We start from the raw sequence: 144,179 nt of genomic DNA on the forward strand, positions 1-144,179 counted from the left end.
ATCTCTCAAAGGGGTTTACCAGGATTTTGAACCTCAGGATAGGTCATCAACATCAGATCAGTAGGTACCCCCACTGATCATCTGTATGAAGAGGCCGGACAGAACACTGTGGCCTCTTCCTAGGCCATGTGACATCAAGTTTATCGGTCCCATGGCCTAGGTGCTGGGAATGGGACTGAGCTGCCACACCAAACACAACCGCTATCCAATGGTGAGCATCGCGGCTTCCTTAAACAGCTGATTGCTGGGAGTGCCGTGAGTCGGACCCCGCTAATCTCATATTGAGGACCTATCCTGAGGATAGGCCACAAATATGAAAAGCCCAGAGAACCCCTTTAATGGGTCCCACACCCACACCAATACCTTCCCAAATGTTGTTTAAGGCTATTAGGCAGAGTTCATGAACCCATGCATGCTGCCAGTGTCCCTTTATCTCCCCCTCCTTTTAACTTAGGGCTCCGCAAAAAACGGATCAGCAAAAAATAGGGATGATCCGTGTGCATTTTGTATTTTGTGGAACGGAACAGCTGGCCCTTCATAGAACAGTACTATCTTTGTCCGTAATGCGGACAATAATAGGACATGTTCTATTTTTTTGCGGAACGGAAATACAGACATAAGAAAAACGGAATGCACACAGAGTAAAAAAAAAGCGGAACGGACATGGAAAGAAAATACGTTCGTGTGCATGAGCCATTACACTCGGTCCCCTGTCACTGATGTACAAAACACAAGTCAGTGACACACTTAGGGGCTGTTCACATCTCATTTCTGCTGTATGTCAAGCGGATACGTTTAGACATACAGTAAAAAAAAAGTATACAAACGTATGCAATTTAGTGCTCATCTATCCTTTCTTAATGTATATATTTGACAGATATGTATATGTTTCAACACGTTTATGTCTGTTTTTTTTAACAAAAAACGTATACATTTTTGTGAAACATTTATTTTTTTAAATAAAGATTTGAAGGCATTATATGAAAAAAACTTATATTTTTAACGGATGGAAATGTATTGCCTTACATGTCCATACTCCTCCCAATCACTGGAATGTAAAAAAAAAAAAAAACGTATACGCCTGTATGCTATTTTTTGCAGTCCTGTAAACAGTGACAAACGGAGTTAAAAGTATGCACCTTTGAACTATGCCCAATTATAGTCTATGGGCACATCAAGCCATACTTTTTTTATGTTTACAAACGTATCCGCCTGACATACAGCAAAAACGAGATGTGAACAGCCCCTTACTTGTTTGCTTGTGCCACAAGTTCCAGTCCTCAGGGCGCAGACACACAAAATGCGCACCTGACAGACGCTGACACTGCTCGGTACACCACCGCATGTTCTGTGCTGCGCTCTTTACTTCTATTATTCCAGTCCTAGATAACTTCTGGCGCCCCAATAGGTAAAGAATCTCATACCACTGGCTGGCGTCATGATGTTTTTTTAACCAGTGCTAGCAAACGCAATGTCCTGACACCTATTAGCGCAGCGCTGGACACAGGAGTTTGCCACTGCCACTTATGACTATGCCTGGGCCCCCTGCATAAGCGGGTGGCAAACCTTGTGAGAAGCTTAAAAAGTCACAAAAGTGGCAGAAAAGCCAAAGTACAGTAATTGTCACCTATTATTTTGTATGGGATTTTAGGCAGGGCTCACATCACGTTTTTGCCTTTTGTTTAACGTATACAAAAACCTGTATACATTAACGGATGCCTCAGACGGACAACATAGAGTGGCATCCATTCACCACAGAGTCCTATGCGCTGTTTCACACAGGCGGGTGCGTTGCAGGAATCATGCACAGTGTAGGAGCCTGATCCTCTATTCTGGACTTGCAGGAGCGCAGGGCATTAGGGCTCGTTCACACGAACGCAAACTGCGGTCCGCATAGCACGGGCACCGTCTGCGGGGCAGGCGCATGGGGATCGCAGACCACGATCCTTCCGTTCCGCAAAAAGATAGAGCAAGTTCTATCTTTTTGTGGTGTGGAAGCACGGAACGGAACCCCAGAAAGCAATCCGTAGTAATCCTTCTGTAGTGTTCCGTTCCTCCGGATTTGTGGACCCATTGAAATGAATGGGTCCGCATCCGTGATGCGGAATGGCCACGGAACGGCATCCGTGATGTGGTCCGCAATACAGCAATGTGCATCACATGTTCGTGTGAACGAGCCCTTATACTGATTTATAATGCTGTGTGCCTCTTCTTGACCTCACTTCTACAGGATCATCGTGACATACAGCTATCAGTAATCCTGTAGAAGTGGCGAAGCGAGCCTCAGATCCTAGATCCAAAGTCGCTTTGTTCAAAACTTTGGATTGATACTGTACGGAGATCCGTCTGTCTGTACAGTATTAAAATGTACGGCCTCCGATGAGCCGAAGTCAGTTATTCACAAAGTCGCACGAGACTTAGTAGAATAACTTCAGTAGTTGATTTTTAAAGTGGAAAAACACTTAAAAACTTGGCGTTAACTCGAGGTACTAGTCGGAACCAAAGCCGAGTTCGGTTTTCCCACTTTAAAAATCAACTACCGAAGTTATTCTACTATGTCTCGTCTCTTGTGCGACTTGAATAACTGACTTCGGCTCATTGGAGGCCGTGCAATGTAATACTGTACAGACAGACGGATCTCCGTACAGTATGAATCCAAAGTTTTGAACGAAGCGACATCGGATGTAAAATCCGAAGCTCGCTTCGCTCAACCCTAGAAGAGAGGTCAAGCAGAGACACACAGCATTATAAAACATGATATAGCCGTGCGCTCCTGCAAGTCCAGAACAGCGGATCACGCTCCTACACGGAGCATGATTCCCGCAACGGACTCCCTCGTGTGAAACATCCCTTAGGCTGGATTCACATCACGTTTTTGCCATTCGTTTAACGTATACGTTGGGAAAAAAAAGTATAAAAAAGCGTAGCACACCTTTTCTATCCTGTAGAGTTTGGTAAAAAAGTATACATTTTTTTCTTTTACAATGGATCTCTGTGGTACCATTGTATGGCATCTGTCTAAGGCATCCATTTACGTACACATTAAACGATTGGCAAAAAGATGATGTGAATCCAGCCTTAGGTGGAGAAGTGGGGGCCTCGTCCTGCCCCAGGGACCCTCCAGGACATTCGTTTCTTCTCCCGTAGGTCAGTGCGAGCCCGAGTACCGCCAGAACCTGAATGCTGATCAATTACACGTTTTACTTAAGGCGTCACTAATTTTCACACAACTTTTGAGAGGTTATAAAAGTGAAGCCCACCAGTCTCTAGGAGGATGGGAGAGAAGGGTGCGCATCTCACGCGTTCTCTCCTCTCTGCGCAGCAGTCTATGGGCCTTTACTCTGTCCTCACCAGCCAGGACACACACCTGTCTCTCACCTTGTTGGCACTCAGCCCCCCTCCAATCACAACTTTTCACGTTTCTATGACACATCAAACGTTGGGTAAAAAGTCTGTGATGCTTTAAGGGGTTACTAGCAAAATCATGATCATGGAAGTAGACAAGTATAACCTAAGAATTCCTCCTTTGCTGGGGAAAACACTGACCTAAGCTGGTGCCATGGCCAAGTACTTTTTCCCCTCTCCAAATACATATATGAACACACACTAATATATAATATAATGTGGGGTCGGTGTATGTGTCTTTCTACTTCCTTCCCCGCTCGGAACTTCGCTCATCTCCTTGTACTAGAGTGCCTGCCAGTATTAAAGATGGCGCCCGGGTCCCGTTACGTGTGACGCAGCGGCGCTCTGACTCCTGCCCTCTGACGCTCCCCCTAGTTCTTGCAGAGACCACTGAGGGTGCTTTCAGGCTGGTGACCTGCACCCGGTCTGCCAGTAGATGGGTAGAGACACGTGCACGCCATGCCTCCTGTCTGAGTGGGCAGTGCAGCGGCTCTGTTTAGTCAGCTGTCAGCCGGCAGCACGGGGTCTCCACCCCAGCCCCTCCCCCTCACGTGCTGCCGGGTGTCAGGAGATGCAGTGGAGGGCATAAGTGTGTAACCTGGGGCGCAGTGGAGCCGACACCATGCTGCTCTCCGCCGTGCTGCACACCTACTCCCTGCGCTACATGCTCCCTGCAGCAATCATGCTGGGCACTGCGCCCACCTACCTGCTGGCATGGAGCTGCTGGAGGGCCCTGAGCGCTGTGCTGCCCGAGAACTTATACCAGCGGGTGGACGACCGGCTCTACAACGCCTACCAGAGCATGGTGCTCTTCTTCTTCCAGCACTACACCGGGGTGCAGGTCAGGTCACATGGGTGGGCAGGGGTGGTGGGGGAGACTGGGTGCCAGGGGATCCAGGAACATCACCTAAAGTGTATGGAAGCTGGGTATCACCAGCATGTGCTCTAGTGGTCCCCTGTATTATTACCAGGAAGTGTTATAGAGGACACTAATATCACCAGCATGTGCTCTAGTGGCCCCTGTATTATTACCAGGAAGAGTTATAGAGGACACTGTAATATCACCAGCTTGTGCTCTAGTGGCCCCTGTATTATTACCAGGAAGAGTTATAGAGGACACTGTAATATCACCAGCATGTGTTCTAGTGGCCCCTGTATTATTACCAGGAAGAGTTATAGAGGACACTGTAATATCACCAGCTTGTGCTCTAGTGGCCCCTGTATTATTACCAGGAAGAGTTATAGAGGACACTGTAATATCACCAGCATGTGTTCTAGTGGTCCCTGTAATACTACCAGGAAGAGTTATAGAGGACACTGTAATATCACCAGCTTGTGCTCTAGTGGCCCCTGTATTATTACCAGGAAGAGTTATAGAGGATACTGTAATATCACCAGCATGTGTTCTAGTGGCCCCTGTATTATTACCAGGAAGAGTTATAGAGGACACTGTAATATCACCAGCATGTTGTCTAGTGGTCCCTGTAATGTTACCAGGAAGTGTTATAGATGACACTAATATCACCAGCATGTGCTCTAATGGCCCCTGTAATATTACCAGGAAGAGTTATAGAGGACACTGTAATATCACCAGCATGTTGTCTAGTGGTCCCTGTAATGTTACCAGGAAGTGTTATAGATGACACTAATATCACCAGCTTGTGCTCTAGTGGCCCCTGTAATATTACCAGGAAGAGTTATAGAGGACACTGTAATATTACCAGAAAGTGTTATGGAGGACACAGTATTACCAGGAAGTGTTATAGTGCCCGCTGTAATATTACCAGGAAGTGTTAGGCTACTTTCACACTTGCGGCAGGACGGATCCGACAGGCTGTTCACCGTGTCGGATCAATCCTGCCGCTATTTCGCCGGACCGCCGCTCCGTCCCCATTGACTATAATGGGGATGAGGCGGAGCTCCGGCGCAGCACAGCGAAAGCCGCCGGACTAAAAAGTCCTGCATGTCCGACTTTTTAGTCCGGCGGCTTTTGCCGTGCTGCGCCGGAGCTCTGCCCCCGTCCCCAATATAGTCAATGGGGACGGAGCGGCGGCACGGCGAAATAGCGGAAGGACCGCTCCGACATGGGGAACAGCCTGTCGGATTCGTCCTGCCACAAGTGTGAAAGTAGCCTAAGGCTACATTGACACTTGTGGCAGAGTGATCCGGCAATCTGCATGCAAACGGACAGTATTTGTAGACTGATCCGGATGCGGATCGGTCTCAGAAATGCATTGCAAAAACGGATCCAGATGTCATACGGACAAACGGATCCGTTTCTATTCTTTTCACATTTTTTCGGCGCTACAATAATTCTTTGCTAAGCCGGTCCTCCTCCAGCTGATTCCTGTGCGGCCGCGTCACTTCTGGTATAGACTTTTCTCAAGGTATAGAGATCTGGCAGAACACCGGCATTGCGGTATTTTTAATGCCAGATCCGGCACTAATACATTTCAATGTAAATTAATGCTGGATCCGGCATTCCGGCAAGTGTTCCGGAGTTTTGGCCGGAGATAAAACCGTAGCATGCTGCAGTATTATCTCCATCCTGATCAGTCTAAAAGAACTGAAGACATCCTGATGCATCCTGAACGGATTACTGTCCATTCAAAATGCATTAGGGTAAAACAGATTATTTTCCGGTATTGAGACCCTAGGACGGAACTGAATGCCGGAAAAGAAAAACGCTAGTGTGAAAGTAGCCTTATAGTGTGCACTGTAATATTACCAGGACGTTTTATACTGCCCGCTGTAGTATTACCAGGACGTTTTATACTGCCTGCTGTAATATTACCAGGAAGTGTTATAGAGGACACTGTGATGTTACCAGGAAGTAAGTGTCTGCTGTAATATAATGTACATTACCAGGAAATGTTTGTGTCCATTGTAATGTACTGTGCCAGGGAAGTAGTTTGCTATTCGTTTGTTGGTAAAAGCAGAATTGCGTTACGGATTCCGTTACCACGGACGATAACACCATTCTATTACTGAATGTCTTTAGAGGCATTCCGTTATTCATTCCGTCATAATAGAAATCTATGGGCTGCAAAACGGATCCGTCCCATTTCCGTTATGCAGGGGAAGTCCTCAGGACGGATCCGTTATGCAGCCCATAGACTTCTATTATAACGGAATGAATAACGGAACGCCTCTGTAATGTAGTAGTTTATTATTAGTAGCGGTTTATCCGGTTCTACTAGAGATGCCTTTCATGAATACGTTGACCTTGCTGTCTGGGAGCCCTATGTTTCAGCATTGTGTGGAGTGTACTAGGTGAATATGGGACTATCCCTGTGAATTTTTAGTGTAAAGAAGAATTCATGGCCGGCCGGTCCTGTGCTGCTGGGTGTGTACATGTCTGTAATGCTGGAGTGACCTTGACTGCAGGAAGTACAGTACCTTTCATGGTGCCGTCACGTCATCTTATATTGGGAGTGTATGCATGTGTGACCTTCATATGCCCCTTATCGAGCTATTGCAGTGTTTGATTCTACAGCTGGCCATACACATTAGATAATGTCCTCCAAACCCACTGACCAGAACGTGTATGGAGGCCCCAGGTTTGATTCTTTTTATTTGTGAAGAGATGAGGCCCTGACAGTGGTGTCTGACAACGATGCATCCCCCTCCCTGCTCTGAGCACATGCACCCTGAGCGCGAATACATGACACTTGGTACTACTTGTAGGTATCTTCACCAGAAGCAAACAGATCAAATATCTTGGTGATCCGGAGTAGATTGTGTTTGTCTTTTTGACTCTTTTGTAGGAAGAAGGAAGGTTCTAAGAGTTGGACACCACTGATCGGAGGCTGGTCATATTCTAGCATGAATACTCCTTTAGGCTAGGGCAGAGATGGGCAAACTGTGGCTCTCCAGCTGTTGTAAAACTACAACCCCCAGTATGCCTAGTCTGCCTACAGCTATCGGCTTACAGCAGGGCATGATGGGATTTGTAGTTTTACAACAGCTGGAGAGCCGCAGTTTGCCCATCACTGGGCTAGGGCCACACAGCAACATATGTTGTGCGACATAAAAGGGTACAGCTACACAGCGATGTGCAGGGGAGGACTGGGAACTTAAAATGGCCTTGGAAAAAATACTAAGGCCTCTTTCACACGGGCGTCTTATTTTTGGCCCGGATAAGAGGCGGGTGCGTTGCGGGAAAATGCGCGATTTTTCAGTGCGAGTGAAAAACATTGTAATGCGTTTTGCACTCGCGTGAGAAAAATCGCGCATGTTTGGTACCCAAACCCGAACTTCTTCACAGAAGTTCGGGCTTGGGATTGATGTTCTGAAGATTGTATTATTTTCCCTTATAACATCGTTATAAGGGAAAATAATAGCATTCTGAATACAGAATGCATAGTATAATAGTGCTGGAGGGGTTAAAAAAAAAAAAAAAAAAAAATGTATTCACCTTCTCCTCTTGATCGCGTAGTTCCCGGTCTCTTCTTTACTTCTTGAATGATGAGCTGTGGGCTAAAGGACCTGTGGTGACGTCAGATCACATGCTCCAATCACATGGTCCATCACCATGGTGATGGAGCATGTGATCTGACGTCACCACAGGTCCTTTAACCCACAGCTCATCATTCAAGAAGTAAAGAAGAGACCTGCTATCTTAAAGGGATTCTGTCATCAGATTTGTGCCCTATAAGCTAAACATATGGCCATGTCGGTGCTAATAACATGAATCCTAAACTGCCCTTATTAAACCTGCTTGTGGCTCTATTAGCCCAAAAACAGGTTTTTATAAGCTGTCACTCACCTACCTAAGGTGCCCAAGGGGTTTTGCGTTAATCCAGGATGCCCGCCTGCACCCCTTGCCGTCTGGTGCCCAGCGCCGCCTTCCTCACCTCAGCGCCACCTCCTCAATCCACCCGTCCCTCTGCCAGATTCTGCGCTTGCGCACTAGGCTCAGCCTGATGTGCCGCGGACTCCTGGCAGCGGCTTCGTTGAGCGAAGTGCGCGTGTGCATCAGGCCGGCGCATGCGCACTTCGCTCAATGAAGCCGCTGCCAGGAGTCCGCGGCGCATCAGGCTGAGCCTAGTGCGCAAGCGCAGATGCAGGATCTGGCAGAGGGACGGGTGGATTGAGGAGGTGGCGCTGAGGTGAGGAAGGCGGCGCTGGGCACCAGACGGCAAGGGGTGCAGGCGGGCATCTTGGATTAACGCAAAACCCCTTGGGCACCTTAGGTAGGTGAGTGACAGCTTATAAAAACCTGTTTTTGGGCTAATAGAGCCACAAGCAGGTTTAATAAGGGCAGTTTAGGATTCATGTTATTAGTGCCGACATGGCCATATGTTTAGCTTATAGGGCACAAATCTGATGACAGAGTCCCTTTAAGTAAAGAAGAGACCTGCTATTATTTTCCCTTATAACCATGTTATAAGGGAAAATAATACAGTGAATATACTGTCACCTAGCAACCATGCGTGAAAATCGCACCGCATCTGCACTTGCTTGCGGATGCTACGCGATTTTCACGCAACCCCATTCATTTCTATGGGGCCTGCGTTACGTGAAAAACGCAGAATATAGAACATGCTGCGATTTTCACTCAATGCACAAGTGATGCGTGAAAATCACCGCTCATGTGCACAGCCCCATAGAAATGAATGGTCAGGATTCAGTGCGGGTGCAATACGTTCACCTCACGCATCGCACCCGCACGGAAAACTCACCCGTGTGAAAGGGGCCTAAAAGTGGTCCTGTTTTTAGTTGAGTCCAAATTGATGGAAGGCAGGGCCACCAATACCCTATTGTGGCACATTTTACCACCCCAACAGAGCCAAATACTACAGTCCATCACAAAATACTGCCCCCAGCAGCACAAAATACACCCCCAAAAACCTCCACTGGCCAGCCGTGAGGAGGGCTCAGGTGGCACCCTGGGCATCATCCCACCGGGAAATTTCCCTGTAAGGTCTATGGCCAATCCGCCCCTGGCGATATGTCACACAGCAAGAAAGTCACGTGACATTTCATGTAATATATTTCAGTAGTGTTGCAATGCGACATGTTGCTACTGCGATGTGAGTCGCAAAAAAAATCCGACTTGTATGGAATTTTTGCAACTGTCGCAGTATGTCGCACTGCAACACCATTGAAGTACATAACATGAAATGTGCTATTTCCTTGTCATGTGACACGCGTCGGTGTAAGGCTTAAAGAGGAATTATCTCCTCACTGAAACACACATTGGCCTTTGTTGCCCCACTCCACTGAATGGCCTAGTACCCAGCTGAAGTGCATACCGCCATAGTCTGTAGGTGAGCGATATGCCTGATTTTGTTAGACCATACTCTCTGCATCCCGACAGGAAGATGACACTGATGCTGTACAATAAGTGGTGACCTCATCAGAGCGCCAAAACGGGCTGCATCTAAAACCGCCACTTGGAACAACTACGTTCAGTTTATATATAGGATGGCAAAAATATAGTGGGCACAAAGTTAAAAAATAAAATAAAATACCAGCCATTCAGTAGAGTAGGGGCATGGACCCCCTTTGGGACCCAGACAATTTTTGTCTGTTTTTCCTCCATGCCTTCCAAAAGCCATAATGCCACCATGTAGTTTCCATATCATAAATGGGGGGGGGGAGAAACACAATTCCACCATTTATTTTTCGGTTTTTTGTTATGGTGTTCACTAAAATTAGTTCACAACCTTATTATGTGGGTCAGTACAGTTTTTATTATTTTTTTACTACTTGAAAAAAATAAAAATTCTATTTGTTAACCATTTTCTCCCACTCATAATTTGTGGGACAAGCTCTAGTTTTTATTGGTTCTATGGGTTACATACAACTTTTTGGATTAGGTCTTATCCTTTTTTTTTTTTTTTTTTTTTTTTGTTTTTTGTTTTTTGTGGATGAATTGACCAAAAAATGATAATTTAACCATTTTGATTTTATTTTAATCACGGCATTCACTGCAGAAAAAATACTTCTAAATTTTAACAGTTCCAACATTTTTAGACACAGCGATACCTACTGTATTATGTTTATTAGAGATACCGAACCCTCCGTTTTTCTCTGAATAGAAATGTATCCTGAGAAGTGGATTTTTTTTTTTCCTGCAATCTGCAAGGCTACGAGAAGCTGATCATGTGAAAGCGTCAAGCAGTTTGTCATCTATGTGCATTTAGAAGGATCTCATCCAGATAGTTCCAGGTCCCGTAACTATAAATATACAACTAAGGGTACTTTCACACTTGCGTTTTTCTTTTCCGGTACTGAGTTCCGTCAAAACGGCTCAATACTGAAAAAGAACTGATCAGTTTTATCCCCATGCATTCTGAATAGAGAACAATCCATTCAGGATGTCTTCAGTTTACGCTGGGTTCAGACCTGAGCGTACTTGAACATACGCTCTGTATGCGCGATTGTACGGGCCTTTGCAATCGCGCATACAGAGACAAGCGAACGCCCATTGTCGCGCGTTCCCGCTAAAGTCTATGTATGGGAACGCGCAACAAGACGCCCCAAAGAAGCTCGTGTACTTCTTGGTGCGTCGGGCGTTTTACAGCGCGATCGTACGCGCTGTAAAACGCTCAGGTGAGAACCATTCCCATAGGGAATCATTGGTTCTTGCCTGTTGAGCGTTTTACAGCGCGTAGGAACGCGCTGTAAAACGCTCAGGTCTGAACCCAGCCTTAGTCTTTTTTTTTACTGACCAGGCAAAAGACAAAACAGCAGCATGCTATGGTTTTGTCTCCGGCCCAAAATAAACTGAAGACTTGCCTGAATGCTGGATCCGGCATTTTTTACCATATGAATGTATTAGTGCTGGATCCGGCATTCAAAATATCGGAATGCCGGATCCGTCCTTGCGCAGACCGAAAAAAAGGTGAAAGAAATAAATGCCCTATCCGTTTTGCCGGATAACACTGGAAAGACGGATCCGGCATTTCAATGCATTTTTCTGACTGGTCAGGCATTTTTAAGACTGATCAGGACCCGGATCAGTCTTACAAATGCCATCAGTTAGCATTCGTTTTTGGCGACGGAACTGTTTGCCGGATCACTCTGCCGCAAGTGTGAAAGTAGCCTAACTCCTATCAGCAGGCAGAGTTTAGGCAGGGCACTGCTTGCTTATTCCCTTGGAGTCAGCTATAACAGATCTCAGTATTTTCTTGTGCCTGCTTGTCTTAGGAAATCTTTGTGCCTATGTTATACTGGTCCTTCATATTCTGAGAACTGTTATCACAATACGGTTTCCATTTACTAAAATCACCTTTTTTTTGTTTTTTTCTGTTTTTTTTTCTTTTGTCAGGTAGTGATATATGGAGAGTTGCCAAAAAAAGAGAACGTTTTATACTTGGCCAATCATCAATGTACAGGTTGGTATATTGAAATGGAAATATGTAATATAAATGCTTCTTCTGTACCATATTTGTACATAGCCTTGGCCTTATTTCATCATTTACATGACATAATAGCAGTAATAGTCTGCAGGGCTGTGAAGGACCTCTATTTTCCAACATTGCCAGGGGGAGGTTTATCATTTCCCTTCTGCCAGAAAAGTAGCTTAAAAGGTTGCATGCTGTGTGTACGTTTTTAACTACGACTTAAAAAATAATAAGTTGTTAGTGCCTTTTTTATGCCACTTCCACAAGCGGGTGTGGTAAGGGCCATGGCCAACATGCAAGACAAATTTATCTTCATTTACACCAGTTTTATGGCACAAATGCCAGAAATCTACGGCAGCCCTCAGCTGACGCGCCTAATTTATGATGAGGCCTGCATTTCGTCATCATGGACCGCCGAACGCAGGATTGCGGATCCGCACATTGCCAGAACTATATAGAAAATGCCTTTTCTTGTCCGCAATTGCGGACAAGAATAGGACATGTTCTATAGGCTCTACAAAAAATGCAGTGTTCGCCCGATCAGGCCTGATCTTGTGCGCACACTTGCGTTCAGTCCGCCCCACCGCAGTGACCAAATTTTTTTATTGCATTTTTTTTATCAAAGACATGTAGAACAATAAATTTAGAGAAAAATTTATATAGAAATGTAGTTTTATTTGACAAATTTTACAACCGAAAGGGAAAAATGTCACTTTTGGGCAAAAATTTCGGTCAATTTCGATTAATATAAAAAAAAGTAAAAATGTCAGCAGCAATGAAATACCACCAAATGAAAGCTCTATTAGTGAGAAGTAAAGGAGGTAAAATTCATTTGGGTGGTAAGTTGTATGACCGAGCAATAAACGGTGAAAGTAGTGTAGTGCAGAAGTGTAAAAAGTGGCCTGGTCATTAAGGGGGTTTAAGCTAGGGGAGCTGAGCTGGTTAATTAGGTGCGTCCTCCAGGAAGCGCAGGGGATATCGAGACTGGCGCACAAAGTGCCTGTCTTGATAAACCTCCCCCAAAGATTGCAGTTTGTCAGCTCACTGGTCTAGTGACTCTACACAGCCATAAAGCAGACACTTTTTAGCCTAGAAACTGCCTTGGATGCTGAAAAGGTTCCCCCGGATTTCTCTGATAGGATCCGATCCCAGTAATGGAGCTCAATGTACATCTCTCACATGGAGCTGTAATATGGACATGTGAATGTAGCTAAAGGCTGCAGTCATTTTAGGGGCCTTTGACATGGGGGGGGGGTGATAATTCAAAGGCCTCTTTCAGACGGGCCTTGCAGGAAAAAGTGCGGGTGCGTTGCGGGAACACGCACGATTTTTGCGCGCGAGTGCAAAAGATTGTAATGCGTTTTGCACTCTCGTGAGAAAAATCGCGCATGTTTGGTACCCAAACCCGAACTTCTTCAAAGAAGTTCGGGCTTGGGATCGGTGTTCTGTAGATTGTATTATTTTCCCTTATAACATGGTTATAAGGGAAAATAATAGCATTCTGAATACAGAATGCTAAGTAAAATAGCACTGGAGGGGTTAAAAAAAATATAATTTTTTTTTAAACTCTCCTTAGTCCACGAAGCCAGCATCTCCTTCTGTCTGAGGCTGTGTGCAGGAAAAGGATCTGTGGTGACGTCACTCCAGTCATCACATGGTCCATCACATGATCTTTTACCATGGTGATGGATCATGTGATGACCGGAGTGATGTCACCACAGGTCCTGTTCCTCCACACAGCACAGAAGACAGACAGAAGAGATGCCGTGCTGCGCGAGCAAGTGGATTGAGGTGAGTTAAATAAAAAATAAAAAATTTACAACTCCTCCAGCGCTATTATACTATGCATTCTGTATTCAGAATGCTATTATTTTCCCTTATAACCATGTTATAAGGGAAAATAATAATGATCAGGTCTCCATCCCGATCGTCTCCTAGCAACCGTGTGTGGAAATCGCACCGCATCCGCACTTGCTTGCGGATGCTTGCGATTTTCACGCAACCCCATTCATTTCTATGGGGCCTGCGTTATGTGAAAAACGCACAAAATAGAGCATGCTGCGATTTTCACGCAACGCACAAGTGATGCGTGAAAATCACCGCTCATGTGCACAGCCCCATAGAAATGAATGGGTCCGGATTCAGTGCGGGTGCAATGCGTTCACCTCACGCATCGCATCCGTGCGGAATACTCGCCCGTGTGAAAGGGGCCAAAGAATGATGCTTCACAATCATTGTCCGCTGTTGATCACAATCTGTTTTTTAGGATCTAATGGGAAACCGCTATTTCTGGTCCTACCCTAAATTCAATATAAATTTAAAAATTGCCCTTAGCCATTAGGCTACATTCACATGACTGTGGTGTAGTTGTGCCCATGTTGCGGACTGCAAAACACAGGCACTGGCCGTGTGAACTCCATGCTGCTGTTCGGACTGATTGACTTGAATGGGTCCGTGATCCGCAAGGTACAGCAAAAGGTAAGGCATGTCCTATCTTTTGCGGTGTGGAGGCACGGACCTGGACGCCCTTGGAAGGGCTTCTGGGTGTTTCAGTCGGCTTCCGATCCGTACCTATGCGCTGCAAAAGATAGGATATGTCTTAGCTTTTGCTGTATCTTGCGGATCATGGACCCATTTAAGTCAGTTCACACTTCTGGTGCCTGTGGTTTGGGGTCTGCAACATGGGCACGGGCTACACCACGGTCGAGTGAATGTAACCTTATTGTCAGTCACTCGGGGAGGTTTTTGATCATTATATAATAGTATAATTCTATGAACCAGAGCTGTGTGTACTTACTGAGTCAGGATACGGGTAATAACATACAGCTTATTTTTATTTGTGTCCTTTTGGCAGTTGATTGGATTATTGCGGACATGATGGCTGTACAGCAAAATGCACTGGGCCACGTTCGATATGTTCTGAAGGATGGTCTGAAATTTCTTCCTCTGTACGGCTGGTATTTTTCTCAGGTAATCTGAAGGATTGTTAATAGGATAGTCCAAAAGAATCTGTGAAAATATTCAGTCAGAAATCATTAGTATCCTCGAGCGCATGCTAATCCATTAACGCAGTGGTGCAGGTCTACTGCATGGCCAAAGTTGCAGCAAAACCACGTAAATTCCACATTAAGGTCATTTGTAAGCGGACTTCTTTGGAAATCTTGCATCTTTGGTAGCTCGGTCACTTTTCCCCTTTTTGATTCAATGTAGTGAAAATGCATCTTGGACTTTAATGTGACCTAGGACTAGCTATTATTATGACTTGAAACAGAACTTGTTATTGAAGAATTTAAATGGCTAGTCCATCTAGAAAAAACTTTTATCTCTATTGGATGTGTGATAAATGTTAAATCCATGAGGATCCTACCAGCTGAAGATCTTTGTATTGATTGGCAGTATAGAGTTTGTGTGGAGTAACAGCACACATGCTAAACTGTCTGTCACCCCATAAAAATAGCTCCTCACCACAGTTCTGCAGAAGGGGGAACTTAAGTCCATGGTCCCCTATTTTATTTTTTTTCCCCATCAGTAAAGGGTTCAATCTATCTTAGCTTAGACCGGCTGTCTAGACATGCATAGATTTATCACAGGGGCTCAGGTTGGATGATAAATGTGGTGCAGAGGATGTCTGACTCTACCAGTTATTGGTTGGCCTACCTTGAGACAGAATTTTATGCCAGAATTGTGGTGCAAAATCTTGTCGGTACCTTTCCCACAAAGCAATTCCGGTAATCCCTGCCCCCTTTTTCCCTTACGCCCATGGCTGCACCCTTGAGAGACCGCCTCCATCCAGGACAGGAAACAGGAACTTTCGTGGAGAGCACTTTCATTACGATAACAAAAATCTAAACTAAGTATACAGACATGGAGAGCGGCGCTGAGAGGTTTTTTTTCTTCCAGGCTATGAGCTGAGTGCTGCGATTGGTCAGCACTCCAGCCTGGGAGAAGGAGACGCCCAGGAGAACAAGCGCAGGCTCCTCCCAGTTGAGCCAAAAATCTGAAGATACCGGAGCCTATACCGGTAGAACGGAGCGGTGCCCGGAGCGGATAATAGTAAGTGCAGGGAGATCCCTGGGCGCCGCTCTCCATGTCAGCATAGTTTAGATTTTTTATTGTAATGAAAGGTCCTTTTTAAGAAGGGATACAGTTATCTGTTTCCTGTCCTATGGATAGGATGTTTTGTGGAGAGCTGTATTAGGCTGCAGGAGCCTCACAGGCACTTTATTATGGGGGTTACCTGGTGCGGCATAAGTCTCCTCTAGGAGCCGCCTACTAAGCCTGGGATTCATCCTTCTGGGTCCTGGATAGTTTATCGGGTCGGTGTTCCTGGGCAGTCCCAGCATAACTCAGAGGGGATGCTGACACACCTGATCCTCCTGGCGGTTTTCAGGAGGTCCGGGGCCTTTACTCTACCTTCCTCCCTGTCTCCAAGCTTACAGATGCGGGGGAAGGGGGGTACTTGGAACGCACGTGGAGTGCGTTCTGGAAGTAGGAGAAGGAAGCTCCTACTGAGGCCGCATGGGTGCATTGGCAGGGACCCGTCCCTTTGGTATTTAAAACTTCAGCGCGCGGTCAGAAGGACCCCAGTCAGCCTGCGATCTTCAGTTGATCTCTAATGGAAAACTCTCGATCCTTGTCCACTATCATGGATGATGAGAGTACCCAGCGTGCTGATATCCAGGAGAGTCATGATGCCAGACCAGTATTCCTGGTGGGGTAAGGAGGTCAATCCCCAACTTTTTTTATTTTTCCTGTATCAGATCTATTGGGGATTATTCTCTTATTTTATTTGTAGAATATCAAAGAGGAACCCCGGGAAATCTACCACTAAATCCAAAGGGAGGGAATGTGCTATGTGCAAGAAAAAGCTCGCCCCTTCTTGGTCTGTTACTGTGTCAGCATTGTGTGAACAAAGTGGTAGAAGAGGAATCCCCATCTTTACTTCAAAGTATCAAAGATATTGTTAAATCTGAAGTTTCAGATTCAATGAAAAATGTTTAAGAAATGCATCCTTTCCTCGGCCTCGGGCAAACAGAATCACGCTAATATAATATCCAATTCAGATGAGAATGAGCAGGGATAAATCCTGGAAAATTCAAGCTCATCTTCAGATGAAGCCATGAGCAGACCTCTATTTTTCTCTGAGGATATGGAATCCCTACTGAAAACTATTAGCGCTACTATAAAAGTGAATGTTCCTAGGGAACCAAAGTCTGTCCAGGGCATAATGTTTGGTGACCTGGGGCACAAAAGGTCAAGAGTTTTTCCTCTAAATGAAAGCATAAAATATTTAATTCAAAGAGAATGGAAAAGGCCTGATAAGAAATTCTTTATTCCTAAGAATGTTAAAAGAAAATACCCTTCTGATGAGGGAGAGGCCTCCTAAACTTGACGCCCCTATCGCCAAAATGTAAAAAAAGGCGGCCTTACCTTTTGAGGATCTTGGTAGTTTAAAGGATCCTATGGACAGACGTGCAGAGGTATACCTTAAAAAAGCATGGGAAGCCTCAACCCAAGCATTTAAACCAAATATTGCTACTACCTCTACTGCCAGGTCGGTCAAATTATGGCTACAAGAGCTTGAGTCCCATACCCGAGATAAAATCCCTGGGGACCAATTACTAGAAGTATTTCCTACCATCCTTAAAGTAGTGGACTTTATTTCCGATGCTTCTGCAGATGCCTTAATGTTAAGTGCCAGGTCAGCTGCTCTATCCAATTCTCCGAGAAGAGCTATTTGGCTTTAAAGGATGGTCAGATGACACAGGTTCAAAGAATAAACTTTGCTCTATCCCATGCCAGAGAGATTATCTCTTTGGGCGTGTTTTGGATGACCTTTTAGAAAAGGCTTCTGATAACAAAAAGCGTCTTTCCTGTTTCTAGACCTCCAAAAAACACCAAGGCAGAATTTTCGACAAGAAAACAAAAATAGAAAGAATAAGGGATTCCTCTTTAACACTCAGTCTGCTTAAAGGTCCAAGGACAGTCAGCAATGACGGTTTGTGTCCAGTGGGGGGGAAAACTTTCTCTATTTTTTTGGGCATGGGAAGAGTTCTCGTTAAGCCATGGATATTAGGCATCTTAAAAGACGGGTTCCGTCTAGACTTTGCCCCCACCGGAAAGATCAAAAATTACAAATATCCCTGGGACCTTAAAGGGTTTCTGTCATCAGAAAAATCATTATGTAGCTGGCTGAAATTAGCGATGTGCTAATGTCAGCAGAACATAACTGTATGACTTGTATCTCCCAGCCTGCCGCTGTTTGCGCTAAATAATGACTTTTATCATATGCAAATGAGCTCTAGGTGCTAGTGGGGCGTTGCTGCAGCACCTAGAGGCTCTGTCCTCTCACCGTTTAGCATGCCCTTGTAAAGATTATTGACATCCTTGGTCTCCTCCGTGCCCTTCAAATCCCGCCTGCTGCCGTCCTTCACTTACTGCACCTAATACTAAAATGGACGGCGGGGGATTTGTGGGGCACGGAGGAGACCGAGGATGTCAATCACCTTTTTACAAGGGCGTGCCAAACGGTGAGAGGACGGAGCCTCTCGGTGCTGCAGCAATGCCCCAATAGCACCTAGAGGCTCATTTCCATATTATAAAAGTCATTATTTAGCACGAAAGGCGATAGGCAGGGAGATATAAGTCATACAGTTATGTTCTGCTGACATTAGCACATTGTTAATCTCAAACAGCTACATAAAGATTTTTCTGATAGAAACCCTTTAATCTAATCTAGATTGATGGAGCCTCCTTTCGAGCCTTTGCAGGATTCGCCTATTAAAATTTTGTCTTTCAAAACTGCTTTTTTGGTGGCGATTACCTTAGCCAGGCGTGTTGGCAAAATTTCAGCCTTCTCAGCCGCTCCCCCTTATACTAACTTCCTGGAAGACAGAGTGCTCGTTAAGCCAGATCCCTCCTTTTTACCTAAAGTGATCTCCATGTTTATTAGGACCTAAGATATTATTCTTCCATCCTTGTGTCAGGACCCAAAGAATGAGAAAGAGAGGAAGCTCCACTGTCTAGATGTCAAAAGATGACAGAATATTTGAGAGTCACTAATCAATGGCGAGAAAATCCTCTAGGCTTTTCATACAGTTTGGTGGTAAAAATAGAGGTAATAAAGTTTCTTCCAGAACTCTATCTGGATGGATAGTAGGGGCCATCACCTTAGCCTATTCTTCAGCGGGGCAATCCCCCTCTTTCTGATTTGGTGCTCACTCTACCAGATCCATTTCTACTACTTGGGCAGAAAATGCTGAAGCAAATTTGTAGGGCTGCTACCTCGAAGTCTCTGTGTACTTTCTTTCGCCACAACAGATTAGACTTAGACTCTAAGGAGTGGCTATCTTTTGGCAGGAAAGTTCTGCAGGAAGTTGCACCACCCTGAGTTAGGTACTATTCTTGTCGTCACTCAAGGGTGCTGTCATGGGCGTAAGGGAAATTTAGGATTACTTGCCGGTAATCACTTTTCCATGAGCCCATGACAGCACCTGGGATATCCCCCCCCCCCCCCCCAAAAAATGTGTTATATTAGATTTGTTTGTATCGCAATTAACTGGTGGGTATAGTGGAGGTATCCCTCCTTAAAGGGGTTCTGCACTTTGTTTTAACTGATGATCTATCCTCTGGATAGATTATCAGCTTCTGATTGGCTGGGGTCAGACACTCTGGACCCCTGCCGATCAGCTGTTTGAGAAGGCAGCGGCGCTCCAGCAGCGCCGCAGCCTTCTCACTGTTTACTGCTGGCCCACTGGCGTCACGACTAGCGTGGACACGGCTAAGCTCTGTTCACTTGAATGGAGCTTAGCCGCGTCCAGGCCAGTTGATACTAGTCGTGACATCAGTGGGCCGGCGGTAAACAGTTAGAAGGCCGCGGCGCTACTGGAGCGCTGCTGCCTTCACAAACAGCTGATCGGCGGGGGTCCTGGGTGTCGGACCCCTGCCGATCAGAAGCAAAGTGCAGAACCCCTTTAAGTGCTCTCCACGAAAGTTCCTGTTTCCTGTCCTGGATGGAGGTGGTCTCTCAAAGATGCTGTCATGGGCTCATGAAAAAGTGATCACTGGTAAGTAATCTTAAATTTCAGTGAGTTGGAAGTTCTAGTTGTGCACCGCTTTTTAGACAGACTTTAGATCAGACACATTAGTAATTCTAGGTCAATGTTTCTTACTGGAATACCCCTTTAATGGACATTTCCAGTATTTTAATATTGAGGGCCTGTCCTCAGGCCGGAGTCAAACACCCTGCACCTCCACTGATCAGCTGTTCAGGAATTACTCTAGTGCTAAAGGTTTGCACTGGAACTACTCAGCTCTGTCCACTGTGTAGTGGAGCTACTTGGGAATAGCTGATCGGCAGAGTGTCAGACCCCTGCCAATCAGATATGATGGCCATCGGTATAAAAATCCTGGAATACCCCTTTAAGCAATTTTCACGTCTGATGACCTAGTTTAAAACAGACACCCTAAGGCTGTTTCACACAAGCGGATCCCGTGCGTGTCATCTGCTGCGTGAAAGAGAGCCAAGCCGCGCTCCGGACAGCAGAGACAAGGAGCAGTAACATGATTGATAATGCTCTGTGCCTCTCTGTGACCTTTTTACTATAAAATCACAGTGACAACTTTCTCGCTGTGATTTTGTAGTAAAAAGATCTGAGAGGCACAGAGCATTATCAATCATGTTAATCAAATCGCGGAGAGGCTGGGCGGCACAACCTGAGTCCCCTGATCAATCCCCACAGCACGGGCAACACAGATGCGGAGATACAAACGTAATTGAGTGAAGCTGCAAACAGGTGGTGCAACGCAAATAGAAAACTGATGGCCAAAAATTTCCACAGGACAGGAGAAGATAATAGGCGGCGCTCACTCAGCAGTAATTCCAACGATCCTTTATTACATCTGGGATACAGGTAACATGCTTGTTAGGGCATACAGTCATCAAACATGCACAGCGGCGACGGCCGTTTCGTGCAGGACTGTGCTTCTTCAGGCCGCTGACGTGGGAGCGTATCGCCACGTGGCTTTTTAAACTAACCCACGGGGGAGTTGCCATGACGACACATGAGGCTCTACCCCCATTCCAGGTGAAATCACTTTAAAAAGACAAAACGTCTACAGTTAATAGCAAACATATTGCAAACAGTAAGGACATCACAAAAAAACACAAAGATCGTTACGGTCATTTAGTCCTAGTTCACCTAGGGCATTCGCACGCAGGATCCTTCTAGCCTCTTTCTGTAGTAACAACCTGTGCCTATCCCCTCCTGCAGGTGGGTTGGGCACTACTTCGATACCAGCAAACTCTAAAGTTTTACAATCCCCATTGTGTGTCTCCCTCACATGTTTTATAAGCCTAGGGCCATACAGTCAGGTAAAGGCTGCCCTAGGCTTATAAAACATGTGAGGGAGACACACAATGGGGATTGTAAAAGTCCTGCACGAAACGGCCGTCGCCGCTGTTTGATGACTGTATGCCCTAACAAGCATGTTACCTGTATCCCAGATGTAATAAGGGATCATTGGAATTACTGCTGGGTGAGCGCTGCCTATTATCTTCTCCTGTCCTGTGGAAATCAATCATGTTACTGCTCCGTGTCTCTGCTGTCCAGAGCGCGGCTTGGCTCTCCTTCACGCTGCGGATGACACGCACGGGATCCGCTCTTGTGAAACAGCCCTAACATATAGAAGTCACATGTAAAGTTCTCTTCACACAGGCCATTGGTCCATACAGGGAAAATTGCAGCATGCACTATTTTGGTCCAATTTTCATGCTAGACAAGTCATTGGGTCTGTGGAAAGAAAACTGTCAGCACACAGACGCCATCCGCGAGCAGCCCGTTTTTCACCTACGGTTGCTAGAAAATACTGCCTGGGCTTTCTTTTTTTCTTAACGATGCTTGTCTGAATAAGCCCTAAGATGCAGTTAATTCTGGAAGCAAACGTTTGGTATCCAGGCAAAAAACTTTTTTTTAAATCTGTCATCAGTAGGTGTCACAGAAAGGCCCTATAAAATATAACTTTCATTCATAAAATAATTTTATTGACTGACATCTGAATTGTCAGGTAACTGTTAATCAACTTGAAATGGAAGTGATCAGCAAAGGAGAGCAGAGGTGCACCGAGTGGCTCAGGCCCACCCTCTGTGCACTTAACACTTAATTAGCATATGCATTAAAAAGCAGCAACAGGTCAGGGACATGGAGGCCTTGGTTTGATATTTATATTGATTCCCTTTAATAATCTGTGGAAAATGTTTCTGCTTGCATGAAATAGGACATGGTTTATGTTTCGATTTGACAATGTTAATGCAGTGATCTTTAACTGTTTTTGACAGCATGGTGGAATATATGTCAAGAGAAGTGCCAAATTTAATGAGAAGAGGATGAAAAACAAGCTGCAGGCCCAGATGAAGGCAAAAACTCCAGTAAGTTCACACGGGGGATCGTCTTTTCCGCTGATAGATTTTGATAGACCAGAATGTTTTATTCTTTTCCTTACTTGGGTTCTGTTAGATTCTGTTATATTTTGTCATTATTATAAAGCGTGGATCTCAGTTACCAGACGTGATTCTACATAAAAGCCAGAAATGGATTTATCAGAAATATAGGGTCCTGGTAAGAGACATTTCATTCTGGCCAGACTGGGACAAACGAGGAACCAGCAGGTTGGATTTGAAGTTTACACAAATGGCACTGATTCAACAAAAATCAAAAAAAGTCTCAAACTGCCATCTTGCTTGAAGCGCAGCAGGTCTATGGTGAGGTAGGGTCAAATTCACACTTAGTCCTGGATTTCATAAAAAAGACCGCGCAGCTCAAAAACCATCCATAGAAATGTCAGTAGTAAAAGGTATGCAGAATGTATCCTTGCAATACGATCGATCGCTGGATTTGAAGTCCGGGCTTCCACCACAGTCAATGCCTCTATCTCAAAATTAAAACAAATCAGTGCATATAAAATCATGTAGAGTACTTCTGATTTATCACCTGCCCGACCCGGGTTTCGCTTTCACATGCTTCGTCAGGGGCAACTCTATACTGAATTTACAACCCGCCCTTTTATAATCAGATGGGCGTTATCTAAACACTAAACAAAATAATAAAAATTTAAATTATTAAAAAAGGGGGATTGCACCGATCCTTTCTTATTTAAAACATACAATATTCATTGGGGAACACAACATCCTAAAATTACACAAAAAATACAAAACAAACCCTTATCTAACATATATCTCAATCTTCCTTGGAATCGCTACCTGCTGTGTAATATATCTTTTATCCTTTAAGGCAGGTCTTAATGTCAAATTCTACATTGAACCCATTAGGTTGTAAGGTACCCAGACGGTAAATCCATTCCGCTGGATCCTCCCCTCTCCACTTTATCCAAACTTTCTCCAGTAAATTCAGTATAGAGTTGCCCCTGACGAAGCAAGCGAAAGCGAAACCCGGGTCGGGCAGGTGATAAAGCGGAAGTACTCTACATGATTTTATATGCACTGATTTGTTTTAATTTTGAGATAGAAGCATAAGGTGGAAGCCCGGACTTCAAATCCAGTGATTGATCGTATTGCAAGGATACATTCTGCATACCTTTTACTACTGACATTTCTATGGGTGGTTTTTGAGCTGCACGGTCTTCTTCTTTTTTTTTTTTTTTTTTTTTTTTATGAAATCCAGGTTGGATTTGAAAATGTCAGATCCTTTGTTCCCTTTGGATTTTTTTTTGCCATCCGTACGTCTGTTAGTTGCTTATCCCTTCTGCTCCACATAAAATGTACGCTCTTCTAAAACTATCTGTCTATGAGCTTTTACAGTCCCCGGTGCGGAGAAACATGTGCTTTCTGTTCTTCGTTGCATATTTTCATTTTTAAAGAAATGCCATAAAACAGATTTATTTTGGAATAACTTGATCATGATCTCCTATAGTGCTGTAGGGCTTGTATGCGCAAACAGGTCTTTGAAGAAAATAGGTTCCTTATGTGTTTGCTGTGTGGTTTATGAACGTAATTGGACCAAATCCACTCTATACATGCAACTGTAGGTTTAACCCAAACTAAACAGCACAGGGAGAACGTGCCATTTATAGTGAGAGTGATGCAAAATGTTTGACAGTGGACATATTTTTACAGAAATACAGCTGGATATATGTGTTTGAAGACATGGATCCTTTAAGGGTCCATTCGCATGTCCGTAATGTATTGCAGATCCGCAATATATCCGGCTGGCACCCCCATAGAACTGCCTATTCTTGTCCGCAGCATACAGTGTGCTGTCCACATCCATTCCATCCTCCTAGAGAGTGAATGGGTCCGCACCCATTCCGCGATTTGCGGAACGGATGCAGACCCATTCTACGGACATGTGAATGGATCCTAAAGGCTATGAACACCTTCGGGCCCATTTTTTTCCCATTGTTGAATTTTCTACTTTTTGGCTAAAAATCTTTTTTTTCAATCAGTCTTTATTAAACATGTTCAACAGTTTCTGTTTCACAGCCTTTACTTGTAGTATATCTGCAAACTATCTTACTTTCTGTTTAACCCCTTCAACTCCGGGCCTGTTTTCACCTTCCTGCCCAGGCCATTTTTTGCAAATCTGACATGTCACTTTGTGGTGATAACTTTCAAATTTAAAACGCTTTTGCTTATCCAGGCCATTCTGAGATTGTTTTCTCGTCACATATTGTACTTCAAGACAGTGGTGAAAATAAGTTAAAAAAAATGTTATTCATTAAAAAATACCAAATTTACCAAACATTTAGAAAAATGTGCAAATTTCAATTTCTCTACTTTTATAATAGATAGATACCTTCAAAAATAGTAATTACTTTACATTCCCCATATGTCTGCTGTACGGGCTGGATCTCCTTAGCTCCCGTAGAAGGCAGCAAGGCATTGGGCAGCCTCTGCACGGCATCGGGCTGCCTTGTCACATCGGGTCCCTGCCACAGCAGCGCGAGGACTCTATGATCTCCCTCACCCGACACAAACCGCTTCTATGTCGCGGTCAGCGCGGACCGCGGCATAGAAGGGGTTAATCCGCCGGCATCTGATTTTACAACGATGCCGGCGGAAACAGCAGGGGCCCGGCTACCACGGACTGCCGGGCCCCTGCAGTGATTGCGCGTGCACCGCTCCGGTGCCCACGCGATCACTATGACGTACTATTACGTCAAATTGCGAGAACTCAGTGGTTCCCATGATTATCGGGAAGGGGTTAACAGAGGCAGCTGCTCTGACTGCTCCACATGTAGCCCTTATCTCTGAACTCCTGACGGCTCAGAAGCACTCAGCCCTTATTCTTATCAGTTGGCTATAATTGTTTGAGCTGTCAGGAGTTCAGAGCCAAGGGCTGTACAGAAGAAAGATGTGCAGCTACACTTAAAGTGAGGGCTGTAGAACAAAAAACTGTTACATTTTTAATAAAGACAAATGAATGAAGTATTTAGGCCAAAATGAGTAAAATGCATGATAAAAATAAAAATGCCCCCAAAGGTGTTCCTGGACTTTAAGGTCTGTGCATACTGGCACCGTGGCTTCTGTTTTATATGATGGATCTGTCATGATCCATTTTTTAACCCTTTAACTTATAGGGTTATTACTGGATAGAATGGCAAAGAATAGTATCCCCTGCGGATAGGGGCTAAATTGAAATAACCAGAATACCCATTTAACCCAGACAGCCCCTTTGAGCGGAACATACACTTTAGTTAAATGGCGACCAAACCTATTGGGATTGGGGGACTGGCCAACCATTGAATGTGTGTGTAGGCCTCCCGATTGTCTCCAGTGACAATGTTGGAGGAGATGACCATTGCTCTCAGGAAGGTGTCTGGCAGCAGATGAGTTACCCAGCCTTCTCCCTTTTCCCTATTGGCTGTGCCAAGTGTGTATATGTATAGAGGGATCAGGAGAGATGGCTGTTGGCCGAACAAGGGTTCGTCCAACTGCTGACTAATGTGTATGGTGAGCCTTGGAAGACCCTACATATGGTAGGTGCTATTAAGCACTGTGACAATAAAGTACCTACTTGGGATTGCAGTGACATCTGAAGGCAACATGATGCCAACAAGTCACTGTCATCTAGCAAATGAAATGGACATCATGTTCTCCTCTGCTCTTCTGTTCTGTAATAAAGCTGAATGTCAGTTAATTTTCCTTCAGCATCTTTAACGCAGTATATTAAATTTGATAGTTGTGTACTTGTTGTGCCAGATGACATTTCCCATGACTTTTCCTGAAGATTGTAACGAAATTCTTCACATTATTTTACGTTTTATACTTGAAGTCCTAGTGATCTCTCGGTGGTGTTGGCTTTATGTATGACTTGACAACATTTGATAAATCCCAGTTGTTTTTTATTTTCCCTAATAATATTAATATCTCAGTAAATCAGATTAGCCCGGGATTAATATCATGGAAACTTTACTTATTGGGAGCAGTTTAGCAACAAAGGGCTTTATATCTGACACATTTTATCTATGAAATATGAAACTGCAACCAGTGTAATGTCAATCCTGATATTTTCCATTATGATTTGTGCTTATATGAAAGGCGCTTTCATAATGAAATGTTAAATGTGACAGTGAATACAGCAAAAAAAAAACCAAAAAAACTCTGTGAAAATGATTTGGTCAGACTCCTTAAATATTCACATAAGCTGTTCTTTGGTCTTGGCTTGACCTACACATGGAATTAAATAAATTGCGTGTGAACATTTCTTATGCATGTTTATTGGATGGAAGGGTGAGTTTATAACCCACGCACTTTCCAGAATTACATTTCAAATCCATTTTCAATGTATCTGCATTCTATGCATTAGTCTTCATAATTCATCTCCTCACAGTCTGATGCAATCTATATGGAATGCTAACTATATAAAACAGAATGATAGAATGGAGTAGAGAACATTTTTTTAGACATTGGGATATCACTCCAGAAGCCTTTTTATCTTTTTTTTCTAAATGGATCTTTGCATAGGGAGCAGCAACTCTTTCACCAATTTGTGCTATAGTAGATCTGCAGGATCAGACCAGACGGGCTAGGCATGAGTCCCCACAATTGTCAATACTAATAACCACATAGCTGGTACACCCCACAAGGCCTGCCATTCTGGAGCTGCTCTGGCCCCGTTGTCTAGCCATCACAGCTTGTTTGTTGTCAAAGGCAATCAGATCCTTACACTTTTTCCTGCTGCCTGATATATCCCACCCCTTGACAAGACAATCAGTACAATTCACTTTACCTGTCAATTAGTTTTAATCCCTTCAAGGGGTTGTCCAATTAAACGAATACATTCTCAGCCGGAGTAATGTGATAAAATAACAAGCATAGTCATACTGTCATACTTGCCCTCTTTTTTTTTTTTTTTTTTTTTTCTCCCTGCTGCTTTCAGCATCAAAGTGCAGCCCTGCAGTGCTGATGTCATCATCCTGGCTGCAGCAGTGACATTCCGTGCACATCGGGTTATAGCTCAGACAATCATGGACTGTTGAGGCCAGAGATTGCCTGCAGCAGTGACATGGTCACTGCTGCAGCCAGGTAAACAGACGGGAAGGACAATAGCATGGTCACATTTACCACTGCTCGGGATGTATTATTTTAACTTTGACAACCACTTTAATGACCAGACCTTAAAGGGGTTTTCCGGGATTGTATTCCTTGTTAACTAGCTCCCACAGCATGTTGTACCTAATAAAGAAAAAAATCATATTTGCCATTTTAGCACCCTGGCTCTTTTTGGCGGTCTTACGGTTTTCGCCTGAGATACGAACAGGTCATGTGCGCTGCTGCAGCCTATGGCTGGCCTCAGCAGTGATATGTCCATGAGCAGCATGTGAATCAGCAGTGATGTGTGCACATTACTCCGTCTGTGCCCCAGACAAAAGTAAACAGGCTAGGGACTGGGAAGATTGTGGAATGTGGTCAGTTAAAAAGGGGCATAATCCTGGAAAACTCCTTTTTAATGACCAGACTTTTGTTTAATAAACTTTGTACATTTACTGGCCCTTTTCTTTACCACAATAATTTTGCAGCATTTTTTTTCTATGATGACTGTGGGTGAAGACTGCCCGTAGCAGCTCTGCTTTACACCATGTTTTCTAGTAAATAAAAAATCTTTAATAAAGTATATTACAAAATTGTTTAACATCCTGATCCCTACACTATATTAAAATAAACTGGAATAGCGGGTACACTTTAAATTTGCAAATTGGCATGAAAATAAATGAGTAAAATTGGTTCCCTGTTTTGTGTTGGTTGTTGTGATTTTATTTTTATTTTTTCCCCTTTTGGTATAAAATACCTTTTAGAATGTAAATGTTCAATCATGTTTTTATTATTTTACAGTGTTGGTTCTAGTGGTTGTGGCTCCTGCTGACAGCTGGTTGGAGGGGGTGCCAGCTTTAAGACCCCCACCAATATTATTGATGACCCATCTTAGACTACTTTCACACTCGCGTTTGGTGCGGATCCGTCATGGATCTGCACAGACGGATCCGCACCAATAATACAACCGCATGCATCCGCTCAGAACGGATCAGTTTGTATTATCTTTAACATAGCCAAAACTTGAACACCATTGAAAGTCAATGGGGGACGGATCCGTTTTCTTTGTGCCAGATTGTGTCAATGAAAACAGATCCATCCCCATTGACTTGCGTTGTGTGTCAGGATGGATCTGTTTGCAAGCAGCGTTTTGATGTCCGCCTCCAGGGTGGAACGGAGGCAAACTGATGCATTCTGAACGGATCCTTATCCATTCCGAGTGCATTAGGGCAAAACTGATCCGTTCTGGACCGCTTGTAAAAGCCCTGCAACGGATCTCACAAACAGAAACCAAAACACCAGTGTGTAAGTAGCCTTAAAGATATTTCATCAGTATCAAAGCAGTCCAGCAGGCTGCAATAAAAAGCCTTCCACCCCTCACCTGCTGTGCTCAGAGCAGGGAGTCTGGCAGTCTTCAGGCCTCTCACACCATCCGGGCTGTCTCATCATGCAGCACACCTACTGCTGCCCAGTGTCCCCTACCTTCTCCAGAGCAGGGAGTCTGGCAGTCTTCAGGCCTCTCACACCATCTAGGCTGTCTCATTATGCAGCACACCTACTGCTGCCCAGTGTCACCTACCTTGTCCAGGGCAGGGAGTCTGGCAGTCTTCAGGCCTCCCACACCATCCGGGCTGTCTCATCATGCAGCACACCTACTGCTGCCCAGTGTCACCTACCTTGTCCAGGGCAGGGAGTCTGGCAGTCTTCAGGCCTCTCACACCATCCGGGCTGTCTCATCATGCAGCACACCTACTGCTGCCCAGTGTCACCTACCTTGTCCAGAGCAGGGAGTCTGGCAGGCTTCAGGCCTCTCACACCATCCGGGCTGTCTCATCATGCAGCACACCTACTGCTGCCCAGTGTCACCTACCTTGTCCAGAGCAGGGAGTCTGGCAGTCTTCAGGCCTCCCACACACTGGGCTGTCTCATCATGCAGCACACCTACTGCTGCCCAGTGTCACCTACCTTGTCCAGAGCAGGGAGTCTGGCAGGCTTCAGGCCTCCCACACCATCGGGCTGTCTCATCATGCAGCACACCTACTGCTGCCCAGTGTCACCTACCTTGTCCAGAGCAGGGAGTCTGGCAGTCTTCAGGCCTCCACACCATCTGGGCTGTCTCAATGCAGCACACCTACTGCTGCCCAGTGTCACCTACCTTGTCCAGAGCAGGGAGTCTGGCAGTCTCAGGCCTCTCACACCATCAGGCTCTCATCAGCAGCACACCTACTGCTGCCCAGTGTCCCCTACCTTGTCCAGAGCAGGGAGTCTGGCAGGCTTCAGGCCTCTCACACCATCCGGGCTGTCTCATCATGCAGCACACCTACTGCTGCCCAGTGTCACCTACCTTGTCCAGAGCAGGGAGTCTGGCAGGCTTCAGGCCTCTCACACCATCCGGGCTGTCTCATCATGCAGCACACCTACTGCTGCCCAGTGTCACCTACCTTGTCCAGAGCAGGGAGTCTGGCAGGCTTCAGGCCTCCCACACCATCTGGGCTGTCTCATCATGCAGCACACCTACTGCTGCCCAGTGTCCCCTACCTTGTCCAGAGCAGGGAGTCTGGCAGTCTTCAGGCCTCCCACACTATCTGGGCTGTCTCATCATGCAGCACACCTACTGCTGCCCAGTGTCACCTACCTTGTCCAGAGCAGGGAGTCTGGCAGGCTTCAGGCCTCCCACACCATCTGGGCTGTCTCATCATGCAGCACACCTACTGCTGCCCAGTGTCCCCTACCTTGTCCAGAGCAGGGAGTCTGGCAGTCTTCAGGCCTCCCACACTATCTGGGCTGTCTCATCATGCAGCACACCTACTGCTGCCCAGTGTCACCTACCTTGTCCAGAGCAGGGAGTCTGGCAGGCTTCAGGGAGAAGCCTCTGCTTGGCCCCCACCCACCATGTCCAGAGCAGCGAGTCCACCAGGTTGTAGACTCCTGACAATGCTTCACATCCATTGCTGCCTGGCCTGCCTGCCCACCATATCCAGTGCAGAAAAGAACACTGCTCACATCTGCCCACTATGTCCACCAACTGTGACCAGCAGGGCTGTCTTATCATGCAGCACACCTGCCACTTCCCGATGCCACCCACCTTATCCCGAGCTCTGACTTCTGCATGCTCCTCACAAATGCCAAGCCACCTCACTGCACTGCACATCTGTTGCTGCCCGGCCTGCACACCATGTCCTTAGGGGAACTCTAAAGGCTGAATGGTACAGACTAAAACGTGAGACTAATTTATGGTTAAAGAAAATATTCCAAACCTGAAAAAAACATGTTTTTAAAAAATATGCTAAATATGTTGAAAAGAGACCAAGGGGTTGTACTTAAAGGGGTAATCCCATCTCGGACAGTCTGATAGGTGCAGGTCTGTAAACTGAGCCGGCAAAGTGAAGGAAAGCGCATGTGTGACCACCCTCTATTCATTTCTATGGTGCTGTTTAAAAATAGCCATTTCCATCAGCCCCATAGAAATGAATGGGAGCGCACCGCACATGAGCAGCCACCACTTCCATTCACTTCAGTGGAGCTGACAGAAATGGCTATTTTCTGCAGCCCCATAGAAATGAATAGAGGGTGGCCGCACATGCGCGGTGCACCCTCCTTCACTTTGCCGGCTCAGTTTGAGGTCCCAGAGGTAGGACCCACACCTATCAGTCAATAGGGGCATATCCTAGCGATAATCAGTATATATCAAAGGAGTTATCCAGGAATTGATAATGATGACCTATTATCCGGATAGGTCATCATTATCCCGGAAATAGGTCATCATTATCACATGGCAGGGGTGCGAGTCCTGGCACTCCTGCCGTTCAGCTGTTTCAGGGAACTGCCACGCTCACCAGAACTCTGGTGAGCGCAGCCAGTCCCAGGAGCTTACTAAGCACAGTGCTGTACGTTGTATAGTGGCTGTGCTTGGTATTGCAGTTCAGCCCTGTTGACTTAAAAAATGGGGCTGAGCTGCAACTAGGCCATGTGACCAATGTGCTGTGGCACTTGCGGAGCGGTTTATTCCAACAGCTGATCAGCGGGGGTCCAACACCTATGCTGAGGATATAAATTTCCAAATAACTGCTTTAATAGCTGTGCATTCAGTTCCCTTATTCCTTGGTATTTTTATAGGTTGTTTAGTAAAAATAAGAAAATTGAGATTAAGTGCTGCGGAGTGCAAATAGACTTGAATAGGTCTGCAAGGTATGGCAAAAGATAGCACATGTCCTATCTTTTGCAATGTGGAGGCACAGACACGAAAGTCCACAGAACTGCTTCCGTGTGTTTTCGATCCATGCCTCCATTCTGCAAAAGAAAGGACATGTGCTCTCTCCGGCCGTATATCTTGGCGATGGTGGACCCATTAAAGTCAGTGGGTCTGCGTCCGCAGCACAAAGTGCACATGTCCGTATATATTGCAGACTAGACATTTGTGGTCCGCAGTACGGGCACAGAACCCTTACTGTCATGTGAGTGGGCCCCAAGTGATGCATACACGTACCATTGCTGGTTTATGCGAAGGTGTAGCGTTCCATGAGTGGATTAAATGATGCACTATTATTTGCTTCTGCACCATGAGTGCAGCCTTTTATATCTCATTTTTATTTTGAATATCCACCCTCATTTAAGGGGAACCCGTCACCATGAAAATGCAGTCCAATTTGCAAGTGGCATGTTATAGTAAAGGAGGAGCTGAGCAAATTGATATATATGCTGTAGTTTTGTAAGATAAGCATTTGCTCATTCTGACCTTAGGAGTCAAGTGGGCGGTCTTACTAGTGATTGACATATCTGTGTATGTACAGGAAAGGCTGTTCAGCACTGGTTACGACCTCCCACCTGACTCCTAAACTCAGAGTTAATATACATTCAAATTAATATATTACTAGTTAAACTTTATATTTTTGTATTGTAGTGGTAGGGTAGAGTAAGTTACTGTATCACAATCCCTACTCTTGTGATATTAATTACACCAGAGTAATATCACAATGTTCCTGAAGCCTCCTCCGTGTGCTCCCCACCCTTTCCCCTGAGTTTAGGTATGTCTGGCCTAGGGCTGCACGATAAATTGAAAAAACAATCTAATCGCGATAATCGGCAAATGCGATATGGCGATTTGGCAGACCCAAAAATGCAGCGATTATATATAAAGGGGCCCTGCGCACATAACTGCCTTTTGCGTGTAAAGTGTTTTACTAGTATGTGTGTGGGTGAAAATCTCTCTCCTAACAGGTCCGGCCTCTGTACTCACTATGAATGGAATGCACTGCGCGAGCGGCAGCGAGGTGGCCGGCCGGCGCGTGACTGACGTCACTTAGTAACGCTCCTCCCACTTCAGGAAGCAGGAGCGTTACTAAGTGACGTCAGTCACGCGCCGGCCGGCCACCTCGCTGCAGTGCATTGCATTCATAGTGAGTACAGAGGCCGGACCTTTTAGGAGAGAGATTTTCACCCACACACACACTAGTAAAACACTTTACATGCAAAAGGCAGTTATGTGCCCAGTTTAGGAAACATGAGGGGGACCAGCATAAGATGCTATATGTCTTAAGCTGGCCCCCCTCATGGCCCTATGTGTCCTCCACAGATCCCCCCCCTATAACAGCGCCCTCCACAGATCCCCCATATAACAGCGTCCTCCACAGGTCCCCCATATGACAGCGCCCTCCACAGATCCCCCATATGACAGCGCCCTCCACAGATCCCCCATATGACAGCGCCCTCCACAGATCCCCCATATGACAGCGCCCTCCACAGATCCCCCATATGACAGCGCCCTCCACAGATCCCCCATATGACAGCGTCCTCCACAGATCCCCCATATGACAGCGCCCTCCACAGATCCCCCATATGACAGCGCCCTCCACAGATCCCCCATATGACAGCGCCCTCCACAGATCCCCCATATGACAGCGCCCTCCACAGATCCCCCATATGACAGCGCCCTCCACAGATCCCCCATATGACAGCGCCCTCCACAGATCCCCCATATGACAGCGCCCTCCACAGATCCCCCATATGACAGCGCCCTCCACAGATCCCCCATATGACAGCGCCCTGCACAGATCCCCCATATGACAGCGCCCTGCACAGATCCCCCATATGACAGCGCCCTGCACAGATCCCCCATATGACAGCGCCCTGCACAGATCCCCCATATGACAGCGCCCTGCACAGATCCCCCATATGACAGCGCCCTGCACAGATCCCCCATATGACAGCGCCCTGCACAGATCCCCCATATGACAGCGCCCTGCACAGATCCCCCCATATGACAGCGCCCTGCACAGATCCCCCATATGACAGCGCCCTGCACAGATCCCCCATATGACAGCGCCCTGCACAGATCCCCCATATGACAGCGCCCTGCACAGATCCCCCATATGACAGCGCCCTGCACAGATCCCCCATATGACAGCGCCCTGCACAGATCCCCCATATGACAGCGCCCCTGCACAGATCCCCCATATGACAGCGCCCTGCACAGATCCCCCATATGACAGCGCCCTGCACAGATCCCCCATATGACAGCGCCCTGCACAGATCCCCCATATGACAGCGCCCTGCACAGATCCCCCATATGACAGCGCCCTGCACAGATCCCCCATATGACAGCGCCCTGCACAGATCCCCATATGACAGCGCCCTGCACAGATCCCCCATATGACAGCGCCCTGCACAGATCCCCCATATGACAGCGCCCTGCACAGATCCCCCATATGACAGCGCCCTGCACAGATCCCCCATATGACAGCGCCCTGCACAGATCCCCCATATGACAGCGCCCTGCACAGATCCCCCATATGACAGCGCCCTGCACAGATCCCCCATATGACAGCGCCCTGCACAGATCCCCCATATGACAGCGCCCTGCACAGATCCCCCATATGACAGCGCCCTGCACAGATCCCCCATATGACAGCGCCCTGCACAGATCCCCCATATGACAGCGCCCTGCACAGATCCCCCATATGACAGCGCCCTGCACAGATCCCCCATATGACAGCGCCCTGCACAGATCCCCCATATGACAGCGCCCTGCACAGCCCTGCACAGATCCCCCATATGACAGCGCCCTGCACAGATCCCCCACATGACAGCGCCCTGCACAGATCCCCCACATGACAGCGCCCTGCACAGATCCCTCACATGACAGCGCCCTGCACAGATCCCCCACATGACAGCGCCCCCTACACAGATCCCCCACATGACAGCGCCCCCTACACAGATCCCCCACATGACAGCGCCCCCTACACAGATCCCCCACATGACAGCGCCCCCTACACAGATCCCCCACATGACAGCGCCCCCTACACAGATCCCCCACATGACAGCGCCCCCTACACAGATCCCCCACATGACAGCGCCCCCTACACAGATCCCCCACATGACAGCGCCCCCTACACAGATCCCCCACATGACAGCGCCCCCTACACAGATCCCCCACATGACAGCGCCCCCTACACAGATCCCCCACATGACAGCGCCCCCTACACAGATCCCCCACATGACAGCGCCCCCTACACAGATCCCCCACATGACAGCGCCCCCTACACAGATCCCCCACATGACAGCGCCCCCTACACAGATCCCCCACATGACAGCGCCCCCTACACAGATCCCCCACATGACAGCGCCCCCTACACAGATCCCCCACATGACAGCGCCCCCTACACAGATCCCCCACATGACAGCGCCCCCTACACAGATCCCCCACATGACAGCGCCCCCTACACAGATCCCCCACATGACAGCGCCCCCTACACAGATCCCCCACATGACAGCGCCCCCTACACAGATCCCCCACATGACAGCGCCCCCTACACAGATCCCCCACATGACAGCGCCCCCTACACAGATCCCCCACATGACAGCGCCCCCTACACAGATCCCCCACATGACAGCGCCCCCTACACAGATCCCCCACATGACAGCGCCCCCTACACAGATCCCCCACATGACAGCGCCCCCTACACAGATCCCCCACATGACAGCGCCCCCTACACAGATCCCCCACATGACAGCGCCCCCTACACAGATCCCCCACATGACAGCGCCCCCTACACAGATCCCCCACATGACAGCGCCCCCTACACAGATCCCCCACATGACAGCGCCCCCTACACAGATCCCCCACAACTATGTCAATCCAAGCTAATAGACCTCTAGCACAATTCCTTTAAAATATTGCATCGCATATCGTTATCGCAATTTTTAGGGCCCTAATCGCAATCGCACAAAATTCCCATATCGTGCAGCCCTAGTCTGGCCTAGTTTTAGCCACTTTAAGTTCCCCCGTTTATTATCTTTAGAATGATTGGGAAGACACTTGCGTCTATAACTATATCGGAGCACTTCGGGAATTAAGGTGCACTTCTCTTGACAGTGTCTGGTACCTACCCATTGCTCAGCCCTATTTAAAGAGCAAAGAAGGTGGGAGCACACTGCCAAACTAATGCTTGGGGATGCTGCACGCAACATGTGCACCTCCATGCCACATCTCGGCTTAAAGTTGCTCTACTTGCCTGTCCTCAGTACCGCTTGTCCTTGCTACTGAAGAAGTGTCCAAGTATAAGGGACATGGGAAATGTGTTGGGTGGGATTAACAATTGTTGATGTTAGCAGCGGTGTTTCTATGCTTATCCCCAGAACGGCCGGCTATACAGTCAGGTCCATAAATATTGGGACATCGACACAATTCTAACATTTTTGGCTCTATACACCACCACAATGGATTTGAAGTAAAACAAACAAGGTGTGCTTTAACTGCAGACTGTCAGCTTTAATTTGAGGGTATTTACATCCAAATCAGGTGAACGGTGTAGGAATTACAACAGTTTGCATATGTGCCTCCCACTTATTATTGCATTCTGAGCACCACACTGGGCTCCAAACATTAGGGGTATACCAAGTCTCATAGGCCAAGTGGTAACAGTGGAGGCTACCTCTGTATGGTGGAAATTTGCCTCCCATAGATATGTTTACACTGACCCCGCTCTGACACTGAGTGCTTTGCAGTGCGGTAGTATATGTATCTCTACTGACACAGCTGGTCTTCGCACACTTTTTTTTATTGGAACTGGGTCAACTGTGGCCAATTTAGCCATTACTTATTGGCCTTATTCACATACACCAATATCCATTGGGTGTATGTGCTGACCTATGTGTCCTATGTATCCAACAGGCCAGTAATTTAGATATAACAATCACTGAGGTGGTCTGTTGTATTTCTAGGATACAGTTTGCAAATGCCTGATCATTGGTTACGTATATAATAAAGTGCTCCTTCTGTTTTATTTTTGAAAGAATAAAAATATTTTTGTTTTCTTTTACACCAAGTGAAATGTAATTGGACTTAGACTAAGTGTTTCTAAGCTGGTATTTTATTCATAAGACTTGTAGAAAAGAGGCCTATTTCTCAAAGTTAGTCTATGTACACCTTTGGGGACAATTATTTTTAATTTTTTAATTAGTGCTTTGTACTCCATTATGAGCTAAAAAAAATAATCTTTTTTTTGCTTTTATTAAAAAAATAAGTCCTATTCCCTGTACAGAGCTGAGATACTCAACTAGCAGGATCTGAATTTTCTCTCTGCTCCATCAGATAGCTAGCGGACAGGCTCCTTATCCCTGCTCTCAGACCTTATAAACTCTCATTAAAGGCCACATTCTTATCAGTAAGATAAGGATTGGGCTTTGATAAGTGTTTATGACCTCTTAGTAATTTAGAGATAAGGGCTATTAGATGACTGGCACAAAGTGAAAGTAGGATACACACAGCTAGAAAAACTGTTTACCCTTTGACAGAATGGCTCAATATTTTTAATAAAGACCAATTGAAAAAATGATTTTTAGCCCCAAATAAGTAAAATACAATCATTAAAAAAAGATTGTCCCCGAAGGTGTATATAGCCTATAAACAGTTGGAGGCAGAGTTGTAGATCAAAAGACCTGGCATTCTCTAAGGATTGTACTGGGATAAGTCTTTGCATAGTGTCCAGACTCTGTATGATACTACAGCCCATCAGCACCCAACTGTTTGGGTTATTAATAACGAGTTCTCTGTCCGTGTGTTTAACAGCAGGTTTTCTTGTACTCTCAGCCCCACACTTGGCTGAAAAACCTCCTGAAGAGCTACATTAAAAGGATTCTGTCAGCATCAGCACTGCTAGTAAACTATGCCCAAATTTACCTGAGTGCAAAGTGGTTTTTGTAAAAAAATAAATAAAATATCTCTATATAAAACCTGTCGCCACAAAAATGCAAAAATAATCTGCAGGCAGCATGTTACCGAGCAGGAGGAGCTGAGCAGACTGATATATAGTTTTATGGGGAAAGATTCAGTTTAACTTGTATTTCTTTCATTTAAAGAGGACCTTTCACTTGTATAAACTATGTGAACTGAGTATGCTGCCATATAGAGCGGCGCCCGGGCATCTCACTGCACTTACTATTATCCCCGGGCGCCGCTCCGTTCTCCTGTTATAGGCTCCGGTACCATTGCTCCTTAAGTTATAGTAGGCGGGTCTTCCCTTGTCCTGTGGGCGTCTCCTTCTCCTAGGCTGCAGCGCTGGCCAATCGCAGCGCACAGCTCACAGCCTGGGAGGTTTTTTTTCTCCCATGCTGTGAGCTGTGCGCTGCGATTGGCCAGCGCTGCAGCTTAGGAGAAGGAGACGCCCACTATAACTTAAGAAGCAAAGGTACCGGAGCCTATAACGGGAGAATGGAGCGGTGCTCGGGGATAATAGTAAGTGCAGTGAGATCCCCGGGCGCCGCTCTATATAGCAGGTCCTCTTTAAGTTCCTGCTCATCCTGGGCTTTGTAGTCAAGGAGGCGGTCCTATCATTGATTGACAGCTTTTCCCATAAAATTATATATCAGTCTGCTGAGCTCCTCCTGCTGTATAACATACTGCCTGCAGCTCAGACACCATGTTTCACGTGACAGGTTCCCTTTAATAAAGGAAACAATGAATTTATTTATTTTCACTCGATCTGCTTATTTTTATTTATTTATTTTTTCTTCTTCCATTTTATCCTGAGTATGGGCTATTTGCAGGCTTTTTCTAGGCTATGAAGATGTATTTTTTTTTATATCAGCCATTTATTTGTACTTATTAGCGTAACATCTCCCAAAACCTCCACCCTACAGGGTGTGCCATTTTTTAAATGGTCTGCATTATGTTCATGAGATTAATAAAGCACATTGATGCTTGTTCTCCACGGACGCCATAGAAGGCTGCTGCTGGTCCAATGTTTCCTGTTTGTTAAGGCATCATTCTTATGATTGTATTTTTCATCCATGTGCTATTCGCATTTTTTGCACACTGACCCATTCATTTCTTTGGGGACGTGCTCATTCATATTTTTTGCTAATCCGTGTGACCATTCTGCAAAATATAGAGCAGGTCCTATTCTTGTCCATGTTGCAGATGAGAATAGTCCTTTCTATTAACAGGGAGGCGAAAAACACAGAATGCACATGGAAGGTATCTGTTTTTTGTGGCGTGAAATGCGGACATTGCCATGAAGCTACTGCATTCACTCTATATGTATCCTGTTGGCATTGCTGGTGATGCCCAGCCATTATTTAAAGACCATGTCTGTGATGAATACCCACACCTCGTGCCCGCTGGACGTCAGCCACGTGGAGCTCACGAGATCTGGTATGATCACGGGTTTATCAAAAACGTGAAGTTACGCCTCCAGTGGAGCACGTAAGGTCAGGTTGGTATAGTTTACACACACACACCTCCTGTCCACGTGGGCACAGAGAGGCAACACGCTGAGAGAGCCTTTTCACTGCCGCAGAGAAACAGCACGTTCTCAGCCCGGGAAGATTGCCACCAGTTCTCGTTTGATATAAGCCCGGTCCGCTAATGGGATTATATAGGGTCAGAAACCAACCCGCGGTAGCTTACAACTAGGCCAAAACACGGACGTGGGGATTCGTGATCGAGATACAAGATAGCACAAGATTAAATTATAGATTTAATCGCCGTATGGGCACACTAGATTTAACACAATATACACAGACAATATACACTCACCTAAAGAATTATTAGGAACACCATACTAATACGGTGTTGGACCCCCTTTTGCCTTCAGAACTGCCTTAATTCTACGTGGTATTGATTCAACAAGGTGCTGATAGCATTCTTTAGAAATGTTGGCCCATATTGATAGGATAGCATCTTGCAGTTGATGGAGATTTGAGGGATGCACATCCAGGGCACGAAGCTCCCGTTCCACCACATCCCAAAGATGCTCTGTTGGGTTGAGATCTGGTGACTGTGGGGGCCATTTTAGTACAGTGAACTCATTGTCATGTTCAAGAAACCAATTTGAAATTATTCGAGCTTTGTGACATGGTGCATTATCCTGCTGGAAGTAGCCATCAGAGGATGGGTACATGGTGGTCATGAAGGGATAGACATGGTCAGAAACAATGCTCAGGTAGCCCGTGGCATTTAAACGATGGCCAATTGGCACTAAGGGGCCTAAAGTGTGCCCAGAAAACATCCCCCACACCATTACACCACCACCACCAGCCTGCACAGTGGTAACAAGGCATAATGGATACATGTTCTCATTCTGTTTACGCCAAATTCGGACTCTACCATTTGAATGTCTCAACAGAAATCGAGACTCATTAGACCAGGCAACATTTTTCCAGTCTTCAACAGTCCAATTTTGGTGAGCTAGTGCAAATTGTAGCCTCTTTTTCCTATTTGTAGTGGAGATGAGTGGTACCCGGTGGGTTCTTCTGCTGTTGTAGCCCATCTGCCTCAAGGTTGTGCGTGTTGTGGCTTCACAAATGCTTTGCTGCATACCTCGGTTGTAACAAGTGGTTATTTCAGTCAACGTTGCTCTTCTATCAGCTTGAATCAGTCGGCCCATTCTCCTCTGACCTCTAGCATAAACAAGGCATTTTCGCCCACAGGACTGCCGTGTACTGGATGTTTTCCCCTTTTCACACCATTCTTTGTAAACCCTAGAAATGGTTGTGCGTGAAAATCCCAGTAACTGAGCAGATTGTGAAATATTCAGACACCAACAACCATGCCACGCTCAAAATTGCTTAAATCACCTTTCTTTCCCATTCTGACATTCAGTTTGGAGTTCAGGAGATTGTCTTGACCAGGACCACAACGCTACATGCATTGAAGCAACTGCCATGTGAATGGTTGACTAGATAATTGCATTAATGAGAAATAGAACAGGTGTTCCTAATAATTCTTTAGGTGAGTGTATATAGTGGTCTGAGGTTACAGATACAGGTTATATGGTTACAACAGGTTTAAGCAGTGTAAGTCAGATAAACGTTCCTTTGAGATGTTCTTTGCTGGAGTCCACATGAAGGGCCGTGATCTCAGCTATTTCCTGGGTCCCTCTAAACACATTTGTAGGATGTGACCCCTCTTCAGAGAAAGACTCGCCTACTTGCTGGTACCAGACTTTTAACCTGTAGCCACCCCCTCCCCTCCCGGCCTCAGGGAGGGGTCCACTCCCCCTCTTCTGGGCTGGCAGCAAATGACCCACAAAACCATTTAGGGTTCATAGCTCCAGACCAGAGGGTCACAGGGAGATGGTTCTGGGACCAATAGACCTGCCTGGGTTCCGGCTACAAGTAGAGCCCAAACCTGGTACCGTTATGTGGTTTCTATGGGGAGATATGGATATCTCCCTACCCTGACCTTGTCCCAGTAAACAAAGACCATGGGAACGTACCTCGTGGCCACCGGGACACAAATATGTATCCGGTTTGCGCCTGCGATGGCCCGGCGATTCATAATTCCTTATGAAAGGTAGGTGCCAACATGTCTGGGAGGTCTCATTGATCCTGGGCAAGGGCGGATACCCCATGCTGGGGGGTTTCCTGCAAGATTCAGCTTGGCTACAAACTGGTGGACTGAGGACTGAGGTGTGACTTTCCCCTTGAAGCCTGGACCCCCTGGGGGCTTTCTTCCTGGGGGGGGGGGGGGTGGAAACTTATTTTGCATGTACACTGAACATGCCAAGAGGTGCATCAGAGGACAATTAGGGCTGGGGCTTTGAAGCAGGGCCCTCCTGTGGAGTTCACTACCCCTGCTATCTGTCAGCAAATGGGGGTGTGAGGACATGGCTGACAGTAAATATTAATCCATATTCCTCACAAGACCATGTCATTTTGAGAAGTGTGACTATTGGGCTATGTGTATTCATCAATATGTAAACTTTGTAAAATTGTACTGTCTGCCCTTCTGGCAATGACATTAAGTACAGCAATGACTTATATTTTCTATTTTACAGATGTACCTTGTGATTTTCCCGGAAGGAACGCGGTACAATCCTGATATACCCAAGGTTATTGCTGATAGTCAAGCATTTGCTATGAAAGAAGGTACAATTGTGAAAGAGCACAAGAAGTGAAATTCATCTAATGACATCAGTTGCTTGTGAATATTGAACCTCACCTGGAAAGTATCAGGAATTGCATACATAGGGCAGTGGCGCTGGTTCTTGGCACTAATGCCAGTTGCTGATTATTCACTTGTCTTTTATGGCTACAGTTTATCCATCTTCTAAAAACTACCCCCAGCTAGCTAACAACATAAAGTCATGTCAGGATGGTTTCACTAACATGGTGGTGAGCTCTCTACTACAATGATCTGAAGTCGCTTGATGTAATAGGGCACCTCTGAATCTACAGTCTGCAGGGACTTTGATGCTATTGTTGTAGAAATATTAATAGTTGCAATAAGCTCGCATCAAAGTTTGTGTAAGGAAAAAGGTAAATCCATTCTCCATCAGCCGCAGTTAGAGACAGACCCAGGTGCTACCATCTTGATTGAATTCTTGCTGAGCACTCCCCTTCCTCCTTGCCCAGTCTGCCTTTATTTACTAACAAAAGGTGTAAAAGGGGCTGGCCCAAGACAAGGATACAGGAAGTGATGACATATCAAAGGACAGGGAGGGGCAGCCAATGTGGCTGGGCAAACAATGGACACACCCCATCCCTGTATAAGGAAGGATGAGTCATGCCCATTACCCGACCAGCCAGGTGGCCGCCCACCCCTCATCACTGTCAGCATGGACCTTATTCAATACTGTCTACTGGTTCTCATACTAACTGTTTTACCACTGGTCCCGATTCAGCCAAAGTACCCTCTGCTAGAGTGCTCTCTGGCTAAATCCGACACAGGGAGACAGATGACAATCTATAAAAACTCACACACATCCTAAAGTAAAATGTCCGCATAATAAAATTCCCACAACACTATCTTGTTAATATCTTCAGTATAGACATTGATAAAAACCTTTTCCTTTGAACATGATTAAACAATCTTTTAGGGTACATTCACATCTTGCAGCAGGCTGATCTGAGAGCAGCCCGCAGTATTTAGCTGGATCCAGCATTGCCAGATTCTACACTTTATCACTGGATCCCCAATGGCTATAATGGGGTCCGGCGGTGATTCGGGCGGAATCGAGTTTAAAGTGCTGGACACTGCTATCTCCAGAACTCCCATAGAAACAAATGGATTGTCTACGCACATGAACTGGGGGAAGAGAATAATCTGAATTGGGGAATGATATATAAGAACATTAAATTAGCATCAAGTTCATATAGGTAAAGACTTATCCAATTTAAAATTGTCCATCATCTTAGTCTCCAACCCGCCTAGCGAAAATAGGGAAAAAAACAGATGGTAGATGCTGGAAGTGCGGTAGAGAGGGGGCCGGATCTACACATTTACTGTGGCACTGTTTGGGGATCCAGGGCCTCTGGCGCCGGATCTACATAGAATTGGGAAAAGTCCATAACATCAGAATGGAACCGAACTTAAGCAATTCCTTTTCAACTACGGATCTACCTGCTCAAGCCAGAAAGATCTGCTTAAAGTATTTTATGGCAGCAAAAGCACTTATAGCGAAAAATTGGGGATCTGAAAAAAACACTACCTTCCCAGAATGGAAGTCCTTAAAGGGGTTATCCCATCATAATGATCACTGTTAAATCTGTTAATGATTTGACAGTGATCATTTTTATAAATATACTTTATTAACAAATTCCCACCGATTAGGATAAAATTCATCCCAACTTACCTTATTGTTGTGACTCAGTCTCCCCTGGTTACGACCACCGCTCTTCTCCAAAATCCCGGCTGCGCTTGCCCAGAAGACTCCTTCTTTTCTCCCGGCCGGGCCGCTTGCTGTTCTGAACGCGCACGCTGCCGCGCTTGCGCGAAGTCGACTTCTTCCCGGCCAGAATAGTACAGAGCTGCGAACACACATGCCGGCTCTGTACTATACTGGGCAGAAATAAGTCACCATTGTGCATGCGCGGCGGCGTGCGCGTTCAGTCCAGCACGCGGCACGGCCGGGAGAAGACTTCAATCAAGATGAAGCCCGCCCCCAGCCAGAATCCAGGAAGTGAACGCGCGGTGGCAGCAGGTAAGTTTAAAAACTCAAAGTGGGATAACCCCTTTAATTAATAGGCTAAAGATCTAAGAGGATATAGCTGGTGAGCAGTGATATGTGGATATAAGCTGTTGGTCCTTTTTGAAAACAGTGTAGGCACCTTTTAAGAACAGGCCCTCTGGTGACATTCATTGGTTGGATTGGTCTAGCAGCAGCGCCGGGAAAAGGAGGGGGGAATCCTGGGTGGGTTTCCCGTGGGGCTGTGCTGCCCTTCGCCTCCCCGGGCTCCGTTCCGGGGCGCGTGGTGGGCACTGGGGGCTCCCCGCCGCGGGTGCTGCGGTGCCGCTGGGTTCCTACTTAGTACAATTAGTAGCCCTCCTAACTTGGCCTTTTAGTTATAGAAATTAGCTATACTATTATGGGCTGTCAGGTACTGCCATTGAGTCTTTCATTATATATTTGGAATACAGCTTAGGAATGCATTGCTGCTAATCTACTTAGGTTTTATTTATATTTATTAATTGCACCATCGCCTGCAGGGGTATTTATGCTAAGGCAGGGCTAAACACTGGGCAAGCAGCTCTCCTGGAGGACGGGACTCCATGTAAAGAGAAACTGTCAGTCTGCAGATACACTCTCGGGTAACCCCTGTAGTACAAGAACTGCTAGGCATTTTAAAGACCAATTGAATTTTATTTTTAGACAGAAATGAGTAGAACGCAATAATAAAATGCCCCCAGAGGTGCCCATAAGCTTTTACACTCCAGTAAGGCTATGTTCACATGTGGCCAAATGTCTGTCTACAAATCTGTTCCATACATGTGGTTGTTTCTGCAGCATGTGCTTGGGTTTCTGTAATTCAGTCAGCTGAATAAGACGGTCATAGAAACTTCTGCAGCAAATCTGCCATTTATGAACACATCCTAACAGGTAGCGAGCAGTTCTTCACATCATGCTGCAGTAAACTAACTTAGAAAGCCCCAAAACAGAGCCGTAGGTGAAGCTACTGAACGTTTCATCACAAATGTCTCTTTTGAGTAAACCATGTCGAACACCAGCCGTGTTCTTTGTACACTCACCATATACGTGCTGAGAGCCTGTCCTGGCTCTGTGGCCAAAGACCATCTCATTTCAAGCACGTTTGTGTTGGTCCAGAACTCAGTTTGGCTGAAGAACACAAGCATTCTCAGAACTATTGTCAGTGCCTGGTATACTTCTGCACTAAAGCCTTTTATATTTAGGAACATGGAATGGCTATTTAAAACAGGATATCGGAGTCACAACAGATCTCTGCAGGATGTTGTGCTAGAAAATAAACCATTAATAAGTGTTCTCTGGGAGGCACACATGCAAAGTGATGCGCAGTCAGAAAGTACGTTATAATCCACCCCAGTCTGTGCATTCATCGTACAGCCTCATGTTCACTAGGAGGGAAACAAACTTGTCCTCAACTAACCTTCAAGTGACAGTAATAAATTAGTAACCAAGTCATCATCTAACACAAAAACATGTCTAGGTCTGTTTAATATTACTGATTTCATATCTAGGTGCAGTAAGCATATGAGGGCTCCATTCCCACATCTGTATACTGTCATCTCTATATGTGATGGTTACTAAAGGGGAATAGTCATCTCTTCTGGCCTACTTCTAAAGGTGGAATTAAATGATTTTACCTAAAAGGGCTGTCCACTCCTTTATGATTGATCCTCAGGATAGGGCGTCAATATATGATCGTCGGGGGCCCGACTCCCTGCACCTGTGCCGGCACTACACAGGTCAGTCCATTGTGTAGATTGTAAATGTGGAGCTGCTCCAATTCATTTCAATGGGAGTCGTGCTGCAGTATCCGACTCTGTCCACTACATAGTAGACAGAGATGTGTAGTTCTGGCACCAGAGCTACTCTGAAACAGCTGATGGGTACAGATGTCAATTGGTGACCTATCCTGGGGACAGACCATCAATGGCAAAGGAGTTGACAAGTCCTTCACAGGTTTATTCCAATCTATCCATAGAATATGCCATTAACGTACGATGGTTTCCCATAGCGGGTCCTATCTCACTACCGCCTTGAATTTAGAAGTGGCCACACATGTGTGTGTCTCTCTCCATTCACTTCAATGAGAATTACAGGCACGTAAGCACACCCATAGAAGTGTATGGAGAGAGGCAGCCCTCTCAAGATGTGGCCACTTATTGAGACAAGTCTGCAACCTGCACTAATTTGGCATTTATGGCATATCCTGTAGATAAGATAACATAGATGGCCAGATGTTTATAGCCCTTGAATCCTCTAAGGCTCCATTCAGACGCAAAACACTGACAGCGGCAATGTGCGTTCCGCACTAATAGAATATGCCTATTCTTGTCCGCAATTGCCTCCATGTATGTATATGGCATTACAGCAAATGGCAAGAGAGGGAACAAAATAGTGGCTTTTTCTTGTGATTTTATTTTTGTTTGTTTGCCCACAACTTATATTAAAAAAAAAAATGATATTTACTATGCCATTTCCATAACTAATTGATTAGTGCAATGTGTCTTCCTAGGACTTCCAGTTCTTAAACATGTGCTAACGCCTCGTGTTAAAGCAGCTCACATAGCGATTGAGACCATGCAGGACTACTTGGATGCTGTATATGATGTGACAGTTGCATATGAAAAGAGTACCAACCAGAGTGGCCAAAGGATAGAAGCACCTTCCATGACAGGTAAATTAATATGTGGAGCTGAGATGTCCCATTGGGTTATTGCAGCATTGACATAGGGGAACTTGAAGAATATGATCTGTGTAGAGGCTTCCATTTCCACGCGCCGTTCATCAGTCTGTACATAATCTGAGTGAGGTTTACATCTAATGTTGCAGGTGATTCTCCCTTTTTGAACAGGTTATAAGAAGGAAAAGCATCAAAAATGCCAGAGCTAATAAAGTGTAAGCCATGTGCATGCATCCTGTACAGTGCGTAATATGGCGGAAGAGCCCTACGGGGAGTCTGTCAGCAGGATTTTGCATATCGCACCATTCATGGTGGCTGATAGGGCTTGAATGGTCTATTGTAAATCCATAGTAGCACTTAGTAGAAAAAGTAGTTTGTTCATGATGTTTTTTTTTTTTTTTTTATATATATGCTAATGTGCTGTTCAGAGCACACCCTAGGGGTGGGCGATATAAACGATATACGATATTATCGTCCTAAATTATAAGTACATAGTATTATAAGTTATATCGCAATAGATGACCACGGAGTGGTAGTGAATTGAAGAAGCTTCTCGCGTACCGCTCCATGGCCTCCTGACTCTGCACTGGCCAGGGCCTTGCATGCACACATAGTCAGCGCGTTGGCTGACGCTGCGTGTGACGTCAGGTCCGTCCCAGTGCATGCTGGGAAGAAGACATGGTCAGTCTCCTGCGGACTCCATCAGCCAGCTGCGCAACCTGCAGGAAAGGTAGGTATGTTAGCAGGGGCCCGAATCTACTAAGGGGCTGGATGGCTATGGCATGGGGCTAATGGCGCTAGCTGGGAGACATAGATGATATGGCGATGGCGCTGGCTGTGGGACATGGATGATATGGCAATGGCATGGAGCTGATGGCGCTGGCTGGGGTACATGGATGATGGCAAATGGCAATTGCATGGGGCTGATTGCACTGGTCATCATCATCCATGTCCCCCAGCCATGTATTAAGACAGTACCTGTTTGTGTCCTAGGCATATGGTCGTCATAGAGGGGGTCCCCACCTCAGGATGGAAATCCACTCTCTACGAGCAACTCCTGTTTTGGTAGACATCAGTCATTCTTGTATTACATGGCCTGCCATTGCTCTGAATGGCCACCAAGTAATACTACCTTGTGTTTCCCCTGCTGCAGGGGAAGTGCCGAACTGGCTGCAACTTCTAGCAAACAGCCGGTTTTGCTGGGGGAAGCAGGACTGGTGTGATCATCTGATCTCTGATGAGCATCATCTTCAATTGTCTGATCTTCCAATGATCGTTCGTATCAATCACCCATTTTCTCAATGAAAGAAAACCCTGTTTTTCACCCCTTCAAAGTTACTTTTGCCCGTAGCGTACTACGCATCTTGTAATGCACTGGAAGGGTTGGGTAGACATTTAGCTGTACTGTATAGATTTATGGTGGCGTATTTTATTTCTGCTTTACATTCTTTAGAAGGATCATAAGCTTCTCACAGAAAAGTTCTGCTTTGTGTAATCGGCTGTAAATCCTTTAGTGAAGCGTCGTCTTCTAAATAAGATACATCACTGTGGGCTTCAGTGCCAAGTGTCCTCCAGAAGGAGCAGTTCACTGCCTGACGTTAATTTCCATTGAGTTATTAGCTCCATTAAAGTGCTGTGTAAATATATAGCATCTCCTAACCATATTCAGGTTGCTCCTCGTTACAAAAAGAAAGTCCAGAACGCGTTTCTCTGCCAGTTCTTCCATTTTGTTTGGAATCGGGATTAAGTTTATGGTTATGTTGACAAGTATTTCATATCTTGACTTATACTGTAGCTAAGAAAAGATTAGTTCTTGAAATCCGTTTATTTTCCTGGCAGTAGATAACTCTACACTGAATACGTCTGATGAAATCGGCTCTTGTGTAGAATACTGTACAATGTATCACACATTGCGTTGTCTTTAATTTCCGCTAATAAACGCATATTTTTTTTTCATTGTAGTTTACCTGTTGAGGCAGTGACATTTAAAGCTGCAGATATGTCTCTATTTGCGGTAATTAACACTTGTAGGTACGGACTATAAAGCAGCCGTGTCAGCACACACTCTAAATTTGCTGACAAAAGTCTAAAGTCCTCCCATCTGCTTTGCCTGGGAATACATATATATTTTTTTTATATATATATTAGGAAAAAAACGCTACTGTGCAGTGCAGCCATCTGCATCAATACAGTGTACAAAATGTTAAGTGCTAATGGTTTAAGTGGCCCCACAATCCTGTACCCTGTTTCTGAGAGAGATGCATCACTTTGTGCTTCATTGGTGAAAGTAGTTCACTGTGTGAGGTTAGTTAGGTGTTATCGCCATTAGAGAGCATTCACACGACTCTACAAATCGTGGATTCACAAAATACGGATGCGATCCGTGTACATCCTGCACACAAAAAAAAACGGACGAGAATAGGACATGTTCTGTAATTTGTGGCACAGCCACACAGATGCGGATAGCACACAGATGACGACCGTGTGGTGTCCACTTTCTGTGGCCCCATATAAATGAATGGGTCCACATGCAACCCGAAAAAATTTTAAGTGTTAATATTGAGCATCTTTTAACCATGTTCAGGTTTTTCCTCTTTATAGAAACAAAAAGTCCAGAATGTGTTTCACTGCAGACAACTGGTTTAATGGTAATGTGCACATTTCATAAAATAGCAGCCGTTTAGGCTTCGTTCACATCTTTGCTGGAAGCTTTGTATGGAGCCTCTGTTCCAAAATCCATAAAAAATGCAGGATAGAGTCAGGTACACAGCTGTCTGATAAAATGAGGGACCTTATCCAACACCTATAATGACCCCCTCCCGATTGCCCCAGCTCCTCATATAGATTATACTTTCCCCGCTCCCTGGCACCCACGTTGCTTCTGATGCCCCCACGGTCGCTTCTGCATCTGGCGACAGAGGGGAGCAGGCCATGACAGGGACGAGCCTCCCTAGCGTCACCTGTGATGTTTTGACCCGCACAACGGGGAGATGCAGCAGCGGGCATCGGGAGCGGGGTAAAGATTATCTATATGTGGGGCCCAGACATTTGGGGGGGTCATTATAGGGGTTGGTTGATGGATCTCTCACTGGCTTCCCTGGGGCAAATGTGAACAAAGCCCTTAGTCTTGTGGTGGTGGTATTGTTTGTATTTATTTTTTTATTTTTTTTCCTCCTTGCAACTGATGACAGTTGGTGTAAAAAGATATTGCAGCTTTCTTGGGCAAACATTGTACACATCTGGGCAGATATACTAATCCTGGCTAATAGATGACTATTGCTCCATATGAAATCAACAAGAAGAATGAATGTGTTTACAGGAATGCGGTATAAAATACTCCAAAAAACTTTGGATATTGTAGTGATGAGGATTTAGGTGCGGAATCTGTGCCTAAATCCTTATCAAGTCCTAAATGTGTGAACAGGGCTTTGAAGCTAGCCATACACATGAGGTAAAGGGGGTTTTAGACAAATTGTCCCAAAAATCGTAATATCGTCACTATATTCACAACTTTAGAACAGGTGACGCTAGGGAGGAATGTCCCCGTCCCTGCGTCCCATTGGTTGCCCCCGACAGCAGATGTACATGGAGAGGCAGCAGCGGCCGTGCTGGGACCAGGAGTGGAGCCGGAAGGGGGGTAAGTATATTACCTGTGAGGGGCCTGGCACATGGGGGGGCTGTTTAAAAAATTAGATAACCCCTTTAAGAGTAAAATATATAAGTAAAGTTATTAAGGTAATAGTGATAATTGGGCAAATATGTATTTATTTATTATTATTTTTTTGCAAATTAGGTAAATACAAAGAATAGAAAACTTACGAAGAATAAGGGTTAGATTAAAAAAAACAAAAAAACACATTCCTAATTACACTTCATCCTGACTACATCCAAAATAAATGTACTTGCATCACCAATTGAGTTAACATCCTCTGACAACTGGGGAGCCTGTGTCAGAGACTGGATTAGGAAAACAGTTTTCCTACGCAGTGGACGCCCCCTCATAGGTGAACTCCAAATGCTTTGGGAAAGAGTCCCAACTTTTATACCAGTTGAATAAAGAGCTTCACCCCCTATTAAATGTAGGCAGCTTATGCAATCCATAATGGTCACTGTGTATATCTTGTTCTTATGTTATGAACCAATTCCCAGATCCGCAATAAATCCGAATCCCAAGATAACCTTGGCAAACAATAGTTCACTCTCTTGCAAAAACATTTCATTTTCAGGTCAAATAAGTGGGCTAATACTTTGTACACGTTTCAGGCATGTCTTGGTTCATTCTATCAGATAAAATGGACAAAGTTTTCCAGACCAGTTTCTTCATTCCATCAGACCGAAATGGACAAGGTCTCAAACAAACATGCCAGACTCGTATTCATATTATACACAGGTCAGCGTAATTTGATCAGACACAATGGATTCCAAATGATCAGAGACTCCATATTCACAGCTGAATGCTGCTTGCCGGACACTTCTGCCCCAGAGAACAAAGGGAGTCGGATGCTGAAATCGAATGTGACTGATCCTCATTTTCCCCAACATCAGCCATTGTGGTAAAGTCGGGAGGCCTCATCCACATTAGATGCTTGTCTAAACCTGCCGAAAATTGGCAGGTTCGGTCTGGGTAGATCAAACATGTAGGACCAGCTTTGAAGTGCAGAAACGTTAGAGAGCCATTGTGACACCTGGGTTCTCATCTACCATATTCTTTGCCTAGTTTTTTTGAACGAAGCTCACCATTTGTATCTATGAGAACTATGGGCGGGTTATCCTCTTCCCATTTGTTATGTAATAGTCTGATGTTTTTAGTAACATTTTTTTTTTTTTCCTTCTGATTTTCTACGCACACATGTTTATTAGAAAACTTCCTGTGTTACATATTTACTGCTGCTTCATCCTGAATAGCAGTATTAAGTTGTGGGAAAGGACACAATTCTAATTCTTGGCTTCCTTTCTCTGTGTGCTTTGATATCCACATTCTTTTTACTTTGGGTTCAGTCAGCATGCTGTAGTGTTGTCCTCAGGAGGATGGCTGGATGATCTTCTGGATGACACCCTTCACACTGAGCTCCTTGCCTGCATCGCCTGTCATATATGACCATGTGATCTGTTATGGTGTCACTCGTTGGGTGTCGGTAAAAAGCAGACAACCAGCATCACAGGTAGACACACAGAACAAGAGTTTTCTGATGAGCGGGCCTATGACTGAGAGGACTTCTTCACATATGGATTTTAGTTCTGTCATTCACTTCAAGCAAATGTGTTTATTTTGCTTATCAGGAAAAGTCTGACTAATTTAGATTTTCGAAAAGGTTTTCCTAGAAAGAAAGTTGAACTTAACTGTAAATTCAGTAGTCTCTTAATGGCTTTTGTGGTGCGGTAATTTATGTTCTGTACACTGGGCGTTGTGTGAAATTCTAACCCTAGATCTGCCCTGAAAGGAATCCTGTGGCCTTGTTTACACACTGCAGATTTCATCAGTGTTTTGGAGCCAAATCAATGGATTCAGAGAAGTATAAATCTTTCACAGAAATATAGTGGCAAATATGGGGGAACTGCTCAAACCCCAAACACTCTAGCGTGTTTTTCATTGGGGAGCAGTCCCACCGCATGTGGCCCGAAGCAAACGACCATCGCCAGCAAAAAATGCGTACAATGGAGGATGCCGGTGCGGTCCACATGCACCACAAAGGCATCCTACACAAAACAGAGCATTGTGCGGATGAAAATATAATTGTATAAATCACAGAAAAAAATTCACCAAACGGATATGCCACTGACTATACTAGCTAGCCATACAAGCAGATATTAAAAGCTGAGACTTTTGCCAATATATTCCTGTCAGGAACACATCGGAGCCCATCATGCACCACGTCACGGTCTCTCAGCATGGCAAGGGTCCTACCACTATGCTAACTATGGTGTGAACACGGTCTGAAGGTGATGAAATCCAGCTCACAGCTCAGCTTCCACACAACCGCATAGCAGGACAACTAATGCAATGTGAATAAAGCCAGACTGTAAGCCACACCCATATCAGACCATGTGCTGGAGGCTACCAGGTGCAAAAGAATGTTTAGATGCCAGGTAACCTTTAGCCTTTACCTGGCATTCAAACACTCTCCTTTGCACCTGGGACCAGGAGTGGAGCCGGAAGGGGGTAAGTATATTACCTGTGAGGGGCCCGGCACAATTTGATAACCCCTTTAAGAGTAAAACCTTTGCCTCTAAAGGTTTCTGTTTTGAATTCCATCTTACAAATTCTGTTATTTTCTGTTATAACCATGTTAACTAAGTCCACTATATTCTTTGTTAGCCTCTGTTACAGTATTAGTTATGCTGTTTGAACTTCTAAGGGCTGTTTCACACGAGCGGATGCCGTGCGTGGCATCCGCTGCGTGAATGACAGCCAAGACCCGATGCGGACAGCAGAGACACGGAGCAGTAACATGATTGATAATGTTCCGTGCCTCTTTGTGATCTCTTTACTACAAAATCACAGGGAAAACTTTTTATCTCACTCTGATTTTGTAGTAAAGAGATCACAGAGAGGCTGATAATGCTCCGTGCTTCTGCTGTCCGCATCGGGTCTTGGCTATCATTCACGCAGCGGATGTCACGCACGGCATCCGCTCGTGTGAAACAGCCCTAAGGGTGAGTTTATGCCTCCTTTCGACGTTTACGTTAGAAAAAACTCAGTAAACCACGTTCTTGTATCCTGCACAGTATACTTTTTTTTTTTTTTAATCTAAATCTGTGGTTTAATGTATATATGCGTTTTTTGTACAAGTTAAATAGATGGGAAAAACGTGACTTGAACCCAGCAGCCTAAGAAAGCAGACCTGTGATATGCTGCCCTTACATAGAACATGGTCTAATAGTCAATCATAATGTTGCAGTGGATATTGTGTGTGTGTGTATATGTGTGTGTATGTGTGTGTATATATATATATATATATATATATATATATTAGTATTGCATTTTTATGTATAGGGATTGTCCAGGGTTAGAAAAAGGGTTGGCTTTTACTTATTCTTAAACGGCACCATGCTTGTTTTGGGCTATGTTTATTATTGCAGCTCAGCTACCTTCAGTTTAGATTTGCTGCAATGCTGGACCTAGTCCATGGACAAACAAAATATAAACCTTATTTCCTAATCTTAGACAACCCCTTTAAGACACATGCATGATGGCAGTAGGGGGCTCTCAGGTTGTGTGCGTTGATCAAGCACCACTAGCGTTTTATACTTGGTCAGTCTCGGCTCAATCGCATTTATTTTCCAGTAGTGTACGTACAGTATCACTTTGTGCTCTCAACAAATATTACTTTACATGCATACAGTATTTTCTGACCACTGTGGGTTTTTCAGTAATTACTATAGGCCTCTTGTCTGGCCCATAGGTTCTTATCTTATAGTAACTTTTGTTCTTCTAGAACATTGTGATGTAGTTGAGACAAATTGTGCATGAACTTGTCCTATACATTATAAATAGATGATAAGGCGGCCATTTGTTCTGCCGCAGTGGATTAAGAAAATGTTTATGATAAGAACTTGAGTAGGATTAAATATGTCAGTGAAATGTAAAGAAATGGTTCAGAGCAGCACATTCTCAAGTGTGGATGCAAAAAAAAGTTGGAGTAATGCCTTAAATATTTCTTATCACATTTTATTGATAACATTTGGAATGGTTTATATAATTGTAACCAGTATGACCGCTGTTCCACGTTGTAGAGCTATAGGTTTACTTTTGTATACATGACACAAAACTTGGAATGTGATTGCCAGAAGGGATCTTCGAAACTCATGGCACACAAATAGTTAGAGGGACCCTTTGCCAGATGGTAGTTGCTTGAAGGAGCCATAGTTAAATAAGGCAGACGTGTTTTTTTTTTTGTTTTTTTTTCTTACATTGGAACACATATTGGGGGACATTTATGAAACTTCAGCTTGGAAATCGCTGCATCTTCCTCTGATTTATAGAATGCAATTAATAACTTGTTCCAGTAATAGGTCTGCAGGAAGATGAGAACGGCACACATACGTTTTATGTCACAAAGTTTTTATTTTTTGTCTCGAGAGTGATCATTTTTCAAAGAGAAGCTGATCCTGTAGGCCTCTGTAAACTGAAGAATTATCTCGCATTAGCTGCATGGTATAATGGAAAATACACGTTTTCATGCATACCAATACATTAGCACCTTTTCTGTGAACTGTATTACCCCAAACCATTGTATTTATACTGGAGGGTCTACACTGGACTGTGAATGAGGACCCCTAGACACAAAGGATTTGTTTTGAATTCATCATTTACGTTGTTGATAGATGAGAATAAACCCTTTCACTTGTAATTTCTTATTTTGCTTTGAGACATCTCAGTTCTGCTCATGGAACAAGTGTATAATTCTGTTCTTATGGCCTCCTTTAGATGGCTGCATTTATGTGACCATAAGGGTAAAGTGACAGACATGCATAAATGCAGCAATAAGCAGATTTCATTGTTCTCACAAACCGTCTCATATATTTTCCTTATGTTTCCAGAATTTCTGTGTAAGGAATGCCCAAGAATTCATATAAATGTGGAGCGCATTGACATTAAAGATATTCCGAAAGATCAGTCCTTCACCAGGAGATGGCTTCATGAGCGCTTTGAAATTAAAGATAGGTATGTAGACAGGTTATCATTAATAATCCAAATTATTTTAGCAAATTAGACCATTTATGCAAATGACAGTTAATGGGGTCTTCCTGGTGGTCTATATTGATGATCTGTCCTTAGGATAGAGGTAGTCAGTATCTGATTGGGTGAGGGGGTCTGACTCCAGCACCCATGCTGTTTGAATGGGACTGGGCTGCTATACCAAGTACAGCCACTATCCAGTGGATGGCGCTGTACTTGGTAAGCTGTGAGGAGGCCACGGCACCTCTTCAAACAGCTGTTTGGGGTGCTGGGAGTCCGATTTCCACCGATCACGTGCATCCTGTAAATGTACGTTTCCATAGTAACATAGTACATAAAGCCGAAATAAGACATTTGTCCATCCAGTTCGGCCTGTCATTCTGCAAGTTGATCTAGAGGAAGGCAAAAAAAAAACTGTGAGGTAGAAGCCAATTTTCCCCACTTTAGGGGAATAAAAAATTCCTTCCCGACTCCAATCAGAATAACTCCCTGGATCAACGACCCCTCTCTAGTAGCTATAGCCTGTAATATTATTACACTCCAGAAATACATCCAGGCCCCTCTTGAATTCCTTTATTGTACTCACCATCACCACCTCCTCAGGCAGAGAGTTCCATAGTCTCACTGCTCTTATGATCCCTCTGTAGTAGTAGTATACTGTCTTCTTCAGTGTTAATTACTTTACACAGTTTAGTGTCATCTGCGAAAATTGATACTTTACTATGCAAGCCTTCTAAAAGATCATTAATAAATATATTGAAGAGAATAGGGCCCAATACTGACCCCTGAGGTACCCCACTAGTGACAGTGACCCAATCTGAGTATGTACCGTTAATAACCACCCTCTGTTTCTATCATTGAGCCAGTTGCTTACCCACATACAGACGTTTTCTCCCAGTCCGAGCATTCTCATTTTATATACTAACTTTTTATGTGGTACAGTGTCAAATGCTTTGGAGAAGTCCAGATACACCTCATCCATTGGTTCGCCGCTGTCAAGTCTAGAACTTACCTCCTCATAGAAACTGATGAAATTAGTTTGGCATGAAGCCAAGCTGATATGGCGTTATTTGCTTATTTCCGTTGAGATGCTCTATGATAGCGTCTCTCAGAAAACCTTCCAACAGTTTACCCACAACAGATGTTAACCTTACCGGCCTATAGTTTCCAGGCTCTGTTTTTGGACCCTTTTTGAATATTGATGGGACATCAACCCAATTCTAAAATGTTTAGCTTTATACACCACCACAAAAGATTTGAAATGAAACTAACAAGATGTGCTTTAACTGCAGACTGTCAGCTTTTAATTTGAGGGTATTTACATCCAAATCAGGTGAACGGTGTAGGAATTACAACAGTTTGCATATGTGCCTCCTACTTGTTAAGGGACCAGAAGTAATGGGACAGAATAATAATCATAAATCAAACTTTCACTTTTTAATACTTGGTTGCAAATCCTTTGCAGTCAATTACAGCCTGAAGTTTGGAATGCATAGACATCACCAGATGCTGGGTTTCATCCCTGGTGGTGCTCTGCCAGGCCTCTACTGCAACTGTCTTCAGTTCCTGCTTGTTCTTGGAGCATTTTCCCTTCAGTTTTGTCTTCAGCAAGTGAAATGCATGCTCAATCGGATTCAGATCGTGATTGACTTGGCCATTGCATAACATTCAACATCTTTCCCCTAAAAAACTCTTTGGTTGCTTTTGCAGTATGCTTTGGGTCATTGTCCATCTGCACAGTGAAGCGCCGTCCAATGAGTTCTAAAGCATTTGGCTGAATATGAGCAGATAATATTGCCCAAAACACTTCAGAATTCATCCTGCTGCTTTTGTCAGCAGTCACATCAGCAATAAATACAAGAGAACCAGTTCCATTGGCAGCCATACATGCCCACGCCATGACACTACCACCACCATGCTTCACTGATGAGGCGGTATGCTTGGGATCATGAGCAGTTCCTTTCCTTCTCCATACTCTTCCCATCACTCTGGTACAAGTTGATCTTGGTCTCCTCTGTCCATAGGATGTTGTTCCAGAACTGTGAAGGCTTTTTTAGATGTCATTTGGCAAACTCTAATCTGGCCTTCCTGTTTTTGAGGCTCACCAATGGTTAACATCTTGTGGTGAACCCTCTGTATTCACTCTGGTGAAGTCTTCACTTGATTGTTGACTTTGACACACATACACCTACCTCCTGGAGAGTGTTCTTGATCTGGCCAACTGTTGTGAAGGGTGTTTTCTTCACCAGGGAAAGAATTATTCGGTCATCCACCACTGTTGTTTTCCGTGCTCTTCTGCGTCTTTTGGTGTTGCTGAGCTCACTGGTGCGTTCCTTCTTTTTAAGAATGTTCCAAACAGTTGTTTTGGCCACGCCTAATGTTTTTGCTATCTCTCTACTGGGTTTGTTTTAGTTTTTTTTCAGCCTAATGATGGCTTGCATCACTGATGGTGACAGCTCTTTGGATCTCATCTTGAGAGTTGACAGCAACAGATTCCAAATGCAAATAGCACACTTGAAATGAACTCTGGACCTTTTATCTGCTCATTGTAATTGGGATAATGAGGGAATAACACACACCCAGCCATGGAACAGCTGAGAAGCCAATTGTCCCATTACTTTTGGTCCCTTAACCTCTTCAGGACATGGGGCGTACAGATACGCCCTTATGTCCTGGTACTTAAGGACACAGGGCGTACCTGTATGCCCTGTGTAATCATTGAGCAGGCACTTCGGCTAAAACCTGCGGTTTGCGGCAATTCAATGTTGCGGTGGTGGTGCCATCGGGTCCCCATGCGGCTGTGGGGGGGACCCGATGGCAAGGAAGGCAGCGCGATGTCCAAGGAAGGCATCGCGCTGCCTTCCGGTGACGAGCCTGTGAGATCCAGCCCCCTGGATCTCACAGGCCCCAGAATCTGTATGAGTAGATGAACACCATAAAAAATAAAAACTGTGCTAAAGAAATCTTTTTGTCACCTTACATCACAAAAAGTACAACAGCAAGCGATCAAAAAGGAGTTTGCCCACCAAAATAGTGCCAATCTAACAGTCACCTCATCCCACAAAAAATGAGCCCCTACTTGAGACAATCACCCAAAAAATAAAAAAACTACGGCTCAGAATATGCAGACACTAAAACATCATTTTTTTTTTTTTTTGTTTCAACTAAAACTTACATAAATAAAAAGTATACATATTAGGTATCGCTGCGTTCGTATCGACAGGCTCTATAAATAAACAATTTTTTGTCACCTTACATCACAAAAAGTGTAATAGCAAGCGATCAAAAAGTCACACGCACCCCAAAATAGTGCCAATAAAACAGTCATCTCCTCCCGCAAAAATCATACCCTACCCAAGGTAATCGCCCAAAAACTGAAAAAAATAATTATGGCTCTCAGACTATGGAAACCCTAAAACATGATTTTTAATTTTTTTTTGCTTCAAAAAAGAAATCATTGTGTAAAACCTACATAAATAAAAAAAAAAGTATACATATTAGGTATCGCCGCGTCCGTGACAACCTGGTCTATAAAAATACCACATGATCTAACCTGTCAGATGAATGTTGTAAATAACAAAAAATAAAAACGGTGCCAAAACAGCTATTTCTTGTTATCTTGCCTCACAAAAAGTATAATATAGAGCAACCAAAAATCATTGTACCCTAAACTAGTACCCAAAAAACTTCCACCCTATCCCGTAGTTTCTAAAATGGGGTCACTTTTTGGGGGTTTCTACTCTAGGGGTGCATCAGGGGGGGCTTCAAATGGGACATGGTGGGGGAAAAAAAAAACAAAAAAACAGTCCAGCAAAATCTGCCTTCCAAAAACCGTATGGCTTTCTTTTCCTTCTGCGCCCTGCCGTGTGCCCATACAGCAGTTTACGACCACATATGGGGTGTTTCTGTAAACTACAGAATCAGGGCCATAAATAATGAGTTTTCTTCGGCTGTTAAACCTTGCTTTGTAACTGAAATTTTTTTATTAAAATGGAAAATCTGCCAAAAAAGTGAAATTTTGAAATTATATCTCTATTTTCCATTAATTCTTGTGGAACACCTAAAGGGTTAACAAAGTTTGTAAAATCAGTTTTGAATACCTTGAGGGGTGTAGTTTCTAGAATGGGGTCATTTTTGGGTGGTTTCTGTGACGAACTGCGACCGCCGCGGCCACAATACGTCACGAAACCGTCACAGCGCCCCTAGTGGTCAATCCGCAAACAGGCCTCCCGGCCACTTTCAGCACACCGACAGTCTAACTTGAGTCCGTACAGTCGATAGGCTGAAAGCGCAGGGATTGGACCGCCGATTGACCGCCAGTAAGCGTGTGAGCGACCAGACCGGAACCACACACAGGGTAGTTTAACTGCCACCACCTTGCAATTTATGGGAGCAAGGAACCCACTATCTAGATAACAGAACCGAGTAGCTTTCTCTTCGGAGAGGCTAGGGTAAGTTTTTGCAGTGTTTGAAAACAGGCATATGGCTAGAGAAATGACTTGGAGGTCATTTATTATAGATCTATATACAATACAAATTATCACGATGCACAGTAATTATACCACAATAATCAAGGAAAGTATAGTCCAATAAACAAAAGGGAGAAAAGAAAGAAAATACTTAGTTTCCACAGAAAAGATGTCCGTTGGTGAAATAGTCCGTTGCAGGGATAAAGTCCAAGAAGCCTTTGTCCAGTGTAATATGCCTACAGCCCACGGGTTCTCTGGCTGAGGCCCAGGTGTTGTTAAAAGTGGAGAACTTCTTTAGCAGATTCTAGGCCTTTGTTATAAAGGGTCCCAGAATCAAGGCGGGGAATTGAGAGTCCGCCTGCTGGGGGCAGGCTGTATTCCTGAGGTGAATGTCAGTTCTGAAATATGGCATGTGCCATATCGCGGGATGTCTCCGATGTACACCAGTAACAAGCACATATTCACATTCCCCACAAAATATGGAGTTCAGGGATACCAAATATTACTATTATAACTGGTTCTATGATGGGGTAACACCATAACTTTACCTGGGCACATCTTAGTTAGGTTTGTCCTATGTAAACGTCCAGTGAATTCTGAGTGACACGATGATGTAATTTTTACGTCCGTAAGATGCAGGGTCTCTCTTAAAAAGGTAAAAATCATATCTCAGATTCATGTGTCAATCTGGGAAACCTTGGTGCCGGCCTGTCTGCAGCAAGCTATCTTACCAGACCCTTATGGCAGCGACACCAAATGGCTCCCCCCAGGTGTAGTCTTCACACCTAGCTGTGATATCTCTGCAGAAAGGGAAGTTCTTTTGTCAACCTAAGGAAGCCAGCTGTAATTGCGTTATCTGCTGGGCATCTATTGACTGACTTGAACAAAAGGACTATTGTTCTCTGGGTACACAGAAGAAGACGCTCTGAGTAATCAAATTGTAGATTCTGGGGCCTAGGGAAATAATTACTGTTTAATAGACCTACTGCTCAATAAGGGAGACTAACATTGATAATATTGGGAGGACAGTTCAATATTCTCGCGGATCATCCGTGACAGTTTCTATTATATAAGCCTCACAAAGTGACTTCAGACCTGAACTGGTCCCTAAAAATTGGGTTTTTGAAAATTTCTGAAAAATTTCGAGATTTGTTTCCAAACTTCTAAGCCTTGTAACATCCCCCAAATATAAAATATCATTCCCAAAATGATGCAAACATGAAGTAGACATATGGGGAATGTAAAGTAATAACTATGTTTGTAGGTATTACTGTGTATTATAGAAGTAGAGAAATTGAAACTTGGAAATTAGCAATTTTTTTTTCAAATTTTTGGTAAAATGTGTATTTTTTTTATAAATAAAAAAGATTTTTTTTTAACTTCATTTTACCACTGTCATGAAGTACAATATGTGACGAAAAAACAGGGGGTTAACAAGTGGGAGGCACATATGCAAGCTGTTGTAATTCCTACACCGTTCACCTGATTTGGATGTAAATACCCTCAAATTAAAGCTGACAGTCTGCAGTTAAAGCACATCTTGTTTGTTTTAATTTCAAATCTATTGTGGTGGTGTATAGAGCCAAAACATTTTAGAATTGTGTTGATGTCCCAATATTTATGGACCTGACTGTACCTTTTTTTGCTGTATACTTTTTTGTAGAGGCATCGTGACCTTTTTATTTATTTTTTTAGCATAGGAATCTATATGTGGTGTATTCCACTGGCATATATTGGAGCAGATGGGTGTCAGGTCTGTAAAACAGCTGGTACTGCTGGTTATTGAGAGGGCTCAGCTCCTCAGCCAGCTCCATACATATCTCATGCACCTGTGACATACATTTTGTCAGAATGCTCAAAGGGGGAAAGACTGTTTGCCTGCTGACCTGAAGAAGCTAGAAGTTCCTGTAATAAAAAGAACCTATCTTCTGAATCAGTATGTAATTTTTATTATTTCTAGGTTACTCACAGAGTTTTATGAAGCCACAGATCCTGAAAAACGTAACAGGTTTCCTGGAGAAGGTCAAGTAGCAAAGCTCAGCTTGAAGAAAACCGTGCCACCCTTGTTCATTTTAACTGGTATAACGGCCGGCATGCTATGCACAGAAACTGGAAGGAAAGTTTATGTGAACACTTGGATATATGGAACTTTAATTGGTTGCCTATGGGTCAGCATCAAAGCCTGAACAGACCATTAGTCTTTTCCAGTTGCACATTATACCAAATCTTTTTCCAGAACTGAACACCTTCTATGTCTTGCCTTATTTGTGACTACATTGAAATCAATGTAAGAATGAATGTAAGAGTATGGGGAAATGTGAGTCATCCCAGTTGCAATTTAAATGTAATATGTTCTAGTGTCCTAACGTTGGCCATGTCATAACCCTTTTCTTTACCAGCATAAATGCTTACCTATAAATTGAGCCATTTATGTTAGCCACATAGGTGCCAGTGGCCAACTCTGCCATGATGATAGTGGTACTGTTGCCCATGTTGAATAGTCAGCCAAGAACTCTGGTGATCAGAAGACTTTGTCTGTCCACCATGCTTTGCTCTGTGGCCATTGTATGTCTATGCAGGTCACAGAATATATTATGCATTCAGGTTTGAAACTTTGTCATTTGTGCTTTTATACCATTAGTTCAATATTATTTTCATCTTCTTATGTATACATTACAGGGGTTCTTCGACCTTGGCCACTTTCTCCTACTTGGTTTATGGTAAAAGCTTTCATTACTCTAGGTTACGTTTGTATCTTGGTAAAAATGTAGATAGGTTTTATATACAGCTCACCAGGGCATTTAGAATCACACACAGGGCATAAGAAGGGAGATTTATCAAACTGGCGTAAAGAAAATCTGGTTGCTATGGTCAACTAAGCCACTTTTCTTTTGGGCCAGTTTTGTTAAATCTCCCCCAGAGAGTCAGGTTGTACGGACCACTTGCAAGACAGGAAGTTGTGGATGATATCACAGGAATGGATGACGGGTCCAGCACCAGACAATTGAAATCCAACAACTTTACTTCCTTTAAAGCCACGTGGCATCACATAATTTGTACCTTTTTGTAGGCGACTGTTACAAAGCAGTGTTTTTAACAGGGCACCCCCTATGTGGTCCCATGTGGTTGATGGTAAGGTATCCCCTTTTTTACATTTGAGATAATTTACAGTCGGTGGTGCTAGCATCTCCATCCAAGAAAGGCATGTGTGTTTTTCCTGTTTGTGCTTTGCATCCTGTTTTACATATTGTTTTGCCTATTCATAAAAATTGAATATTTCCGCCTTTTTTTTATTTTTATATGTAACAGGTGAGGTATAACAGGTGATGTAATACACTATTGTTTGGTAGGATGTGTTGTCGTTTAAGCAATACTGCCCGCAATGGTGCTATGCCTTACTGCAGGCTGATGCTGTAGAGAAATATGATGTGATGATCACCGAAAATGCTATGTGCCTTTTTACTTTCAGTTTTGTCTTACAGCCTTTATGCGTCATCTTTTCTGTAAATACAGAAGAACATTTAATCATTTTATTTTGGGTTTAGAATTAGTTCTGTGTAATTTATATTTTGATACTATAACAAATTAATTAAATTAAAATAAATCCAGTTTAAAGTTTTTTTCCCCCAGGATTTGAATATTGCTGACCTACCCTCAGGATATGTCATTAATATCTGATTGGCGGTAGCTCCGCCAATCGGCTCCAGTGCCGGAACTACACAGCTGCATCCGTTGTGTAGTGGACAGAGCCATTTTCTGCAGCACCGCTCCCATTGAACTGAATGGGTACAGCACTGCAGTTACCAGCTCTGTTCACTATACAACGGATGGAGCTGTGTAGTTCTGACATCAGAGCTTGGTGGGGTGTCAGACCCCTGCCGATCAGATGTCAATATTAAATTCCTGGAAAACCTTTTTAATGGTTCTCACTGTATCAGGGTTGGTGGGTATTTAATTTATATGAGACCTCTAACAGAAAACATATCCTTATATATACAAGGTTAACTTTACATAGACATGGTGGAGTAGAGAATTAACTCCTTATTTTTATTTTATTTTTTGGAAGAGGAGTTGGCAGTTACCTAGGGTTTAATGCCCATTCTTGCTCTACGCTATGCCTGGATAGTTCAGCTGGTTTTGACAATGTTTCACTTGAATTAGGCCTCATGCACATGACTCTATGTATTTTGCGATCCGCAAAAAATATCGATGACATCAGTGTACATTCCGTATTTTGAGGAACGGAACAGCTGGCCCCTAATAGAACAGTTTCATCCTTGTCCGTAATGCGGACAATAATAGGAAATGTTTCTATTTTTTTGCAGAACGGAAATACAGACCTACGGAAACATAATGCACATGGAGTAAAGTCAGTTTGTTTTTTTTGTGGACCCATTGAATGGTTCCGTATACGGTCCGCAAAGGAACGGACACGGAAAGAAAATACTTTCGTGTGCATGAGGCCTTATATGGATTTTTTTAAGGGATAAGTTTGTGTGCTGAATACTTGCTATAGAGAAGCTTGTTCGATTCCTTCTTTTTCATTTGATGATGGTTGCTTACATTATCCCTCTATGTATTATTAGGTCATGTTTATAGTAGCTGATTTACCAACTGCTAATGTAAACATTTAAAAAAGTGTTCACCTTTTTGACTTTCTAACTTATGACCGGAGACTGATGTACCTGTTAAAAATTTTTTTTAAAATCATACTCTCTTGATGGACTGGGCCACATGCAATGCTGCAGCTAATGATTGACCACAGCAGAGACATGTCCCCAAGCAACATGTGACCCAGCAGTGCTGTACGGTGATCAAAAGTAAAAAAAAAATAATAATAAAAAGCTGGATAACCTCCTTTAAGCATTTTGTCTATTACAAAGGATAGAATACAATGTTGTAAGTCTTATCAGTGATTAGTTTTATGACCTTGCAGGATCATTCCTTATTTCAGGGATGACAATGGATAAACCAGAATAATACGGTTGCTGCTTGATCACCACCTTTCGCTCCCAATTTGGAGAATTCCACAAAAGGTAATTTGTCCTTTTGCTTCAAGTTTTAAGGGGTTATCCAGCCATTTAAATTTAAGAAAAATATTGCTTGGATCATTGAAAAAAACTAAAAGTACCGTATTTTTAGCCCTATAAGACGCACCGGCCCATAAGACGCACCTAGGTTTTAGAAGAGGACAATAAGAAAAAAATATTTTTCATTACACCTCAGGTCACACCACCAATCAGACCCTCAATCAGACCTCAGATCAGACCCCTTGCCCTATGTATGCAGCCTCATGCATGCAGCCCCAGCCTCATTTATGCAGCCCCAGCTTATCAGCCTCAGCTCAGATTAAATTAAAAAAAAAACACTTACCTCTCCTGCTCCTGGACGCCGCCACTCCTCACCGCCCGCTATCTTCTTCCTCCTGCAGTCGGCTGTGCTGTGAACTGGCGCGCACAGCGTGACGTAACCGAGCACCTCACACTGTACTCAGCTTCCTGGTCCTCGGCTGTGCACAGAGTCTTCACTGCTTCCCGGTCCTCCGATATAAATGAGCGCTTCCATATTGGAAGTGATCATTAGTATTCACCCCATAAGACGCAGGGACATTTCCCTCCCACTTTAGGGGGGGGGGGTGCGTCTTATGGTGCGAAAGATATAGTCGCCTCACTGCTTCCCAGGTCCCCTGCTTTACTGTCTTCTTCCTTGTCCCGCTCAACATGGATGCATGACTGCTGTATTGGCGGATCCCCTCCTTGGCTAGTGACTGGTTACAGCATCAAATGTCTGTTTTTAAAGGAACCAGGAATACTAGAGACTGGCAGGTGGCACAGGAGCAGCGATAAAATGAGTTTTTGGAATTTTTTTATTTTTTTTGTAACCTCCCAGCTGTGCTTTGGCTTCTCGGCGTGCATTGCCATGCTGCCGCCGGAACTCCGCCTCTGCCCCCATTATAGTCAATGGGGAGGGAATTCACTGAAAGGTTTAAACCTACTTTTAAAAATTAACTTTGAATAGATACTTTTTTAAGATAAATACCAATTGACAATACAATACATATATATTTTTAGATAACTGCAATTAGATATCTAGCAAGGAGCATTAAGAGGGTACACAGTGTCTCGGAAAAAATGTATCACAATGAATCAGGAGAATTTTACCACTTACAGTTACCGATATGTGATGCTCAACGGTTCCAAGCTGGATCATAGGTCCGGAATGCAGTCAGCAGTTCGGTATTGGATCCTAAATCCAGATTTCAAAAATATTGTTAATCAGAGTGCAGATACAGCCTTCCCACTGTCAGTATATCGTTGGTTCAGGAAAGTGGGGACCAAAATAAGAAAAAATAGGGAGGCCTGACCCTAAAATGCTAGAAGGTCCCTGCCTAAAAGTGGAAAAAACCTCCGCCTAACCGCGGAGGTATCACCCCCTATTGAGGCGACCCCACTTCTCGATGACTAAACCCTGGATATTGACCCTATAAAAAATTGCCCCCACAAAAATCAAGGACAGGGTTTAGTCATCGAGAAGTGGGGTCGCCTCAATAGGGGGTGATACCTCCGCGGTTAGGCGGAGGTTTTCTCCACTTTTAGGCAGGGACCTTCTAGCATTGTAGGGTCAGGCCTCCCTATTTTTTTCTTATTTTGGTCCCCACTTTCCTGAACCAACGATATACTGACAGTGGGAAGGCTGTATCTGCACTCTGATTCTGATGAACAATATTTTTTAAATCTGTATTTAGGATCCAATACCGAACTGCTGACTGCATTCCAGACCATTTGATCCAGCTCGGAACCGTTGAGCATCACATATCGGTAACCGTAAGTGGTAAAATTCTCCTTATTCATTGTGATACATTTTTTCCGAGACACTGTGTACCCTCTTAATGCTCCTTGCTAGATATCTAATTGCAGTTATCTAAAAATATATATGTATTGTATTGTCAATTGGTATTTATCTTAAAAAAGTATCTATGAAAAGTAAATTTTTAAAGTAGATTTAAACCTTTCAGTGAATTTCAATAATATACCTACTCAAATATGCATTAATACTACTGTGAAGTTTCAATGGGGAGGGAGCAGCAGTCCAGGGGCAAACGTGAACTGGCGGCAGTCTGGATCCAACAGGCTGTTCACCTGCCGGAGTCCCCTGCCACTAGTGTGAAAGTACCCTAAAGGTAATAGACATTTCAAAGAGCTAGAAGTAACCCTTTATGATCACAGTGAATGTGTCTACTTTACAGCTGTAAAGTCCTGTTGGGAGACTTATCAAAACTAATCCAAATGAAAAGTAAAGGTGGTGTTCAAAGAAACCAGATGCTGCGTTCACATGTTTTGCATGCAACTTTGTCCGAAAGTGGATGGCTCACTGCCAGACCTCATTGCAGTCAATGGGGATCCAGCGGTGAAGTAGAGGATCTGGCAGGCTGCTCTGAGCCGGAATAGCCTGCTGCATCTCCTAATCGGAGATATGAACGTGGCCTTACCAATTTTTCAGAAGCCATTTGGAGAATAAAAGCAACTTCTAAGAATGACAACTCCATTTTCTCTTGGCACTAGTTTTTATCTTAATTGAAGTCTCTGTTGTGGGGAAACAATGAACACCACCCAAAAATGCCACACATTTTACATACTTTGTGCATCAAAACCTGAACCGTGCAGCAGCTAATTTTTTCATAAAGTTTCCTTATTTACTTAGTGTAACGAAGTACGTCGAATAATGGTACAGTTCAAGTTGGTGTTTGCATATTCTACAAGTCTTTGTGAAATTATGCTACAATAACATCATTTCTAATTTATTGTGCAAGCCATATTTCACTGTTGTTGAACTGACACTTGACAGATTTTTTAATGTGTGGGAGGAAGATATATCGGTACAAGCTGTATGTCTAGATAATGAAGGGCCCCTGGAGGTTTTCTGGTTCTTTGATGTCTCCACTACATCCAGCCTTTGTGGGCACTTAGACGCTTTTTTTCATGTGGCAGGAATAATGAATTCTATGGAAGAAACCTGGAGATTGCACTGCTGTTCTTTATCACGTTTAATGCATTCTGTTGCCAAAAATTAGTTTTAACAATGTACTTGTTGAAAAGCATATATTATAAAGTGTGTCACTATTACATCATATTCATACATAGTTAATATTTTGTGTTTATATAAAATGCTCATATACCTAATGTATACTTTCTGTGCCGTGTTGCTAAGTTAAAAAATAAAAATATACATTTAATAGAACAATTAGCTTTACTTCTGGTACTATAAACAAGTACGTGTCTAGGTCATGTCGCCATGCCCTCCTGTGTGTTTGATTTGTATAGTTGCCAATTGTTAGAAACGCACCGTCCTTGAGAAATTTAAACTTTAGCCACCAGAACTGCACCGATACAGTCATTAGCATAGTGCTAAGCCCTCACTCTGATATACTGTGAAAGTCTCAGAATTTATCATATTTTGATCAAAACACCTCCGTGCCCGCCTACCTGGGTCAAGGTGATCCCAGTCAGGCAGGTCCTACTCTAAACCTACCTATGCCATAGGGGCACTTACATTCAGGAGAGCAGACCCTGCACATATAGTGTGTTGCTCCTAGTTATCTCTGTGTTCATCAAGCAACCGATGAGAGGAGGAGCACACACAGCTATATGTACCACCTAATCAATGTCGTCTGGGATAGGTGGGGCAAAAGTGCACAAAAATGCTACTCCTAAAATAGATGCGTATTCACACCTGAAGATGCCACTCCTTCAAGAACATAAATTTATCAAAAAGATACAAAACATCCTGCTCATCTCCTTGCCCACCCATTACTAAGACAAAGTGGTAATTAGTTTGTCACCTGTTGACTCCACTCAGAGGCTGCATGGCTAGCCATTTGCTTTCATGGGTTGACCAGATGGCTGCCAGAAAACCAAATGCCATGGCAATGAACTAGACAGCTGCCACCTTGTTCTAGCAATCAATGGGGATCACAGCAGCTGCCTTTCCCCCACTCCACAATATGCCACCAGAGTTTGTTGTAAGAGATGTTGTTTTACAGCTATAATGTGAATAAAAGATCTTCACACAGTAGAGAAGTATTCTGTTTTGGCCACAAACTGTATATATGCAACTACTTCTTATTTCTTTTTAAGGTTTGCGAGAAGGCAGCACTTACATTTTTCCCCTCGTGTAAATATATTCTATTCAGCCATTAACATTGTACAGATACTGTATATTTGCAGCATGTGTTTGTTCCAAACTTTATTGAAAAAGTGGTAAAAGGGATATGGTAACAAAGCCAGACCATAAAAGCTCATGGTCTTATCCCAGTCACATCCCATGACTTGGGATTAAATTGTTGGTAAGTTTTTGGTAATACAAAAAAATCTGGTGCTTCGGTCCAACACTTTGAGCTCCAATCTGCTGACCTTTTAGTTCAAGACCGTGGATTAAAGCATTCCTATTGTTGAACGTATTTTGTTCAGCATCTGTTGGTGATCTACAGGGCTGGTAGATCTCAGTCTATGTGTTGTCCACCCAAACCTTCCACAATTGGCAGGACATGGTTTGTGATCCGTGTACTCTCTGACGGTTTTCATTAGAAAGCCTTAGGCCCCTTTCACACGGGCGTTGCGGGAAAATGTGTCGGTGCGTTGCGGGAACACCCACGATTTTTCTGCGCGAGTGCAAAACATTGTAATGCGTTTTGCACTCGCGTGAGAAAAATCGCGCATGTTTGGTACCCAAACCCGAACTTCTTCACAGAAGTTCGGGCTAGGGATCTGTGTTCTGTGTAGATTGTATTATTTTCCCTTATAACATGGGTATAAGGGAAAATAATAGCATTCTGAATACATAATGCATAGTAAAATAGCGCTGGAGGGGTTAAAAAAATAATTTAACTCACCCTAGTCCACTTGCTCGCGTAGCCGGCATCTCCTTCTGTCTTCATCTTAGCTTTGTGTAGCAACAGGACCTGTGGTGACGTCACTCCGGTCATCACATGATCCATCACCATGGTAAAAGATCATGTGATGGATCATGTGATGACTGTGTCACCTAAGATCAAGACAGAAGGAGATGCTGGGCTGCGCGAGCAAGTGGATTAAGGTGAGTTAAAAAAAAAATGTAACCCCTCCAGCGCTATTTTACTATGCATTCTGTATTCAGAATGCTATTATTTCCCCTTATAACTATGTTATAAGGGAAAATAATAATGATCGGGTCTCCATCCCGATCATCTCCTAGCAACCGTGGGTGAAAATTGCACCGCATCCACACTTGCTTGCGGATGCTTGCGATTTTCACGCAACCCCATTCACTTCTATGGGGCCTGCGTGGTGTGAAAAACGCACAAGAGGAGCATGCTGCGATTTTCACGCAACGCACAAGTGATGCGTGAAAATCACTGCTCATGTGAACAGCCCCATAGAAATGAATGGGTCGGGATTCAGTGCGGGTGCAATGCGTTCAACTCGCGCATTGCACCAGTGCAGAATACTCGCCCGTGTGAAAGGGGCCTTACTTTGGGAAGTGTTTGACTTCTTTCATCTGTTGGGATCCAATCCTGTTTTGCCAAAATTTATGTACATTAGCCTTTGGCCTTATTCACACAGCCCTATTTTTGCTCTCCATTCACTGCTATGCAAGTTCCAAAAACAGCAGAGCAAGCGCTTATACAGCTTTTATTAATTACCTTGCATTTGTAAAGAATATTTATAATTTGAAAAAAATGTAACATGTCTTGGTAAAATTTTTTTATTTTTTTTTACAAGTATAACTTTTAATGAATTCACAATTGCTTTTTTCCCCCTCAGTCTTTGGTTCTACAGTTCCAATCAGACCCCTAAGACAGGTGGGTACACCGGCCCCCATTATCACTCTAAGGGCTCATGCACACGACCATGTGCTGGCCGGACCCGTGCTGCGGACCGCAATTTGCACAGGCACAGACCGTGGGGCAGCTGCATGCGGACCGCGGACCCATTCACTTGAATGGGGTCCGCGATCCGCATCTGACGGTCCGCACCGCAAAAAAGTTGTGCATGCACTACTTTTTTGCGGTGCGGAGGCACGGCCAGAAAGACCACGGAAGCACTCCATAGTGCTTCCGTGGGGTTCCGATCCGTGCTTCCGCACCTAATCTTCAACTGGGTACACACGGTCGGTGCTCCGTGTATTGCGGACGTGCCGTATGCAGGCCGCAATAAGGCCACGGCGGGGCACTGGCCGTGTGCATGAGCCCTAAGGTTTAATATACTGTTAAATAATGTATGTATGGGACGGCTCACCCTGTTATAAGGATGGCTAGGTGCTCCAACTAGGATTGATGCACCCAAATCAATAAAAGAATATCGAGGATTGTATACAAAATAGATGGGCACTCAGCAGCCAGTCACATAGAAATCTAAAAGTGCAATTTATTATTAATGAGATAAATACATTAGGAAAAAATTTTAAGCAAAGGCTTTGGATAAATACACTACATCAAAAATTTAAATAAAGGCAACAAGGTTAAAGGGATTCGGTCATCAGATTTGAGGCCTATAACCTAAACATATGGCCAGGTCCCTACTAATACCCTGAATCCTAAATTGGCCTTATCAAATGCGCCTGTGGCTCTATTATCATATAAAACAGGTTTATATCGCCTGTCACTCACGTCCCAAATGTGTCCAAGGGGACGTCTCATAATGCAGGGTGCCCGGCTGCGGCCATCTCCTTTTGGTGTCCAGCGTCTCCCTCCCTTTCTATAGAGCCGCCTTCCTCAACTCAGCACCGCCTCCGAAATCGCCCGCTCTCCTCAGCCAGATCCCATGCGTGCACACTAGGTATAACCTGATGCGCCCGTGCAGACTCCTGGCAGCAGCCTTGTTGAGCGAAGTGTGCATGCGCCTGCCGGCGCACTTCGCTCAAACCTGCCTTGACCGCCCTATTGCAGCCATCCTCTCACAGCCGCACGGGATCTGGCTGAGGGAGCGGACGATTTCGGAGGCGGTGCTGAGGTGGAGGCGGCTCTATAGAAAGGCAGGACGGCGCTGGGCACCAAAAGGAGATGGCTGCAGCCGGGCACCCTGCATTATGAGACGTCCCCTTGGACACATTTGGGACATGAGTGACAGGTGATATAAACCTGTTTTATATGATTATAGAGCCACAGGTGCATTTGATAGGGTCACTTTAGGATTCAGGGTATTAGTAGGGACCTCGCCATATGTTTAGGTTATAGGCCTCAAATCTGATGACAGAATCCCTTTAAGAACAAATGGCCCAATAAATCGCCTTAGGAACGCAGCTGAGGAATTTAGTGCTACTTTTTTCATAGGAATTTGACCTATCCTTGGCTTTCATGGGGAATAGTATGGTATGACCATGTACTCCAGGACACACAAGAAGAATTTCAAGCAGTACATTTATTGCTGCAGAACATATGCAAGATAATTGGGTGTATAATTGGGAATTATACACCCGTCTAATTCCTGTTAATCAAACGGGATTTATGCAAGGTGCAGGTGTTACCACAAATATTAGTGAGAAAATGTGTAACAGAGGTACATGTGAAACTCGAAAAATGAGAATATCGTGCAAAAGTTCATTTATTTCAGCAATGCAACTTAAAAGGTGAAACTAACATATGAGAGACTCATTACATGCAAAGCGAGATATTTCAAGCCTTTATTTGTTATAATTTGGATGATTATGGCTTATAGCTTATGAAACCCCAAAGTCACAATCTTAGAATATTACATGAAATTAATAAAAAAAAAAGCATGTTAAATAGAAAAATGTAGGAGCTCTGCAAAGTACGATATAATTATGCATATGTACTCAGTACTTGGTTTGGGCCCCTTTTGCATCAATTACTGCCTCAGTGCGGCGTGGCATGGTTGCTATCAGCCTATGGCACTGCTGAGGTGTTATGGAAGATCAGGGTGCTTCAATAGCAGCCTTCAGCTCTTCTGCATTGTCCGGTCTCATGTCTCTCATCTTTCTCTTGGCAATGCCCCGTAGATTCTCTATTGGGTTCAGGTCAGGCGAGTTTGAAAAGAGGACTTTGGACCGCTGAGCCACAGACCAGTTCTTTTTTTCTTTAGCCCAGGTAAGACGCTTCTGACGTTGTTTGTTGCTCAGGAGTGGCTTGACAAGAGGAATACAGCATTTGAAGCCCATGTCCAGGATCTGTCTGTGTGTGGTGGCTGTTGATGCACTAACTCCAGCCTCAGTCCACTCCTTGTGAAAGTCCACAACACTTTTGAATGGCCTTTTCCTGACAATCCTCTCCAGGCTGCGGTCATCCCTGCTACTTGTGCACCTTTTTCTTCCACTCTCGTCCCTTCCACATAACTTTCTATTAATGTGCTTTAATACAGTGCTTTGCGAACATCCAACTTCTTTTGCAATTACCTTTTTGAAGGCTTTCCCTCCTTAAAGGGATTCTGTCATCAGATTTTACCCCATAACCTAAAGATATCCTCATGTCCGGACTAAGAAGAAGAATCCTAAGCTGGTCTTATTAAGCCTCACTGAGGCTCTATTTGTCCAAAAAACAGGTTTTTATAACCTGCCAATCACTTACTTAAGGTGCCCAAGGGGAGGTCCGTTAATACAGGGTGCCCGTCCGCACCCCTCGCCGTCCGGTGCACAGCGCTGCCTTTCGCCTTCATCGCCGCCTTCTACAGCTCAGCGCCGCCTCTGCAATCCTCCCGTCCCTTTGCCAGATCCCGCGCCTGCGCACTAGGCTCGGCCTGATGCGCCCGTGCGGACTCCTGGCAGCGGCTTCATTGAGCGAAGTGCGCCTGCGCGATGCGCACTTCGCTCAACCCTAATAAGACCTGCAGATTGCCTGAGCTTAGTGCGCAGGTGCGGGATCTGGCAGAGGGACGGGGAGGATTGCAGAGGCGGTGCTGAGCTGTAGAAGGCGGCGCTGAAGACAGGGTATGGCGGCGATGAAGACGGAAGGCGGCGCTGGGCACCGGACGGCGAGGGGTGCGGACGGGCACCCTGTATTAACGGACCTCCCCTTGGGCACCTTAAGTAAGTGATTGGCAGGTTATAAAAACCTGTTTTTTGGACAAATAGAGCCTCGGTGAGGCTTAATAAGGCCAGCTTAGAATTATTTTTCTTAGTCCGGACATGAGGATATCCTTAGGTTATGGGGGTAAAATCTGATGACAGAATCCCTTTAACCACCTCCCGACCGCTGTACGCACCGATGCGTCCGGGAGGTGGTTGATTTGTTCCTCCTGGACGCATCGGCGCGTCATCTCGCGAGACGCGAGATTACGTCACAGTCGGCCCGCGCATGCGCATCGCGGGCCGGCATTTCGAAGCACAGTATTTCGTCAGCAGCCTGCCGGCCACGATCATTGGCTGGCAGGCTGCTGATTTTTAAAAAATCCAATCAGCAGCCATTTAACCCCACATATTAGTAAATATGATGGGGTTATATGGCTGCTGTGCTCCTCTTCTCCTTCTTTTGGTCGGTTGGTTCCAGCAGAGGAGCACACATCACTGTGAGTACCCACTACACCACACTTAGCCCCCAGATCACCCCAATTAACCCTTTGATCACCCCTTTGATCGTCCCTGTCAATCACTAGTGAAAGGAAAAAAGTGATCAGTGCAAACTGTCACTTTTTTTTTTCACTGGTATTGACCGTTAGGTTTCAGTATAGTTTAGGCCCCTTGGTTAGGTAGTTTAGGGATCGGTTAGCGCCCAGCCCACCGCACCGCAGTCCGTTATTCGCTGATTAGCGTATCGCTAATCAGCATTTGTACTTTTATAGTATCTGGAAGTGATCAAAACTGATCACGGTCAGATCTATATTAGTACTAGTGTCACTTTAGTTCTCCCTCCACCCAAAACGCAGTGTTTGCCCGATCAGGCCTGATCGGTCGCCCACACGTGCGTACACCCAAGCCCGCCCCACCGCAGTGACAAAATTTTTTTTATTTTTTTGATCGCTGCACATTCACTTTACACGCACTGCGGCGATAAAAAAATCAGTTTTGATATTTTTTATCAACCGCAGCAGCCTCCGGTACTTCGCTAGCCTCCCATTTGTAAGACAGGCTTGCTTTTTTTTTCTTGGGTAGTCTCAGGGAATACCCCTAAATTTAGTTGCCCACATGTCTAACAGGGGGTATTCTTCTGAAGAGGCCTACAGGCTTCTGACCCAGTCGGATGAGGAGTGGGAACCCTCATCTGATGAATCCAGCGGGTCAGAATACGAACCTGTAGAAAGCAGTGGCTCTCTGACCCAAAGTTCGGATGAGGAGGCTGAGGTCCCTGATAGCACCAGGTGTACCCGGCCCCGTGTCGCTAGACCGCAGGTTGCGCAGGATCCGCTTCAAGAGCAGCAGAGTGGGGCTGGTGCTGTCGGATTACGTGGTGAGGCATACACCAGCAGCCCAGCCCTTCCTGGACCTAGTACCAGCACTGCCGTACAACCTGGTGAAGTAGCGAGCACCAGAAGGGCAGTTGAAGCTGGTACGGTGGCACGTGCAGTAGTGACCCCGTCGCAGCCACCGCAAAGACGTGCCCGTAGAGCCCCTAGAATCCCAGAGGTGCTGGCAAACCCTGATTGGCAGTCCCCAACTTCAGCCGCACCCGTAGTTTTCCCTTTCACCGCCCAGTCTGGAGTTCGGGTTGAGACAGCTCAGATCGATTCGGCCCTGGGATTTTTTGAGCTGTTCTTGACTGCGGAGCTTTTAGACTTAGTCGTGGCAGAGACAAACCGGTATGCCACACAATTTATCACCGCTAACCCGGGAAGCTTTTATGCCCAGCCTTTCCGGTGGAAACCAGTCCAAGTTTCCGAACTTAAAACTTTTCTGGGCCTCCTCCTCAACATGGGCCTGACAAAAAAGCATGAATTGCGGTCATATTGGTCCACGAACCCGATTCATCACATGCCCATGTTCTCTGCTGCTATGTCCAGGACACGATTTGAGTTCATCCTGCGTTTCCTGCACTTTAGTGACAACACCGCCTCCCGTCCCAGGGGCCACCCTGCTTTTGACTGGCTCCACAAAATTCGGCCCCTCATAGACCATTTCAACCTGAAATTTGCAGATTTGTGTACCCCTGAGCAAAACATCTGCATAGACGAGTCCCTGATACATTTTACCGGGCACCTTGGCTTCAAACAATACATCCCAAGCAAGCGCGCCCGGTATGGGGTCAAATTGTATAAGCTCTGTGAAAGGGCCACAGGCTATACCCACAAATTTCGGGTCTATGAGGGAAAAGATCAGACCCTGGAGCCGGTCGGTTGCCCTGACTACCTGGGGAGCAGTGGGAAGACAGTTTGGGACTTGGTGTCACCCTTATTCGGCAAGGGGTACCATCTTTATGTGGACAATTTCTACACAAGTGTGGCCCTCTTTAGGCATTTGTTTCTAGAACGGATTGGCGCCTGTGGTACCGCGCGAACTAGTCGCGCGGGCTTCCCCCAACGGCTCGTTAGCACCCGTCTTGCAAAGGGACAGAGGGCCGCACTGTGTAACGAAGAACTGCTCGCGGTGAAATGGAGAGACAAGCGTGACGTTTACATGCTCTCCTCCATTCACGCAGACACGACAATACAAATTGAGCGAGCAACCCATGTCATTGAAAAGCCCCTCTCAGTCCACGACTATAACCTCCACATGGGAGGGGTCGACTTCAATGACCAGATGTTGGCTCCGTATTTAGTTTCCCGACGCACCAGACGCTGGTATAAGAAGGTGTCTGTATATTTAATTCAATTGGCTCTGTACAATAGTTTTGTTCTCTACAGTAAGGCTGGGAGAACTGGATCCTTCCTCAAATTTCAGGACGAGATCATCGCGAACCTCCTGTATCCAGGAGGTTCCGTGGCCCCATCCACCAGTGTAGTTAGCCGTCTACACGAGCGACACTTCCCCAGTGTCGTTGCTGGTACCTCAAACCGACCGCCACCCCGAAAAAAATGTCGTGTCTGTAGCAGGAGTGGAATAAGGCGTGACACCCGCTATTTCTGTCCTGACTGTCCCGACCACCCTGCCCTATGCTTAGGGGAGTGTTTCCGAAAGTACCACACACAGGTACACCTAGCATAGGGATCATCTCACCAGGATAGGCACACAGGGCTATTAGGGCCCATTCACTCACAGCTGCTGCAAACGTCTCCTTTCACATGGGACAAAGTGCATAACGCACTTCGCCACATCTTTGGGCGATTTGCGCTTTGCACATTGACCCATGGGGAAGGAGAGGTTTGTTCTATAAAGGTAAAAAAACAAAAAAAAACACCAGTAAGCAAACAGGTTAATGTTCAGTTCCAAAAGTTAAAGTTACATGTTCTGTTCCAAAGTTAATAAAATTATTGCGTTGTGGCCTGGGTTTTTCTTTTTTTTTTTTTTTTTTTTTTACCTTCCAGATGGACCAACCGATCTACTAGCTGCAGCACCGATGTGCATTCTGACAGAAGCATTGCGCTGCTGTCAGATTACACGCAAGTCGGTGTATGCGGCGCTGCAAGACGGGATTTTCTCCTCTGCAGTGACAGATACGTTTGCCGAGGCATACGAGCTGAGGAGGAGGCGGCGTTCCTATGCTTTGGCAAACACTTTGTATATATATATATATATATATATATATATATATATATATATATATAAAAAAATAAATCCCGGCAATGATTTATTCATCCACATCGATTGATGCGAATGGAGAAATCTGGTTTGCCAGGGCATACGAGCTAAGTGGGTATGGATGTAGGGCGGAGCTCCTATGTCCTGGCAGACGCCTTTCCCCTCCGCTAACTTATGCAAAAAAAAAAAAATTTCTATGAACTTGCCAGGCCCCTCATTGGATACCTTGGGGTGTCTTCTTTCCAAAGTGGGGTCACATGTGGGGTATTTATACTGCCCTGGCTTTTTAGGGGCCCTAAAGCGTGAGAAGAAGTCTGGGATCCAAATGTCTAAAAATGCCCTCCTAAAAGGAATTTGGGCACCTTTGCGCATCTAGGCGGCAAAAAAGTGTCACACATCTGGTATCGCCGTACTCAGAAGAAGTTGGGGAATGTGTTTTGGGGTGTCATTTTACATATACCCATGCTGGGTGAGATAAATATCTTGGTCAAATGCCAACTTTGTATAAAAAAAATGGGAAAAGTTGTCTTTTGCCAACATATTTCTCTCACCCAGCATGGGTATATGTAAAATGGCACCCCAAAACACATTCCCCAACTTCTCCTGAGTACGGCGATACCAGATGTGTCACACTTTTTTGATGCCAAGGTGGGCAAAGGGGCACATATTCCAAAGTGCACCTTTCGGATTTTGCAGGCCATTTTTTACACATTTTGATTGCAAAGTACTTCTCACACATATGGGCCCCTAAATTGCCAGGGCAGTATAACTACGCCACAAGTGACCCCATTTTGGAAAGAAGACACCCCAAGGTATTCTGTGAGGGGCACTGCGAGTTCCTAGAATTTTTTATTTTTTGTCGCAAGTTAGTGCAATATGAGACTTTGTAAGAAAAAAAAAAAACATCATCATTTTCCGCTAACTTGTGACAAAAAAAAAAAAATTCTAGGAACTCGCAGTGCCCCTCACGGAATACCTTAGGGTGTCTTCTTTCCAAAATGGGGTCACTTGTGGCGTAGTTATACTGCCCTGGCAATTTAGGGGCCCAAATGTGTGAGAAGAACTTTGCAATCAAAATGTGTAAAAAATGGCCTGCAAAATCCGAAAGGTGCACTTTGGAATATGTGCCCCTTTGCCCACCTTGGCAGCAAAAAAGTGTGACACATCTGGTATCGCCGTACTCAGGAGAAGTTGGGGAATGTGTTTTGGGGTGTCATTTTACATATACCCATGCTGGGTGAGAAAAATATCTTGGTCAAATGCCAACTTTGTATAAAAAAATGGGAAAAGTTGTCTTTTGCCAACATATTTCTCTCACCCAGCATGGGTATATGTAAAATGGCACCCCAAAACACATTCCCCAACTTCTCCTGAGTACGGCGATACCAGATGTGTGACACTTTTTTGATGCCAAGGTGGGCAAAGGGGCGCATATTCCAAAGTGCACCTTTCGGATTTCACCGGTCATTTTTTACAGATTTTGATTGCAAAGTACTTCTCACACATATGGGCCCCTAAATTGCCAGGGCAGTATAACTACGCCACAAGTGACCCCATTTTGGAAAGAAGACACCCCAAGGTATTCCGTGAGGGGCATGGCGAGTTCCTAGAATTTTTTATTTTTTGTCGCAAGTTAGTGGAATATGAGACTTTGTAAGGAAAAAAGAGAAAAAAAAAAAAAATCATCATTTTCCGCTAACTTGTGACAAAAAAAAATAAAAATCTAGGAACTCGCAGTGCCCCTCACGGAATACCTTGGGGTGTCTTCTTTCCAAAATGGGGTCACTTGTGGGGTAGTTATACTGCCCTGGCAATTTAGGGGCCCAAATGTGTGAGAAGTACCTTGCAATCAAAATGTGTAAAAAATGACCGGCGAAACCCGAAAGGTGCACTTTGGAATATGTGCCCCTTTGCCCACCTAGGCTGCAATAAAGTGTCACACATGTGGTATCGCCGTACTCAGGAGAAGTTGGGGAATGTGTTTTGGGGTGTCATTTTACATATACCCATGCTGGGTGAGAAAAATATCTTGGTCAAATGCCAACTTTGTATAAAAAAATGGGAAAAGTTGTCTTTTGCCAAGATATTTCTCTCACCCAGCATGGGTATATGTAAAATGACACCCCAAAACACATTCCCCAACTTCTCCTGAGTACGGCGATACCACATGTGTGACACTTTTTTGCTGCCAAGGTGGGCAAAGGGGCACATATTCCAAAGTGCACCTTTCGGATTTCACCGGTCATTTTTTACACATTTTGATTGCAAAGTTCTTCTCACACATTTGGGCCCCTAAATTGCCAGGGCAGTATAACTACCCCACAAGTGACCCCATTTTGGAAAGAAGACACCCCAAGGTATTCTGTGAGGGGCATGGTGAGTTCCTAGAATTTTTTATTTTTTGTCGCAAGTTAGTGGAATATGAGACTTTGTAAGAAAAAAAAAAATTTAAATTAAAATCATCATTTTCCGCTAACTTGTGACAAAAAATAAAAAGTTCTATGAACTCACTATGCCCATCAGCGAATACCTTAGGGTGTCTACTTTCCGAAATGGGGTCATTTGTGGGGTTTTTCTACTGTTTGGGCATTGTAGAACCTCAGGAAACATGACAGGTGCTCAGAAAATCAGAGCCGTTTCAAAAAGCGGAAATTCACATTTTTGTACCATAGTTTGTAAACGCTATAACTTTTACCCAAACCATTTTTTTTTTTTGCCCAAACATTTTTTTTTTATCAAAGACATGTAGAACTATAAATTTAGCGAAAAATTTATATATGGATGTCGTTTTTTTTTTGCAAAATTTCACAGCTGAAAGTGAAAAATGTCATTTTTTTGCAAAAAAATCGTTACATTTTGATTAATAACAAAAAAAGTAAAAATGTCAGCAGCAATAAAATACCACCAAATGAAAGCGCTATTAGTGAGAAGAAAAGGAGGTAAAATTCATTTGGGTGGTAAGTTGCATGACCGAGCGATAAACGGTGAAAGGAGTGTAGTGCCGAAGTGTAAAAAGTGGCCTGGTCATGAAGGGGGTTTCACCTAGCGGGGCTGAAGTGGTTAAGGAGGGTGTCAATGATGGTTTTCTGCACAACTGCCAGATCAGCAGTCTTTCCCATGATTGTGATTCCTACTAAATCAGACTGAGACAATTTAAAGGCTCAGGTACCCTTTGCTCAGGGGGTATGGACTAATTAGCTGACTAAAGTGTGACACTTTGAGCCTAGAATATTGAACCTTTTCACAATATTCAAATTTTCTGAGATTGTGACTTTGGGGTTTCATAATCTAAATTATAACAAATAAAGGCTTGAAATATCTCGCTTTGCATGTAATGAGTCTGTCTCATATATTAGTTTCACCTTTTAAGTTGCATTACTGAGATAAATGAGCTTTTGCACAATATTAGAATTTTTTGAGTTTCACCTGTACATTGAGACTGGATGCAATAGAAGCATTTGACTGCATTAGGTGGGATAACTTAGGGGAGAGTCTTAGAAAATTTGGGTTCAGAGATGACTTTATTTGCCTGAGTGAAGTTATATTCAAATACTAGGGCAGGGGTCAGCAATGTTCGACACTCCAGACGTAGTGAAACTACAACTCCCAGCATGCTCCATTCACTTCTATGGCAGTTCTGATAACAGCTAAGCTTTGGTACCCAGGAACCAGTTGCTATCGAAGCTGACTTCGGATCCCAGTTTTAAAGTGGTTTTCAAGTTGAATAATCAAAGTCCAAAGTTATTCAACAAAGTTTCGTGAGACTTCGGACATAACCACTCACTTCCGCAAAGCCCATACATTTGGAGGAAACTGGTTTCCGTAAACAGCATTCAAATGAAGCTTTGAACGAAGTGACTTCAGATCTGTGATCTGAAGCACACTTCTCTTAACACCAATCCTGAGTATAGGTATGTAAACCTAACCTAAGGGTGCAACCCCATGATTAAGCTAAACCAGGCTTATCCATGGTTGCACACATTTCCTGAGACTCTAGTGACTATTAGTTGCCGTGGGTGGACATGGCTTAGCCGCATGTGGCTAGTCGCTATGTTTGGTCTCGCCCTAAGGGTGAATTTTCCGTCCAGATGCAATCTGTTTTGTGAACGGACACCATCCAGACTGAATCCTGACCCATTCATTTTTAATGGGTATAGGAACAATAATAGCAGTATGTTCTATGTTGTCCATTTGTCACGCAGCCCTGATCCCATAGAAGTGAATGAGGCTGTGGAAAAAAACTGAAGGCATCTGGATACAATGCGTTTTTCACTGATGGTTGCGAGGAGATGTTGAGTGTTATTTTTCAGTGTTTCTTTCTCGCTTCGCTCAACACTACTCAGGATAGGTCATCATTATCACATTGGCACGGTCTGAGTGCTGGCACCCCCTCTGATCAGCCGTTTCAGGCAGCCGTCGCGCACCTGGTGAGCACAGCAGGCTCCTGGCAGCTTTCCAAGCACAGCACCCTACATTGTATAGCGGCTGTACTTGATATTGCAGCTCAGCTCTATTCACTTCAATGGGGCTGAGCTGCAAGTAAGCCATGTGATTGATGTATGGTGACATCACATGGCCTAGGAAGATCTGTTGATCCCAGGTAATGGAGACGAACACCGATCTGATGGATCGGTCATCAATGTAAATTACTGGTTACCCCTTTAAAGGGACACTGACAGGCCCAAAAAGCATATTTAGGTATATATATATGACAGTACAGGTCATATAAAGTGTATTAGAATCATCTAAGTATCCCCCCTGTCCACCTTATAAATACAGTAAAAAGAAGTTTTATAACCTGCTTTCATCGTGTTCAATCTGCCCAAGGGGCGGTGTTTCATCTCAACTTGTGCCCAGCCAGCCTCGCCACAACTGCCGTTTGAAGCGCCGCCCAGCTAATCAATATTCACTTTGCTGGGCGGCTACTCTGAAGCGCTGCTGTGCCCGGCGCATGCGCATTAAGCAGATGCTTCCCATTGGCCTCTGGGAATCAGACTGTGCGCAGGCGCGATGCGATCAGGGCCGGCGTCATAACCCGGCATCCCCGGGCAAGTGCCGGGGCCCAATGCTCCTGGGGGGGCCCACTGAGCTGCTATGAGCACTTCCATCAATACAGATGGGAGCTCTCACTGCTGTCATTTCAGTTACGCAGTACCCCTTTGGTGGGGCCCTCTGAGCTGCAGAGACTCAGACACGCCCCCTCTACACAGGACAGTAGGACACACGCTGCCTGAGGAGAGAGACCGGAGGGCTGGAGCTGGAGCAGAGACGTGTGTAGACAGTCTGTGAGTGAGTCTGCAGTCTGCACTGTGAATGTCTCTTGTCTGTGGGACAGAAGGGGGGGTCTCTTCGATCGGCTGCTGCTTCATGCTATTTAGTTGTGTTCAGGGGCGGACTGGGCAGGGAGGCAATTGCCCCCCAGGCCGCCCTAAATAAACGGCCGCTGGGCCGCCCGTCTGAAAAAAAAAAATTAAATTTTTTTTATTCTTCAGGGCCGCACCGCCGATCACCACAGGCGGCGCGGCCCTGGATGTAATTGCGCTGCGGCCGGGCTGTGGGGCAGGGGAGGGAGAGGCGTGTCCCTCCCCTGTTCTTCTGATAGGCCGCAGGCACTAATGCCTGCAGCCTATCAGAGGCCGGCTCAGGAAGCGCGATGACGTCATTATCATCGCGACGCCTGAGCCGGCAGCACACGCTGCTGATGGAGGTAAGTATTTTTTCTTCTTTGCGGAGATCTGGCACTATGGGGGGGGAGATCTGGCACTATGGGGGGGGAGATCTGGCACTATGGGGGGGGGAGATCTGACACTATGGGGGGGGAGATCTGGCACTATGGGGTGGGAGATCTGGCACTATGGGGGGGAGATCTGGCACTATGGGGGGGAGATCTGGCACTATGGGGTGCACTATATGGGGAGCTGGCACTATAGGGGAAGCTGGCACTATGGGGGGCACTATAAGGGGAGCTGGCACTATGGGGGGCATTATAGGGGGAGCTGGCACTATGGGGGGCACTGTAGGGGGAGCTGGCACTATAGGGGGAGCTGGCACTATGGGGGGCACTATAAGGGGAGCTGGCACTATGGAGCGCACTATAGGGGGAGCTGGCACTATGGGGGGCACTGTGGGGAGCTGGCACTATGGGGCGCACTATAGGGGGAGCTGGCACTATGGGGGGCACTGTGGGGAGCTGGCACTATGGGGGGGCCTATAGGGGGAGCTGGCACTATGGGGGGGGACTATAGGGGGAGCTGGCACTATGGGGGGGACTATAGGGGGAGCTGGCACTATGGGGGGGACTATAGGGGGAGCTGGCACTATGGGGGGGACTATAGGGGGAGCTGGCCCTATGGGGGGGGACTGTAGGGGGAGCTGGCACTATGGGGGGGGACTGTAGGGGGAGCTGGCACTATGGGGGGGGACTATAGGGGGAGCTGGCACTATGGGGGGGACTATAGGGGGAGCTGGCACTATGGGGGGGGACTATAGGGGGAGCTGGCACTATGGGGGGGACTATAGGGGGAGCTGGCACTATGGGGGGGCACTATAGGGGGAGCTGGCACTATGGGGGGGCACTATAGGGGGAGCTGGCACTATGGGGGGCACTATAGGGGGAGCTGGCACTATAGGGGGAGCTGGCACTATTGGAGGAGCTGGCACTATGGGGGCATTTCTTACTGGCACATTATGCGGGGGCACCATGGGGGAGAGGAGCACTATGGGGGTAACTGGGGGCTCTAAAGGGGCTTTTTTTTAAATTATTGGCACATTCTGGGGGGCACTATAGGGGAGAGCAGCACTATGGGGCATCTGGTGCTACTATAGGGGCATTATTTGGGGGCACTATGGGGAAGTGGGGGCTCTAAAGGGGCCTTTTGTATTGGAACATTATGGGGGGCACTATGGCATTTGGTGGCACTAAGGGGGCATTTTTTACTGGCACATTATGGAAGGCACTATAGGGGAGAGCGGCACTATGGGGGAGTGGAGCACTATTGGGGCATATGGTGGCACTAAGAAGGGGCTTTTTTTTACTGGTACATTGTGGGGGAGAGGAGCACTATAGGGGCATCTGCTGGGGGCACTAAGGGGCATTTTTTTACTGGCATATTATGGGGACACTATGGGGAAGGGGGAGAGGAGCAGTATGAGGGCATTTACTGGGGCACTATATAGGGGTATTTTATACTGGCATACATTATGGGGACATTAGCTCAACTGCGGGCACTAAGCGGGGGTATTTCATGTACTGTCATATTATAGGGAAAATTAGTACTACTAGGGGGTATTATGGGGAGCTTTACTACTACTAGGGGCTATGAAGAACATGATTACTAGGGCACTATAGGGGCATTATTACTACTAAGTGTGCTCTGGCAGAGAATTATTTCTATTGGTGGGATTTTGGGGAGCATTGTTACTTTGGGGGCACCCTGGCATAGTATCTGCTTAGCACAATTATTTTTGGGGGACATTATCTTTATACTATTAGTGTCTGGGCGCAGTTATTTTTTAGAGCGCTGTGTGCCAATAATTGTTTAAGGGGGCACTATCTGTGGGGTAGTAGTATTTCCAGGCGGACTGTTTCTGCAGTATAGTATTGGGGGCATAGCGGGTACAGTATTGGGGGCACTATCTGTGTGGTAGTTTGTATTTCCAGGGGGACTGTTTCTGCAGTATAGTATTGGGGGTGGCAGGAAACTAATGTCTGTTTCTCAATCTCTGCAGTGAAGGGAGATGGCAGAAAAATCATCATGGCGGTCTGGTCTGAATGGAGAAGATGAGGAAAGAGAACGTCTACAACAAAGGTGACATCACTGGATGTAAGAGGTATGTGGTGCTATGTAGGAGAGGGGATGCTCCGGCTCCTCCACCTGCCATTTGCAGAAGGAGGATTCAGAACTGGGTGAGGATGACGAAAGGGGGCAGCAGGCCACGGGCGGGTGGCAGATGGTGGGGGGAACCACAGGCCTTGAGCAGGATCAGGGTAGGGAGGAGAGCGGAGGAGCTTCCTGGCTGTAGCTTGTTATATAAGCAGGCAGTGCAGCCAGGACAGACCTCCCCTCTCCGTATGATGTGTAGAGACAGGCCGCAACTATAAAATGTCAGCTGTACAGTGTGTGTTGGGAGTGGCCTATTATATGTAGGAGGGGCTTTTAATGATGGGCGGGGCTAAAAATGGGCCACTTGACTAGATTTGCCCCCCAGGACTAAGGCTGCCAGTCCTCCCCTGGTTGTGTTACTGTTTCATTAAGCAGTTTGCCCCCATGACACCTGCCCCCCCCCCCCATATCCTGTCCTATCTCATCCTCATGGGGCCCCTGCTGTCTCCTTTCCTCCCTCATGTATCCAGAGCTCCTGTTTCACCCTCCTATCTCCTGTTGCTGCCCTGCACAGACCTCCTGCCACTACTTCTTGTATGAATCCCCCTCAGAGCCCCTTCCCCCTACTTGCTGTGTCCACCCCTCCTGTCCACCCAGGGCCCCTGTCTCACTCATCTGCCTCTCATTATGGTGGCATCTGAACCGCATTCACCATAAGGACCTTCTAACATCACAGGGTCATGTGACTGTGCCCCCCACCCCGTACTGTGCCCCTTTATACCCTGCATTGTGCCCTCTTACCATACCCTGTGCAATGCCCATAGTCATTCCCTGTACTGTGCCCTCTTATACCCTTTTATCCGGTCACTGTATGGTGGTTTTATCATTGTATGGCGGTGTTATCACTATATGGCGGTGGTATCCAATAACTGCATGGCCATAACTGTATCCCTTTCCCTGCCCACGCCATCCTTTTTTAGACCTGGCATGAGCGGGAAAAGATACAGATTGCGGTGCTAAGGACCTTTGTGCCACAATCTGTGTCAGAAATACGCCTAAGGCTACTTTCACACCTGCGTTTAGGTGCGGATTCGTCTGGTATCTGCACAGACGGATCCGCACCTATAATGCAAACGCTTACATCCGTTCAGAACGTATACGTTTGCATGATAATGCAAACGGATCCGTTTAGACTTTACATTGAAAGTCAATGGGGGACGGATCCGTTTGAAAATTGAGCCATATTGTGTCAACTTCAAACAGATCCGTCCCCATTGACTTACATTGTAAGTCTGGACGGATCCGTTTGCCTCCGCACGGCCAGGCGGACACCCGAACGCTGCAAGCAGCGTTCAGGTGTCCGCTCACTGAGCGGAGCGGAGGACAGACGGTGCCAGACTGATGCATTCTGAGCGGATCCGCATCCACTCAGAATGCATTAGGGCTGGACGAATCCGTTCGGGGCCGCTTGTGAGAGCCTTCAAACGGAACTCACAAGCGGAGCCCCGAACGCAAGTGTGAAAGTAGCCTTACATAGACGTATTTCTATGTAATAAATTACCCCCTAATTGTATTATTATTCGGGGGTAGGGCTAATATCTTTGTAGTATATAGATTCTAGTGTATTATACTGTGCCCTGTATTTCCCAGTAGAAAATGATCCTTGGGAAGCACAGTCCTCATCCCTGACCACCAGGACCAGGTAGCGGTCTGTCAGTACATGGCGGCCTCCCCTCTCCGCCACGCTGCTCCGCGGTGTACTGCTGCTTATTCTGACACTAGGGTTGGGTTCACATCCCATTTGTGCCATCCATTTAATGTATACCAAAAATGTATGCGTTTACAGATGCCTCAGACTGATGCCGTACAGTGGCGTCCGTTCACCATACAGTTCCATTGTAAAAAAACATATACGTTAAGGTATGCATTTTTTACTTGACTCTGCAGGATACAAAAACGTGGAGCGCTGCACATTTGTATACATCAAACCGATAGGAAAAACGTGATGTGAACACACATTGGGGGGGAGGGGGGCGTACTAAAATTTGCTGTGGGGCCCAGTCAGTTCCAGCTACATCACTGCACATCTCCTTCTCTGCTCCAGGCCTGGCTCACTGCTGCAGCGGCCGCCTGAGAGAAGGAGCGCAGGGAGCTGCGGTTAGTGATGGACAGGACGACCAGATCCCCTGCAATGATAGGTATGTGAGGGGGCCACTGGGGGGTCATTCATCACACTGTGAGGGCCCCTTACACAGTATAATGACTCCCAGTGCCCCCCATTTAGTATAACGATCCCCATTGACCCTCCATTTAGCATAATGACCACCAGAGCCCCCATTAAATATAATAACCCCTCGTGCCCCCTCCATACAGTATAACCCCCAGTGTGGGGGCGACTGGGGGTCATTATTCTGCATGGAGGGTCACTGTGGGGTCATTATACTGTGAGGGCCCTTTACATAGTATAATGACCCTCAGTGTCCCCCATTTAGTATAATGACCCCCAGAGCCCCCTCCATACAGTATTCCCCCAGTGTGGGGGCTACTGGGGGTCATTATTCTGAATGGGGGCGACTGGGGGTTATTATTCTGAATGCAGGGCCACAGGTGGTCATAATACAGTGTGGGGGGGGGGGGGGAATTGGGGGTTCATTATACTGTGTGAAGGGCCACTAGTAGTCATTATACTGTGTGAAGGGCCACTAGTAGTCATTATACTGTGTGAAGGGCCACTAGTAGTCATTATACTGTGTGAAGGGCCACTAGTAGTCATTATACTGTATAGGGGTCACTGGGGGTCATTATACCGTGTGGGAGCCACAGGGGGACATGTCAATGTAAAAAAATGCCTCACGGGGGCCCACTGGGATTTATCACCCAAGGGCCCACATGAACCTGGAGCCGGCCCTGGATGCGATCCTGGCCAGTGAGGGTGCCGGGCGCATGCGCGGAAGATGGCCGGGGACACTAGTAGCCGCCCAGCGAAGTGAATATTGATTAGCTGGGCGGCGCTTCAAACGGCAGTTGTGGCGAGGCTGGCTGGCCGCAAGTTGAGATGAAACACCGCCCCTTGGGCAGATTGAACACGATGAAAGCAGGTTATAAAACTTCTTTTTACTATATTTATAAGGTGGACAGGGGGGATACTTAGATGATTCTAATACACTTTATATGACCTGTACTGTCATATATATACCTAAATATGCTTATTGGGCCTGTCAGTGTCCCTTTAAAGGGGATCAGTCAGTAGAATTGTACCTATGAAACTGGCTGACCTGTTGCATGTGTGGTTCGTGGCTTTAGGCATCTCTGTTGGTCCCATGTTCATATGTGCTTGCTTTGCTGATAAAAATTATGTGTGTAGATATAACACAAATGGGAGGAATGGGGCGGTTGCCAATATACCTAGGGGCTCAGCTCTCTCTGCAACTGCCACTCCCTCTGCACATTTGGTGATGGCCAGGCAGTGGAAACATCATCAAACCTGGCCCAGTCACTCAAAGTGCAGAGGACGTGGCAGTTGCAGACAGAGCTGAGCCTCTAGGTGTAATGGCAACACCCTTGTCCAGCTGCCAAGCATACATGCAACAGGTCAGCCAGTTTCATAGGTTCAAATCTGCGGACAGATGCCCTTTAGGTCAAAAAGATAATACTCTGCCTTTCCTTTTATAGGTGTCCTCAGTTTGTGAACCACTCCTGGCTTCAAAAACAGCATTACAAAATCTGAACCTGTAAACCCAGCCTGAGATAGTTAAGTGTAAATATTTATCACTCGGTTAAGGATTATATGGTGCTTAATCGGTCAAAATGATTATTTTACTCCCAATCCTGCTTATAGGACTACATTTTCTAGACTGTGTTTTTTAAAGCACTTGACAATATTGTTGGTAGAATTATGTGAAAAATATTCCCCCATGGGTTATAAAAGAATTATTGCATTTAGTGATGGATGGGGGTGGCTCTCTATTTCAGACTGTACATCGTATTTTTGAGTACCCAAATGGAGCACTTGAAGAATTCTAGGGAGGTGGTAGTTTATTATACTGCTGTGTTTTCAGAATATTGCAGTTGGGAGGGATTAACCCTAACTGACCTGTGCACTTCATTCTTTGGGTCAGTACGATTACAATGATACCACATATGTATGTTTTAATGTTTAATATGTCTAAATAGTGTAAAAATAAATTAAAACTTAGAAAAAAATAAATTATTTCACATCACCATATTCTGACCCCCATAAAAAAAAAAATTATACCGTAATTATATCTACTGAGCTGAGTTAGTGTAGTTTTTATTGATACCTATTTGGAGTGTGTGTGACTAATTGATCACATTTTATAAAAAAAAATTGGGGCAAGAGAAGGAATGAAAAAATGCCGAATTGGCCATTTTGACTCTTTTCGGTTCTCCGTATTGGAAAAATATTCTCATGTTTTCGGATTCAGTGATGCCCATGAGGTTTATATTTTTTATGTATTTTTTTATTCTACTGAAAGGGGGGTGATTTAAATGATTTTTTACATTTATTTTTTTAACGGCCTTTTTTTAACTTTTATATGGTATTGTAGCTCTCAAGTTTAAGGCTACAAACCTTCTTTTATTTTTTATTTTTTTTATTCTTATCCATCATGGTTCTTATAGATCCATTATGAGACCAGAATTGCTCATTTATTATGTTTCTTATGTTTAGTTCTTAAAATAAGAATTACAGCTTCAATACCCTGGGTCTTTTCAGAGAGACCCAGCGTATTGAAACCAATTACCGGCATCCTCATTGGCCACAGAGGATGCCAGTGAGAAGCCGGAAGCACAAGCTTTTAGATGCCATGATCACACTTGATCACAGCATCTAAAGGCTTTAATGACTGCGATCAGCATTATATCCGGTCATGGTCTTTGGCCACAGGTCTCTGTTGTTTCTACGGGTCTCTACATGTACGGAACTGGTAGCAAAAGGGAGCTTACTTGCCTAACCAATTGCCGCCACTGCCATTCTAATGCTTACTGGGTTTTCACTGGTCTCTGCTTCCTGGTCCCGACTCAGCATACAGGAAATGGTCACTGTATATACCTTACAGTGACCAGGAGATGGTCCTGCTGGGACCATGTCCTGAGGAAGACTATTCCACAGATTCACAGTTCTTACAGTAAAGAAGCCTTGACACCTCTGGAGCCTGAACTTTTTCTTCTCCAAACGAAGGCAGCGCCCCCTTGTCTTTTGCAGGAATTTTTTATGGAACAGCTTTTCACCATATTTTTGTATGGCCCATTTATATATTTGTATAGGTTAATCATGTACCCCCTTAAACGCCTCTTCTCAACATTAAATAAATGTATTTATTTTCTTTTTTCCTCATAACTAAGACCCACCATGCCCCCTGTCCATTTAGTTGCTCACCTTTGTACTTTTTCCAGCTTAAGGGCATCCTTTCTATGGGCTGGTGCCTAGAACCGAACTGCATATTCCAGATAAGGCTGCACCAAAGCTTTGTAAAGTGGTAATATTACATCCCAGTGTCCCTTACCATGGACATATGATGCACACATATAATTACTATCTAGGTTTATAACTTTGCATTTATCCACATTGAACCTCATTTGCCAAGTCGATGCCCAAACACTCAGAATGTCCAAGTCAGCTTGTAGATTATGGACATTTTCCATAGACTGCACAGTACTACATAGCTTGGTGTCATCTGCAAAAATATAAACAATGCTACTAATCCCATCATTGATATCAATAATAAATAAAAGGGGAAACCTTTGGGTACACCACTAATACAGTAAGGCCTCTTTCACACAGGCGAGATTTCCGCGCGGGTGCAATGCGTGAGGTGAATGCCTTGCAACCGCACTGAATCTGGACACATTCATTTCTATGGGGCTGTGCACGTGAGAGGTGATTTTCACACATCACTTGTGCATTGTGTGAAAATCGCAGCATGCTCTACTTTGTGCATTTTTCACGCAACGCAGGCCCCATAGAAGTGAATGGGGCTGCGTGAAAATCACAAGCATCTGCAAGCAAGTGCGGATGCGGTGCGATTTTCACGCACGGTTGCTAGGAGACGATCGTGATGGGGACCCGATCATTATTCTTTTCCCTTATAACATGGTTATAAGGGAAAATAATAGCATTCTTAATACAGAGTGCTTAGTAAAATAGGGCTGGAGGGGTTAACAAAAAATAATTTAACTCCCCTTAATCCACTTGTTCGCGCAGCCCGGCTTCTTTTCTGTCTTCATCTTTGCTGTGCATTAGGAAAAGAACCTGTTAGCGACGTCACTACGCTCATCACATGGTCCGTCATATATTCCATCACCATGGTGATGGATCATGTGATGGACCATGTGATGAGCGCAGTGATGTCATCAAAGGTCGGGAGTTAAATTATTTTTATTTTTTTAATCCCTCCAGCCCTATTGTACTATGCATTCTGTATTAAGAATGCTATTATTTTCCCTTATAACCGTGTTATAAGAGAAAATAATACAATCTACACAACACCTAACCCAAACCCGAACTTCTGTGAAGAAGTTCGGGTTTGGGTACCAAACATGCAGATTTTTCTCAGTGGCATACAAAACGCATTAAAATGTTTTGGACTTGTGCGGAAAAATCATGTATTTTCCCGCAACGCACCCGCATCTTATCCGGGCCAAAACCATGACGCCCGTGTGAAAGAGGCCTAACTGGGGACTATTCAGAATAGGAATCATTGACCACTCTCTGGACACGGTCCTTCAGCCAGATTTCAATCCAATTCTAAACTATACTTTCTAAGCCTATAGACCATATTTTACCTATTTAAACCTCTATGAGGGACAGTATCAAATGCTTTTGCAAAATCCAAGAACACTACACCCAGAGCCATTCCTTTGTCTAGGCTTCTACCCACCTCCTCATAAAAACAAATCAGGATAGTCTGACTTCTGTATTTGGTAAACCCATGTTGGTTATCATCACTTTTGATATTATTTCAGTCACATACTCCTATATATAGTCCCTTAAAGAGGTTTTCTCATCTCAGACAATGGGGGCATATCGCTAGGATATGCCCCCATTGTCTTATAGGTGCGGGTCTGCGCAGCCACCCTCCATTCATTTCTATGGGGCCGCCGAAAATAGCCCATCTGCCCCATAGAAATGAATAGGAGCATGGGCTGCGCATGCGCGGCACGCTTCCATTCACTACTATGGTACAGGGATTAGCGCTTGGTGGTGGTTGGACACCGCTCTGTTCTCGATATAGGTGCGGGTCCCAGCAGTGGAACCCGCACCTATCAGACAATGGGGGCATATCCTGCTCTCAGGAGGGATCCAGGCCACGGTTCCACGGCCCGCACACGGCTGTGAAACACGGCCGTGTGCATGGGGCCTTAGTAGGAGCGTTCCCTGCCCTTTAAGACTCCTCATGCCGCTTAGGTGCTGTCCTTGAGGAGGTATATATTATGCCCCAAATCCTGACCTACGCCTCTCACCCAGTTAAGCCAGTACTCTGTGCACTCATGAGGGGCAATTAACCCTTAACATCTGTCTGCGGATGATGTGCTGTCTTAATTATTATCCAAGGCCTGTTGAACATTGACTTCTAGGATAGCTACCTTACATCTGGTGGCATTAGAGGCAGACCTTGCTAAGAGCTCAATTGCACGATTACTTCATAACTGTAACTGTGGTTCACATCTACTGAATACAGAAATGTCTGTGATCATTTCTGGATTGTCGCTTAATTCTTTCTGTAGGATCTGCAAATGGAGCCTTACTTGCAAAAAAATAAAAATAAAGTGTAAAACTGAACATTTTATTTTTGATGCCCTATGTCCACTTATTATATTGAGTAGTATCTAAGACTTAGATACAATGCAGTTCCAAATCCTTCACATGGACACCACCAACAAATGACAGATCCCATTGACTTGCAATAGGGTTCACTGGGGACCTGGGGTCCACCGAGGTGCAAGCAGTGCTATTTTTCCAAGAAAAAGCCTTTATTGCCTGTCAAATATGACCATTAATTTGACAGCTCGCAGATAATCTGAAACATATTTGCACATTGCATGTTTTCTCTGGCAACAAAACAGTGAAACTGAATCGTCTACATTCTTTTATTCTGATAATTTTAAAATAAATGAATGTCATTTTTATCCTTGCAGTATACCACCACAGAATATATGAGAAGCGTCATGTGATCAGGCAGAAAGTACAAAGGTTACACAAACACTAAAATCATTTTCAAAAAAGTGCATGCAACATATCATCTCAACTGAAACCATAGGTATAGAGAATGACACCGTAATAGTGTCAAGTAAATAGCAATTTTTGTCTATATTTAAAGAACCATTTTTTTGATTGGACCCCAGTTGTAACATCGATGAGGGTTAGGACAGAGAAAGCCCTTACCGGCCTCTTTATTCTGCATGAAACGACACTGTTCCCGCTACTGCATGATCATGTGACCTGCAGACTGACCACCAGACTAATGATGGTCAGTGTTCAGTCAGTGATTTCCATGAGTGAGTGTGAGTCAGAATCAAGTCCAAAACACAGATCAGGAGCAAATCTTATCTCTGTGTATCCTCCACTCCAGGTTTTGGCTCACAATCACTGAGGAATAATGAGGCCAGTAAGGGCTTTCACTGTACTACCCTAACCCTTAGGTATGTTTCACGTGGGTTCCAAAAAACAAATCCAGAGTACTTCTTTAAAACACTCGTAACACATTTGTAAAACCCATTCACTTGTAGTCTACTCTACTTTGTTTCCACAGCCTAAAATCCACAACAAATAAGGCTACTTTCACATTTGCGCTTTCCCTTTCCGCTTTTGAGATCCGTCATAGGATCTAAATAGTGGGGGAAAACGCTTCCATTTTGTCCCCATTCATTGTCAATGGGGACAAAACTGAACTGAAGGGAATGGAGTGGACCAGAATCTATCCCGTTCTGTTTCATTGCGTTCCCATGACGCAGACACACAAGCTCAACAAGCAGCGTTTTTGAGTGCATCCTGGGATGCGTAGCAAGACGGATCCGTCATGACTCACAATGTAAATCAATGGTGACTGATCTATTTTCTCTGACACAAAAGAAAACTGATTCGTCCCCCATTAACATACAATGGTCTTAGAGAGGGATCCATCATGGCTATGTTAAAGATAATACAACCGGATCCGTTCATAACCGATATAGACGGTTGTATTATCATGATGGAAGCGTTTATGCTGATCCTTGACGGATCCAGCAAAAACGTGGATGTGAAAGTAGCCTAAGCTGTGTATAAGCATTCTGGTATTGCAAAATATTTCAGTATTACATATGCAATTAGCAGAAAAAGCTAACAGATAAGAGTGATAAGATTTGTCAACATGTGGGGTTGGACCCAGTGGGCCCAGGTTCTTACAGGTTTTTATTTAGGGGGATGTTATTTCACTAATAACCTATGATTCCTTGTAGATTATATGACCCGTCTATGCAGCGATAGTATAGGGGTAAGGGTTATTTTTGTGCTGGAACATAATGATAGTATAGGGGTCTACTAGGCCAATACACATACATGCATTCTGTATCTGAAGACTTGGCCTTCAGAATCTTTTCTTCTTCTATGAACATGGTACACAAAGTAGTTTGACATCAGCAAGGGCAGCTTAATAAGGTTGTGCCATGTTTTGAAATTATCCCCTATCCATAAGACAGGGGAGTGGCGTAGCATGGGGGGGCGCTAAACTGCAAGGGGGCGCCCAGCTGTTGCATACAATGCCATTCCCTCTCACAGGCAGGGTGCTGAGTGCATCCCACGATTGCCATTCAGTGAATGGTAGGATGCACACAGTGCGCTGCCTGTGAGAGTGAGCAGCGCTGATTCAGGGCCGCAGTTGCTACACCAGGCTTCGGCCAATGTGAGCACCAGGCGTCCATGCATTCATCAGGGCAAGCGCTCGCGAACCATCAGGCTGTGTTCGGTTGGGTCTGTTTTAGGCCTTATGCACACGACCATTGTTTCATTCCGTGTCCGTTGTGCCGTTTTTCGTGATTTTCTGCGGACACATTGACTTTCAATGGGTCCGTTAAAAACTCGGCTAATGCACCGTTTGTCATCCGTGGTTCCAGTCCGTCCAAAAAATATAACCTGTCCTATTTTTTTCACGGAAAACGGTTCGTGGACCCATTCAAGTCAGTGGGACCGCTAAAAAACACAGAGGCACACAAGATTGTCATCCGCGTCCGTTTTTTTCCTATCATTTGCATGGCAAACCTGTCTTAGATTCTTTTTTACTTTCCTTCATGTCTGGTGCTCCTCCAAAAATAAAGGAAGACACACGGAGACAAAAACGGATCACGGAACAACGGAACCCCATTTTGCGGAACCGAACACAACAACAGTCGTGTGCATGAGGCCTTAGGCTGCGTTCACACGGGCGAGATTTCCGCGCGGGTGCAATGCAGTAGGTGAACGCATTGCACCTGCACTGAATCCTGACCCATTCATTTCAATGGGGCTGTGCACATGAGCATTTTTTTTCATGCATCACTTCTGCAATGCTTTAAAATCGCAGCATGTTCTATATTCTGCGTTTTTCACGCAGCCCTGGCTCCATAGAAGTGAATGGGATGCAATGCGTTTTTCACTGATGGTTGCTAGGAGATGTTGTTTGTAAACCTTCAGTTTTTTATCACGCGCGTGAAAAACGCATCAAAACGCATTGCACCCGCGCGGAAAAAACTGAACAACTAAACGCAATTGCAGCCAAAACTGACTGAACTTGCTTGCAAAATGGTGCGAGTTTAACTGAACGCACCCTGAACGCATCCGGACCAAATCTGTCACGCTCGTGTGAACTCAGCCTTAGGCTGTGCTGCTGCCTCCATCTCAAGGTCTGAACTAGCCTGCTCAGAGCAAAAGCAGCCATCAGCAGGCAAAGTTGGTCCAGCACTGCATTGGCAGGGGTGCACCTAGCAGGATGGAGGTGGACCGTGGAGCAGACAATAGTCTGGTTACTGTGTGGCTAGCATCATTCCCAGGAGCACTGTTTAGTAGGCACTAGACTTTAGGGCACTGGATGGCTGCCAATATCCCTGGTAAGCACTGAATGGCTGGCACTGTTCTTGAGCATGAAGTAGAGCTTGCACTATAGGACTCAGCTATTATATTGCTGCCACTATGTCAGGGGGGCTCTGTGTGGTAATTGCTATTCCTGGGGGCCCTGTATGACACTATTCCTATGAGCACAAATTTTGTGGCACAAGTCGATCTGTCACAGGGTTTGGGGTCCGCATTCTCATAATTGGTTGATATCCCAGTGGTAGGACCCCCACTGATTTAATCGTTATACCTTTACATTACTAGAATACCCCAGTGGGGTCTATTTAGGCATGGAGCCTAAACAGGTTTGGCTTAATAAGGAGGATTATTACTGTGGGGGCTTCAGTGGAATCTACACAGTAATTACCCCTAGTAAAATTCCAGTGGTCCTTCTGTGCAGACTTCATTTAGACGCCCCTACAGTAACTATCCTCCTTATTAAGCCATCTCTATTTAGGCTCCATGCACACAACCAGCCCTACTGGTAGGTTCGTTTCTACTACTCTCAGTGTAATGGCTGACAAAGGGAGGGGACTCCCTCTGTCTCACATCGGCTCCCCGCAAATGTGTGTGAAGGCTGTCTGGGGTCTGATGTAGGTCTGATCAGAATGTTTCCACCTTCAATGGTTTCTTGCAAGTTAGTGGATAGAATAAGAATAAAAGTCAAGTAGGAAGTAAATGTTTGTTATTTGTGGTGCTTCCCTGTTAAAACTTGTTGGCCGGTTACTGATAATGATAGTAAAAAGGGGGAATAATGTAGCAGTCGGGTGCCGTACCTAGTGTGGCGTCCCACACGCTGAAAAGGACTGCACCCTGACTGTAGTTTACCTTCTTTGTAAGGTTTGAATGTCCCAGTTGTTGGTGCGCCCTTACTGTGCTCTGTGCTCGCCGTTCGGATGTTTCGGCGTCCCACGTGTCTTTGCTCCATTAGGTTTGCGATTGCTGTATAGCGATCTTTCTGATCGAGTAGGAGGGTAAAGATAGTTATTGGATGCTAGCGGGCTTGTAAGGAAATCACCATACGTGTTTCAAAGGTCTGAGCTGCCTTCTTCATCAGTGGTAACCCACAAACTGTTTACATCAGATATCTATCCACTAACTTGCAAGCACCCATTGAAGGTGGAAACTACTGCTGAATGACCACTATATTGCTATTCACATTATGTTTTTATTTTTTATTTTTATGTCTTTTTATGAAGGTGGTAACCTTTACTGAATAATACCTTTTTAATTTAATCTTATCAATTGTACCTATACGATCCCCCCTCGCAGGCTCGGACTGGCCCACAGGGGTACAGGGGAATCCCCCGGTGGGCCCCTGAGCAAAGTGGGCCCCTAGTCTCCCACCCCCTGCACAAGTGGCACATAACACATAAGATTTACTGTACTACATACATATATTCAATGTACAACGCCTCAACCCGCCTATGTTCATATAAAAAAACTTGTTAAATTATTTATTATATTCGACTGTACGGTACGGTGGGCCCCCAAAATAAATTTTACTGGTGGGCCCTAGGTACCCCAGTCCGACACTGCCCCCTCGTACCATAGTATACCCTCTATGATCGATATTGATATTAAATAAATGCACATTTTTACCTACTAATCTGTCTACACTGCTCCTGAAGAGTGCCGATTTTCTACACATTTTTATTGCATATTCTCCTTTTCTGATTGGGTGAATCAGTCAAACCTAGAGCACCTACACATTGTATTGGCCCTTGTGGGACTATTAAGTGGTAAAAAAAAAGTTTAAAAAAAACATTTATTAAATAAATAAAAAATCTCCTAAAGAAAAAGGAAAAAAAAAAATCTCCCCAATATGTTTGGTATTGCTGCATCTGTAACGACCCAGACTACATAAATATCATGTAAATTATTCCCTACGGTGAATGTCGTGTAAAAAAATAATAAAAAAAAATGGTAATTTATTCTTAGTTGCCACCGAAAAAACGTAATAACAAGCGATCAAAAAGCACCATTTACTCCAAATTGATACCAATAAAAAATACAAGTCATCCCGCAAAAATCAAGCCCTCACGCAACTCCATAGAAAGAACAATAAAAAGGTTATGGGTCTTGGGAAGCGGCAATTCAAAAACATTTTTTTCAAAAAAAGTTGTAACACAGAAAAAAAAACTATATGTATTTGGTATCACTGTAATCGTAATGACCCAGAGAATAAAGATATTTATACCGAAAATTGAACGCCATAAAATTTATAACGTAAAAAAGCAGTGGCAATATTGCTGTTTTTTCCATCTCCCTCCCAGAAAGAGTTAGTAAAACTTAATCAGAAAGTTATGTGTACCCCAAAATGGCACCATTAAAAACTACAACTTGTCCTGCAAAAAACAAACTCTCATAAAGCTAAATGGACAGAAAAATGAAAAAGTTATAGCTCTTGGAACGCGACGATGAAAAAAGGAAGAAAAATGCTTGGTCAGTAATGCCCAAAACAGGCTGGTCACTAAGGGGTTAAAAGCCTTAAAAATTACATGAAATTATAACCATTTGAAATTAGTAAAACAAAACTAATTAAAAAAAAAACATGTGTTTTCTCTGCAAATACAAACCTTGATTTCCCTCAAGACCAACATTATAATGCAAAAGAGACTGCGTTAGTTTAATAATGTTATTTCTCTGCACCGTGGAAGCTGAAAGGAAATAAAGTATCAGCAGAACTTACACACCAAGCTCTGGCTGACGTCCTCTACTGCAGAAACTGCTCTTAGGCCACTTTCACATTTTTCATGAACATTTCTGAGCCTAAAGTACAGAAGAGGCACAAATCTTTCCATGATACTTTTTCTCTGTAGGTTCCACTCCTGGTTTTGCTTACAAATTCTGATGCAAATTACATTTTGGGTCAGTGGAGTTTTATTCTGGGTATGTGACTACATAAAAAAAAATAAGAACTAGAGCTCAAATTAATCATACATTGATCACATGTGAACCATACAGCATTACCAGCTATAAAAGATACATACGGTGTAACCAATAAATCTTTACTGAAAATACCTATCATAAAAGCACATAAAATGCAACAGCAAATATCACACGTTGAAAGTGAGGGGAGAATCCAATGTATGCATCAGTCAGACATTCTATAAGACCAATATATGGATCAGGGTTGTAAAATAGATATAATGAAAAATGGCAATGATAGTTATAAAATACACTACTAAATACCGGCATGCAATATAGCAAAACCCGATCAGGAGGGGCACAGATAAAATTATAACATTACTTGAAATATGGCATCATAGCAAATGGCCCAACTCATGCTTTGCTTTAGCATCTTCTAGGGGAACACATGTTGAGGCACGAGGACCACTCTCTTCTGCACTTGCTGTGATGCAATTTCCACAAAGTTTTTGGATTTTTGGTATATTACAAAATTATTATAAAACTAGTTTCCTCAGTATACCATAGCTAAAAAGTAAAGCAATTTAGAGACCACATTTTAATGTCCCCTACCAAATTATTAAGCTCTTCTTTATACAGTTGACTAAGGAAGGAACTTATTGCCTTTCAAAATCAAAATCTGTTGAGTCTGTTTTAACAATTTTGAGTATAAATGAGACTATGTTATCACTTCCTTTATCACCAAAGATCAGATTCAGAACTAAAGATCTTCATATTGTCAATATCATTTTGCATATGTTTTGAAATGCAAGTGTGTTTGAAGGAGGCCTTATACCAGAAAAGGGTTGATTTTAAAATTGTGAAAAATGCAAGAGAAAAAACCTTACCCAAGATAGCTCCTTCATCATCACAGTGCTGCCATCCTCCTTAAAGAGGATGTCTAGCTTGGACAGTGCCTTGTTAGTCAAGGGTGTACATAGATGTTATGGGACCCTATAGTAAAGTTTAGTAAGGACCATCAAGTTTCTTAGTACATGTCTGTGAAACACTCCAAGGAGATGTCCTAGATTTCTGACAAAATTTCTATTTTTTTTTGTTTTGTTTTTATATAATTTTTATCTAAAAAAAGGCAATAAGACAAAAGTCACCCTCTACTTCTTGTACTTCATATGGCTTCTTAGTCTCATTGTATTTACACCAGACATCTGACATACTGTATTTTTCTCTTTATACGGTAAGATGCACCTGATGATATGATGCACCTAGGTTTTAGAGGAGGAAAAAAATAATATAAATTTTCATCAGACCTTAGAACAGATCCCCAATCTTCATCAGACATCAGATCAGACCCCCATGTCAAACCTCAGATAAGACCCCATATTATACCTCAAATAAGAACCATATATCAGACCTCCATATCAGAACTCTTATGAGACCCCCACCAGATAAAATTAATAAACTTACCCCTCCTGCTCTGCTGCAACTCTGCAGGTTTGGCAGTATTTCCTGCAGTCACCTCTCCCTGTTCTTCTCTGGGCCATGCTACACTATAATCTGATTGCGTATAGTGTCAGGTCATAGTGCGGATACTGCGTCCTGACGGTGTATGAAGGAGGCAGACCAGGGAGTGGTGAATACAGGCAGAGCTAGCAGCGCTACAGTCACCACTCCTCGAGCCTCCTGCATATTAGTGAGCTCTTCCATATTGGCTCTGTGAATAGCTAAAGGAGTTTTCTGAGTTATAAATACTGATGATCTATTCTTAGGATAGGTTATCAATACAAGTTGGTTGGGTACTGAAACACAATACCCAATCAGCTGTTCACCGCACTAAACAAAACCAGAATTGGAACAGAGCCAGAAACACAGCTCTATCCATAGTGTATTCGCCATGCTGGGTTAGTGCAGCATCACTGACCTGGCCCTCTCCTGGATCACATCATACCTCACAGAGCAGACATTTAGAGTCTCCCACTCTCACACCACCTCCCCGTCTCATTCCCTCTTTGTTGGTGTCTCTCAAGGCTTTGTCCTAGGACCCTTGCTCTATCTACACTTTTGACCTGGGACAGCTCATAGAGTCCCATGGCTTTCAGTATCACTTTTATGCTGACGACACACAAATCTACCTCTCTGGTCCAGACATCACCACCTTACTATCCAGAATCCCACAATGCCTATCTTCCATATCATCCTTATTTTCCTCTCGCTTTCTAAAACTTAACATGGATAAAACAGAATTCATCATCTTTCCCACATCTTGCTCAGTGCCCCCCAACAGACCTATCTATCAATATCAATGGCTGAACACTCTCCCCAGTCAACCAAGTCCGCTGCCTTGTAGTGACTTTGGATTCTGCCCCCTCCTTCCGACCGCACATCCAAGCCATTTCCACCACCTGCTGCCTCCAACTCAAAAACATCCCCAGCATCCGCTCTTTCCTCAACTTTGAGTCTGGGAAAATGCTTGTACATGCCCTCATCATCTTCCGCCTAGACTACTGCAACACCCTCCTCTGTGTCCTTCCATCTAACACTCTTGCACCCCTCCAATCTATCCTCAACTCTGCTGCCTGACCAATCCACCTCTCACCCTGTCACTCCTCTGCCTCTCCCCTCTGCCAATCCCTGCACTGGCTCCCCATTGCCCAACAAATTCACTTCAAAGTACTAACAAATACATACAAGGCCATCCATAACCTGTCCCCTCCTTACATCTCTGAGCTACTTTCCCGATACATCCCCACACGTAATCTCCGATCCTCACAAGACCTCCTTCTCTTCTCTCCTCTCCTCTTATTAGCTCTTCCTACAATCGCCTCCAAGATTTCTCCCATGCATCCCCCACAATCCCCCACACTCTGGAACTCGCTACCCCAACATATCAGACTTTCACCTACAGTGGAATCCTTTAAAAGAAACCTAAAAACCCACCTCTTCAGACAAGCCTACAACCAGTGACCCCAATGCCTCCATACCGCCATGACCAGCTTTACCCTCTCCCACTGTGTCCTTTCTCCATACCATGTGGATTGTAAGCCCTCACGGGCAGGGCCCTCTCTGCTTCTGTACCAGTTTGTAACTCGTCTTGTTCATGCTTAGTGCAATTGTCTCTATTATGTATGTGTACCCCCTTTTCATATGTACAGCGCTATGGAATGAATGGTGCTTTAATAATAAATAATAATAACCCTCTCTAAGTCGCATGATCAGATTATAGTTAGAGATCTTGTAGACAAGCACTAAAGATATGTAATGAAGTAAAAACTTCATGTGCTGTAACATAATGAATATATGCAGGTTGTATTCTCATATTATACAGCCCAGTGCTACGGAAAGGGCTGTTTATTAGCACTGACCTCTTTTGTCTTTTGTGCTTGTATGTCACTACTGCACAATGTTTGTCTCTAGTAGGTCAATGAAATTATTAATGATATTTTGTTTTATGTGCATTAAAACTTTTGCTGTAGTTCAGTGCTATTTATAACGCACTGCTGCCACCTTTTGTTTGTAGTTGGCATCCACTATAGTTGAAATATGCCTACTAACATGATATTTCTAAGAAGACTGAAGTAAATATGGTTTTGTTAAAGATTAAGCAGGGCTTGAAAAATGATAAACTATTGCTTGGACAGGTGCAAAAACTCAGCAAATCATGTACCTGTTTGTGTATTTTTCTGTGCCCTCTACCTTTTTTTGGGGGTATTCTGCTCTGTTGTAAGCCACTTCCACACAGTCACTATTTGGTCAGCATTTTGAATAAGTATTTGTCAAATAGTCAAATCCAGGTGCGGGTCCAAAACACAAAAGAAGTGTTTAGAGTTAATTAGACGGCACTCCTCGGTTCTTCAGTACGGTGCTCAATGGTAATTATGATAAATATAGTGGGAATAAACCACGGCACTCGTTATTTATAGTTGAATCAATTATGCTTTTTTATTTTTTATCCATCCAGAAATTAATTGTAAAAACTGGCCAACATTTCGGTCTTATCACAAGATCTTGCTCACGGCCTTAGTTCAGGAGACCTATTATGTGATAGATGGCCATCATTTCCCCTTCATCAGGTTTCACAATAATACCTTAATATTATTGTGAAACCTTATAAAGGGGAAATTTAAATCTCCGAAAAGTGTTGTTTCTATTAAATAAGAAAAATCCATCCATTAAGACCGTCTCCACCGGTGATTTCGCGCCAAAGCAGAACCTTTCTTTTTCTACTACAAATATATTTTGGGGGACTGGACATCCTATCCAAAAGAACACAGTCTGCGGCTGCAGTCACGGTACAAAGGTCTTATCTATACGAAGTCTACAATAGAGTTGTGCCTATATTAGCACAACCCTACAAGGTGAGCCTGGATATTTCTCACTACATTATTCTATTATTTGAACATACTACCCTATTTTGCGCCCCCCCCCCCTTTTTATTTTCTTTTTCCCCTAATTCTTGGAGGGTAATACAGATTTGTCCACGTGATAAGATTCCTTGAGTTTGTGGGAAGTTTATCAGCTCTCCAGTTTGAAATGTCACTTTAAGTTATGGAGTCCTTGCAATGGACAGTAGCAACATTTGTGGCCTGACACAAACAGAGACCCTAACTAACTAACTACAGGCCTGGTCTCAGTCTCTAGGCGCCAACACTGTAATGAGGTGCGTGCACGATCTTACCGACCCGGGTCTGCTCTGCATCCGCTGGTGACTCTGAACAGAAAAAATGCCTCTCCAACAAGCATGCGGTCCTGCAGTGTATGTAGCAATGCTTCTTCCTGTAGACCGGATCAGGGTCTTGGACACAATCAGCTCCACTTAGATGCCACTCTGGTCACTGATGTATGCTCCCACACCTGGGTGCCGTCGGATACTCTGCTGACACAGTTCCTTAGTCTCATCTCCCTTTAAGATGGCTGCTCCCTTTCTCTTACTCTCCAGGTTCTCTGTGTAACTCCACCTCTCATGAATATGGAAATATGCAGTTTGTAGCTGTGTTTAGGAAACAGCGGCATCTTGTGGCCAAACAGAAGAATGTCAGTCCAGATCATTTAATTTTATCTAATCTACACAAACAGTGTTCAGACAAGGAGAGCTGGTTCCACATCTCACAGTTCCACTCCTGGTTTTGGGTTAAAAATACTGATGCAAAATACAGACCAAATACTAGTTCTTGCAGCTAACCTAGGGAGAGAATAAATTTTCAGCAATACTTACCTTTCCGTTGCTCCACCGATTCTGTGATCTTGATTGGGATCACGTGAGCACTTCCTCTGACGTTGTGACCAGATGTGCTATTTTATCCTCCTGTTCTGCTACAGGATGTACATGCAGTTGAACATAAAGAAACAGCAGGGCATCCGGTCGAAATGTCAAAGAGCCCACACTCAGTCACCTGTACCCAGCCGAGATCACGAAAGCTATGGAAGTACTGCTGAAAGTGTATTCTCTCCACACAGGGGCATAACTACCATAGCGGCAGACCATGCGACTGCTATGGGGCCCAGGGCAAGAGGGGGCCCAGTTGGGATCATCCCCTCTTCTACTAGGGGTGAAAATGTGGTCAGGATTCTAACCTCTAAGGCCTCATGCACACGACCGTGCTGTTTTTTGCGGCCCATTGTAGACATGCCTATTCTTGTCCGCAAAACAGACAAGAATAGGACATGTTATATTTTTTTTTGTGGGGTCTCGGAAAGGAGCAACAGATGCGGACAGCACACAGAGTGCTGTCTGCATCTTTTGCGGCTCCATTTAAAGTGAATGGGTCCACATCCGAGCCGCAAAAACTGCGGCTCGAATGCAGACCATAACTATGGTCATGTGCATGAGGCCTCAGGCTAAATGCACACGATCAGGATTGCGTGCGGAAAATCCGCACATAGGTCATGTACATTGTATTCTATGAGAATTTAAAATTCAGAATGCACACGATGAGGTTTTTTCCGCGCTGATTTTGACCTGTGGGGCAGATTTAAAAATCCACAGCATGTCAATTTATTTTATTTTTCCTGACCGGATTTTCTTCATTCACTTAGTAAAATCCGCACCCGGAAGATCTGCACCAATTGATGCGGATTGACTGCACGGATTTGCCTTACGAACACCTGCGGATTTCAGTCCAGGTTCTCTGCACATGAATCCTGAACGTGTGCATGTACCCTAAAGGAACAACTTTTAGCAAATGAGGCAGTGGAAAAAATAGCCCAAGGATCATTGAAAGGGGTTTAGACAGAAACCCTTCCGTCCTGTGTTGGGGGCCTTTACTTTTCTATGTACACCACTGTCTCTACAGGTTACCTGAAAGACCCATTTTAGGTACAGGCCAGGAGATTTATAAGTAAATCAGTCTTCCTGCCTTATGTTCAGTTATGTTGGACAAGACTGCTTTGTAACCCCAAACTGTTGGCTAAACCCCTGGTGAGGTCGTGGTTGACAGTAATGTTGGTGTTAACAGTGCCATTCTGCCGTGACTCTCCCTGACCCACACTACTCACCTGGGGAGTACTGCTTGTGAGCCCTTACAGGATCAAGTTCTGCCTGCCTGGTCCAGGGAATCAGAGTTTTCTTTCGATCAGAAGTGATCAACCATAAAACTGCTGTAGGAAACTGTTAGAACAGGAGAGAAATTTGTGCTGCTGCTGTCTACAACTGTATCCACCTCTCAGCTGTGAGTATTAGGTTTGTACCAGTTGTAAGCCTCTGGCTTTAAGCGTGTAAAGTAATTTATTTATTGCAAAAATGTTGAAAATGGAAGAAATATAAAGTTCAAAAATTTTACACTCAACAAAGTTTTCTTTAAGTTAACCTGAATTTGAAGTATAAATCACTTGATATTCTAATAAAGGAACATATTACTAGGTTAGTTAAAGAGCCAAGAATAAGTTGACAAAAGGTGTGTCCCATTAGAGAAAAAATACTCCCCTATCCATGGTCCTGCCATTTCAGGACCACTGTCTCATTCCCATCCACTTCCTGCCCTGGCTGGACCGGACATAGCTTTGTCCCATGACCACTGTGACCAATCACCGGCTTCATATATGCTTGAACGGCAGGGTTGCCAACAGTCCAGAAATTTCAGGATGGTCCATAAAAATAGTTGTCTTTTTTCCAGTGTCTGTGAAAAAAATAGATGTGTCTGTGATTTTATTTTTGAGGCTAGTAGTATTTAACTAGATTATTTTGGTGGTAATTATTAGGGATGAGCAAATCGACTTCAGATGGTACATCCGAAGTCGATTCCCAAAAAACTTTGTTGTAATACTGTATGGAGGTCCCACTCTGTACAGCCACCGTTTGGCTGCCGCATCCGTGATCCGTGTTTCCTGGCCGTGAAAAAAATATGACCAGTCCTATTTTTTTTACGGTCAATGGTTCGCGGACCCATTCAAGTCAATGGGTCCGTGAAAAATCACTGATGCACACAAGATTGTCATCCGCGTCCGTGATCCGTGTCCGTTTTCCCTATCATTTTCAATGCAAACTTGACTTAGTTTTTTTTTTTTCGCTTTTCATGTCCGTGGATCCTCCAAAAATCAAGGAAGTCCCACGGACGAAAAAACGGTCACGGACCAACGGAACCCCGTTTTGCGGACCGTGAAAAAATACTGTTGTGTGCATGAGGCCTTAATCGGTATAAAACACTGTTTGGGTGATGTCATTTTTTATCTTACTTCCCTAACACTAGGAAAAATATGAAAAACATCAATTTTTTATATAAATCTTCATCTCAGCTGGCTGAACAGTCTGGGAAATCTTCAGTGTGAAAAGACCAATGCCACCAATGCCATTAATTTGATTTAAATGTTTTAGTTTACCTATTATACTGAAGTTCAGAAAACTTCCACAACACTTTCCAAGAACTCTTAGGCCTCTAACGTGTGCGCCCCCTGGCCGTGCTTCGGCCTGCAATTTGCACGAACACCAACCGTGGGGCAGCCGCAGCGGATCGCGGACCCATTCACTTTAATCGGTCCGCGATCCGCCCGTTCCGCAAAAAGATAGGACATGTTCTATCTTTTTGTGGAACAGAAGTATGGGACGAAACCCCATGGAAGCACTCCCAAGTGAATGGGTCTGCATTGGTGATGCGGAATTCCCATGGAACGGCGCCCGTGTATTGAGGATCCGCAAATGCGGTCCGCAATACGGCCACGGAGCGCACATGTACGTGTGAAAGAGGCCTTAAAGTGAATGGCCACATTTTAAAACCATGAAGTAGATTTAATAACCGCATGTATTATTTAGACAGCGTAAACTTAGACTAGACAATATAAAGTATCACAGTGGCTCATGCTGAAAGATATTTTTCACAGTTTTGGCTAAAACACTTGCACATCACTCCCCTTAAGCCAAGCCGATTTTTTTTCAAGACCCATTGAAAATGAATGGGTACAGATCTGGTCCAGATCTGTTCCGCAAAAAACGGAACAGATCAGGAAAGAAACAACGGACGTGTGAATGGACCCTAAGGCCTAGTTCACACTTCAGTGTTTGGTCAGTGATTTCCATCAGTGATTTGTGAGCCAAAACCAGAAGTGGCGCCTCCACAGACATGTGGGCAGGATTTAATTTCCAGGAACGGATTCCGCATAAAACGGATGACATACGTAATGACATACGAATGTCTTCCGTTTTTTGCGGAACCATTGACTTTGTATTGTACCAGGATCCGATTTTTGCGGAAAAGAATAGGACAAGTTTTATATTTAATCGGACATGCGGAACGGAACAACGGAAACGGACAGCACACATTGTGTTGTCCGATTTTTTCCAGGACCCATTGAAAATGAATGGGTCCAGAACTGGTCCTGATCTGTTGAGCAAAAAACGGAACAGATCAAGAAAGAAAAAACGGACGTGTGAATGGACCCTTAAAGTGAGACGCAAAAGGTGTCTAAAACACATAAAGCAAGTACGGAAGTTTTTTTTTTTAGAATTTTGCTTAATTTAGCTTAATAAATCTCTTGGTAGAAAAAAGTAGGAATTGGCTCCTACACATCACAGGAGTTAATATTTTAATTGTCTTCAATAAAAAGTGGATTTTATGCACGCTGGACATATTTTTATTATCAAGAATTTGTCCATGTTTAACTTTTTAATAATAAATTATTAGACAGCATCATAGCGCGTATGAATAGAGATGTCAACTCTGGAGAAAAAATGTGGTTGTTGCCCTGTTAGCAAACCACAGTTTATTAGTATATAGGGTAACAATATGAATCGGGGACATATTTCGGGAACTTTGGATCCGATCAGAAATAAATAAAAGGAATGCTCCTGGGGTCGCTGGGATTTATGCCACGTACACAGATAAAAATTTCTGAAACTCATGAAAGTTCCTTTAAGGGCACACACTATTTGGCAGCTCTTTGTGCAAATTTTTGATCAAACGAGTGTCGCGCCCATCTACCAGCATCAAGGTGGCTTCTGCAGATGGGTACCTAACACTAACAGAACTGCCTCTCCTGGGCATAACCTAAGCCTACAATGTCCAGCTATATTTATGCTCTGCTCAGAGAGAGCAAAGAGCTTCCACTTTTTATGTATAGTAGGCATTTTATCACTTTAATCCAGAATAATCCCTAATCTCTAGTTCTATTGTTTGCATGTGTACTGTCATATGTTTTTGTTTGCTGTCTGCATGCTAGCTTTATGGATGTGCACTTGTGACTAGGGATGTACTAGTCTAAATTTTCTTGCAGTAAAAATAAAGGGTGTAATTTACTTGTCTGAAATATGCCTAAATTGTGGGTGGGGAAGGGGATGGGCTGGCTCATTCATCATTTTCTACGCCTGTTTTAAGAGTAGAAAATGGTCTAAATGTAAGACAGCTCAGAGTCATGCATACAACTAGTTATATACATTTAACCAGTATGTATGAAAATAATTGAATATGTCTTTTCTCCAGTGTGTAAAATAGCCTTGTCAATGTGAATGCCATGTCATATCACTAGTAAAAAAAAAAAATGATGTTAATTTCACACTGTTTTTACACTCAGATGCCGCGATCATGTATGAACGCTGCATCTCAGGGGTACAATGACGGGGGCGGCGCTATTGCAGCTCCCTGTCATTTAACCCGCTACTTACAAAAAAAATGCTCTTCGTGACAAAGTAATTCGTCATGAAGCTAATTTTTGGGTAAGATTTGGCGAATCAGTCGAATCGAACTTTTCAAAAATTTGCTCATCTCTATTCATGCTTGCATTCTGACACTGTGCTCCTACAAACCAGCAGTAAAATGCATTGAGAGGACTCCTCTTTGAGTCCTCTCTCTCCATTCCGTGCATGAGCTTGGGAATCCTCTCAATGCAGTTTACTGCTGGTTTGTGGGAGCACAATGTCGGAATGTAAGTAAATATGAAGATAAAAATGACACATACCCTGTACACTGCTTACTCTAGTTTGGGGGTGTTTCAGAGCAGACATATTCCGTTTAAGGCTACATGTACATGACTGCATGTATTTTGTGATCCGCAAAATACAGATACAGACCATGCTGCAATTTTCGTGGCCTAATAGTACAAATGCCTATTCTTGTCCTCAAAACGGGCAAGAATAAGACATGTTCTATCATTTGCAGGACAGATACACCGATGCGGACAGCACATGGATGATAGATATGCAAATAAGCACATGACTTCACAGCTTTCCGTGACATCACAGCATTCCATGACATCACAATGATGGCCATTGTATAAAAACACAGACTCTATTGGGGCTGCTCATTCCTTTGTAGGACGGCGACCTGCATGGTCAGAGGCCACAGCAGGTATGTACAGAGGTTCTCTATTATCCTCTATGGTCAGAGGACATATATGCATATACACATTACCATTAGAGTTGTTCAAACTGCCCATATATGTTCAATGAAACCGGGCGATGGACGAAAGATCTTTCAGGGAACATTATTTTAAACATTCTTTCTTGGAACAAAAGATCTTTTGTCCGACTGCAATCAGTCGGCTAAAACTATAATTCATTGTTAAATTTCAACTGAAACATGAACCACAGGGAGCACCAGAACAGCAATGCTTGAATGGCAGGGCAGGTGAGTATTGATGCTTTTTATTTTGTAAAATTCTTGGCCTTCAGCTCAGTTTATGAGGTCTCAGAAAACCCCCTTTAAAGGGAACCTGTCACCTGGATTTTGTGCATAGAGCTGAGGACATGGGTTGCTAGATGGCCGCTAACACATCCGCAATACCCAGTCCCCATAGCTCTGTGTGCTTTTATTGTGTATAAAAACCGATTTGATACATGTGCAAATTAACCTGAGGTGAGTCAGAGCTTGAAAATATGACTCTTCTCTGGTCACACAAGTAAGATAGGACTCTTTTGTGTTAATTTGCATATGTATCAAATCGTTTTTTTAACACAATAAAAGCACACAGAGCTATGGGGACTGGGTATTGCAGATGTGCTATCAGCGATCTAGCAACCCATGTCCTCAGCTCTATACCCAAAATCCATGTGACAGGTTCCCTTTAATGATATCATTCTGGTTACTTTGAAGCACCACCAGGTGGAGCTAAGGAGCTTACTACATACTGTTTTCATACTTAGTTCAATGTACAAACAGTATTCAATAAACTCCCTATATTGGTGGTTAAGGGCAGAAACAATTGTATACCATAATTCTTTATGACTATATCGGCGATTTGGAGCTCAGTATCAGAAAAAGGGAGGTCTGATCACTATAAAGATTACATCAGTAATTAAGCACAGAATTTGATATTATTCAGATAAAAAAACAAATGGTGTTCAAGGGCTTTCAATCTAAAGCTGTAATCTTATGAACAAGCATCCAAACATCCTGCTGAAATCTGCATGTCAGGGTGGGGGATGTGGGTGTTTAATATTTTTGGCTCTTGTACAGCATTTGACATTCACTATTATGTTGCGGCATTGTGTTGGCAAACAATCACAATGACATGTATCTCAAGGAATAATGGGCAGAAAATAATCTCGCATCAATACTCTAGTTCCAATATTAATATCATAGCTCTTGTACTTGTTGAAAATGCTGTTGACTTAGAATGTGATATTTGCAGTCAGCTCTATGTGATTGTATGTGCCACTTCTGGTTATGGTTTTCATTATTTACAGTGTCAACCGCAGTCAGTGTCTGGAATTGTAGGTTCCCCTAGAAACCTGCATGTCAAAATAATGTATCTTCTATTGTGTAACTCTGGACGTTCTTGGCTCGTTCAGCATGTACAACATTATTAGTAACTTAGAGTAGGGCAACAGGGTCCTGCAATCACCACAATGTTCACAAGAGAAACACTAGATAACTAGTCACGTAATCTAAGGCTGCTACATGTCTTATGTGGTTAAGCATAATATATAATTTAAAAATGTATTTAAAGTGAGGAACAGAAGTATTTGAACACCATGTTATTTTGCAATTTCTACCACTTAGAAATCATGGAGGGGTCTGAAATTCACATTGTAGGTGCATTCCCACTCTGCGAGACAGAATAAATAAAAAAAATCATGAAATCACATTGTATGATTTTTAAAGAATTTATTTGTCTTGCACTGCTGAACATAAGTATTTGAACACCTGAGAAACAGCAAGAATTTTGGCTCTTAAAGACCTGTTACTGTGCCTTTAAAAAGTCCACCTCTACTCCACTCATTAATCTAACTTAGTAGCACCTGTCTGTGCTCTTTAAAGACCCCTGTCCACCCCACAGCCAGTCAGACGCCAACTACTTACCATGGGCAAAGAGCTGTCAAAAGACACCAGAGACCAAATTGTGGACCTCCACAAGGCTGGAAAGGGCTATGGGGCAATTGCCAAGCAGCTTGGTGAAAATAGATCAACTGTTGGAGCAATTATTAGAAAATGGAAGAGGCTAAAGATGACAGATGACAGTCAGTCTCCCTCAGACTGGGGCTCCATGCAAGATCTCACCTCGTGGGGTATCACTGATGATCAGAAAGTTGAGGAATCAGCCCAGAACTACAAAGGAAGAGCTGGTCAATGACATGAAGAGAGCTGGGACCACAGTTTCAAAGGTCACTGTCGGTAAAACATTACGCAGTGATGGTTTCAAATTATGCATTGCACAGAAGGTTCCCCTGCTCAAGTCATCACATGTCCAGGCTAGTCTGAAGCCAATGACCATCTGGATGATCCAGCAGAGGCATGGGAGAAAGTCATGTGGTCAGATGAGACCAAAGTAGAACTTTTTGGTCTAAACTTAACTCGTTGTGTTTGGAGGAAAAAGAAGGATGAGTTGCATCCCAAGAACACCATCCCTACTGTGACGCATGGGGGTGGTAACATCATGCTTTTGGGGTGCTTTTCTGCGAAGGGGACAGGACGACTGCACTGTATTAAGGAGAGGATGATGGGGCAATTTATTGTGAGATTTTGAGCAACAACCTCCTTCCCTCAGTCAGAGCATAGAAAATGGGTCGTGGCTGGGTCTTCCAACATGACAAGGACCCGCAGCACACAGCCAGGATAACCAAGGAGTGGCTCCGTAAGAACCATATCAAGGTCCTGGAGTGGCCTAGCCAGTCTCCAGACCTAAATCCAATAGAATTTCTTTGGAGGGAGCTGAAACTCTGTGTTGCTCAGCGACAGCCCCGAAACCTGACAGATGTAGAGGAGATCTGTGTGGAGGAGTGGGCCAAAATCCCTGTTGCAGTGTGTGCAAACCTGGTCAAGATCTACAGGAAACGTTTGACCTCTGTAATTGCAAACAAAGGCTTCTGTACCAAATAATAACACCGATTTTCTTAGGTGTTCAAATACTTATGTTCAGCAGTGCAAGACAAATACATTCTTTAAAAATCATACAATGTGATGTTCTGATTTTTTAATTTTTATTCTGTCTTTCAGAGTGGGAATGGACCTATAATGTAAATTTCAGACCCCTCCATGATTTCTAGGTGGGAGAACTTGCAAAATCGCATGGTGTTCAAATACTTCTGTTCCTCACTGCATCTCCTCCTATAAATTCAGGTTTAATTTGTACTAAATGCACCGCAGCATAATTTGAATCACTCTTCTATCTTGGTGTGACGTATAGGGCTGGTCATCTTGATTTTCCTTAACCCTTCCCAAACGCCCCACATACATTTTCGTCGGTGGTTGGGCATTTAAAAATGGCCCCTGCTCACGAGCGGAGCAGGCACCATAGTGGCTGGGTGCCTGGACTTTTAACCCTTCAGATGTCGTGATCAAACGCGACCACGGCATGTGGATGTACTAAAATGATCAGGGGAGCCGGATGTATCGTACGGTAGCTTCTGTCCTACTGAATGAACAGAAGCTGCCACAAATTAGCCCCTATGGAACCCCTGCCTGTGGCAGGGCTCCATAGGAACATAAGGAGTCAATTATTAAGACCGGTGTTTTAGACTCCGGCCTTAATAACCCCTACTGTTTGTGCAAAAAAACTGGCATATATCATTTCGTAAATAACCCCCATTGGGTATTTCTCATACACTCCAGTGTTAATGCAAGATACATTTTTTCTTTTACATCAGTTTTGATAAATCTCCCCCAATATTTTTTCAATTCCCATATAGGAAAGCTAAATGTACTTTTCTGTGGAAAGCTACAAGTCTAAACGTTCGTATGCACTATGTGTCCCTGCTGTGCCCATTAGTTTCCCCATTGCACTACTACATTGATAACAAGCCAAGTTTTAGAATGATTCTAAAAATCTATGCCTTAGGCCAAGTTCACACTTCAGTTATTTGGTCAGTGATTTCCACCAGAGATTATGAGTCAAAATAGGGTGCAGTTCAAATACACAGAACAGGTGCAGATCTTTACATTACACCGGATCTCTGTGTAGGCTTTACTATTGGTTTTCACTAAAATAAAGTGGCCTAAATGGGAGGAAATGCTCAAAAACCCCAAACACTGTAGAATGTTTATATCCAGGGGAGCAATTCCTTTGCATGTGATCCATTGCTAGCGGCAATCCCCAGCAAAAAATGCATACAATGGAGGATGTCGGCAGCGGACCACATGCACCACTATTGGTTTTGGCTCACAGTAACTGATAGAAATAACTGAAGTGTGAACTTGGCCCTACTCTGCCCCAAAGATCATAATCGCCAGGTGTGTTTCTTAGGCTACTTTCACACTTGCGTTCGGAGCGGATCCGTCTGGTATTTGTACAGACGGATCCGCTCCTATAATGCAGACGATGGGATCTGTTCAGACGGAACCGTTTACATTATATTTCACTAAAAAAGTCTAAGTGTGATTTGTATTCAGACGGATCCGTCCAGACTTTACATTGAAAGTGAATGGTGGCCGGATCCGTTTGAAAAATGCGGAGCGGAGGACAGACGGTGCCAGACTGATGCATTCTGAGCGGATCCTCATCCACTCAGAATGCATTAGGGCTGGACGGATCCGTTCGGGGTCGCTTGTGAGAGCCTTCAAACGGAACTCACAAGCGGAACCCCGAACGCTAATGTGAAAGTAGCCTTATTGTATAGAGACTGAAATCACTAACATAGTATAATAGGCATGAAACTCCTTTAACCTTCTGCTGTTCTACTATGTGAAATACATTTTAAAAGCAAAATATATATATATATATATATATATATATATATTGTGGTAGGAGCTAACCGAGGAACAGAATAGGCATGCCTATGTGCTGCCCTGACCTGACTGGCTGGAGTGTGCCCGGCGCCAGTGACGATGTAAGGCCTATAGAAGTGGGCAAAAAGAGAACTGACCCGGTGTAGGGTACAAGTATTTATTGGAGCATCATGATACCTATAAAGCCAATGAACGAAAGGCTCTGAAGATCTCAACTCGCGGGTTGGGAATGTACCTTGCGTAGCAGGATGACCGCCAGCGACCCATCCTGCGGATGACGTGTGCTGGAATCTGATGACTGGACGCTGCGGATGCGGCCCCTATGCGAAAAGAGTGCCCGGATAACGTGCTGGGGTTATACCCCAACCCTGCCGCCAGGGTGCGGCTATTGGAGACAAACTGGGCCGAAGATAGGGGCCTACCATTAACTGGGAGCAACAGTTCGTCTGAAGCGGGAGACTGGAGGGAGGCCAGAAGCTCCTGTAGCACCTTAACGGGACACCAATAGTTGGCCGTAGGAAGGAACTCTACCTCGGTGGGAGGACCTGCCTGGTTGGTCTTGGTGGATGGGATGGACAGTATGAAGTGGTCCGAGTGCCAGGTGAGATGTCGCCTGAGCAGGGTCGCTCGATTGACCGTGCCGCAGGTGAACTCCCCGGGTCTAAGGAACCCATAGAACCCTAGGTACATGGCTGCCTTGGTGATGATGCTCGCCAATTGCCCAAAAGGGAGACCGTCTAGGGCTATGGACAAACTGCGGAAAAGCTCACCTGACACTGGTTGCCTGCGCACCTGGACCGCCGTGCTAGCTTTCTGAATGCCCCTGAGGGTGGCTTTGATGGCCTGATTGGAAAAAATGGATTTGGCAGAGGGGTCGCCGAGCATCCGGTGGTGCTGAATGCCGGCCAAATACAGCCTGATGGTGTTAACTGACAGGTGGCGGTGCGTGTGGCAATAGGCTATGAAAGCCATGATGAACGTGACCTCGTCCACCTCCCCTCGGGGATGGGTGTCACTGAACTCCCTGAAAATTCTGAACCCGGCGTCATAGTTCCTGGCAGTGTTGGCGGCTAGCGAGCGCTGGACCAATGACCGTGCAGACGCTATCAGGGGCTCTAGTCCAACAGGAGGGAGCTTAACAGCGGAGCTGGAACACCGACGGGGTCTGCCTCTGGGAGCTCCTGAAAGAAGACATCATAATCAAAACGAGACAGGGCATCTGCTGCTACGTTCTGTGCCCCCCGAATATGGACCGTGACGATATGGAAATTAAATGTTAAGGACAGCCACACAAGTCTACGCAACAGGGACAAAATCCTGAGAGACTTGGCCCTCCCTTTGGATATGATCTCTACTAGGGCCTGACTGTCTGTCCTGAAGATAACCGACTTGTTTGCCCAGAGAGGACCCCACACATGGGCAGCCGCCACAATTGGGTATAATTCTAACAGCGGGGAGGATTTCATGGCCTCAGTCTCGGATATGAGCTCCACCGGCCAACCGCCGACCAACCACTGTGGATGGAAGATGGCAGCAAACCCGCGGGAGGCCGCGGCATCGGTGAAGACCGTGGGGGACGCTGAATCCGGGGATGGTACAAACAAGGAGATACCATTCCACCCGGCCAGGAAAGCCTGCCACATCTGGAGATCCGCCATGGCGTGTCCGTCTAGTTGGATGGTGGAGGAGAGGAGACTGAGGAGCCGGGAAGTGAAGGCCCTGCTCTGGGGCATGATCTTGAACGCACAGTTGAGGGATCCAAGCAGGGACTGGAGCTCCCGCTTGGACAGGACCCTGGAAGAGGCCGCAGAGGAGACTGCGGACTGGATCTTGGCCAGCTTGGCTGCGGGGAGGCTGGCCTCCATGCGGACCGAATCCAGGGTGATGCCCAAGAAGGTGACCCGGTGCCCGGACCCTCTGTTTTAGCTGATGCCACGGGGACCTCGAGACTGGCGAATAGCTGAAGCAAGCTTGCCAACCCTGAGGGGGAACCCTGGGGCCTCTCGACGATCAGGAAGTCATCCAAATAATGGATGACCATGTCCAGACCCCCATGGTGGACAAGGATCCAGTGCAGCGCACAGGCGAACCTGTCAAACAGCCACGGGCTGCTTTTGGACCCACAGGTGAGCCGGTTGGAAAAATAGTACCCGTCCACCCAACGCAACCCGTAATATTGCCACAACTGGGGAAGGATGGGGCGTAGTTTAAAGGCATCCACAATGTCGGCCTTGGCCAGCCAAGCCCCTTCCCCGGCCAGCAGGACGTACTGGATGGCCTCATCGATGGATGCGTACGACATGGAGAACTCCTCTGACGGGATCAGGGAGTTGAGGCTGGGAACGGGCGACATGTGTGGAGCCGACAAGTCGTAGATCAAACGCCTTTTATTGGATGACTGTTTGGATACCAAACCAATGGGGTTTTATCCTCCAATTGGTAAAGGGGATGGCCTTGAACAGGCCCAGCAAAAAACCCTTCCGGACCTCGTCCTGCAAGAGGGTGGCTACTGCCGCCAGATCTTGACAAGCCGATTGCAGGTTCCTTCCCTCCCAGGAAGCTTGGGGGAGGGCAATGAGGCCCGTATGAAAACCCCTTTCGAATCCGGCGAGAAGGAACTGGACAGCTTGGTGGTCGGGGTGGTTTTGCAACAGAACGCCCAGGAGCTCGATGTTAACGTCGGTCAGTCATAAATTCTTGCGCTGTCTCTTCGGGCAGCTGGGGCGGGGATGGGCCCTGAAACAGAGGGAGCAGATGTGCAATGCTCGACAGCTATTGAAACTGCAACCCCCCGCATTGAAGTTATTGCACACCTGACTCTGCCCCAGATATGTGATGGGCCTACCCAGCTTATCGGTGGAGCCCTGAAACCGCTGGGCGCCAAAGGGGCCTGGCAAGGAACCCTCCCAGGCCGGGGTGGGGAGGTTGGGACACCAGTCGGCAGTGTGCTGAATTGATTGGCATGCTGCGCATGTTGGAGCCTGTTACCCCGCGAAATGGCGACAAAACAGCTCCATGTCTAGATTCGCCCAGTCCGTGCGGAACTGAAACTGGGCGAGGGCTGCGGCTGCCTTGGCCAAGAAAGACCGGTGGTAGTCGTAGAAGTTTCTACTATGCTGGACGCCGCATATGGTGTCCCTATAGAGGCTAAAAGCCAGGACAAACTCCGGAATCGATAGTTTTCGGTTCAGTCGGGCGTCCTTGGCCCTAAGAACTACTGAGACCTCCCCGCAACTTATCACTTTATTTTCTGACACGTCCTGGGACGCGATGAGAATGGACGCCAGGTTGACGTCCTTCTCTGCCAGAATGTCCCTTTTCAGATTTTCGGGGATGAAGTGCGAGGGGGCAATCTGGGGGCTGGCACGGACCGTACCTGGAGCCGCGTCCTGAGAAGTAGAAGGCAAGGCAGGAGGGGCTGGTGAAGGTGGTGCCGCCGGAGGCCGGGACTCCAATTCCCCCATCCTGGTCTGTATGTCTGCTATCGAACCTGCCAGGCTGCCAATGGTAGCCTGCAACTGCAGTATGGACAGCTGTATAGACGATAGAGAGGGCTGGTCGTTGGGGCCCTCCGGTTCTGTCATCAGGAGGCGGTACAGCACCGCCTTCCTCGCGGAAGCAGGATGATGGATTCCCCTCCTGTTGAGCTCTGCGACGAGCTTCGGGATGGTCCAGCTTCGCAGAGAGGGGTTGCTGGCGCGCCCTGACACGGAAGTCCCGGGTAAAGACAGGCTATCATCAATTTCTGGAGCCTGAGACATCTTTATGCTACCTGGAGAAGGTATGACAACGACAGATGAATAAAATCCCCCCCCCCCCCCCCCCCCTGGACAACAAGAGACGACACCCACCAGAGGACGGGTTGGTACAGAAATGAGTTTTAATCGATACTTACCCGAATAAATCATGCTACTATTTTCTGAGGTGAGCAGAAAACCTATGAACGGGAGCTCGTGAGAAAGCATGCTTGATGCCGGGACAGGGTGCAACAGCAGCCTCTGGCTGAACCTACCTGCACAAGGAGGAGCCTGGCGACACGATAGAAGCTTGCTTGAAGCTCTGGAGGCCTGAGGCTCTGTTTACGTGGAGAAATAAGTTGTGTTGGAACGAGACCCGGCGAAGAGTGTGAATGACCGGCCCCTATGGCGCGAAGGGAACCGCGAGACTCGGACTAACTATCTCGGGGAAGACAACCTGTTGAAATTTTTATTTTATTTTTTATTTTTAGCGAAACAGGGAGCACCTGACGCCCGAGCGAACCAGAGAGCACCTGGTACCCGAGTGAATCAGGAACACCACACCTGAGCGATTCAGGGAACACACCAGACCTGAGCGATTCAGGGAACACACCAGACCTGAGCGATTCAGGGAACACACCAGACCTGAGCGATTCAGGGAACACACCAGACCTGAGCGATTCAGGGAACACACCAGACCTGAGCGATTCAGGGAACACACCAGACCTGAGCGATTCAGGGAACACACCAGACCTGAGCGATTCAGGGAACACACCAGACCTGAGCGATTCAGGGAACACACCAGACCTGAGCGATTCAGGGAACACACCAGACCTGAGCGATTCAGGGAACACACCAGACCTGAGCGATCCAGGGAACACACAAGACCTGAGCGAATCAGGGAATGTTACCCTTAAGTGACTATAGGGGAGGCATGACACCAGAGCGATTCAGGGAACCTGAACCCTGAGTCACTTAGGAAAGACATGACACATGCGATTTTTGGGAATATGACACCTGTGAATTGGAGAAAACATAACCCTGAGCGATTTCAGGGAAGACATGACATCTGCGATTCTTGGGGACATGACACCTGTGATTTGGAGAAAACATAACCCTGAGCGATTCAGGGAAGACATGACACCTGCGATTCTTGGGGACATGACACCTGCGATTTGGAGAAAAACATAACCCTGAGCGAATCAGGGAAGACATGACACATGCGATTTTTGGGAACATGACACCTGTGATTTGGAGAAAACATACCCTGAGCGATTCAGGGAAGACATGACACATGCGATTTTGGGAACATGACCTGCGATTCCGGGCACGTGAAACCTGTGATTCGGGAAAAAACATGACACCTGAGCGAAACAGGGAATAAAACCTGAGCGATTCAGGGAAGCCAGAGCACAGGCGTGCTTCAAGAAATACCACAAAACACAAACGCCTGAGCGGTTCAGGGAACGTATGACCCCTGACTGTTTCCAGGAATTCACATACTGAAAAAACCCTGGAATAAAAACACAAAATACGTACATTTGCGAGATTTGGCAACCCAAGTGCCTTAGTGACACCGGGAGTACTCTGACCCGTGGGTAACCGGCCCCTGGCTGAACAGGGGGTGGCCGCCGTATGCGGCAGACTCCAACCTCCCCTGGTGAGGAACCAGGTATATTAAATATATATATATATTTTTTGCGTGGTTGAGGGCCGCAGCAGGCCGGCAGAACCCACCCCCTGACCTGGGGGACAGAGGAGCGGCGCCCGCCGCAGGGCCGGCTGCCAGAGGACTGTGGCTGGCCGTGCAGCCTGCTAGCCACCCCAGGCTCCCTGGGAACAGCCTGCCCCCCCCCCTTAGCTGACCCTCGGTGACAGGGACAGCTGGGGTGCTCGTAGGAGGTCCAGGAATGGCCAGCAGGAGCGGCGCAAGCCCCAGGAATACAGGAATCCTGAATACAGCTGATAAAAACTTTAGTTTAAAGGGGTTCTGCACTTTCATTTAACTGATGATCTATCCTCTGGATAGATCATCAGCTTCTGATCGGCGGGGGTCCAACACCCAGGACCCCCGCCGATCAGCTGTTTGAGAAGGCAGCGGCGCTTCAGCAGCGCCGCGGCCTTCTCACTGTTTACCGCCGGGCCGCCCGCCCACTGACGTCACGACTTGTATCAACTAGAGTGGGCGCGGCTAAGCTCCATTCAAATGAACAGAGCTTAGCCGCGCCCACTCTAGTTGATACAAGTCGTGACGTCAGTAAACAGTGAGAAGGCCGCAGCGCTACTGGAATGCCGCTGCCTTCTCAAACAGCTGATCGGCGGGGGTCCTGGGTGTCGGACCCCCGCCAATCAGAAGCTGATGATCTATCCAGAGGATAGATCATCAGTTAAATGAAAGTGCAGAACCCCTTTAAACTCTGGGTAATATAGTTCAGAGGAGACATGAAGTACAGAGAGGATGGACAGGACAGACTGTGGTAATGGAGACTGCATACAAGTGCTGCTGCTCATTACCCCCACCCTCCTCTCTGTACTTCATGTCGCCTCATCGTTTCCATTCCCACAGAGCAGAGAGGCGGATGAGGCAGCTCTTCAGCTCAGTGTTGTGAAGTAACTTGTCCTCCTGGGTGATTAGGACAGGTTCTGTGTGCACTAATAGGACGGTGACCATTTTATTTCTCCTAGTGATTGCTCCGTAGACCAAACTAGCCACTGTAACTAATGAAAGGTACTTGGCAATATATTTATTATAAAGTAATATTTAAGTATTTTCATTTTCTTAATTCCTAGAGAACCCTTTAAAGATAATCTGTCACCTGGTTTGACCATATTAAGCTCTCACCATTGCCATGTGTAATAAATTACCTTCTCTCCTGTAGTGGTTTTCTTTCTTTTTTTCATGCTTTCATTTCGCTAAAAAATGATCTGACCGCTCCTGAGGGCAACAGCCTCAAAAGTGTCACTGGGCATGCACAGAGCCCAGTGACGTCTTCTTATCGCTGTTGCCCTCAGGAGCGGTCGGATCACACAGGCAGTAGGCGGTACTGCGCCTGCGCAAGATTTCAGCCGGACTAACTGAAGATTCAAGGTGCCTGGTTTGAATGGGGGTGGCGCCATTAAACTAGACAGTGGGACGTTACTACATAGCGAGGAGGCATGCTTGGGCTATAAACTAAGGCGGGCTAGGCACTGCAGGGGGGCATTACTGGGCTCAGAGGGTGAAGAATAACACCCCTCTGGGCACCTTCAGGGTTCATTTGCATAACACAAAGATCGCTTTTTTCACAAAATGAAAGCATGAAAATAAGAAATAAAACCACTGCAGGAGATAAGGTAATGTATTACACATGGCAATGGTGAGGGCTTAATATAGTCAAACCAGGTGACAGAGTCTCTTTAAAGACCGGGCCTGTTTTCATTTTTACATTTTTTATTTTTCCTTCTCATGTTCCAAAAGCCATAACTTTTTTATTTTTCCGTTCACATAGCTATATGAGGGCTTATTTTTGGCAGGACAAGATGCATTTTTTAATGCTACCATTTCATTTACCATGTCTTGCATTAGAAAACAGGAAAAAAATTCTTTGTGTGGCAAAAAAAAAAAAATGAATTGCACCAAGGTTTTTGGGGTTTTGACATCACAGCGTTCACTATGCACTAAAAATGACCTGACATTCTTATTCTGTGGCTCAATACGAATGTGGCGATACCAAACTTGAACAGTTTTTTTTTGTTTTACTACTTTTACTACTTTTGCATCACTATATTCTGACAGCCATAACTTTTTTATATTTTGGTCTACAGAGCTGTATAAGGGCTTGTTTTTTGCGTAACAAACTGTAGTTTTTATTGATACAATTTTTAAAGTATATATAAAGTTATTATAAAGTATATATAAAGTATATATATCACCGTTATTCAATTTTTTGTTCGTCATTTTTTTTCTGTTACAGCATTCACCGCCCAGGACTTTTTTTTTATACTTTAATAGTTCAGACATTTTCAGATGCGGTGATACCCAATATGTTTATTTTTTATTGTTTATGTATTTTTATATGAAAAATTGGGAAAGGGGTGTGATTTAAACTTTTAATATATTGGTGTGTTTTTTAAACTTTTGTTAGTTTTTTTCCCCACTTTTTTTTTCATAACTATTAGCCCCCATAGGGGCCTCGTACATGGGATCTTTTGATCCCCTCTCCTATTCACCCTAATAGAGATCTATTAGGGCGAATAGGATTTTTACTCCCTTCATTCTGTGCATAGCTCAGCATAGAGAATGCAATGGCAGGCCTGTATCGCTTTAGAAGCGTCCAGGCTGCCATAGCAACCGATCTGAGCCCCGCAATTTCACTGCGGGGGCTCGGATCAGAAGGCAGAGGGAACTGCATCCCTCTGCCTTCACTCACCGGTGCCACGATCAGGGTTGATTGCAGCACCTGAGGGGTTAAATGACGGGCTGACACATAGCACGTATGGAGCAGGGTCACTGCAAAGACCTGCTCCATACACCCGTGGGCCCATAACGCTGTAAATATACTGCATTATGGGTTAAGGGGTTAATATATATACGGTGCCTTGGAAAAGTATTCACCCCTCTTGACTTTTTTTGTATTTTGGTGCCTCACAACCTGGAATTAACATGGATTGTTTGAGAATTTGCATCATTTAATTTACAGAACATGCCCACAACTTTGAAGATGTTAGTTTTTTTTATTGTGAAGCAAACAACAAATAGGACAAAATAACAGAAAAAGCCAATGTGTATAACTATTCACACCCCTAAAGTCAATACTTTGTAGAGCCACCTTTTGCGGCAATCACAGCTCCAAGTCGCTACGGATAAGTCTCTATGAGCTTGCCACATCTTACCACTGAGATTTTTGCCCATTCCTCCAACTCCTTCAAGTTCGATGGTTTGCGCTTGTGAACAGCAATCTTTAAAGGGGTTGTCCGAGTTATTTTTTTTGTTCTTTGTATGTTTCTAACTAATCAAATGTAACAGCCTTACCATGCACTTACTGCATCTGTAGTTGCTCCTTTCTCAGATTTCACTGAGGGTTACATGACCTATGATGTCAGCTTCTATCCCTGCTCAGATGATGTTTTGTGCACAAGCCTGAGAGAGCAGATATGAGTCTGTACACAGATGTCACAGTGCTGGCCACGCCCCCTGCACTGCCGGCTGCTCTCTCCCTGGATTCTTAACCCCTTCAGCAGCACAGACTCAGGGATGAAGGCTTTACTTAGTAGCTGCAGGCAGTGAAGATACAAATGCTGGGCACAGGAGCTGACAGAGGAGTTCTGCAGAGCATTGCACAACAGTTAGGGGGAAGATCCTGTGTGTATCAGCAGTGTCATTGTACAGCTGGGACTCATAGTTCTACACATACAACATGCTGCTGAATCTCCCAGCAGGCAGACATGTCACTCAGGGCAGCACTTGTATTCACTCCCTTTGCAGATCAGGGGGAGGGGCACAGATTTTTGTTATTGCAGGTAAACAAAGGGCCAGAAGAGAACCAGGGAAATGAGGAAGTATATATTTTTTTTACCTTGCTTAGCTCAGTTATATTGCTGCCCATCAGATTTACAGTACTATAAAAAAAAATCATAACTCGGACAACTCCTTTAAGTCTGACCACAGATTTTCTATTGGATTGAGATCTGGGCTTTGACTAGACCATTGCTACACATTTACATGTTTTCCCGTAAGCCACTCAAGTGTTGCTTTAGCAGTGTGTTTGGGGTCATTGTCCTGCTGGAATGTGAACCTCCGTCCTAGCCTCAAATCAAGCACAGAGTGGTACAGGTTTTGCTCCAGAATATCCCTGTATTTAGCACCATCCATCTTTCCCTCAATTCTGACCAGTTTCCAAGTCCCGGCTGCTGAAAAACATCCCCACAGCATGATGCTACCACCACCATGTTTCACTGTGGGGATGGTGTTCTTTGGGTGATGTGATGTGTTGGGTTTGCGCCAGACAAAGCATTTTCTTTGATGGCTGAAAAGTTCAATTTTAGTCTCCTCAGACCAGAGCACCTTCCTCCATACATTTTGGGAGTCTCCCACATGCCTCTTCACAAACTCACAACGTGTCTTTTTGTTTTTTGCTGAAAGTAATGGCTTTCTTCTGGCCACTCTGCCATAAAGCACAACTCCATTGAGCGTACGGCTTATTGTCATCCTATGTACAGATACTCCACTCTCTGCTGTGGAACTCTGCAGCTCCTCCAGGGTTACCTTAGGTCTCTGTGCTGCCTCTCTGATTAATGCCCTCCTTGCCCGGTCTGTGAGTTTTGGTGGGCGGACGTCTCTTGGCAGGTTTTCTGTTGGGCCATGTTCTTTCCATTTGGTTATGATAGATTTGATAGTGCTCCTGGGGATCATCAAAGATTTGGATATTTTTTTGTAACCTAACCCTGACTTCTACTTCTCAACAACATTGTCCCTTACTTGTTTGGAGAGTTCCTTGGTCTTCATGGCAGTGTTTGGTTAGTGATGCCTCTTGCTTAGGTGTTGCAGCCTCTGGGGCCTTTTAAAAAAGGTGTGTATATGTAATGACAGATCATGTTACACTTAGATTGCCCTCAGGTGGATATCTAAAACAATTTGCATGATGTAGAGAAGAAAAGAAAAGTGCTGCGCATCTTTTCTTTTCTTCTCTACATCATGCGTATATTAAATAGCATTCTGATATTTAAAATTGTCCATAGTTTGTAACAGGTATGAGGGGTTAAAGCAAAACTGCAATGCAGCCTGCAAGTAGGATGTTATAGAGTGGGAGGAGATGAGCAAATAGCAAATTCACATACAGTTTTATGAGAAAAAATTCAGTGTAACTTTATTAACCTCCTAACAGTCTCATTAAAATTAGAAAAATACTCCCAAAAATTTCAAAAAATCTTGTTGGCGCACAACTCAGGAGACAGAATTGCATTTTTAACCCCTTAGTGAAATAATAAATTTAAGGACCAATAATATTTTTTCCCTTTGTGTTCTAGCAGTAATAACTTTTAAATGTTTTCTTCTTTTTATTTTTATTTTGCAGGATTAGTTTTAGTTTTTTTAGGAACCATTTTGGGGTATCTAGAGTGTATCACATAACTTTTATTATTTTATTTTTAGGGGCAAGGAAGAAAAACAGCAATTTTTTTATTATTTTGTGGAATTTGTTACGGTGTTCAATGTGTTGTAAAAAAAAAAAATTATTATGTGGGTCTGAACACTGATTATAATACCACATCTAATATATAAAGCTGAGTGTATGTGTGTATCTCCGCTAAAGGAATCCACACCGTCGCATTTACAATCACAAAATTTGGAACGCAGGTACATCAGGTGTCCTGGAAGGTTTTAGAGCTAGGGCGTATCGTTCCTGAGATATTCCCAAAATATTCATTAGCCAATAGAAGCTTGGTCACATGACCCTTATCAGCCAATAGAAGCTCGCAGGCCATTAGCCTCCACATACACAGTTTTACACCAGGTTTCCATAACAACCCAGCCATTTTTCTTCACTGCTGTAGGTGAGCTTTAAAGGAAATCTCTCACCAGGATAATCACTATTGAAGTAAAGCCATTGCCTAATAGCACTTAGTACCTTATTTCCAGATGTGCCTTTGTTCCAGCAATATATGTTTTATATCTTCTGAAAATCCAGTTTATTTGGTATGCAAATTATCCAGTAAGGTGCCCAGACACACCTCCTGCCACAATGTGTCCCCCCTCAAAAGACAAACTTAAAACACTGCCCCCAGGCCCGGATAAGAAACGCCCCTGGCCTGGTTATGCCATGCCCCCTCCCATTTCTCAGGCGACAAGGATTAAAAAATTAAGGTAAAAATCAACTTCTGTCAGCTTCAGGGGTGGGAGGGAGGGTGACTTTCTCCCTGCAGCTCACACTCAGACAGCACAGTGCTGCTGTCTTAGAGTGAGCTGTTCAAAAGGACACGCGCCCGATCCCATTAGGCCATGCCCCCTCCCACTTCGCCGACGGGGATTGAAAAAATGAAGTTAAAAATCAACTTCTAGGTCCCGCTAAGCCACGCCTTTATCTGGTTAGGCCATGCCCCCTCCCACACCCCCAAGCCGACAGGGATAAGGGAACCTGTCACCAGTTTTATGGTGTCCTAACTAAGGGCAACACAAATAAGTGACTGATTATCTTAGCAAAATGCTGGGTCACTTTCTTTAATTGACCCAGTCAATCTGCCAACATCTTGTATTGAATCTTCTGCTCATAATGATGAGTCCTGAATATTCATGAGCTCCTGACTCCTCCTGCCTACCTGCTGCTGATTGACAGTTATTTTCCATATGAATCAGCAGCAGGTGGGCAGGGGAGTAGCTATAGCTCTGAATTAAAAAAACGCTGGACTCAATTACATCACGCTGGACTCAAATCAGCTCATTAGCATGCGGCATGTGGCATCTTTGTGTGTATATTTTGAGGTAACTATCTGTCACACCAGTAAGTGAATACATCTAAGGTACTTTTTAGTAGTAAATGATTGTGTATAATTAGTTAGATTATAATCAAATATCCACATGACAGGTTCCCTTTAAAAGTCTACTTCTGTCAGCTGACATTTCAAGCTTTCAGGCAATACCAGAATGACAGCAATATGTTCCAGACATGGGAAGACATCACTGTTAGAAGTCAGGATGCTGTGAATGCAGCTGAAAGTGAAAGTAAAAGGAGGTTTTACCCACGATTATTCTCAACTCAATTTCTAACAGTGATATCTCCTCTGGTGCTTGGACTAATGCTGTTGTTTTGTCTTTCAAACAAGAACAGTTGCATGCTTCTAGCTGCTACCATTGAAGAGATATCAGCATCTAAAGCAGCCCCCCCCCTTCCACTTCTGCCCAAGCTCAGCTCAGCTCGGGCAGAACAGTTATGTACTTTTCCCACAGCCCGAGCTGAGCTCAGGCAGAACAGTTAGGTAGATAAAGGGATTGGACACTTTCTAGGTACTGTTGATCAATGTAAGCTTATCATATAGTCATTTTACATACACGTTGGTCAACACTAACCACAAAGTGGCCAAATCCTATAATTCATTGGAATCTCTGATCATTCTGGATTGGGAGTCCAGTGGGCGGTTCTACTCAGTGATTGACAGTTACCTCTCCATGCACCTGGTATAGATAAGGCTGACTTCACACTTCAGTTATGTGATCAGTTATTTCCATCAGTTATTGTAGTGTCCCACTAGGTAAATGTGGGCACTACACAAGGGTCAATATGGCCATGTTATTTTCCACCTCCTGTGGAACATGGTCATTGTATCTTATACGGTATTTTGTATTGCATTATAGTGTGTATTTTCCTGTTATCTCCTGTACCAGGCCTGTTAGGGGTAGTTACTCCTCCTAGACAGTAGAGGGAGCTAGGGAACCCCTAGTATATATAGTTAGGCCCAGACAGGAAAGGATCAGTGCAGTATAGTCCAGGAGGCTAGTTAGTGCAGTCTAGCCTGCCTGAGTTTCCTGAGCAAAAGTAAGCTCAGAAGTTGCATCCAGGGGAAGAGTTTGCCTCCTGAAATTCCCTTACAAGTACAGCGCAGAGCCAAGTTTATTTCCAGCCAAATAGAGAGCTGAAGGGCAGAAGGATATTCTACAGCAAGGAGACATATACCAGAGGAAGGTTTCCCTACCCAAGGATAAAGCCAGCAATAGGGCATACGGGCCTTGGAGAAAGACAGACAGGAACTGAGGAGAAATACAGCCTGATCTGTAAGTGTTATTCCCTCTGAGTATCTTGCAAGGACTTTGCCTGCCGTTTTATATAAAGCCTGCTTGTTACAACATTTTACATGTGGAACTGACAAAAGACTGTAAATAGTTGAACTGTTCAGTAAAAGGAAGTTCTGGTTCACTGCAACTTGTGTTCCTCAATTATTCCTACAACAAATCGGTGTGCCACCATTACCGGCACTGGCGTCACAAACTTAAAGGGATCTTGCCACTGGCACATTAAACCTGCAACACCCAGGGCACCTCACCTACCACCCGGTCTGGTCCCTATACATAGACAGTGCCCCAGAGGATCCATGTGCCAGCCTCTCCATCACTGCTGTACGCCTGCCCAGGGTATATAAAAACTTTGAGTAATAATAGCAACCCTCGGTCTGTTAACCTCACCATCGCTCACCCTGCAGGGCTGCGTACTGCATTATTATGAGCCAATACCAGGTGCGGGTCAAAAACACAGAACAGGTGCAGATCAAATCATAACACCTAATCTCTGTGTAGGCTTCAGTACTGCTTATAGCTCACAATAACTGATGGAAATAACTGACCAAGTAACTGAAGTGTGAACTCAGCCTAAAGCCTCATGCACCCAACCATATGTATTTTGTGGTCTGCAAAAAATGGATCCGCAAAAAATACGGATGACATCCGTGTGCATTTCCTATTTTGCGGAATGTAACAGCTGGCCCCTAATAGAACAGTACTATCCTTGTCCGTAATGCGGACAATAATAGGACATGTTCTATTTTTTTGCGGAACAGAAATACGGACATATGGAAACGGAATGCACATGGAGTAACTTCAGTTTTTTTTGCGGACCCATTTAAATGAATGGTTCCGCATGCGGACAGCAAAAAAAACTCAACGGACACGGAAAGAAAATACGTTCGTGGGCATGAGCCCTAAGTCTGTCAATAACCTGACTCCAAAGCCCAAAATGAGCAGAGATTTAAATATTTAAATCACAAAATTTTATTGATTCTTTTCCCATAAAACTACATACTTCAACACTAAAATTGCAACACCAAGAAGAACAAGCCATAAGCAACAAGCAAATCAAAGTAACAGATGTCAGACTGAGAGTGTTCTGTCCCACCATTTATTTCTTCCATTTAAGATTAATTGCTGTATTTGTGTTATCATATTATTACCATGTTATGTAATGCTGCCACCCTGTGGTCATTCTTGTTATGTGTTTCTGAATGTATCATGTAAAGCCCATTGCCTTTGCTCTCTCTCTACTTCTCCCTTTCGGTGACATCATATCCTGTTGTTCTTTTTCCTGTGTCTTTCTTTTCTGCAGCAGACTCAGAGCTGATGAGAGCATTTCATTTTGACCTCTAATATCCTCTAATGTCCTCTATATGTCTTTGCTCAAGGTAAACTCAATAAATTACCAAAGCATCTCCATTGTATCCTCCTCAATGGATTATCACATGCAACTGGTACCACGACCTAGGGATATTAGTGAGTTTGGCTGTTTACCATTGCTTGTACAGAAATTACCACTCACAACCAGTCAGAGACTTATCTAAAGTACATCTGTGGCAGAATATAAAGCATAGTTTTTTAGCCACATGAAACCAAAAAAAATGTGTAAAACCATGTGGGATATTTGTGCGATGCCTCTTGTTCGTCGACATGCCAGTTATCAACCGTTGTCACAAACTGAAAGGGACAGAACCCTTGAACTGAGAGACCTTGGTTTATTGCTCCAACAGATCGCTATGTGCCGAGGCTGAGATGTCAGCACTCTTCAATGTTGTGTGTTCCAGTTCACAAATCCTACGTCTGGGATTATGGTGTGGGATGGCATAATGTATGGTATTACATTGATTTGGTCACAGTGGTACGGCCATATCTCCAAGTGTCCCAGGAGCCATTTTTCGACAGGGCAACAACAGGCCACATGTTGCTCATGCTACTGTATGCAGCCCGTTTGGCCTAAATGTGCTACCATGGCCTGCAACGTCTCTGGACTTGTCTTCCATCAACCACATCTGGCACGTCATTGGGCAGCAATCGCAAAGGGATCTGCTAGCAGCGAACCTTGATGATTTGCATATCTGAGTTCATTCAGTGTGGCAGAACATTCCTCAGAGAGCCACTAATACCTTCAATGATAGCATGCCAAGGCATTTAAATACTTGAATTTCTGTGTGTGCCACTCATACTCAATACTGAATAAATTGAGATGCTCTTAATATTTTGTTTCCATTTTTTACCATTAACATGTCTATCAATCCTATGATTTCCATAATTTCACAACTTTTTCTTCTCATTGTTGCAATTTCAATTTTGATTGTACGGTACATATCAATCTGCTCAGCTCTTCCTGCTGCCTGCAGATTTCACTGCATTTCTTGGTTTACTTTAAATAAACTGTCAAAGTTTTCTTTATGTCTCTCCAGGGATTTTGTAAAAACGGAGTTACTACATGTTACATGTTACGAGATTTCGGTAATTCTTAAACATCATTTTGAAACAAAGGAGTTGGGCTATATTAGCAATTTATTATTTCTAATTCCCGATTCGTGGATCCATTTTCTTGTCAGCAGAATGCATCTACGGGCCCATACATCTTAACCTGTTTTCGAATTACAAATATTTATCTCGAATATCGCAACTTTGAGAATTCACGAATATTTCAAATACAGTGCTATATATTCGCTATATCGAATATTCGTCATTTTTTAACATCTGAAAACATTATTGCTCCCTGCTTCTTGCTTGTGGGCCAATGAGTCATTGGCCCACGAGCAACTTAAGCAAGGAGGATACATGACTTTAGATGGGAAAAATGACGAATATACTAAAAAAACAAATATATAGCACTATATCGAATATATTAGTTTTTTAGAATGTTCGTCTTTTTTTTCGTCTATCTGTACAGTTGTTCCACTTCGGCATACTCCTCCCTGACAAGCGTCCCCGTCACCATGAGAACGCCTGGTGGTTAGAATATACCATAAGATCGGAGTTTTCACGATCTCACTGGTATATTCTAACCCCCAGGCGTTCCCATGGTGACGAGGACGCTAGCTGGAGAGGAGTATGCCGAAGAGGAACAACTGTACAGATTGAAAAAAAAAAAGACGAATATTCTAAGAAAAATAATATATTCGATATAGTGCTATATATTTCTTTTTTAGAATATTCGTAATATTCTAAAACAAGAATATATAGCAAATATTAGAAAAAACTAATGTAGATTTAGCTAATATAGTGCTATAATCTTCTTTGTCTAATAGTTGTAATTTTTTTCTCATCTGAAGTTCAGATTGAAAAAAGATTATAGCACTATATAAATTGCTCTGTATTTTTTTTTTCGAATATTCGCTATATTGCTATATATTCTTGTTTTAGAATATTACGAATATTCAAAAACATGAATATAGCACTATATTAGCTATATTGCTCTATATATTTGTTTTTTAGAATATTCGTCATATTTTTTTCCATTTGAAATCATGATTTCTCCCTGGATAAGCCCTTTAAGCAGGGAAAAATCATGACTTCAGATGGAAAAAGTCACCCCCAAAACACTTTTTTTTTTTTGCTTGTTAAAATCGTTATTTAACGACTATTCTCTATATAGGGATCTTACCTTTGTCTGTGGCTTCTTTTCATAAAAAAAAGATCTTTTAAAATATGCAAATCACTTCACTACCAGCAAGTAGGGCGTCTACTTGCTGGTAGACGCCGCAAAAAAACACCCCCTCCTATTGTTGATTGACAGGGCCAGCAGCGATCTCCTCCTCCGGCTGGCCCTGTCAGCATTTCAAAAATCACGCGCCTGTCTTCATTCGGCGCAGGCGCACTGAGAGAGTGCTGAGGAGGCGAACCTCCTTCTCTCAGAGCGCCTGCGCCGAATGAAGACAGGCACGGGATTTTTGAAATGCTGACAGTGCCAGCCGGTGGAGGAGATCGCTGCTGGCCCTCTCAATCAACAAGAGGAGGGAAGCTTTTTTTGCGGCAGCTACCAGCAAGTAGACGCCCTACTTGCTGGTAGTGAATCGATTTGCATATTTTAAAAGATAGTTTTTTTATGAAAAGAAGCCACAGACAAAGGTAAGAACCCTATATAGGGAATAGTCGTTAAAGGGCTTTTGTCACCCCACTAAACTCATTTTTTTTAGGGTACTTATAATCCCTATACTGCGATATATCTATACATTATGTTATTAATCATTTTCGTTCTGCAGATAAGGCAAAAAACGTACTTTTATAATATGCTAATTACCTGTCTACCAGCAAGTAGGGCGTCTACTTGCTGGTAGCAGCCGCAAAAAAACGCCCCCTCCTCCTGTTGATTGACAGGGCCAGCCACGATCTCCTCCTCCGGCTGGCCCTGTCTGCATTTCAAAAATCATGCGCCTGTCTTGATTCGGAGCAGGAGCTCTGAGAGAAGGAGGCTCGCCTCCTCAGCAACTCCCTTAGTGCGACTGCGCCAATGACGTCTTCTCTTTCGGTGACGTCATCGGCGCAGGCGCACTGAGGGAGTGTACACCGCGGATCCGAAAAACACGGACACCGGCAATGTACTTTCTGCACATTGCCAGAACTATATAGAAAATGCCTTTTCTTGTCCGCAATTAGGACATGTTCTATAGGCTCTACAAAAAACGCAGTGTTCGCCTGATCAGGCCTGATCTTGTGCGCACACTTGCGTTCAGTCCACCCCACCGCAGTGACAGAATATATTTTTTTCTGATCGCTGCAAAAACACTGTAAAATCGCTGCAGCGCTATAAAAAGATCACTTTTGAGGGGCATGGCGAGTTCATAGAAGCTTTTTTTTTTGTCACAAGTTTTTTTTTTTTTTTTTTTTCTTACAAAGTCTCATATTCCACTAACTTGTGACAAAAAAATAAAATCTCAAATGAACTCACCATACCCCTCACGGAATCCAAATGCTTAAAATTTTTTAGACATTTATATTCCAGACTTCTTCTCACGCTTTAGGGCCCCTAAAATGCCAGGGCAGTATAAATACCCCACATGTGACCCCATTTTGGAAAGTAGACACCCCAAGGTATTCGCTGAGGGGCATATTGAGTCCATGAAAGATTGAACCTTTTGTCACAAGTTAGCGGAAAGGGAGACTTTGTGAGAAAAAAATAATAATCAATTTCCGCTAACTTGTGCAAAAAAAAAATAATATTCTATGAACTCGCCATGCCCCTCACGGAATACCTTGGGGTGTCTTCTTTCCAAAATGGGGTCACATGTGGGGTATTTTTACTGCCCTGGCATTTTAGGGGCCCTAAAGCATGAGAAGAAGTCTGGAATCCAAATGCCTAAAAATGCCCTCCTAAAAGGTACTCATTGGAATTTGGGCCCCTTTGCGCACCTAGGCTGTAAAAAAGTGTCACACATGTGGTATCGCCATACTCAGGAGAAGTAGGGCAATGTGTTTTGGGGTGTCTTTTTACATATACCCATGCTGGGTGAGAGAAATATCTCTCTAAAATGACAACTTTGTATAAAAAAATTGAAAAAGTTGACTTTTAGAGAGATATTTCTCTCACCCAGCATGGGTATATGTAAAAATACAATGGTGTATAAGAGAAAAAAGGAAGAACAGCGGCACTACGCTTATAGATCACCTGTACACCCCTTATGTCTGTCAGAAATCCGCTGACCTGCGGCTGCCCCCGTTGACCAGAGTAGTGGTGCTCAGCGTGATAAAGAGGAATGGAATCAATGAAGTAGAAGAGACGCGGCACTCACCAAAGGTCTTGCGATTACTTGTTGCTTTATTGCAGATTAAGTGGCATGCTGCGCAGGCAGGGGAGCGGGATGGCCACGATGTGCTTCAGCGGTGACGGCCGTTTCGCGCAGGAGTCGCCCTTCTTCAGACCGGCTATGACGTGCAGGCGCACGGACGTAGCTTTAAAGGAAAGCTGTCAGTCATCACCATGGTGATCCCAGATGCTCCCCGAATGCGCAGCTGCAAAAAGACAGAGAGAAACACAGGGAAATAGTCACAGTCACATAGAATACAAACATTGCGATTACTGCAAAAATACCATTATGCGCCTCCTATTATGGCGACAACTTCCAGAAGCCTAGCACAGGGGTACATAAGAGAATACATAAATAATACATGAGAAGCGCATGGTTGCTTGGAAGAGAGAAAAGGGAAGTAACCAAACATATTGAAAGGGTTTCATTAGAAACCCGTCAATACCTGCGGGATAGTGGGGTCATAAAAAGACCACCATGTCATTCTTATCGTTAAGGCCCGTCCTGATAATCCATCTGGCCTCCCGTTGCAGCAAAAGGCGGTGGCGATCACCACCCCTCGGGATGGGTCCCACGGCCTCAATGCCAGCAAAGGAGAGGCCAGAAGGATCACCATTATGGGTAGAACGAACATGTTCGATTAACCGGGGCGAACCTCGTCCAGTACGAATGGAGTTAAGGTGCTCACGCACCCTTTCAAGCAATGGCCTGATTGTCTTGCCAATGAAGAACCTGCTACAGGTGCATGAAACAACATAAACCACGTACGAGGTGCGACACGTAATAAACTGTCTGACTTTGTGTGTAGTGCCCCACAAGGACAGACTCTTTGCTTGCGAGTTGTGAGAACAGAGGGAGCAAGTTCCACACTTGTCTAAGGGAATTCTACTCTGTAACCAATTCGACCGTTTAGGAGATCTAAGAACACTGTGAACTAATCTGTCCTTCAAGGTGTGGCACTTCTTCCTGAAGGTAATAAGATGTTTAGTAGAAACCACTGCGCCCAAAGACGGTTCACCTTTTAGGAGGTCCCAGTTATTATAAACGGCTCAGTTAACTATATCAGCTGCTGGACTGAATTTGAAAATAAAAACGAACCTGTCTTCGTTATCATCATGGATCCTGGTACTGAGGAGACCTAGGTCGAGAACGAAGAGCCGCTCGATGGAGTGCATCTACCACGATCCTCCTTGGATAACCCCTCTCAAGCAACCTCTCTTTAAGCTGATGAGCCTGCCTAAAATAGTCTGCGTCAGTGCTGTTAATTCTGCGCAACCGTATAAACTGCCCAAAAGGGACCGCGTCTTTAACGGCAGGAGGATGGAAGCTGGTCTGGTGGAGCAGCGAATTGGTGGCGGTGGGCTTACGAAAACCTGTAGTGTGCAGCGCCCCATCAACAACGGAGACATGCACATCGAGAAAATCCAGACAATTGCCCCCGAAGTTGAGAGTGAACTTCATATTCATCTTATTAGTCTCATTGAGGTACTGCACAAACTGCCTACACTGCCCTTCGCTGCCCGACCAGACCAGAAACACATCATCCACATAACGTAGAAAATAATGGATGTACATAAGAAAGGGGTTATCCAAGGAGAAGACGTAGGTCTCATCAAATACCGCCAGATACAGGTTGGCGAAGGTACACGACACGGGCGTGCCCATCGCTGTACCTAGTATCTGGCGGTACCACTTACGGTTGAACTGGAAGACATTGTTGGTAAGTATCAAATTGAGGGACTCTTGTACAAACTGTGAGAAAACTACGCTCTTGTCCATGCGAGCAAGAACCGATGCTATAGCTTTCAGGCCAGCATCATGGGGAATACGGGTATAGAGACTCTCCACGTCCAAGGACACAAGGTGGAATTCCTCCCGCCATTCAATGTCATTGACAGCGCGGAGGAAGTCCCCGGTGTCCTTCAGGTACGTGGGAGGGCCTAGTAGCAAAGGCCTGAGTAGCCAATCCGTATACCTGGAAATAGGTTCAGTCGCTGACCCCATCCCAGCGACGATAGGTCATCCCGGGGGATGGGATAGCGACTTGTGTACTTTGGGAACAAAGTACCAGGCCGGATGCTTGGGGAACTTGGGGACCAGTTTATCTACAATAGTTTTCGGCAAAAAATGCAGATCAACGTATTTTGAAAGGAGTGAGTGAACACTGAGTAAGATAGATGGAACAGGGTTCTCACTAAGCTTCTGGTACACGCTTGTGTCGTCTAACTGTCTAGCGGCTTCCTCCAAGTAGTAGGCCTTCGACATCAGGACCACATTGCCCCCCTTGTCGGCGGGCTTAATGACCACATCCTCAAGACCGCAAAGCCAATGTAGGGTGGCCTTTTCCTCCTGAGTAATATTAGGGGGTGCAACTGGATAAATCAGTGCACGTGCGTCCCTAAGAACTTTCTTATAAAAAAGGTCAATGGTGGAGCCCGTCGGCATGGGGGGCAAAAACGTGGACCTGATGCCACTCATAAACGATGTCTGGGGCTGGGACAGAGTGGTCTCCTAACTATCGATGCCTGCCAGGAACTGGATGCATAACAACTCCTCTGTATCAAATCTATGTTGTAGATGAAACTCGGTACATGTCATACGAGCCTGGACCTCGCCATGTAAAGGTGAAGGGCGTGTGGCACTACTCTCAGCGAACAATTTCCTCAGAAATAACTTGCGTACTGCCTTATATAAGTCCACCTCAAAGTCGACAGGATTGAATTGTTCCACCAAGCTGTATCCCAGTCCTCGCTGGAGGACATTCCTTCCTTTTGCAGTGACCTCGTCCCCTCCGGATTCTCTTCCTAAAGGGGCATCGTCAGTGGTCCGTGCAGCGGATCCGGTTTCAGACTGACTTGAGTCGGATTCAGAAGTCTAAAAGTCACTGCGAGTACGGCGTGGATTACGTCGCGGACGGCCACGGTTCTTGCTCCAATCAAAAACCCTATTGGTTTCATAATCAATCTTGTCCCGGAGGAACTTATCCCTTTTCCTCTCTTTGATTTCAACCTGGGTGACAGCCAATTTCTTATTCAGCCTTTTTTCAAAATTAGTATGCTGAATGGCTGTCATTCTCGCTTTAAGTTCAGCTTGGGCTTTTTCGAGGTCGGCACTGACCTGTTGGTACTCCTTCTCATCACGTGACAAAATCAGGTTGAGAATTTCCATATGTAAAAATACACCCCAAAACACATTTCCCTACTTATCCTGAGTACGGCGATACCACATGTTTGACACTTTTTTGCAGCCTAGGTGGGCAAAGGGGCCCAAATTCCCAAAAGTATCTTTACGATTTCACAGGGCATTTTTTACGCATTTGGATTCCAAATGCTTGGATTCCAACCTCTTCTCACGCTTTATGTCCCCTAAAATGCCAGGGCAGTATAAATACCCCACAAGTGACCCCATTTTGGAAAGAAGACACCCCAAGGTATTTTGTGATGGGCATAGTGAGTTCATGGAAGTTTTTATTTTTTGTCACAAGTTAGTGGAATATGAGACTTTGTAAGGAAAAAAAAAAATCCTCATTTTCCTCCAACTTGTGACAAAAAATAAAAAGGTCTATGAACTCACTATGCCCATCAGCGAATACCTTAGGGTGTCTAGTTTCCGAAATTGGGTCATTTGTGGGGTGTTTCTACTGTCTGGGCATTGTAGAACCTCAGGAAACTTGACAGGTGCTCAGAAAGTCAGAGCTGCTTCAAAATGCGGAAATTCACATTTTTGTACCATAGTTTGTAAACGCTATAACTTTTGCACAAACCAATAAATATACACTTATTGCATTTTTTTATGAAAAACATGTAGAACAATAAATTTAGAGAAAAATTTATATAGAAAAGTAGTTTTTGAAAAAAAAATACAACTGAAAGTGAAAAATGTCATTTTTTTGCAAAAAATTCTGTAAATTTCGATTAATAACAAAAAAAGTTAAAATTTCAGCAGCAATAAAATACCACCAAATGAAAGCTCTATTAGTGAGAAGAAAAGGAGGTAAAATTAATTTGGGTGGTAAGTCGTATGACCGAGCAATAAACCGTGAAAGTAGTGAAGTGCAGAATTGTAAAAAGTGGTCTGATCATTAAGGGTGTTTAAGCTAGGGGGGCTGAAGTGGTTAAGTAACTTAAGCAGGGAGGAACCATGACTTCAGATGTAAAAAATGACGAATATTCTAAAAAACAAATATATAGCACTAAATTCTATAGTGCTATATATTCGTTTTTGACCCCGCCTGTATTGATCGCGTAATATTCACATATTACGCGATCATTACCTTGCCGATTTTTCGAGTAAAAAAAATGTTGAATATAACGAATATCCAAATTTGCGACTATTCTCCGAAATATTTGCGAAATATATAGCGAATTCGAATATGCCCCCTGCCGCTCATCACTAATTACTTGCAGGAGCAGTAGATTTGATGCTGTATATAAGACTGGACCCCATCTTGTGGGATCGGGAAAGCATTTCACTAAAGTAATGATCTAATAGGGCAAGATCTGATCCCATCTTTTGCTGTTCATATGCCGCTCCTGCCATTTTTCCTCTAGTTGTCCATTGACAAAAGAATTAGACTTACATCCGTGTGCATTTTGTGTCTCGATGATTTGCACTGTGGCAGCATTCCTTCATCTGTATTTTCTTGAATATTTACATCCACATTTGGATCCATATAATTCAAATCAGAGGCTGCACTACATCCATGCCGTGCCAAGAAAGATGACAGAACCTGCCTCATATTTCATATACAGACTGCGTCCTACAGAAAATTGCAATGTTAAACCTCAATATTAAAAAAGTACAGAGGCAGATATTGTCTAGAGCCTTGTAACACGTATACTACACCACTAATCATCGACACAAGCTACATTTTGTATTAGAAGATAATACAGAGATGAAAGCTCTCTTTAAAAACTGCTGTGTATTCATAGTATTTCACGTCCATGAGCAGCGTGGAGCTGGCAGGACTGAAGAGAAGCTTGGGAACATCCTGCCAGATTTGTTACAAGCACAGATTTCTGTTGTGCATGGTGATGAGAGTCCTATGTTCCTGGGAGCAAGCATTTCACATGACCCACATAAACCACTATCATTTATCCTAGGTCCTCTGTTCTTTGCTGTTCTGATCGGGTTTCTGTGAATTACAGTGAAAGCACAAGGCAATATTTTGGCACACGCCAAGATAAATATGAAAGGGATTATGCATTCATGAGTAAGCATGAAATCAATGAAAATGAGTTATCTCCACATTTTGACAGATGATTACATAGAAAAAAATAAAAGGCTGTATGATTTATATTGGCTATAGGGTATTATACATCAACATGCCTATACTACGATAGTAATTTGACGACATGAAAGTCAAATGAACACATTCTGCAACTAAATTTATGTGTGTGACGTATTTCTGTAGATGGAAAATAATTGCCAAATTGCAAGCAAAGTATTAGGCTGACAATTGTGCCTTGCCCTAGCCTAGGGATTGTATTGATGAGAACATTATGCCTGGCATAATGTGCTTTTATTAATGGCTCCTTACTTTGCTATGCCGAGTTGCAATTGTTATTAGGTTATGTTTGTACTGCACCTTTAAGATGATAAGGTCTGATGAACACAACCTATCTGTTTTGCGGTTCGCAAACACAGATCCACAAAATAGAGTTAAAGTCCATGCAATAAGATGTCTTATTGTCAAACTCTGTAGAGACGAGATGGCTAAAAGAAATCATCATGGTGGTCTGGTTCCAATGGAGAAGATGAGGAAAGAGAACATCTACACCAGAGGAGATGTATTGCCATGTATGTTTTGTATTGCTCTATGTAATGTTAGGAGGGAAGGGGTTAGGTTGAGAATTTGGTATGGGGGGGGGGCTTTTTCTCGCCTCAGGCAGCAGAAAGGCTAGCTGCGCCCCTGAGTTCGTGTGCCATCTACATTTTTTTGTTGACCCATTGACCTCAATGCAGACATATTCCATCTTTTTGTGGAACAGACATACCAATGAGGAAAGCACACAGATGACCCCGGGGGCTTATGTCCATTCTGCAAAAATATAAAACATGTCCACAAAATTTGTGGACTTCAAAATACATATGGTGGTATGTATGAGGCCTAATGGTGATTGTTTGCATTGCTTACGCTGTCCCCTGTGCATGCTGAAGAGCTGTGTTCTAGCACGGTATGCTGATGTTTGACTGTTGTATGGGACACTGTGTTGACACTGAGCGGGTCAGAGATTATTCGTGCGTGAGTGTGTGGAGACTGTTGTAGCAGATTGCGATAATAAGATCTGGTTTGGCGCAAGGGCAGGAGATGGGTGTGTGCCTGTATGATACGTAGTCCTCTCCCTGTAGTGGTTGGATCCCTGTGTAACAAAAGAGATAACTGCAGGAAAAGAGAGATAGGAGAAGCCTAGAGTGGCAGTGACAGTTCCAGCGCATTACTGTTGGCCCTCTGATGAGAGCAGTCTATGAGAGAGGTTCTGCAGCTCGGAATCCGAGAACTGCAGAGTGACCCAGTTATAGAGGTGCAGAAGCAGTGTATGTGATGCGTAGCCAGCACAACAGGCTCAGGGCCTTTCAAAAAGGGATTGGGTGAGGACTGGTGCACAGCCACACAGAAGGAGAGCCACTGTATGAAGTGGGACACGGAGCAAACTGTCAACCATGTGTTGTCAGGCAGGGCAAAAGCTGCCATCTCAGATTGCCATTTAGGACACAAACTGCTAAACTATTGCACTACAAGAGACCGTGTATTGATAGGCTGAGTGGTGAATTGGCATCTCACGATCGCATGTGACTGAACACGGGTGGATGAACACCCCTCATGTCGCAGGCTTCAAAGCAGCTTTGAGACCTTTTAAGAGAGAGATTGCCATTACTGTGTCCTGCATCTCAAGAAGGTTATTTAAGTTACCACAATGGGTCAGTGGTTAGCACTGTTGCCTTGCCTTCAGAATGGGATGTCCACTGGCCATTTCCGCGCATACTACCACTTCCTCCAAAGTCTGTGTCACTGATGAAGATAGTCCAAAGCCTTAAATGCGGTGGCAGCACATATGTCAGCTCTGCTGAATTCAAACAGGGGACATAGGACCTGTTCTTGCAATTGGTTTTAAGCAGTTGGAACCCCACCAGACAGACACCTACACAGATACATAGTTACATAGTTAATACAGTTGAAAAAAAGACGCAAGTCCATCAAGTTCAACCAAGTGATATGTGGGGACGAGAATCCCAAAAGGAAGTCCACTGTTCCTGCTGTGACCACAATCACTTTTCCTCTGGATATGTGTATTATAAAAAAAAAAACTTTAAGCATTGCTCCTAGGGAAGATTAGCAATAGAACAGGCCTCATGCGTGGAATTAACGAGTAAAATAGTAGGCAATGGCAGGCAAACTGTAAGTGACTCTAGATTTCCATTGGTGCCATATTTTGGATTCATAGTACATGGATCCAACATGTGACCATTCGCATGAGCCCTGTGTGGTAGTTTTATAACAATTCACATTCACTTTATGCAAAAAAAACTAACAAAAAAATAGACATGATACAAAGAGACAAACAAAAAGCAGTCGAATATATAAATGATCTTTCTAAGGCCTCTTTCACATGAATGTAAGGGCTCCGTGGCCGTGCTGCGGACCGCAAATTGCGTTCCACAAGGCATAGGTACTGACATGCGGATCGCAGACATATTCACTTGAATGGGGTCAGCTATCCAAGTTCTATCTTTTTGTGGAACGTAAGTGCTTCCGTGGGGTTCCGTTCTGTGCTTTCGTTCCGTTCCGCACCGCATCTCCGGATTTGCAGACCCATTCAAGTGAATGCGTCCGCATCCTTGATGCGGAATGCACGCGGCTGGTGACCCGTGTATTGCGGAACCCCAGTATGTGACCCGCAGCACGGGCACGGAGCCCTTACGTTCACGTGAAAGATGCCTAAGTGATTTGTTATGGTGGACTAAAAATTTACTTTAACAAGCCAGTGAGAAACATGGCAGTTCCACAGTTACTAGCAAGACAACAGACACCTCCGTCAAGTTCTTGGAGGTCACAGCGATGACAAGATTTAAAACATGACCTGTTAGCTTTCAGGCATTTTCCAAGCTCTGTGAAGGTTCATCTTAAAATGAAGACAAGTCAATGAAACTGTAAACAGTATCACAATCTTGGTTCTGAAATTTGTCCCTTGGAGGCACCCAGAGCGAAGTTGTGACGTCACACGAAGATGCTCCTGAACTCATCCCTGCATCCTCCATGTGTGCACTAGCTACCGGCCGGGGCAGCGCGCAAGGTGAAAGTTAGAGCAAGAAGCGTCCCATCAGATCTATACAGCGCTTCCTGGAACAACGGGATCGCACCACATCACGGAACGACTATTCACCAGATACAGGTAGAGATCTCGTAATTAGTGTCCTGTATATACATGTTATAATTCTCACCCTCCCCTACCCTCTCTGTATGCCAGCGCTGGTATTATATACATATATATATAGCTATTAGCCATCTATTATCGGTGAGAGCAGGTTGGACACTCACCCCAATACTAGGCAGCGGCAAACAAGGTAAAAACATCAGTGTCATGCCCTGCTCGGACGGTGTGCGGAGGTCTGTCAGATTGGCAGCACGTGTCTAACCTTTTGTTTGTTTTGGAATCATGCTGGATCCGCCTTCCTTCAGGTGCTCTGGGTGGGGTCATTGGCTTAAATTGCCTTCAATCCCAGAGGGCAGTGCGGGTTATAGATTTCTGTCTGGCCTCTGATTCAAGGAAGGAAGGATTGTCTGTTCCAGCTCAGATAAGTTTGTTTTCTGTTTGTGTGGTTTGCGGTCTAGGCTATTTGTGTGTCTTCTGCCCCTTTTCCCCTTTCACCATCTCAGGGATTCTAGGGTGTTTGCAGTCCAGGCACGAGGACACTTCATACCTACCATCAAGGTCTGAATGTGGGCTTAGCAGCATAGGGAGAGAAGTCAGGGATGTGCTAGGAGGTGACCTGTCCCCAGCATCTAGACTAGACAATTGTGTATTTGGTTGTCTGTGTATCTGAGATCCTGTCCGCCATGACATTATAACCCGCCATACTGTGACTGCCATTATTCAACGGTTTTGTGATGGCGTCAATTGATGCACTGGTTGACCGCATGCAGGGATTATCCCTAGAGGTTGCGGATCTGCGTAGTTCGGTCACACAGTGTCAGAGTGTTCTGGCATCAGGTGCAGGTCAAATTGGTGGGGAGCCTAAGGTCGCTCTTCCCAAGAAATTTACAGGGGGTATGGATGATTTTATCCGCTTTAAAGAGTCATGCAAATTGTATTTTCGACTGCGTCCATTTTCGTCAGGTGATGAAAGTCTGAGGGTTGGTATCATCATGTCTTTGCTTAAAGGGGACGCGCAATCCTGGGCTTTTTCTCTGCCGCCCGGTTCTCTGTCCCTCCGGTCGGTGGAGGAATTTTTCAAAGCCCTGGGATTGATTTATGATGACCCAGATCGGGTCTCGATGGCAGAATCTAAATTGCGTAACTTATTACAGGGTGAACATACTGCAGAGGTTTACTGTGTAGAGTTTAGGAGATGGGCTACTGAGTCAGGGTGGAACGACCCTGCCTTACGTAGTCAGTTTTGTCAGGGGTTATCTGAGAGGTTGAAAGATGCCCTGGCTTTTCATGAGTACCCAGATACTCTAGAGAATACCATGTCTTTGGCTATACGGTTGGATAGACGTATCAGAGAGAGGTGTAAGGGTCCCTCCGCGCAAGGGATCCCTTCTGCGTATGGTTTCGTCTCACCTGCTGCCCAGGGTGATATTACTTATAACTCTGGGGTAGGGGAGGAACCCATGCAGTTGGGTCAGATATCTTTTCGTTCTGGTAGGAAAAACTTTAGGAGATTACATAAACTATGTTACTAATGTGGAAAAAGTGACCATTTTGTTTATGCTTGTCCTTTTGTTAAACCGCATGATGATATGAAAGAAAAAAAAAACGTCCTGACTCTTGGTAGCGTGAATGGAGTAGTGGAACAAGCAGGTATGCAAGCTCCCTGTAATTCTCGTTTTCTCCTTCCAGCTATGGTGGCGCTAGACTATTCATTGACTGTGGTGCTGGGTTAAACCTTATTGACTTTCTTTTTCTTCAAAATCTGGGTCTAAGTACATGCACTTTAGAAAGGGAGATTCCGGTGTTTGCAATAGATTCTTCACCTCTTTCTCAAAGGAGTCTCACTCATATTGCACATGGGGTATTCAGTTGAGGGTGGGTGATTCACATGTAGAGTTTATATCTTGTTTTGTCATGAGGGATTTGCCTGCTCCTATAGTCCTAGGTTTACCGTGGTTGACAAAACATAATCCAATTATTGATTGGCAAGCAAGACAAATTATTGGTTGAGGAGAATTTTGTTCGGAGAATTGTCTTGGCACATC

General features: G+C 44.6%; 1 protein-coding gene across 1 annotated transcript; it reads left to right on the top strand.

The window, feature by feature from the left end:
• The first annotated feature begins 3,776 nt into the window (after positions 1 to 3,776).
• On the top strand, positions 3,777 to 63,177 carry AGPAT5 (1-acylglycerol-3-phosphate O-acyltransferase 5). Its single transcript, XM_044289488.1, has 8 exons — positions 3,777 to 4,246; positions 11,684 to 11,750; positions 14,614 to 14,729; positions 22,096 to 22,185; positions 41,583 to 41,673; positions 46,243 to 46,404; positions 54,952 to 55,075; positions 61,520 to 63,177. The coding sequence occupies exons 1-8, from the start codon at positions 4,028 to 4,030 to the stop codon at positions 61,743 to 61,745; spliced, it is 1,095 nt and encodes a 364-aa protein (XP_044145423.1). The 5' UTR covers positions 3,777 to 4,027; the 3' UTR covers positions 61,746 to 63,177.
• Positions 63,178 to 144,179: the final 81,002 nt, after the last annotated feature.

The sequence above is a fragment of the Bufo gargarizans genome, chromosome 4 (assembly GCF_014858855.1).
Source record: "Bufo gargarizans isolate SCDJY-AF-19 chromosome 4, ASM1485885v1, whole genome shotgun sequence".
Classification (NCBI taxonomy): Eukaryota; Metazoa; Chordata; class Amphibia; order Anura; family Bufonidae; genus Bufo; species Bufo gargarizans.

What these genes read in the sequence shown, in the direction of transcription:
- AGPAT5 (XM_044289488.1), top strand. Translation starts at nt 4,028, where the DNA reads ATGCTGCTCTCCGCCGTGCTGCACACCTACTCCCTGCGCTACATGCTC. An exon ending in AGCATTTGCTATGAAAGAAG is followed by an intron (nt 41,674 to 46,242) that starts GTACAATTGTGA and finishes GTGTCTTCCTAG; the next exon opens with GACTTCCAGTTCTTAAACAT. An exon ending in CGCTTTGAAATTAAAGATAG is followed by an intron (nt 55,076 to 61,519) that starts GTATGTAGACAG and finishes TATTATTTCTAG; the next exon opens with GTTACTCACAGAGTTTTATG.